The sequence below is a fragment of the Staurois parvus genome, unplaced genomic scaffold (genome assembly GCF_062004578.1).
Source record: "Staurois parvus isolate SC_StPar_1 unplaced genomic scaffold, SC_StPar_1.0 ptg000123l, whole genome shotgun sequence".
In the NCBI taxonomy this organism is placed as follows: domain Eukaryota; kingdom Metazoa; phylum Chordata; class Amphibia; order Anura; family Ranidae; genus Staurois; species Staurois parvus.
This window is the reverse complement of record NW_028317919.1, coordinates 483,161-605,056: the sequence shown is the minus strand read 5'-3', so window position 1 is coordinate 605,056 and position 121,896 is coordinate 483,161. Positions and strand designations below refer to the sequence as shown.

The following is a 121,896-nucleotide window of genomic DNA, read 5'->3' as shown; positions in this document are numbered from 1 at the left end:
CCAAAAGTGGAAGCTCTGCTTGTTTGCCTCCTTCCCCCCCCTCCACTGCCATATTCGGCACCTTTTGGGGGGAAGCTGTCAACTTTTAATAAAAGGCCACTTACCTGTCCTGGAATCCAGAGCTGTCCTCAACTGGGGCGGTTCTTCACCGATGTTTGTGTCCCAGACGCCACCATGTCTAGTGTGGGAACCTGGCTGCGACTTCCGGCTGGCTTACAGCTGGTTCCCCTACTGCGCATATGCGAGTCACACTGCGTGTTGTTTAAGGACCTGTAGCAACCTGGGACTTGTGATGTGTGCCAGAAGCCTGCGGGCATGAGGGGAGGGGAAGGGGGAGCTTTCAAATGATCAAAACTAGGTACCCACTCTCCACCAAGAAATAAAGTGCCCAAAAGTTAAAGAGGAAGGGGGAGGATGCAAAAAAACATGTAATATCCCTTTTGGGTGAAGTTCTGCTTCAAATTATTGGCTGTAGTGGTCTGAGCACCGAAGTCTGGTTTATGAACATTATTTTCCAGTGATGCTTCCATGGCTTATTCCCAGTTAGTTCCCACAAGAATGAATAGAAAGCTCAGCAAAGGACTTTTTCATTTCAGTTGACCCAACGCTATACTAAAAAATTTTCACATGGTTACCGATATCTCGTCAGCAATACTTTTTTTTTTAAGTAACCAGCATTTATAGAATTTAATTTAGAAAAAGGTTTTATTATATATTTATGTATATAATATATTTATGTACAAGACCAAAACTCTTTATACATGTTAAAATATCAAATTACAGAGCTAATAACAATACTGTCCAAAATATTTTTTCCTCTATAAACATTAAAAGTACACATAAAAAAAAAATAAAAAAAAACACAAAAAAAGGAGTTTTCATTTTCTAGTGCTTCCAAAGCACAGCGAGTGCAAGGCCACCTGACGAGTCTCCGTCCTGCCCACAGGATGAAAGAAGTCGGGGACCTGGGGAGTCTCAGGTGCACTTTCTTAAAGTCTGTAGACAAAACAGAAAAGAGTCTGAGGTAGTTTGTTTAGTGACTCAGAGGGGGAATACAGTCACAGGGCTGTCTAATGTCTTAATACAAAACAGCAGCCTATTCTGAAAACGGGACAAGCTACCTCATGTACTCAAAGATGCACCAAGAAAAGGCCACCACTAAGACCATAGGCGGGCAACTGCTGGTTCACCAGTTGTTGAACTACAAAAAGCGGAGTATGATCAAACTGGGCAGCCAATCATTATGAAGGACTACTTTCTCATAGGCTGCACATACTAGGTTTTGAAAGCTCAACAACTGGAGAACCATCACTTGGCTGCTTCTGACCAGGGTGGTAGCCTGTACTTGAGCATTGTTTTGCCTCTTGCTCCATCAAGTGCTGTCTATGGCGTTAAAAATAACTGACAAATTAGTATGATCATCACCTGTTGGAGGGCCACCAAGGATTATCATCTTCAGCCTGCTCAGCAGGTGGCACCCTCCACACAGAACAAGCCTCATAGTTCATACTAAGTCCTGAAGCCCAGATCAGCTTCTTAAACGTTGTCATTCTGTCCTCTGTCTCCGGCCATAAAGTGCCCCGAGATGCAAGGTGTTGGAGGAGGTCACCATGTCCTCTTTCTTTCTTCTGTGACAGCAAACTCATCCCTGGTCCGCATTTTCTTATGCAAATACTGCTATCTGCTGTTGACGTGGTTTACCATGTTTGGCAGACCATTTGACTCCAGTTCACAAAGAAAACGTTCCAAGTGTTGGATTAACACTCTCTTTTTAAATCTGAAGAGAAAAGAGCATGCAGTTATTTTTATCATTTTGCACTTCTAACTTCCAAGGTGACCACTTTAACACACTTTTGCCATTTTGTTTTTGTGTTGAACTTTCTGCTTTATAAATATTTCACCTAAGCCTTGGATGTCCAACAGAAATAATTCGTTTTGAATTCATGGTAGCGGTTGAGACACCCTTATGCTTCTTGCATCTGTCAAGGACATGGCTGCCTAGATCTCTGCACCCAAGTTCCTAGTATAGGACATTGGCTATGGCTGTCACAGAAGGCTCACTTGCATGTAAGGATATGTTATCCTAAATTAAAGCAGTACTTCAGCCACAGACATCTACACAAATTTGTAAGGAGAAATTACAATAGTTGTGGTAATTGCTCAGCTTCTGTTTAGTATATAATTTATTAATATGAACTCACCAGATAATACAGTCAGCACTGTGGCTTTGAGAGCTATGACTCTCATACAGTAAATATCGAAAGGGCATGTAGCATGGTTAACATAGCTTTTCCTTTTCCCTTGTCCATTTAACAGAATACCTATTATTCTGTTCACAGATTGCAAGGTGTTCTGTGAGTGGATATGGAAGAGGAAAGGGTTGATAAACAGGATACCTTCACTGGCTGAAAGCCGCAGTAATGAGAAGTACTGTACTGGCTGTATTATCTGGCGCTTATAAATGAATGAATTATACACAAAACAGGAGAGCCGAGCATTTAACACACAAGAGGTAACCTTCTTCCCTTATCTGTATAGATGTGTACAGCCCTGGCCAAAAGTTGAGAACGACACAAATAATAATTTACCTGCAAGGAAATACATGCAGTCATCATTGCTTTGCACAAAAAGGGATTCACAGGCAAGGATATTGCTGCTACTAAGATGGCACCTAAAGCAGCCATTTATTGGATCATTAAGAAATCCAAGGAGAGAGGATCAATTGTTGTGCAGAAGGCTTCAGGGCGCCTAAGAAAGTCCAGCAACCACCAGGACCATCTCCTAAAGCTAGTTCAGCTGTGGACAGGAGCACCAGCAGTGCAGAGCTTGCTCAGGAATGGCAGCAGGCAGGTGTGAGTACATCTGCCTGCAGTGAGGTGAAGACTTTTGGAGGATGTCCTGGTGTCATGAAGGGCAGCAATGAAGCCACTCCTCTCCAAGGAAAAACATCAGGGACAGATTGATATTCTGCAAAAGGAACAGGGATTGGACTGTTGAGGACCGGGGTAATAAAGTCATTTTCTCTGATGAATTCCCTTTCCGATTGTTTGGGGCATCCGGAAAAACTTTGGAGAAAAAAAAAAGTGAGTACTAACATCAGTACCGTGTCATGCAAACAAAGCATACAGAGACCATTCATGTTTGGGGTTGCTTCTCAGCCAAGAGAGTGGGTTCACTCAGAATTTTGCCCAAGAACACAGCCATGAATAAAGAATGGTACAAAAACATCCCGAGAGCAAAATCTCCCAACCATCCAAGAACAGTTTGGTGATGAACAATGCCTTTTCCAGCATCATGGAGCACCTTGCCATAAGGCAAAAGTGATAACTAAGTGGCTTGGGAACAAAACATCAAAATTTTCGGTCCATATCCAGGAAACTCCCCAGACTTTAATCCCATTAAGAACAATCCTCAAAGGCGGGTGAAAAAAAAAATTCCACAAATTCTGACAAGCTCCAAGCATTGATTATGCTAGAAAGGGCTGCCATCAGTCAGGATGTGGTTCAGAAGTTGACAGTATGCCAGGGTGAATTGCAGAGGTCTTCAAAAAGAAGGGTCAACACTACAAATATTGACTCTGCATAAACTTAATGTAATTGTCAATAAAAGCCTTGACACTTATGAAATGCTTGTAATTATACTTCAATATACCATAACATCTGACAAAAAGATCTAAAAACATTGAAGCAGCAGAATTTGTAAAAATTAATATTTGTGTCATTCTCAAAACTTTTGGCCGTGGCTGAAGATATCTGTGGCTAGAGTTCTGCTTTAAGGGCACAGGAAGACCTTGCAGTTGGGAGTCCTTGAGATAAAAGTCACTATTGGATGATCTGAACTTTTCTTGTGTGCCTGTAATTAAAATGCCAGTTTGACTGAATTGGACTTTAAATGGCACACTTAATTTGATCAATATTATAAACTAATAAGGTGCAACAGGCTGCCAAACAAGCTCACATAAATGTAAATTTCTTTGAGGATGATGAATGGGAGGAAATCTTAGAATCTAGTAAACTGGTCTCACCAAAAAACTGTCTTACACATTTATATATTCTACATTGAGCCTACCTGACTCCCATTCAGTTGGTCAAGTATAGGCCTCATTATGACCCTTTCTGCCCTAGATGTGGGGATTCTAACTTTTTGTTGCCAAAATGATGATAGCAAGGGTCTGGTTTAGGACTTTGCCTCAGATAATTCAGCAATAGATTGCCACCATTAATCTTACCCTACACAGAAGATATGCTGCCAAGTACAAGAAGATTTGGGATAGGAGGTTAGAGCAACCCTCCTCTTATAATTTGGATGAATCCGAAGATGCATAATAGATATCCTCTGTTTATTTTTATGTATAGCATTGCTCCATGATTGAGTTCACTATGTAAACACTATTTCTGTCGTCAGGAATCCATTATGGTATGGAGTTACATAATGTACAAAGGAGTAATACAAGTATGCTTATTTTTCTTAAGAGCTTGTTTTTGACCAAAAATGTACATTTCTTAACAATGCATTTTATAAAACGTTTGCAGGGCTGTAATTGTTTTATACTAATGGTTATGAAATTTAGGCATATTTATAATAAAAAAAAAAAAAAAAAAAAGTCTATGGAATATTTTAGGCTAGGTTCATATCTGTGCAGGTGGTTCCCTCTGCGTGGCCGTACCTGTTCCAGCAGCCACAACCACCTGCACAGAAAACCGCGATGAATGCGTGCAGGTGCCATTAATCCTAATGACACACCACACACACTGAAAATTGTTCTCGCACTGGGAACTGTACTGTGATTGCGGTTCCTGTACAGGCTGCGATTTCTAAAATGCTGCGGGGACCTTTTCCCTGCATTTCAGAAGGCATGACGGCCCATTCAAATGAATGAATGCTGTGCCTATGCAAAACGCGGCTCTCAAAGCTGCATACGTGTGAACCTAGCCTAAGATAATGGCCCAACTGTGGTAGTCATGAGTTCTACATACATAGGTTTCTGTCATTTCAGCCCACCGATTCCTCAGCATAGAATGCGTGATATAGAACTACACACTAAAGGTAATAGAAAATTAAATATGTAAATATTTAGCACAGTATCAATATGCCCATAATAGATGTATCATGATTAACAGTGCCTCTGTATAACACCCCTTGTTTTATGCATAGTGGCTCTTAATAAATGGTGAAGAAAACACTCAATCATAGATCATATATACAAGTAAAAACTTTTAATGCTCTTTTGGAATACCTTCCCTTACCGTGCTGCTTCCTTAATTGTGAACTCAATAAAGTTCTTTTGTACTTCCAATGATCCTTGAACTTCTTCAAGGAGAGCAAAGATCTTTTCATAATCTGAAAGTAAACAAATGAAAACATAACCAAAAAAATGTAGATTTTCCTTCCTAGTATTTCAGAATAAGTACAGAATAACCTGCAACCAAACCAACTTTGCCCTAAGGATTTGGATACCTCCAGGCAAACCTGCCCTTAATTTATCCACTGCTATACCTGTATGTACTCCAAACTGGAGACAAAATTATAGAGTTAGGACTGCAGTATGCATGTGGCGTGTATAAACACAGCAGACTATTACAAAAACAAAAATTCAGTGTGGAGTATTTTGGTGCAAACTATAAACTTTTGTTTTCTGCTATAACTAAAGTCTCATTCACACCTGCAGTTTCCTCTGCTTTAGATGTCAGTGACCAGCTTGTCATCGACAATCATTCAGCTTTCACTTCTACAGCTGAGATATTTTAGAGCACACCAATCCACATCAGTTGAACAGTTTAACATTTAGCAGCAACAAATGATCAGCAACTATACCTATTAAATTGCCAACTACAAATCAATGTTAGGTGTTTCCATTAGCAGTGCTTAATCTCTACTACAAAACTGCATGTCTGATATGACCCTTACTGCTAAGACAAACATCTCAGCCACAGCAACAGTCACACAGACCAGTTTGGTGGACTTGTACTGAAAGAGGAGTAGTAAAAGCACAGTTACTTTGCAGCTCTACTAGGTAGGAAGCAGAGTCTGCATATGTATTCCACAAATATGGCTGCCCTATTGTACATAAGCAAAACTGAAAACTATACACACTGATAAGATAAGGACATTACTTTTTGACTTACTTCTTCCCGGCTTCCGAACTTCTTTCATGACCCTGATCTTAAGATCTGCATTTGTCCCGTTCATCATACTTTCAGCTTCCTTTAGGGAATTTGGCACAGTTATTGCAGAAATGCATTCTTGAGTAAGTGGAGAGTCCTCTAGAGGTGTGTAGTCTTCCAGGGATGTCTTTATAAGTGCATTATTAACAGGCTTGTGGTCCAAGTTATCCTCATTCAAGCAATTTAGTTCATCAGTAACAGAATCAAAATTGTTAGGCAACAAATCGTCATCACCTAGAGCAGCTGGGTCAATTAGTGGAGACAATCTATCTAATTGTTTTTCTAGAGCCTGACCATTTCCTGTCCTCTCTTCATTACTTTCTGAAGATACTGTATTATTGGCATCTGGAAAACACAAAGTTTTGTATACAGATGGCTTTGAGTGAAACATATCACAGGTTTGCTATAAATGAAAGGTCTTCAATACTGGGCAATATTAAATGTTTAAAAATATGACTGTTCATTTTTCCATAGCTACCAATTCTATTTAAACATAAAACATGTTCTGTTCAAGTCAAATATAATGGTTTTTAATCTGAAACATCAAATGATGAAATCCAGACAGTATATAAAAACTGATAAATTAGGGCATTCTTGGCATAATGTATGGTCTATGTTGCCCCATTAACAACCTACTGGATGTAAACCTGCAATGGAAAACAGTTGACAGATAAGTGTTTAAATATGATAGGAAAAAAAGAGTTGAAATTGAAGCGCCACACCACTGCTAAGAGGTCCAGATACAACTTTATTCCATTAAAGGTCAGAAGTACAATTTAAAAAGTAGCCAAAGCATTTCAGGGGTCTAAGTGCTTCAGTGGTGTGGCACTTCAATTCCAACTCTTTACATCACACTACATGCCAAGGAGACTGAAGATCATCTAGGGTGTTGAAGCCACCTGCCCAGGAACCAGATCATTTACACCTACACCTTAAGATAATACCAGTAACACAAACCTATGGGTCCAGTGCTATCTTTCCGCTTTCCTCAACTAAATATGACAGGTGTCTGGGCTCAAGAAAAAAATACCGATTAAAATCTTTTTTTTAAAAATGCTATTTTTACATCCTTATCAACTTTGTCTAAACCTAACATTTTGCACATGAACTAAATTTATCTTTATTTTTGTGGGTAACAATAAAAAGATACTCATTCTTGTGAGAAAGCTAAGTGAATTCAGCCTTTTAGAGTTTCTCAACTCCTGCATGTTGTCTACATATGTCATGCACTCTCAGAGGGACAGTAAGGCATTTGACAGCAACTCTTTGATTTCAGATTACCTATGGCTTTTAAGCTGAACTGTCTTGGTCAGACAATAGAAGTAAAAGTATATTACAGCATAAATACTAACCTTTTTAGAAGTTAGATCACTCAACAATAATTTACGACTGCATAATTACACATACTGAAGAGTTATTTTAAATTAATTTAAATCTGTGAAGTTGTAACTTATGAAAAAAAAAAATCATATAGGTGTGGAGGTAGGGCTTCCAATGTTTTCATGTATCAGATGCAAAAAGTAGTCAAAAGAACTTAAGTGGGAGGTGCATTTTTAGATTGACGGGTTTCTGGTCCCAGGACTTCACATCAAATTCATACCTTGCTTTTTTGCATCTCAAACACTGATGCCCTTATGAAAAACAAAATCATGCTGCAGCAGAGAGAAAGAAAAGGGATATGATTTCTTATTTAAATCCCAGGAAACTATGGCTTTTCATTGGCATGCATTTTTTTGGTCATTAAAAATGAATTTTTCATTTCAGTGACATTACTGCAAGCAGATTTGCTGAATTTACCACATGCATGATAATATATGCAAAATGTTGACTGTAAAACTTAACTCACAAAAAGATTATTGCTCGATAAAATATCTCTAGTTTCAGGATGCCATCTGAGGTGATGAAAAAAATACTTCCCGATACAACAAAAATTAAAAATTTTAAAAAATGAATGCGGTAAAAAGGGTTTTAGAAGTTAAAGCAGTATTAAACCCAAAAGCAAATCATTATATTGCAGCTTACCAATTCTTAGATGTGTTGGCTGCATTAGCTTTCTTTTTTAGGCTTTCTTCTATATTAATCTGGTGACTCCTCCAGCAAGTCTGCTGTTTTTAAGAAACTCAAGCTCTCCAGCAGAATGTATCCATTTACATGGAGGAGACCATCCATTTACAACTGGCAGTAGTGATTAAAATGATCAGCTTTTATTTATTAAAGTGTTACTAAACCCAGGACCCTGCATTCACTATATCTGGTCTACCACAGTACAAAAATCATGGAAGTGCAATTTTAGTAACTATAAACTGCTAAATACCTTTTCTCATCAGCAGTTAGAGTAGTCTTGTGACTTCTATGGTGTCCAGCAAAGCACTGGTTACAGCATGTAGGAGGAGTTTTCATTCTCCTTTAGGAGGATGCGGGACCCCTGATCTCTGTCTGGAGAGTGCCGATTGGCTCTGTGCTGATCACATGCACTCTCGCAAGAAAAAAAAAAATTTCTCTAGCAATACATACCAAACTAAGCATGTGCAGCTTGCCGAATCCCCCCCCCCCCCTTCCCAGCCTCAGTTCTATCAGGATATATTTATATTTAGAAGATAATGGAAGAAGGGGAATATCAGAGAAGAAAAAATTCTTTTTACACAATGCGGAGGATTAACCCCTTAAGTTCCACAGTGAGAATAAGCAGCATGCTTTACTGCGTATACAGACTGATTTTACTGTTGCGAGTTTAGTAACACTTTAAAAAAATCTGTTCACTGTAACTGATTATACTTTAGGATAAAGGTTTTAAATTAAAGTGTGAGCTGGAGTTTGGTTTCAATTTGTTGAGCTCTGAGGAAGGGGGCACATCCCCTGAAAACGTATCAGCCTTCCAACTGTGTTACACATGGTGAGGTGACATCACCTTACAGCTGGAGTTATTTGATACACCTGTTCCTTATATTTGTGAGTATAAATTGTCTTTGGGATACAATAAACATTATGGTGGTAATGCACTAGGCGTTTGCATCCTCCTATGTGTTTTTTGCAGTTTGTAGAAGATTTCCTAATCTGATTTCTTATTGTCAATTTTTTATTGTCAATTACTTATTGTATTCAAACCTGCTAATACATTTAACGCTCCCATCCCCCCACTGCTGACAATGTTGCTGACAGTGTCCTGTGCCCTCTCCTCCAGAGAGGTGTCTCACCAATACAGGAGGTGTATTACTGGCCTGATCACCAGGTGAAGAAAAAAAAAAGAAAACTGATGCAGCCACCACATGTAATGATTGGTACGCTCCAATACATTTTTGGTTTTGGGTTCAATACATCTTTAAAACCCCATATGCAAGATTAAAAAATAAAAATTGTATACTGTATGATGTTTATTATTGTGAAATTAACATGTTAAGGAGAAGACTTGCAGGAGATAAAAAATAAACACTGATCTATCCTAAACAGTTGAGTCTTATTTTAGTTAAATTTGCAATAATTACTCAAAACTAAAATATCAACTGAGTGGAGTTGGACTTTATAACCCTCCACCCTTCCCTAAGTTTGAATTGTGCTAAATCGTTCCATAGCCATGAAAAACATAACCAGAAACATTATAAAAAACACAGCAAATAAAGAAGGCTTACCTTTGTGTATGGGAATAGGCTTAATTAGGTTGTGTGGAGTTGGGCTACCTGGTGCTGTAGGGGAGCCCTTCCCTCCTACATGATTGGTTATAATAGGGGGAGTCTGAGGTCTTCTTAAGAGAAGGGGAGACATGTTTCTTCTTCTCTTTAAAGAGGCCGGAGTGTTGGCATCTCCAGCCCGTTTAACTTTATTTTGTGGTCCAGCAACAAACTCATCAGCTTCATCAATCATCATACCCTAGGAGTAGAGAGTTTAAAAAAAAAAAACAAAAAAACAAAACCCGAGGTTACATGACATGTTACCAAGTACAATAGCATCTGCAGACTTGTATAGACTTTTTGACTTGCAAAGCTTGATTTCGGCAGCTATGCTTTACATTACCTCACACACCTGGTTGTGTGGAAGACCCATAGTGCTTATATTTGCACACACTGTCATTGGACTGGATTGGTGAGATAGAAGTCTATGTACAAATTTTGCCTGCATTTAGCACACATCCACAGGTGGATTTACTAAAGCCAAATAAACTGTGCACTTTGCAAGTGAAGTTGCACTCATTTTCCTCAGAATTTCATAAATACGTTAAGCATCACTTTGTAAAGAAAACCTAGTCAGGTTAAAGGAGAAAAAAAAAAACAAAAACACATTTTTGCTTGCACATGATTGGATGATGGAATCAGCAGAGCTTTACCACATTTACTCCGGGAAATGAGTGCAACGGCACTTGCAAAGTGTTGAGTCTATTTGCCTTTAGTAAATCCACCCTGCAGTCTTGCATGCAGCACTTGTAATGGAGATGATGTTATCGGATTTATCTCCATTGCTTGCTTCCTGATTTCTTCCATATATTTACACTGCAGTACACATGCTTCTTGAACAGTTTGTTATCATAAGGTGAATTGGGGACACATTGAGGGAGATTTGCCAAAACTGGTGCACTGGAAATCTGGTGTAGCCAATCAACTTCTAACTTCAGTTTGTTCAATTTAGCTTTGACAATAAAATCTGGAAGCTGACTGGTTTCTATGCAGAGCTGCACCAGATACTGCACTCTTCAGTTTTAGTAAATAACCTCCATTATGTCAGCTCCCTATCCAGGAGGTTTACTGTGTTCATTAAAATAACCTATGGCATGTATTTTGAAGCCTTACATGTGTGCTTAAGGGAACAAGATAATCACCTGATCAGCATTAATCTTTAGTGGTACTCAAAAGGAGAAGCACAGCCAAAGTTAGTTTGTCTGTACTTCTCTCCTGTGGATCACAGGAGTGCAGTTCGTTCTGCACCCGTGACCCGTTTTCAGCTGACAGTGGGCTAAAGCCTGTCGGCTGACGTCACAGAGCCAGTTCAGGCTGGGCAAAGATTGTGACCATACAGGATCCATTCAGGTTCCCAAACCGGAACCTGGCTCAGCCTGCACCAGCAGCTCCCACCCCCCCTTCCTCCATACAGTGAGCACTTGAGGGGGCAGAGCAGACAGTGGTGACTGACAGAGTGGTTGGGAGAACTAAGAATCCAGCGGGTTTGATAACTTTAGCTGCATCCACCTAGGTAAGTAGGATTTTGAAAAAAAACACAAAACCCATATGTCTCTTAAGATAAATCATCTGACTTCACTACAAGCTCTGCTAATATTCAACAAATATAGAAAACACCTTGGTCTGAATTTGTGACATATTACATGATGAACCCTTGTGCACAAACTCATTATTTTGTTATTAAGTAGTCATACCTTCTTATCTTGCTTAAATGGATTTCCAAAGGTGTGCAGTCTCTTGGGCTGGTCTGGATCAATTTCTCGGAGAGGGGAAGGCATTAGCTTCAAGTATTCTTGGTAATTGCCCATCTGTGCCACAGGGACACTATGCAGACAGTCTGTGAAGCATAAACCACAAGATATGTTGTTGACACAGTATAAACAACTACATAACCTTTAACCTGAATAAGTATTTTAATAAGTGATCAACACATTGAAAAGAAGTAACCTATATATATACTCCCTATATAAAAATATAGACTTAACTTACACAAAAAAAAATATGCAAATGGTATTTCAGATTTCCACACGTTACTGACAGGATTCTACCAAGTATTCGGAGTGTAATACACATTTGGTACCATGGAGTATGCACAGTGCGCGGAGAAATCAAACATTGTTTTGTCTGCATAGCAAAGTCTGCTTGATCACATAATGTAAACAATCAGAGCTCTGTACTGTAGAGAATACTAGAAGGCAAATTTATCATTTATTAAACACCTTAAAATTAAATCTCTACTTTTCTTGTAAAAAGTCAAACTTGACCCAACTTTTCCCAAGTCACCCTTTTGTTACGGAGGCTGACCATCACATTAAATGGTCAACAAAGTGAGAGGGTACGGAGCCAAGCAATGAGATCTAGATAACACCCCTCACACAAGTCAGCAAATATTCAGTTTTCATGTGTTGGAACATTTTCCCTTTAATTGTAAATTTGCCACATAACATATCTGCTAGTAACATATTAGACATAAAATAGGTCTGTACCTTCATCTTGCCCCACAATCAGTTTGTGTGTTTTCAGCAAATTGGTCCTCATCCTTGTCAACTGATCTAGGAGGTTTGTGCGTGGAATGTCATAGGCATTTCTGTAGGTCTGTGGCTTCAAATCCTAAACAAAAGTCATGGTTAGACATGTAGTACAAAATGAAACAATATCATATAAAAATGGAACTTGGGGCTTGTTCAGGTGTATAGTGAAAAGCGCTTCCCAGGGGCATCTCAACATGCAGCATTCCTTAAGCAGTTAATGAATTTCCCTTACAAAGTATTAAACACTGCATCCTTGTGCACTGCAACATCTGTCCTGCACTTATTCAAGGACAGCTCCTCTCATCCATAGAGATAAATAGCAGCTGTCAATCAAGATAGTACATCAGCAAAATGTAGCTCACTGTCTGTCTGAATAAGCCCCAGACAGTTTTAAAGTTGCTTTTAAAAAAAGGTACAAAAAGTTGTAATGGAACATTATCCACTGTGCTTTAAGAACCAAAAGAGCCAAAAAAAGCCTTTAAATATTGAGTGCTGTTCCTGATTTTAAGATGATGGGGGACGTTTTTCACAATAATGCACACTTGAAATGGCCACTATACCTTATTTAAAAGTCCAATTTGGAAACCAGGGAACTCCTTCAAACTCTCTGATAGTCGGACAGAGGCCTCTCCAGAGGTCCCCTGTAGCGGCTGTTTGAAATCTCTATTGTGAATGAAAAATGTTCTTGTGGGGTTACTTTTTACTTTAATCCCCGTCTCCTGCGGGGCCTTCTTTCCAACAGATGCTATTATCCTCTCAGATTCCATTTTTGTCTGCAACATGTAAAGTGAGAAATACAATTTAAAGCCCCCTTCAGTACCAATCAGACATGCTTATAAGTAAATAATTTGAAGCTTCAGAAGGGCTCATGCTGAGGGACAGACATGGAAGGCCTCACAGCTACACATATCACATCTGACATCTCATCATAAGCAATATTATTGATTATACATTTGTTACCTGTTGACTAAGCTTTTTCAAATAAGAAATAACACTATAACTAAGACCACAGTCCAAGTTGTCGGATATTAGGTTTGGAGCTCCCATCATCCGCAGTGCTTTTTTTAATGGCTAATGGGAAAATAAAAAGTAAAGAAGAATAATTTGATTGTTACAGGGCATTCTACATAAAGCAAAAAACAAAAAAAAAAACATAAAAAAAAAAAGTTAAGTCATTACATTAACTGCTATCATCACAAACAGATATTGAAAATGTGAAAAACGTAGCAAAATACTGAAAATGTGAAAAACAGCAAAAACAAACAAAAAACACATACAAAAAAAAAACCAAAAAACAAAAAAAAAAAACAAAACTTTAAAGCCAAAAAGGCAATAGTGATGGTTTCTCTCATTTTTTAATTATTTTGTCAAGAATATAAAATACTCAAAATGACAATCTCAATATTATTTATTAATATTATTTAGAGATATAAGTGACACCTCATGGGAAATTAACTGCAGAAGGGTTTCCTTTTTGGAAGACACATTAGTAGTTACGGTATTTAATCTCTACTTGGAGAGAAAGAAATACTCATTTTACTCATCTATTCTTTGCTTACTTCATGCTTCTGCTCTTAACAGTAACATACTGTATTTTAGATTATATTCCAGGGGAAAAGGAATGGAACTTTGAACAATTATCAATTGTTGACAATAGTCCGCATGCATAAAGACATATAAAATCATTTAACCATTACCACAATTCACCAGCGCTAGGATTTGATACACAAATGTCAGATGCTGCATACCAACACCCAATTTTAAGTATTAACCAATATAAATTACCAATTATACAGTGCTGATATATGCTAATACCACCTAAATCTCATAACAAATAAAACAAAATATTTTGAAAGTGTCCATGCAAAAAAAAAAAACTTTCAAATAACTTCCAAATGCTCAGTGCTGTGCAAATTTTCGCCAAACTTCTATTAAACAATCCATGAAAAACGTATCCATGGTCAGCCACAGCAGAGAACTCACCACACTGCCATGGGGAGGGAGAGAGGGAGAGGGGGAGAGAGGGAGAGAGAGAGAGAGAGAGAGAGAGGGGGAGGGGAGAGAGAGGGGGGGAGAGAGAGGGGGAGAGAGAGAAAGAGGGGGAGGGGGAGGGAGAGAGAGAAAGAGGGGGAGGGGGAGGGGGAGGGAGAGAGAGAGAAAGAGGGGGAGGGGGAGGGAGAGAGAGAGAAAGAGGGGGAGGGGGAGGGAGAGAGAGAGAAAGAGGGGGAGGGGGAGGGAGAGAGAGAGAAAGAGGGGGAGGGGGAGGGAGAGAGAGAGAAAGAGGGGGAGGGGGAGGGAGAGAGAGAGAAAGAGGGGGAGGGAGAGAGAGAGAAAGAGGGGGAGGGGGAGGGGGAGAGAGAGAGAGAGAGAGAAGAGGGGGAGGGGGAGAGAGAGAAAGAGGGGGAGGGGGAGAGAGAAAGAGAAAGAGGGGGAGGGAGAGAGAGAAAGAGGGGGAGGGGGAGGGAGAGAGAGAAAGAGGGGGAGGGGGAGGGAGAGAGAGAAAGAGGGGGAGGGGGAGGGAGAGAGAGAAAGAGGGGGAGGGGGAGGGAGAGAGAGAAAGAGGGGGAGGGGGAGGGAGAGAGAGAAAGAGGGGGAGGGGAGGGGGAGGGGAGGGAGAGAGAGAAAGAGGGGGAGGGGAGGAAGAGAGAGAGAAAGAGGGGGAGGGGGAGGGGGAGGGGAGGAAGAGAGAAAAAGAGGGGGAGGGGAGGGAGAGAGAAAAAGAGGGGAGGGGGAGGGAGAGAGAGAAAGAGGGGGAGGGGAGAGGGAAGGGGAGGGAGAGAGAGAAAGAGGGGAGGGGAGGGAGAGGGGGGAGGGAGAGAAAGAGGGGGAGGGAGAGAAAGAGGGGGAGGGAGAGAAAGAGGGGGAGGGAGAGAAAGAGGGGGAGGGAGAGAAAGAGGGGGAGGGAGAGAAAGAGGGGGAGGGAGAGAGGGAGGGGGAGGGAGAGAAAGAGGGGGAGGAAGAGAAAGAGGGGGAGGAAGAGAGGGGAGAGGAAGAGAGGATCCTGGCTAGTATACCAATAGTTTTTATGTACTTGTGGTTAGAAGTAGCTTGTTTACTATTTTTAAACGTTTGTTAATAGCTGAAAAGCAGCCACAGCTTACCATTAAGAAATAGGGTGGCATTGTTTTCAAGTAGTTATCAAAGCCCTGTCGCCACTTTAGTGTTGGCTTTAGCTTGTGCAACTTGAATAAATCATCTGGAAAACAAAAAGGGAAAAATTATATATAAGAAATATATTACAACATGCAGTAAAGGATACACAATACATTACAAAGCAAGGTAATGAGAACTACACCAGAAATAAAAACACAACCAAAAAAAACTAAATAACTTAAGGGGTAAAATTGCAGACTTAATCTCCATTAGTTATACCATCATGTTCTCACATACCTGTCGACCACAACCGCAGAGAGCCTATGCGACCAGGTCGCTACTCCAGATACTACCAGCCAGGACTAGGTGAGCAAGAGGCTCTGGCGAGCCGACCACTAGAATGACTAGTGGTGTATCAGTACTGCACACAAGCTACAATTACAGTGCGGTGTACATAGGTTCCAAGGGACTGGAGACTGTACGGAAAACAAACAAACACTTCCGGGGACTGGTTACAGATCCGCTTACCGAATTTCTAGGTAGGTAAGTAAAGTGCACAACAGAACTTTCAAGGTCAGGGTACTGCTCAACCTGCAGGATTTTTAGGTACAGGTTAGACTACCAGAGGTAAGGAGCCACAAAGTACAGGGTTCAGAGCCACATGCACAAATGCTGCTCAGGCCAGGATGGCTGATCTAAGTACAGTTTAAATAGTCACTGCTCACCAGATTGGGCAGACACTGATCATATGAGACAGCAGATGGAATCAGGCGGTGGCTAAGGCTGCAAAGACCAGTGCAAGCATCTGGGGAGAACAGAGCATCAGTCAATGGGACCACAGGTAACAATTCAGCTTCATAGCCACAACAAGGTAGGAGCAGTCCACTTGTCTGTAGGACTACAAGGTAATCACGTGTGGCAGACAACAGACCTAAAACATTACTAAGCCAGAATAAATATCCAGTTTGTGCCGGCAAAGATTTGTAGCATTTATCTGTAATTAAACAATTGTCCAGACCACAAAAATGGTTAATGATGCTTATTTATATTTAGCTTTTTATACTGCAACCACTGGACTGTATATTTCTTATGGTAATAATGAATGACATTATCTTGAATTTTAAACACATGATTACAAGCAATGCCCAGTAATTCACAGCAATATTACCATTTACTGTACAAAAATGAAAGTCAATGGTTTCCATTGTATGTATTTCCTTATCAAATTGTAATGTCCTTTAAAACCAGCTCCAATAACCAAACATACAGGTGAACAGCTTTTAAAAACATTCTTGAAAAAAAACAATTTTGTAGCTCCATATTCTGCATATGATGAATCAAACAACTAACATAAAAGGAAAACAATGCTGCTCAACTCCGATGAAGTGGAAGAAAGCTCATAGGATGCCCTGTGCTTACTACACATAAATCATTTGAAAATAGCCTGTGTTATCACTGATATTAAACACATGGTACAGACACCACTGACATTTCTATGGAGACATCACTGTAAAGGAGGACACAAGCATGTTTAAGCAATACAAGAATGGTCACAGAACTTGCTGGAGATTGAATGGAATTTTCAGTGTAGTGACTCACCAAGTAGAGGAAGTAATACTGGATAGTTGTATGGCATTACAAAGAGATTCACACAGGTAAGGGTGGTACTTGCTTTTAAATACCCAAATGGGTGTCCAATTTCACTGTATTTTGCACTGTTGCTCACAAAAACCTGAAAGTAATAAAAATACAGAAAGATCTGTTACAAAAAAGAAAAAAAAAAAAAAGAAAGACACTAAAGAGTTAAACATCTCAACAGAATGTAGTCTGGTACAACACTACCATGTAACACCTCCCACTGAACCAGAGAGTTTGAAGGAGTTCGTTTCATTTCAAATCCATTGTGGTGGTGTATAGAGCCAAAAATGTTAGAATTGTGTCAATGTCCCAATATTTATGGACCTGACTGTACCTGCTCTGTGTAATGGTTTTGCACAGAGCAGCTCGGTCCTCCTCTGCTAGGGTCCCCCATGAGCACTACTGGCTTTTCCTGCGTTCCGAGTGTCCACATACCAAGAGGCTCAACCCCCAGCCGCACTGTATGCGTCTATGAACACACACACGCACACAGTGGGGCTCAACTCCACCCCCTCATCACGGCTGAATTTAAATTGACAGCATTGGGAGCTGTCACCGAGTCCAGTGAAGAGGGAGAGAAAGCAGAGCTGCCGCTCTCAGGCACAGCGCTGGATTGAGATTGGGCTGTGGTAAGTATTTAGAGGGGAGCTGCAACTAAAAAGGTTTATACCTTAATGCAGAGAATGCATTAAGGTAAAAAAAAAAACCTTTAGCCTGTACAACCACGTTAAGCCATGCAATGGACAATAATAACATGCAATATTAAAGGCAAAAATAACCTATAAGTTAATCAGGACTTCATTACCAATGAGAAGCACAAAACATCTAGGAACATATTTAAGGAAAAGGGGCAGGGATGTTCGATTCTTATTGCCCATAGCCCTGCTGCGGGCTCACCTGTCAGGTGGAAGCATTCGGGTGGCAGCGCTGCTGCTCGATTACTTCCACACAGTACCAGCCTCAGTGTAGTTAGAAAAACAAAAATTTTAAATTTTTTTACAATTTAAAAAAAAAGAAACTTTTTAACTTTTAAACTATTTTTAAGTTACACCCAAGCACATACAATCCTCCCCCCCTCCAAAAAATTGAGGCCCCCTACCCCCACTTAAAAATGTAAAAGCACATGCTGGGGGCGCCTACACATTAAAGCGTTGATTGCGATACACGTCACATATCATCGCGCAAGCCAGAATGAGAGCAATAATTCTAGCACCATAACACTAATCTGATGACCTATAAGAAGCTTTAAAAGTGTCACCCTATACAAAATATAGAGTACTGAAGTTCGTCGAGCGCACCCAAATTTAAGGTTTGACAAGTTGGACATCTATTTACTCGGTGCAAGCTCGTCTTTTATATTTTATAAAAAAATAGGGTAAAAAATTTCCACACCCCTGATTGGGTCAAGACCAAAAAGATAGAGAAGCCTGGTATGCAGGTTATTTCACAAAATTATTGAACTGCAGATTGGAGAATTCCTTAAAAGGCAAACCTGGGTGAATGGGCTAATAATTTTAGTTTCAAAAGCAAGCTAACCTGTTTACATGTAAGAAGTAGCTGGCTCTGAACACACCTGGTTCATATATATAGGTCTGTTGACATTTACAATTGGATTTCATCTTCAATACAGTAACATTTATCCAGTGGAAGCCAAGCTGCTGTCATATAAAGCTTCTTGTACAAGAAAGTGATATTTACTAACAAGCCATATTTCAAACACCAGATTCTATTTAAAGCAGCTTATCCTCATCTCAAAGAATTCCAACTGTCCTGGGTATACAGTCAAAATGCTAGTCTAAAAATCATAGTTTCCACCAGCAGAGCTTTTTAGATCTCCAAATACAACCTATTAATGATTGTGTTCCAGTCTGTGAAACTAAGAGTGCAGCCAATATTCAAATTACCTGACTGCTGACTATACCCACAACCACCATTAGCACCCATCTCTTGTGGAGCAGGACAATGCACAGTTCCCAATCATCAGAGTTTTTTCAACACAACTATAACTATTATAGTTATGCAGACCTTTAAAGCTGAACCCCAGAAATTAGTTCTCTTTAGTGCTTGTCCACCCCCCATGCACTTCAAGGGTTAACTGCTTGCTAAACCTCAGGGTGCAGTAATAAAGAGAAAATGTACAGTGCCTTGAAAAGGTATTTATACCCCTTGAAATTTTCCCCATTTTGTCAGGTTGCAATCAAAAACAAATGTATTTTATGTGATAGACCAACACAAAGTGCTACATACCGTATTTTTTCCAACAATTACTATTTATCACAAGTCCTGATGTAAGTACAATCCATGTTGAGTTTACACTGTATTTATGCTTTTTCAAATATCTGTATAACTTATTCGTCCCCATTATTACTGTTTGGCACAGAAGCTTTCTTATGATCTTATAAAATATTTCACCCCAGATGTTTCTGCTGACTTTTTTTTTTGGAACTGAATGGAACAGTTGATGATCCTTTAGACAGATTTTTGGGGTTTATAGAGCTAGTAATCCAATTTGTTTACAGCTGCCTATCAAACTTGATATGTCTTAGTTTGTTTTCCCACGTTTGCATAGATTATAGTAATCACTTCCTGAGCGATCGCAAAATAAAATAAAACCTCAAACTCGACCAATGCAACGGAGTACAAATTGCCACACTAAGAATTCATCTGTAAAGAAGCTACTCAGCCTTCTCAGAAAGTAGTTTTGCATTCATACCTTAAGAGATAAATGGTTCAGCTAAAAAGAATAGGTATGACTATAGTATCATGTAATTAGCAGCCAAGTAGCCAGAGTACTGCCTGGCTTTTTATTTTAAGGTCTACTTATGCTCTTTCATTCTGAAAAACTTGCAATAGACATGATGTACAAAGGATCTTAAATTGGAATTCAAAAGAACTGCCAACATTCGTCTGTTTTAGTTAATCCAGAACATATGTTACGTTAAGTAGCCACATCATAAACCACACTTTTAATACACAGAATTTGTTATTATTCATCATCGTTCATCACCATCATCTCATCCCATCTCTGATAAATATAGTACAGACCTGCCAGCAGGTGTGAGGAGACTTCCGTTCCAAGATATACTGAGTTAAAGGAGATGGCTCTAGCTCATACTTATCAAAAGGTAGCTTATCAATAACCATGGGCTCACAGTCAACACAGGAGAACCTCACCACAGGATGAGCTGTGCGAGGAGGCTGCAAGAGAAAAAAAAAACAAAACACTAAATTAAAGATGACAATTCAAACTTAGAAACTAATATAATTGAAATGACCGTAATCATCTAATAACAGATAAAACGAATATGGATTGTCTTTTTACACTGTAGGTCATTTGTACCACTCTGTGTTCCTAGTGTGACTTTTAAATTCCCACAAGCAGAGCATTCAAAAGTTATTTTATATTGCAAAAAAAAAAAAAAATAGGATTTTTCTTTCCATACCTGTAAAATTATTTTCCTGCTACAGCACAAGACACAGGGTCTTTATCTTTACCCTGGGTTACATGCAGATACCTTCAGGTGTTTGGAAGCTGAGAGGGGAAAAAAAAAAAACCCCTACAGGGACACTACCTATACAAGCCTAACCAATCCCCGGTTTTGTAGCAAGCAACATGGAGATCATAAATAACAGAGGAGGGACTGGTGTCGTGTACAGTACTCCAAAGAAAGGCAAGCCAAAAATCCTATTTTCTTAATCATACAGTGTTGGACAGTGTCTAAATCACTGGTTACCCAAAAGCAATCCAACTGAGAGGTTTGCAACACAGCATGCAAACATGAACATGCTTGTGTAACAAGCAGCCAAGGAAGGGCTCAGCAGAACTCAAGAGAGCAGCTTGAAGCACCTTCTCCTCAAAACTGGCATTATGAGGCCTGAACACCCACCTAGTAAAATTTTGAAACCGTGTAAACCAAGGACCAGGTTGCAGCCTTGCAAAGCGGACACAGATGTCAGATGCTGAAAAGCCCAAAAGCAATAGATCTAGCAGAGTGCAGTTTAACAATGAAGAGTGGATGATTCAAACCAAACAGCCAGAAAATCTACCGCAACGAGGGAGGCAATGATTGACCTGGCGGAACTTTTGAACCTGATGGAACAAGTTGAGAATCTTCAGATCTAGAATGGGTCAAATTCATCCAATTGACATGGGAACTGTGAAATGGTGCAAATAGAACCATGAAAGTGGGTGAAAGGACTATGAACTGACCGCCTTACAAGAGCAGCAAGAATATCCATCAGTTACTGCAGGGAGAGAGAGGCAAATTAGAAGGCATGAAGCAGGGAGGAATCAGTCCAAGGAGGAAGAAGGAGTGCAAAACTCTAGTTTGTAGCCCCAGGAAATTACACACTGGACCCAAACATCTAAGACTGAGACCAGAAGGCAGCAAAGGTTGTCAAATGTTCAACACGGAGTGTGGGAGACTCATCACTAACAAGAGCGCTTGGAGCTAGACTTTGCTGGCTTGGTGGATCACATCTCTCAAAGTGTGTTGCAGACTTAGCTTGGCCACAACACTGCTAGTGTTTAATTTTTTTCAGGCTGAAGGGAAAAAAAAGAAAAGAAAAAGAAAAACACCTTCCTCCTCACAAATTACGTGGGTGGAGAAATTCCCTTCCCCGCCGTGACATTGCATTCTGACAGCAGAACCTAACTCTTTCAGAATAGACTGATCAGCAGCTGCAATTGAGGAGAATATTTCAACACGTCCCTTTAACAAAAGTCTTTCAAGCGATTGATTTCGGTGGAGTGGTGAAAGCCACGCACTGGTTGAAATGGAGCCTGTCCCTAGTGAACTGTCCAAATTTCGATCAGTGTATGGCCAGCTTTAGACTTGGAGCTTGAGGCTAAAAGTACTTATCCAAGGAGGGACCAAACAGAAGCACTCTCTCAAAGAGCAGACACTTGAGGTGCTTGCGCAGGAGTTCCCCTGACCAGCATTGGAGCCAAAGAAATCTCCACAAAAAAAGGGAGTGCTCATCCTGGAGAACTGGTTAAGTGAATCTACCAAGTTGATCAGCAGTAGCGCAAGGCCACACGTTAAAGTTATCATTGGTGATGAGCAAAGAGATCTGTTAAAATGGAGCTGGGGTCTCAGGCAACGCACTCAGTCCAGACAGTAAGTGTCTGGAAGATGGCCATGGAAACGACAGGTTGCATGGTGGAGCCAGCCATGGAAAACGGGGCCATAAAAAGCTTCTCTAACCTTTTGTCTGCTAGGTCCTTTAACAATGGATTGTCCTCGAAACACATCTTACAGATGTGATGGCATCCAAAAGGACTCCACTGGGGGTTGGGGGGGGGGGGTAAATATACCTGCTAGGGTGGTTTCTGTAGGACAGAGAACCAAACTGAGGTCCCAAAAAAGCATAGGGTGCTGAAATTGGGGCTTAATACAAGATACAGGGGAGAGTGAAGCCAGAGGCCTTTCAAGAAGAATGGATAGGGCCAAGACCTAGCCTCAGAGTGCTTAAGGCAGAGTTTCTCAAACAGGGTGCTGTGGAACCCTAGGGTTCCTCAGTCAACAATTTCTGCCTTTTAAATGAGTAACCATCACCACCAATGATCTTTTTAGCCATCAGTAAGGAGGCAATTCTTCCCAATGACCACAAATGTAAGGAGCATTCTTCTCACTGACCATCACACTAATGTACTGTGAGCGGTGAATATAATATTCATTAGCAGTGGTTCCCTGAAGGCAAAAAGTTATTTCAAGGGTTCCTTCAGGTTAAAAGGTTGAGAAAGGCTAGATTTAGGTCAAGTTCAGGTCAAGACCAATTTGTAATGTGATGCGCAAAGTAATCACTGGGAATGAAAAGCATGTGTTCACACCAGTCACTTGCCTGATGAAGGGGCCCTGCACGGATCTGAAACATTGCCTCTGTAAATATGATGTGACCATTGAATAAAGCTTTGGAACCATTTGGAGAATCTCTGGTTTGCTGGTGAATTTATTCAATTCTGTGTTCACACCAAGGTACTATAATAAATCTTCCAGGCTATTTTTGCTTTTAGCAAGTAGAAATCACAGACTCAAAAACTCCTCAATGCTTTAAGAACTGGGTTACAACAATCATGCCGTCCTGTTAAAGTCAGATGCAGGATGGAATAAAGGGGCCTTGAGATAGTATATCTAGCCTGCTGGGAGGAGGCCAGGGGTACTCCGAGTCACAGTATGTCTGTGTACCAGGTTCTTCTGGGCAAGATTGGTGCAGTTAGAATCAGTTTTCCTGTCCTGCTCTATTTTCAAGAGTAGACAAGGCAGTATTCACACCGGGTGGGAGGTCATAAAGTGGCCTGAACTGAGACCAGGAAATTATCAATCCATCTGATGCTAGAGCTAGGAGGATCACTGGTTCTGCCCTCCCCCATTTTTAGCATATTAGATTGATATCATCTAGATGCAGGGACCCCCCCACCACCACCTTGATCCAGACGATGATGGCAAAGGCAATCCCTTTTCCAGTTGTCTACTCCTAGGATGCGAACCACAAATCTCTGGACAGCGAGTTTTCATCCATAAGATTATTTTGCTTGCTTCATTCAAGGCAACCAGACTCCTCGTGCCCACTTGATGTAGATTGATGTAGGTCGGAGCCATGGCACTGTGACTGCAACCTGATTGGGTGTTCTTTCGGAATGGGGGTCTAGAATGTGGTCTTAAAGAGAAAGACTTGCTTGGGACTTGCCCAAGTATTCCAGGCGATTTGTTGAAATTGATTACCCAGCCATCTAACATTTACTGATAGATGGCAAGGAAATGAGTCTTTCAGAAGATGGTCATTTAGATAGCCCATGACTTGGATGTCCTGAGTTCTAAGGGCAAACATAGGTTACAAGACCTTAATGAACACTGGGAGCAGCACTTAGGCTGAAGGGCAGATGCGAAAAAATAAAAGTTGTTGTCTAGCCACTGAAGCACAGAAAATGCTAATGAGGTGGATAAATGGGAATGTGCAGATAGGCATCTTGGCTGTCCATAGATGCCATGAACTACCCTCATCTCAGAGAAGCAATTATTGACCTTGCAGATTCCATGCAATGTTTTTTGGATTTTAAGGAATATGTTAAGGAAATTTATATCCAGATTAGAGCAAATAACCAAGCTGGGTTTTGGTACTGTAAAAAGGTCTAAGTAAAATCATTTGAACCTGTCTTGTAGTGGTCTTAGCACAACTCCTTGCTGGGACAAGATATGTTTAGGACATTCTTCAAATCTAACTGTCCTTGGGCAGCTTTTGGTTGATTTAAAAGAAGAAAGTGGTGAGAGGGTAGAGTTTTGAACTCGCTTTGAAACCACCAATTGTATTCAAAAGGTCTGGGACATCTGACCCAGAGACAGGTAAAACAGATATCCTCCCTCCACTTTTAGGAGAGGATGCCCCTTCATTGTGAAGAAAATTTTGGGAAAAGCTTGGTAGCCTTTGTGGGCCAAGCCTTGCACCTAAAAGAATGGCTGAAGTTACTTTTTTTTTTTTTTAATTATTCTCAATTTTTATATTTATACAAAAAAGTTAATACACGGTTGAGAGTATAACACTAAAGAGAGCATCCACAGCCAAAGTCGTTGCTGGAAAAGTAAAACCTTCCCACCTGTGACCTCTTTAAAAAAGGAGTCAAGTGTCTCACAAAGCAGATGTCTTCCTTGGATAGGTATACATATGAGGTACCTATAGCAGACACCTTCAGTAGTCCAAGCATTCAGCCATAATATTCTGTGCATATGAATGGAGATTTGAGTCATTCTGGAAATTTAATTCATAGCATTTTCTTGGCCATCCACACAAAAATAGAGGCGAAGGCAATTACTGTAATTGCTCTGTAACAGCACAATTCTGAAATACAGGGTCATGTTGGTGGTTCATTCCCTTAGTTCATTTAGCTGCAGCTCTATATATATTGAAATTGCAGCAGGAGCTGGTTGCAAGGATGAGCCTGCAAGAGTAAAGAGTCTTTAGAAGCGTCCCTAGTTTTTTATCGGCAGAATCTTTAAAAGGATCATCATTAATAAGTACAGTGAGATTATTGTTCAGAACCGAGATGGCAGTATCAGCCAACAGGATCTGTATAAAGTCCATACTCAGTCTTCATGGACTGGTTTAATAGCGGTGGACTACAGCACTAGAACTGTACAGCACCCTGCATCTAACGCAACACAGTGCACCATGTACCGAGGTAAGTGCCCATGCCATCCAGTACCCAAAGCAACATTACAGGCTGTCTCCACAGCATGTGGTCTGGGTACAAGGTTTTACCCATGTTGCACTGATCTGGATACACTGCTTCTATTCAGTAGAAGACAATGAGGTTGAAGATAAAATACAGAAACATAACTAGTTAAAGCCTAAATTTAGCACACTAAGGACCCTTTCACATGGGCAATCTGATTAGGTACACCTGTTAGTTTTTCAGGCAGACCTGATCAGATGGTCCATGAATTCCTATGGACTGGTGGGTGTAAAAAGACCCCCAACCTCCAGTCTGATCCACTAAAATAAAATGGAAGGGGATCCGTTCCCCTCCATCTAGGCAGATTGGAGGGCAGTTGGGTGTAAGCGGATAGCCCGTCTGTGTACACCAGACTGCCCATAGAGCAGAGCCAGCTGTGTTCGTGACTGCTCTGCATAAACTGAGTGGACACAGACCTGTCATCTGCCCACTCACCTCCAATCAGCAGATCTGCCCTGTGTGAAAGAGGCCTTAATATGTGTTTCTTGTGTTGATTCTTCTGTTATGAGTAGAAATCTTCACCTGTTCTCACCACCACCCCAGTCCTCCCCCCCCCCCTTCCCCGTGCATACAATCTTCTGATGCAGCAAGGGTTACTACAACTAGAGGCCTTGCAGGAGTTCTCATCTAGAGAGTGTGGACAGATGAAGCCTTCCAATGAAAGCAAGAGAATCATACTCACTGTAAATTATGTTGCTTGTGCTGAACCACCTGTTTTTAGTTTTAGTTCTAAATCTTTCAACTAAGGGTGATTTTCTCCATGAAGGAGAAAAGGTCTATTACTTTCAGAGACTAGCTCAAAACAGACTCAAGAAGTGGGTTAGGGTTATAGGGGAGACACTCAGGATGCATTTCATTAAAGCTTTGTCAGTGTCCAATCACCTGAAGGTACCCACCTATAACCAATGGTGTATGAATACTCTGCATGTGTCCTGTTCTGTACGATTAAGATAACCCAGTTGATCTTGTTAGAATTTCAGAGCTGCGCTGTGCATACTCTTCTTACTTTGTCATCTCAAAGACCCTCTTCAGCCCTTCTAGCTCTTATCCTGGACTACAGAAGGACTGACCTTTATGTTGTAAAGATCTGGTTGAGAGTGATTTAGTAGTTTAGCAAGAGCTCCTTAGATGGGCTGACAACATTCAGTTCACAAAAAAACAAAAAAGCTTTGTGCTGTCAGGCCAAAACAGAAATAAGGAGCCAAGTATTTCTGGCAGATCAACAAGTATTCTCCTGTACGTGCAGTGTTTCAGTGGGGTAAAGCACAGGGAAAATATGCATGTATTGCAGAGAGCTTGTTCACACCAGGAGGTGCGTCAGAGAGCACAATCTTTTGTGTTTCCCCACCCATCCCTTTTAGGGCAGCCCAATAACTTCAAAATTACGTAAAAAAGGTTCTGGCATGATTATTAAATTTGTGCCTCACAAAATGCATGCTACTGTGATACTATGCGTTTTGGTGGGTGCAAACAAGCACAAGTTTGCTAGATGCTTGGACGTGTCAAAAAAAAAAAAAAAAAAAAGGGCATCACATTTTTGTGCTGTGTGGGGAAACACACAATACTGCATGTGTTTCCGCACCGCAGCTTGACTACTGATTCTGAATACTTGCCTAAACTATATCATCTTGCATGTGGGCATAGTAAAAAAAAAAAAAAAAAAAAAAAAAAAAATTATATATTCACTTCCCTGCTACAGCATCGGTCTGATACTGTAGTTGTCCCCCGCAGGCTCCAATGTTGAGAACTGACCAATTACGTTACCGCTGATCACTTGAATCCTTGACCTTCACTGAGCAGAAACCGTTGAACGTCATTTACTGGCTCTCTGCTCTGCCCCTCCGGTGCTCACTGGAGCACCAGGATGTACAGGGGGTGCAAGCGGCAGGCTCACGGAGACTGAGCCAGCTGGGTGGATCCTGACATTGTTAGGATGCTTCCACAGCCTAGACTGGCTCTATGACATAAGCTGTCAAAGGGCTTTAGTCTGCTGTCAGCTGATTATGTATAAAGGTTATGTATAAACTACTGACACGGAGACCTGCATTTACCCTGCAATGCAAAATAATATTTGATCTCCTAAAAACTGCTGGCAACACTTGCACTTGAATATTAGCTTGGCAAGCAAACGTTAATTTAAGTAGTGCCGGAACGCACAAAGTCCACTGTCAATTTCTACTTACATCCAGAAAATTAACTTACCAGCGTTGGTGAGTTCTGATCAGGCCAGAAGGACTCAGGAACTGGCCAGTGACCAACGGGAACACCGGTTTTTGGATTAGGCCGCACATAGATAAGCTTGTGACAGTTATGCCAGGCTTGTGGGGCAAAAGAATTAACTGGCTTGACGGAATCTGTTGGTCCATCTACAAAAATGAAGAGTAAAAAAATAAATGGTCAATCTTATTAAATATAGGTGAACATTTTTTGTTGTTTTTGAGTCTGAAATGGCAACAAGTTCTAGGTTCCAACTTGCTTACAGCAGTAAAAAGTTACCAGACGCTATGAATCAAAATGCTATGAACATAAACAATTTGATGTTTTGCATGCCACCAAATTAAGGTACATTTCTGGAGCTTTTATAGCAGCAATAAACCTCAAAACGTAAATTTATTATAATCCACTGTGAATGGAGCAGAAACGGAGATACCTTTGGGCAACAGCATTGTCACTCTGGGTAGAGGGGAGTGTTAGACGCCCTGGAATATTTAGATGGACTTTGCTAACACGTTAAAGTGGAACCAAACCCTTTATCCTTTACAGCCAAGAAAGCTTCAATATTTGACTATATTTCATGTGCTGTTGCCATGGTGCTGTACATGTGATCAGCTGTGTCACCAGCTATTTGATGGTTCAGTCTGGTTGAGATTAAACATAAGCACACTAAACTGTAACAGTTATTATTCAAGCCATGCCTTTTGGGAAAAACTGGTTAGTGTAGTTCCACTGTAGGCCTCATTCACACCATATGTGCAAAAAAAACTGAAGGGAAAAAAAAAAAAAAAAAAGGCGATATCACTTGTAGAGACACAAGCTTACATCAGTTTTCATGCCCATTTCAGTGAGTTTTATACTGTACATGTTGCAGATCCCTGCACAGAAAAAAATCTGCATGTGATACTAGTATTGTGGTGTGAACAGGGCACATAGTGAACAATTGTTTTCTTTGTGCCCTTTTAGAATGCGTGCACAAAAACTCACGTCTCTGAACACTGGTGTGAACGATGCCTTAAAGTTGAATTCCTTCTAATAATTATTAGTTACTGCAACTGTTTCTTCTTATCCCTTTTAGGATAATATTTTTAAATAAATGAATACAAATTGACTATTTTAAGTACCCCTGTCAGTGTTAAATGGTTTTTCTCAAGCCTCTACTTTTGCTGGACAGCTTTGTCTGTTAAAGGAAGTTGAAAACAGATTTACTTGCTGGATAAACAAGTAAACATAAAAGAAAAAAGCCAAAAAAAAAAAAAACCAAAAAAAAAAAACAAAACTTACAGACACAACATCTAGGAATTGGTGAGCTGCAATATAAATGTTTGTTTTTGGGTTCAATACTAGTTACTTTCCTCATAACTTGACTTTTTTGTACCGTCATGATTAGAGTGGTTTTTTTTCACAAGATTTTTTAACCGAAACCCCTGTCTCTTGGATGTCTACAAAGTGTTCAGGTGCAGTTTAGAAGCGTCTCCCAATCCACCTGCTGACATTAAAATGGCAGAGGGAGATGTTTAGGACAAGGATGTGTTTTTGCAACAATACTTTGTCAGGCAATGATGATTAAATAACATCTGGACACAGCATGTATACAGAGCACATACTGTAATTGTGCAATTTTGTGCCCACTCATCAGTGCATACACTCGTACGTTTCCAAAGATACATACATGTTACAAATAACCAGTATAGATCTACACTTTCATGCAGAAATGCAAATTAAATCAGGTTGCACAACTGGCTGTTAATTCAAAGACTACTAGAAAAAAACACTAGTAGGGACTATCTATCCAGGGGCAAATGGCCTGCTTTTATTTAAACTGATGCTGCTATATATGATACATATCCTGCACCCCATCCACCCTCTCAAGTAATTTCATCAGATTTCTGAGTCAGGAACTATGTTTCCTAACTTTTTAAAGGAAAAAGACAAGTAGAAAATGTTAAACATGCATTCTTTTCCAGTTATTACATTTCCTGGGCTTGCTTCATAAGCTTTTTGTACAGAAATATTGAAAGTCTGCTAAGGAACCTCAAGCTATGCCGATTGTGCTTATCCAAAAACAAATTTTAAAACTACCATTGCAATTTTGCCTACAACAGCAAAACATCTAAGGCACTGCTGTCTCTGACTGCTAGTCTCAGAAGATCTGTAGCAGAGATTTGGTGATATTACTAGTTTTTCTGGGTGTTCTTGGATGAAAAGTACTCTGTACCTTAAGATTGGTTGTGCCTACATCTGCCTGTTCTGTTTATTCTATTTTGTGGATATGTGCTTTCAGCCCCTCTTCTGATGCTTCTTGACTATTCCCCACCTGTTGCCAGATCACCACTCATCGGGTTGGGGGCCAAGCTCTGCAAAATCCTGATCCCCTGACAAGACTGCTACAGTGAGTGCAAAAAGGTCATAGTAAAATCTAATAATTAGAAAATCTAACAAAGGTGTAGACGATATTTACCTTCCACATTCGGAACAGGGTCAGGGCCAGTCTTCTCAAAGTTGATTACAACTCCACTCTGAACCTTCTGAACAAGGGATTCCAGACATTGGTTCAACATCCTCTGTGTCCTGACACAGTAAGAACGACCTGGAAAATAAAACTTGGTTAAAAAAAAAAAAAAAAAAAAAAAAAAAAAAAAGTACTTCTACCTGCACTTAACATTTTTCTTTTATATTCAGCTTCTATTAGTAAAATTTGTATACCCATCAATGGAATATATAAACCGATCTAATGGAAAGTAAAATAAAGGCCATAGCACAGTACTATTTTATGACAAGGGTAAACTTTCTCCATGAAAAGAAAAAAAAAAAGAATTCTGACTTACCTGCAAATTCCATATCCTGGAGTACAGCACAGGGCAGAGTCTTGACATTCTTAGATCCTGGGCAACAGACTAGAACAGGCAGCATCCCCCTTTAGCCCTACCCCACAGTGAGTCGGGTTTAGCAAGCAATGCAGAATAAGACAGGAACAAAATGAGAGGGTGGCATGTGTCTCCAAACCACAGAATTTACAAGCAAATCAAAATTCCTCTTGGTACAGAATACAGGCTTGATATTCGTAGACCTTGGGATACCCCAAGCAATAAAATGAGAAGAGTGAGCAACAAAAAGCAAACAGAACTGTGCCTACGGGCCTAAAAAGCATGGGTCAACAGACCCAACAGTGCTGCTGCAAGTACCTTGAGGCCGAAAGCTGCATCCACAGAAGACTGGACATCCACCTAGAAGACTAGGTGGTGGCCTTATAAACCTGGGCAACAGATGCTTCATGCGGGAATGTCCAGGAAACTCCTACAGACCTGATGGAGTGAGCACATATTAGTGCAGGAGATTCTTTAGCCTTCAGGGGACCCTGAGGATAAGACAAGTAGAGAGTCCATCTTCCTGACAGAAGCTGTAGCTTCTCTTCATTGTCTGGATGTAGTCAGAGCAATCTCCTTTGGGGTTTAAGGGCCAGGGACAAAGAAGGAAGGCTTCAGCCTTCATCGAGGTGGAACACAGACACCACCTTAGAAAGAAAGGAGGATCTTGGGTGCAAGACTACTTTATTCTTGTGAAGAATGAGGAATGACTCCCTTACAAGAGAGAACCACTAGCTCAGAGACATGTCTGACAGATGTCATAGCCACTAAGAAGGCTACCTTGCAGAAGAGATCATCCATGGGGAATACCCTGATGGGTTCAAAGGGTGGTTTCTGCAGGACAGAGAACCAATTTGGGGATCCCAGGTAGCACAGGGTGCTGTGGGGCGTTGTTTGATCCTAGAAACACCTTAAATAAAAGTTCAAAAAAAGAATAGAGTAGCTAGCTCCTCATCCCCAGCATAAAGGCAAACAGAAATAACTCCTTTTGGGACTTTAATGCAACTGACACACGATCACATATATGTGTGATGGTATGCCATCTGCATTAAAGTTCCAAAGGGGGTTATTTCTGTTCGCTTTAAGTAAAAGTTTTGTTTTTTTACATAAGTGAAAGCCAAGACAGAGAATTTTGTAAAAGAATGGACAAAACTGAAACCTGTACCTTAACAGCACTCAAGGCCAAGTTCTGGCCAAGTCACAATTGTAGAAATGCCAGAATGCAAGGCACAGAATAATAAACTGAATTGTCTGTTTTTACACCAGACAAAGAAGGATTTCCAGATACAATACTGGATCTTTCTGAATATGTTTTTTCTTGCTTTCAGCAAATGACAGAATGAGAGATCCCTCTGTTCCTCAAGACCTGGGCTTCATTCATGTTAGTGACGGAGAAGAAGGATGGAACAGGGGCTCCTGGGACAGCAGGTCTGACCTGTTTGAAGGAGACCAGGGGTAATCTCCTAGTCAGGTATTATGTACCAGGTTCTTCTTCTTGCCAGTTTGGCGCAATGAGAATCAAAGTTTTTTTTACCATTGCTCTATTTTACTTAGCAGGAAGAAGTAAAATTTGCACTGAGGAAAAGGAGTAAATTAGCCTGAACTGGGTTCCAGGAGATTATCAGACAATCCAGTGGCAGTGCTAGAGGATTCTTGATCCTGGTCAAAACCAGAATGTGAACAGAAGAGATCGCTGGAGAGTTTCTCCATCCATGATATGATCAGGTTTACTTCTTTCAAGGCTGCACAATTCCTGGTACAACCTGGTGACTTATGTAGGCCACAGCCGTGGTGTTGTCAGATTGCACCTTGATCAGGTGTCCCTGAAGAAGGGTCCCTAGTGCAGTGACATTTGTATCGCTCTGAGCTACAAAATGTTGATTGAGAGCTTGGCTTCCTTGGGTGACCACCATCCTTGAACTGTGAAAGATTGGAACATGGTTATCACCCTTTATTGGCATGGTAGAAACTAGGTTGGAAATCCACCAAGCTAGAGAGTTCCATGCTTGGCTAGATAGAAGCATAGGGAGATCAGAAAAGGAAGAGCGTCTGTTCTATGCCAACAAGATGTTGTGTTGGACAGTCCTTGAATGCCACCATGAGGCCCAGAACTTACGAAGATTCTCACACGGATGTCTCTGATATTTAGGCCGAGTGTGAGATCTGAGACTAGTTTTCTGGAAGAAAAAGTTTTGCTTGGGCTGTGTCTAGAATGAGGCCCAAGAATTCCAAGCAAAGGGAAGATTGGAGAGTGGATTTTTGAAAATTGATTACCCAACTGAAAGCCTAAAGTATTTGAATAGTTCCTGCGCACATGACTTTAGTTGCAATTTTAATTTTGTATATGGTATTACATGAGTGACAACTTGGGGGTTTAACTCAATGATAATGCAAACAGTGAGTCCAGTCCTTTTTAGCAACTCAGTTTAAAGGCTTTTTTTGCCCACTTTTATTTAAAAAAGCAAGCAAAAGACATCAGTTGCCCATGCGCGGGTTTCCATCATCACTGTAACGTGCAACAACAAAATACTTCAGCCTTGTTGCTCAGTCTCTTTGGCAATCCTGCCGGTCAGTCCTCATGCCTTGGCCCTTCTGACCATCAAACACACATCCCAGTGCTCGTGCATCAACTGCTGTACTTGTGTCAGCCTGTTCTCTGTCTCTCTTAAGCTTGGGCCTCTGTCTATCCTGTCCTGGACAGCACGGTGCAGACATGCACCTCTCTGCTCCCTTGCACTGACTCCTGGGAGGGTAGAGCACTGAACTCTTGTTTTGACACTACCATAAACCCTGAGCCATCAATGTACCTCTTTTCTACAAATCCTGGCCTAGACCACCATTTTACAGTGGCATGGCCTCGCCCTGCCACACATGTAACACATTCATATTCTTTGTAGTGCAGCACATATATTCAAACCGTTTGAGAGTGATCTCTGGTCACTTTTTTTGCTTGCAGCTTAGTTCATTGTTTATAGCTGGTGAGTGGAATTTATTTATTTTTTTTAATTCCTGTGACCATTTCCAGGTAGTTGAAAAAGAGATGAGTTCTTAAGAGGAAGGACGTCAAGATACAATGTGATCTGAACGCCCTGAGTTCCTAAGAAAGCAAAGAAGGGGTGCAAGCCCCTTTGTGAAATCTCTGTCACACTGCCATTTGACCAATCCACTGATCCCAAACTGAAGTGTTTGTCTCCTACTGCAAAGCTCAGAAAGTGCTGTGATGAGGTGGAAAAATGGTACATGGGAATATGCAGACAGGCATCTTGGATATCTATGAATGCTAGGTATGCCACTCATGAGGCGATTATGGACCTTACAGATTCCATATGAAACTTTGGAACATCAAGGTACTTGTTTAGGGATTTTAGGTGCAGAATAGGATGAATATCCCCCTTGTTCTTTGGTACCATAAACTGGTGTGAATGGTATCCTTGGAGCCTGTCCTCCAGAGGGACAAGAATGACCACTCTCTTAGACAGGAGATGATTTAGGGCTTTCTGCAAATCTAACTGTACATGGGCAGTTTTTGGTTGATTTGAGAAAAAAAGTGGAGAGTGGGTAGAGTTTTGAACTATTTTTAAACCACCGATTGAACCCACAGGTCTTGGACTTAAAGTGAAATGTAAACTGTAACGGACATATCCCCACTATTAAGAGTAAAGGCGTCCCTTCATTGGAAAGAGCTTTAAGGGCCAAGTCCAACGCTGAAATAAAGGACTGAACTCAGGCTTAGACGCTGAAATCTGGGTGCAGCATTGAGGTGCTCTTTGTTTTGAGGAGGTAGAAGTCTCCAAAGAGGGGGCTTTTAGAACCTTCCACTGCGGAAGAAGGATTTTTCCTCCTGTGACATCCCTGATGAATATGTTAAGTGCATCACCAAAGAAATGTCTTACTTCAAAAAGCATACACGTGAGGTGTCTTTTACAGTCAGATTCAGCTGTGCAGGCATTTATCCACAAGATTCTGCGCATATGGACAAAAAAAAAAAACAAACAAAATAATTCTGGAAATGTGTGTCATGACCTGTTCGAGGGCACTACGACAAAAGAGCAAAGCAGTAGGAAATGTTTGTAAGTGCTCTACCTAAGCATGGTCCTGAATGACAGGATCATGTTGATTGTACACTGCCCTAGTCCAACTAACTGCAGTATGACAAGCAGAAACTGCCACAACAGCAGGTTGCTGAACTGGGCATGCAAGAGCAATAAACAAGAGGCCGTTCGTGCATCTCAAACTTTTTTTTCAGCAAAATTATTGAATGAAGGAACATCTTTAGTGGGTACAATAAGCCGTTTGAGACCGAGATGGCAGGGTCTACCACTCGGGTCTACCACTAGCTGTATTAAAGATGCTAGTTTTCTGAGAAATTGTGGCACAGCTGCAGAAACGTCTTCCTTAGTCAGGTAGGCCAACTGTTGCATACTTGAGATAGAACTAGAAGTGAATGTAGAGACCAGTGTTAAAATAGGATTCCACCATTGCCATAAGTGAAAATATTCCCCTGTAGGGTACTCACAGAGTATGGTGCAAATAGGGCAAGCATGCTCGATAAAAGGAGTATGTAGCAACCCGGGTGTCAACTGTTCTGTAGTGAAGTTCTCATTGTAAAAGAGTGGGAGGAAGCACCCATGTACCTTATAAAAGGCTCAAGGCGGAGGTGGAAGTAAACTGTGCAACCTATGCTGTGGTGCAACACCTGGCCACCCAAATGAGACTACGCTCTGATTGTGGAATCTAGCAAGTTTGAAAAGCTCAACACCATACAACTGAAAAGGATTCAAATACATTCCTGGTTTCCCGATTGTTTTAAGGTATATGGAAATAATATTCATAATACAAATCACAAAAATCAATGTAAAGCAAGTAGTAGCGATATTATGTCTCATACTTGCTATGGGGTTACAACAATGATCCCATAAACAGGGTGACCCTGTTTTACCTGTCCATGTCACTAGTCCCTCTATAGGGTCCAGGTTTTGCCTATCATGGTGGGCATACCTCTGAGGGGGACTTCAGAGTTTGGTTTCCATAGGGATGGACCATAACCCTGGACCTGTATACCAAATACAAAAGTGAACGTCCAAGCAGGATCAAGTGCCCTAAGCAGCAATACAGGCCGCCTTAACAATGTGGGGTCTAGGTACAACTCCCTAGGTTATACTGAGGATGTGCTGATCTGATCATGGTTTCTATTGTTATACTAGAAGACTGCGTTTGACTGGAGAATCAAAAGTAAAATCATAAACTAGTTAAGCCGAGAGTGATTTCTTCATAGGGAAGGAGAGGTCCATTCCTTTAGGACACTATCAAAATACTGAGGATTCATGGAGAGGGGTGTGTCCTCAAAGGTTTTTCCATTGTTCAATCACATGATGGAACCAGCCTATTACCCAGGATCTATAAAAATCTAGCCTTTTCATCATACAGTGCTCAGCACAAAAAAAGAGTACACCCCTTTTCAAAATGTACGACTTTAATCAATACGTCAATGAACACAAAAACAATTTCCAAAATTTTTACAAAACCGAGTTTTGTTTAACTCATTTCAGTAAGGTTAATAAGGTAACTGATTACAAAATCTTCATTTTTGCATCAACCAATTTGAGTAAAACTGAAGACACCCCACAACAAGAATTACTACATCTAGCATTTTGTATGACCTCCATGACTTGCAGCCCCAAGTCTTCTAAGCATGGAATGAACAAGTTGGCAACATATTGCAACATCTATCTTTTTCTATTCTTCCAGAACGACCTCTTTTAGAGCCTGGATGCTGGATGGAGAGTGATGCTCAACTTGTCTCTTCAGAATTCTCCATAGGTGTTCGATTGGGTTCAGATCAGGAGACATACTTGGCCACTGAATCACTTTTATCCTGTTCTTCGGAAATGCAACAGTGGCTTTAGACATGTGTTTTGGATCATTGTCATTTTGGAAAAGCGCACAACGACCCAGGGCACAGAGTGATGGTAGCATCTTCTCTTTCAATATAGAGCAGTACATCCATGAATTCATGATACCGTCAATGAAATGCAGCTCCCCAACACCAGCAGCACTCATGCAGCCCCACAGAAGGGCACTGCCACCACCATGCATTTTTCTTTGTACTCCTCACTTTTGTGACACCATATAGTTTTGCAGTCATCAGTTAAAAAAACATTTATCTTGGTCTCTTCACTCCATAGTAGAGTCCCAGTAGTCTTCTTTTTCAGCATGGGCCCTGGCAAATTCTAAGCAAGCTTTTTTGTGCATGGGTTTTAAGAGAGGCTTCCTTCGTGGACGACAGCAATGCATGCCATTCCGCTGCAGTGTACACCATATTGCGTCCCAGGAAACAATCATCCCAGTTTAGCTTTCTACTTCTTTAGCCAACTGCAGTAAACTTGCATGGCAATTTTCGTCAACCCTTCTCATCAGAAGATGCTCCTGTCGAGGTGCTAACTTCCATGGATGGCCTGGACTTCTCTGTGAGATGACTGCAGTTCCATCTTTGTTAAATTTTTGCATCACTTTTACTACAGTATTCTGACTGAGAAGTAAAGCTTTGCTGATTTTGTAGCCTTCACCTTTCTTGTGTAAAGAAATAATTTTCTTTTCTCAGGTCTTGTGACATTTCTTTTCCATGTGGTGTCATTGGTGACAGCATGAAATGGGAACAGGATATCTTTGTTAACCGTTTCAATACCGTGCAATTTTACACCTTCCTGCCCAGGCCATTTTTCAAGTTTCAGCGCTCTCACACTTTGAATGACAATTGCGCGGTCATACAACACTGTACCCAAACTAAAATTTTTATCATTTTCTTCACACAACTAGAGCTTTCTTTTGGTGGTATTTAATCACCACTGGGGTTTTTATTTTTTGCTAAATTAACAAAAAAAGACCAAAAATTTTGAAAAAAAACACACATTTTTCTTTGTTTCTGTTATAAAAGTTTACAAATAAATAATTGTTCTTCATAAATTTAGGCCGAGATGTATTCTGCTACATGTCTTTGGTGAAAATAACCCAAATTAGGATGTATTTTTTAGTTTTTAGGAAAGTTATAGAGTTCACAAACTATGGTATAGATCTGAAAATTGATCAATCCTGAAGTACTGACGGCCAATCTAATTTCTTGAGGTCCAAGAATGTCAGAATAGTACAGATATCCCCAAATGACCCCTTTTTGCAGAGTAGACAGTCCGACGTACTTCATAAGAGGCATGGCGAGTTTTTTGAAGTTGTATTTTTTTGTCATAATTTTTCGGAAAATGAAAAAATGAAAACAATTATTTTCACTATTTTTTTTTTTACATACTGTCACCAGTGCAGTACAGCGTCATCATATAACTGGCATGGCGGTGAACAGGGACACTGACTGGTGACAGTATGAAAAAAAATATATATATTAATTTTTTTTTATTTTTTTATTATATTTAATTTTTTATTAAATTTTCTTTTATTTTTTTTAAGATTTTTTTTTCATATTTTACTATGACCAAAATAGTACAATGTTACCCTAGTAACAATGTACTACTTTGGGGAAGTGATCAGTATTTTTTTTTTTTTTTTACACAATTTGCTTATAGCAAAGAATTACTTTGCTATAAGCAAGCCTTTACCTGAATGAAATCGATTCATTCAGCTTTTTTTTTTTTTTTGTGCTTAGCTGTGATTTGGTCACAGCTAATCACATGACATGTGCATGTGATTAGCTGTGGCCATTCACAGCTAGGCACTAGTATACAATGGATGGCATCATGAATGAAGCCATCCATTGTATACAACGGTCATGTGACCTGCTGTGATTGGTCACAGCAGGTCACATGGTACCAGCAACGGGAGTCGGTACTCGGATCTGTCATCGGCCGTGTCCGAGGTGCACGGCTGATGACAGATCCCACTGCTGCGCCGCTCTGCACTAGCGCAAACGGCGCACGTGCGGGAGCACGCCAAATGGCAAGTACCCGGAACGGAGAGACACTTCTGAAGCCGCCAAACGGCCATTGGCCGGGCCGCTAACGGTTAAGCAACACCCTTTTATAAATCAACTGTCTGCTGGTCACCTGTTTAATGAATAATTAAACTCACCTGTTGAATTCTTGTTAATTCAGATTTTGTCGTCTAAAATTTAGCTTTGCGCCTAAGACTTCCATTGGGGTGTGTTCATTTTTGCAACATGGTCTTGAATGAATGTTAGGAAAAATACTTTATGTGTGCAAATTAACCAATCTTGTTTGCAATCAATTTGCGGGAATATTAGAAAATGTTGATTCTGAAAGGAAAGTAAAGGTTTTCTAACAAATCTGTTGGGATGTACTCATTTATGCTGAGCACTGTATACCTTACCTTAAAATGTTAAATCTGTTGTCACTGAAGGTATTTTTTTAAAAAAGCATTATCTACCTGCAGAGCAAAGTGGGTTCCTCTTTTTATCCATGAAAGCCAGGGGTTCTCTTTGTGTAATTTCAGTGTTGAAGTTTACACAGGGTTAAGGACTTCCTCTACTCAGATCTGTGCAATTTAACCTGGGAAGAATTGACATGCTCCAAAAAACATGGACCTATCAGGTATTTCCCAAGGTTTCATAAAAAGCAAAAGAGAAGCACAGCAGAGGTATCAGGGTGAGGGTAGGGAGCAATATTAGCAAAATGACTGTTTTCTTAAGCAAGACATCTACTCAGTTATTACTGTATGATGCAAGCAATTTGGTTGTATCATTATTTGTGCAATCCTGATATGAAAATAAAACTTGAAGATCACCCTGCTGGGAGACAGCACTGACCATCTGTTTGGAAGAGTCTTACATGAAGTGATAACACACAATTCTGACAGCAATAGAAGCACAAGCAGTGGTATGAGGTCAACGGAGAAACTCGGCATCAAGACTGCAATGTTAAGTATAACTTTACACAAACACTGACAGCTTCATAATGATATATTTGAATGAAGGTCTCTTTTTCAATCCTAATTGAATGGAACATCCATACATTAGAAATAGAATCGCCAAGGATGTGTTTTTAAAGGCAGACAAAGGAAGAATACTTGTATTAGGAACTCGGAGGAGATTCTCTTCTGCCAGGACACACTAATTCACACTTAACTTATAGGTGCAGATATCTTACCTCCTGTGACTTCACACATCTGTGTAATGGCAGACTCATCAGATGGCACACTGCCGAGCTGCTCAGGCTCCACAGACGAAGCTCCAGGAAGGCGAAGTGCAAGTGCAAATAACCTCTGATCCCACCGGAATGGCTCTTTAGTGAGTTCACTTCCCGGCAACGGAGAGTTTAGGGGAAGATGGAGCTTTAAGAGAGAAAGATAAAGAGAGCAGATAAAGAAACATACAATAAAGAGTTTGCTCTAGCAGGACTATAGTCACTTAGACAATGTGAAATGTAATCAGATTATAGAATGACATGCACAGAGCATTCTGTTTATATTAAAGTAGTCAGTGTGGAGCAAATCATAGCAGAAAACACTCACCTCTTCCTGAACACCTGAAGGAATTGTAAGCTTGTTGCCATCTGTGATGGTGATCAAAATGGAAGGCTCCAAAAAGAATGGATTTCTTCCCTTAAAGAATTAAAAAAACAAAACAAAAACATGAACACGAACCAATAAATTAGAACAATTTCTGCAAGCAGATATAACCAGCTACAAACTTGTGTCATTCTAACTATGAAACAAGGAATAATTTAACAGCTACAGTCAAGCAACCCTGATCTTTGTGGAACACTTCCAGTCTGCAGGTTAAGTCCGATATTGTTTTAAAATAAAAAGCCAATTAAAAGTGGAATCTTAATGAGATTAAAATTATGTTTTATTTTATTTTTAAGAAGTGCAGTCACAATCAAGTTTGGGGGTTTAAATATTTTTTATATAGGAGTAATCATAAGCATATATTCGATATCAAAAAAGCCAGCTAAGACCCAAGTAGATTGTGTGAGTAACGGACTGGCTCCATTCACCAGTACCAGACATGCTGGTTTAAAGTGACAAATGTCCAGCACGACACAGACCCCCCTCTCTCCTGTATCTAAGCTGCACATAACAGGTGAGTGAAAATGAGGACAATGAAAGCACCATCTGCAAAAGGACAGCCAGATCTAAACCAGCATTTATGGTGCATCAGCCATTTGCTTATGCTTACACAATTAAATTGTTTAAAGAAAATAAAAAAATATCCTGACAGAAAATTGGAGGTTCCAGAATGTACATATCTAAGAGGCACTGGGAAGTCAAAACGTATTTATAACTGAGCCGTGAAGGGGAAACATAAGGCTCTAGCTAGGCAGTTGACATATGACACATGACAGAGCGATCCTCCAATGGGTACCCAAAATGTCTTTCACAGCATAAATCGTAAGCGCCAGATCAAAATCGTGAAACAGCCCACACAGCTTTAATGGTTCACAAAAAAATAGGCGAGTGAGTTTATGTTTATCCACCCCTCCTTTCCCTTATCCAGTTACAGAATACAAGACATTTTATCAATGGAAAAGAGGGAGGAAGGAGAGCTAGTGGCTGCTAGAGATGGCAAGTCTCAGCAGCAGAGCCCTGAAGATCAAAGCCGACAGTAAATCTGTCATGAAGACAGCGCAGATTTTCAGCATGCCCAGCAGCCCTCTGGATGTAGCATATACAGCTTTAGTGATAAGTAAATTGGACCCTTTTTTTTGTGCTGGACTTTGAAATATTAAAATTTAATTTTTAGTATGCGCTCTTTGGTAAATTCACTTTCCAAACTGTAATTTGAAATGAAAGCTTGTTTATCTTTCAGGAAAATAATATGCTGCTATAAATCCACTTAGCAAGGCTACATTGAGAATTGGCCCGGAAGCGTGTACATGCAAGAACCCCAGCAGGGATCTTTGTGATTAGCGGCAGGAGGCAGCCCCAATGAATGCAATGGGAGACTGCCAGCTCCCATGTAATTGCTATGGGGCATTCACATGTGAGTGATGGCACCTGAAGACTATCTTATGCAGTCTTTACTTTCCTATTAACAGATATGAGTTGCCCATCTGCATTTTTCCTTCGAAAATTCATTGCTGATTGTCTAACTTAAAGCACATGTCAACCCGGCAGTGAAAACTATAGGTAAAAAGCGGAGGATTTTTGATATATACCTGTCCATAGTTATCAATTCCAGACACCAATCGATTCAAATTGAGTAAGTCAAAGGAAGATCTTAGTGCCTGGCCAAGAGTAGTGAGTCCTGCTGCTTGAAGGTTCTTCAACTCATTCATAAATGTTGCATGGTTCTCCTTCCAACCAGCCTGTGGATGAATGAATGAGTTAGTTAAAAATGAAACAAAAAAAATAAAAAACAAACCATGCTTTTGTTTGAAAAAAATATTTCAGGACAGCTTGTAAAAAGGTATAAAATGAATATACTATTTAATTTTGTGACTTTATCTAATAAAGAGTGTCAATATAATTTGGGAGTATATGGTAGCTCACAAAGAATACTGCAAAAGTAAACAGAAATTAAAGGGCAACTCCACTTTTGTGGAAACCAGTAAATTAAAAAAAAAAAAACCCAAAAAACAAAAACAAAAAAAAAACAAAAAACACAGGATTTTATTTTTTCTTTACTCATCGTAAAATCCCTACCTATGGGCAGTCCAAACTGGTAGTAAACCCCCACTCTGCAATAGGCAGCTCAGTTCATTACAAAGTAGTACAATAGACAGCAGGGGTGGGTGCTGGGTCTGTCAATGAAGTCAGAGAAAGATTTTATGGTAACAAAAAAAATCCCGTTTTCTCTTTCGTTCATTGACTGACACAACCTTCAAAAATCTTGACCGTAGGTCCAGGTAGCCGCCTTACAAAACTTGAGACACAGACACCTGATGTCGAAAAGCCCAGGAAGCACTAATCGCCCTGGAACAGAGTGGGAGGCACCCAACCCTTAATTGCATAAGCCTGGACAACCATCTGCCTGATGCAACGAGAAATAGGGGCCGAAGAAGCCGCTAAACTCTTTCACGGACTGTCCACAATTGCAAAGAGCAAATCCAACTTCCGAAAGGGGGCTGTAACAGAAAGGTACACACAGATGGCCTGGGCCACATCCAACGAGTGCAGCGCATTCTCCTTAGGATAAGACGGCCGCGTGCACAAGGAAGGGAGGTCAATGGCAGACATCACCTTCAGAAGAAAGGAGGGAGGCAGACGAAGAACCACCTTATCCTTGTGGAGAACCAGAGAGGGAGATTTACAAGACAAGGCCGCCAGCTCAGACACCCGATAAGCGGAGGTTATAGCAACCAAAAAGGCGATGCTCTAAAGAGAACATGAGCAAGGGGAGATCCCTAATGTTCTCAAAATGGTGGTTTCTGAAGGAACGAGAGAACAGAACAAAAAAGGTATGAACCAAAGAGTGCGTAGCTAAGGGGCATTGAAAAGAGATCACCAGAGCAGACACTTGACCCTTAAAAGTGCTCAAGGCTAGTTTCTGATCAACACCGCGTTGTAGAAAGGCCAGAATCCGAGATATGGAGAAGGAGCATGGATGTCACTCCATGGCCGTCACTCCATGGCCTTGCAATATGAAATGCAAGCCTTCCAGGTGCAATAAGTCTTCTGGGAAGTGGACTTGCACGCCTTAAACATAGTGGAAATCACATAAGCCGGCAACCCCCTATCCCTCAGCACCTGGCTTTCATTAGCCAAGCTGTCAAAGCCTGAGATGGTAAAGCAGGGTAGAATATCAGCCCTTGAGACAGGAGATCCTTGGAAGTTGCCAGGGGCAGTCTGACCAGCCTCACCACGTCGATGTACCAGGGTCGCCGAGGCCTATCCGGAGCTATCAGAATAACCGGAATCCCCTCAGCCGCCAACCTGCGTAGTGGACAAGGGAGAAGCTTAAGACTACAGGGCTCCACCAGAGCATCTGATGAATTCACCAAGGGATACTTTGCTCTCAACATGAATCTCGGCACTTTCCGATTAAGACGGGAGGCCAGCAGATCCACGTCCAGCATGCCCCACCGCAGATAGATTGTAACAAAACAACTCCGGGGTGCAGGGACCATACTCCCTGATCTAGCATCTGGCTTTCCATTTTTCTAATGTAGACGGTGGAGAGAGCCAGTACATGAAGTTCCGCCCACTGAAGAATGTGAGACGCCTCCTGAGCCGCTGCCAAACTCCTTGTCCCTCCTGAGTGATTAACATAGTCCACCGCGGTGGCGTTTTAAGACTGGATTCTGACTGGATGCCCGCACATTAGCTCCACCCAATGGGAGAGACATAGTCTGATTGCACGCAGCTCCAGAATGTTGATCGGTACACAAGACTCTTCCGACGTCCAATAACCCTGGGCCAACTGAAATCTCAGAACACCTGCCCAGCCAGTCAGGCTGGTGTCCGTTGTGATCCCCATCCAATGGAGAGAGGGAGAAATGACTTCCTGACCCAAAGAGCAAGAGACCATAGCCACCAGAGAAGAGAGGCCTTGGTCAAGCATCCCACGCAGATCTGGTTGTCCAAGGACGTTGGAGATCTGTCCCACCTGGATAAGATCTCCTTCTGCAGGGCCCAGGTATGAAACTGGGCATAGGAAACTGCCTAAAAAAAGTGACCACCATGAGACCCAGAACCCTCATGCAGAGACTGAGACATGACCACTTGGGGGAGAGCAGCAAGCACACTGCAGTCTGGAGAGTCTGAATCTTGTCCAGCGGGAGGAACACCTTCGCCTGTGACGAGTCGAGGATCAGCTCCAAGTATTCAAAGTGCTGGGTCGGGAGCAACACAGATTTCTGGGAGGTTTAACACCCATGGAGTTAAAGCCAGGCCAAAGGGTAACACCACAAACGAATAGTGCCCAATCGCAAGTTTCAAGAAGCGCTGGTGACTGGGACAAATGGGAACATGCAGAAACGCGTCCTTGATGCCTATGGAGGCCAGGAAATTCCCCTGATGGAGGGCGGCCACCACAGAACAAACTGATTCCATCTTGAACCTCCGTACTTTCACAAAACAATTGAGGGCCTTGAGGTCCAGGATTGGCCGGACACCTTCCTTCTTCGGGACCGTGAAAAGGTTGGCGTAGAACCCCCAAAACTTTTCCAAAGGCGGCACTAGGGCTATCACACCGTGAAGGAGAAAGCCCTGCACCACCCCATACAGAGCCTGCAAACGAGATGGGGAGAGACGAAGATTAGAAGGAAAGAACATGTCTGAAGTTGTCGAAAAGTAGGGAGGCCCACCAGTCTGCGAACCACGAAGGCAACCACCCTCCCGAAAATTGGTGGGGGCTTGTCCATTGGCTTGGAGGGCTTGCAAAGCCAGGAGCACTTAGTTCCAATTGCAGGAGCCTTGGTGGGCAGGGAACCTTTGTCAGCTGAGGCCCTGTACCAGCTGGTCCATCAGTTCCACATAGTTTGGGGTGGGGGGTACCTGTTCATTGCCCAAATTACAGTGTAAGAGTTTAGCCCACTCAGTAAGCATCTGAGTCACAAGAGCTGTGGCCAACACTGGGCGAAGGGCCAAGCCCGTCAATGTAAACATAGATCGGGAAATAGATTCCGCATTCCTGCCTGTGGGGTCCCTGAAGGAAGGAGACCCCTCCTCTGGAATCACTGCTGCGGGCATTCCCAATCCTTGTAAATAAACCAAATTAAAATAAGGCGGGTAAGGAAAAAAAAAAAAAAAAAAATTTTGCGATGCGGATCGGCTTGTGACACCCAAAGGGGACAGACTCTTCCTCAGTAACCCCAGAAGGATCCTCAATCTTTAAGGCCGTTAAGGACTCCTCACTATCAAGATGGATCAGGGGCTGCGTCATCCGAGCACTTAGGGAAGGCCGAACCCACGACAGCAGAGCCCGACTCCTGCTCAGAATCCTCCTCAGAGAAGGGAGGGGGAAACAAAGGATTCCAGGACCACCGACAGAGCATCCAAGGGGATAGAGGACCCAGAGGGACTAGCAGCCGCCACGGGGGGGGGGGGGGGGGGGGGGGGGGGGAGTCTGGAGGTGGGACACCTGCTTCAGACATCATGGGAGGATCCCATGCTTGAATGGGGACCACCATGAACAGAACATCCACAGGGTAGGGGAACAAACACCCCTAAGCGCTGCCATGGGCCAGAGGGGATCCCAGTAGGACTCACCACCACCGACCCAAAGAGCTGAGGAGCAGTGCTGTGCGCTGTATGTCTGCCAGGTAAGGGGAGCTCCACGTGTAGTAGAGCGTGCTAAGGCCATTCCCGACATCTGGGAGATGCCGATCCACTCACCAGGAAGTCCTGCCCAAGGGAACTGCAAGAGGCTGCCAGCTGGCTACAGGAAAATGGCCATCGCATGAAGCCTGACCCCACCAACAAAATGGCTGGTGGGCACGGAAAGTGCCTCGCACCCTAAAGGAGAGCAGAAAACCTGGCCGAGGGGCAAGGCCTGGCACCAAAGCTGGCAGGGGTAGGTAAAGGGAAGCTGGCCGGGGAAGCAAGGAGCTGCTAAATGAGCACAGCGCCTGCGGAGAGGGGTGGGGTCATGTGTGTCCCTGCGAGATGTTATACCCGCTGGCTGCCCTGGTCCACAATGGGGCTCATCACAGCCGTCCCAGAGCAGAACTAAGGTCTACACATGCTCATTGGCCAGGCTGGGGAGACTACAAAGATCTATATTATACAGCCTGTGGCCCAGCCCAGCAGTTGATTGAAGATCTCTGTTGAAAGGAGAGGAAAACAAAAAGAGGGAAAAGCAAAAATCTATGGAACCACAGGTCCCAGCAGGAAGCCAGGTCCTTACTTCTATACACTAGGCAGAAAAAAAACAAAACAAAAAAACAAAAAAAACAAACTGAGCTGCCTATCGCAGTAAGGGGGTTTGCTACCAGTTAGGACTGCCCATAGGCAGTGCTTGTTTTTTTTTTTTTCTGCCTAGTCCTACTCTTGAAGGTGGTGCTATAATCTTATAGTCAAGATTATGAAGGCTGTGTCTCCATCAATGAACAAAGAGAAAAATAGTGTATACAATTGTGACACAAGTCATACTGTAATTCAATGTTATTAAAAAATTAACCCTCCACAAATGTCATTTTCTGCTTGTGTGATTGCCTGCTTTTTCCAGAAGTCTGCACTAAGATATAAGTCAGATCTTGGGCATCCCCTGCAACAAAATTTCATTTTTGGTGAGATACTCCCAAAAGAAAATCATATCTAAAGAGATGCAGATCCTGCCACTTTCTTCATTAAAGCCCTGCAAGTGCAGCAGCTGACTGATTATAAAACCACTCCCATACAGAAGAGCTAAGAAAACTAAGAAAAAGCTTTCACTAGCACTAACAAGAGAAATGCTAAATCTCTGGCTCATGTTAACACCTACACTGACAACAGAAGGCACAACAAAAGCAAACTGTTCCTATCAGACATCAGGTGACATCTGATGGCTGATGTCCAAGGCAAAGAAAAGATTATTAATATACAGGATTTATATAGCATCAACAGGTTGCTCAGCGCTTTACAATATAAAGGGAGACATTATAGCAACGATACAGTTCAATACAAGAGGGTTAGGAGGGCCCTGCTCCTTGGAGCTTACAATCTAAGAGGGAGGGGCAATAAATATATAAGATAAAGGACAAATAAAAAGTAATTAACAAGCCTGTAAATTAATTAGAAATTAAAGCTGGACTCCAAGATAATCAAAAACTAAACTACAAGAGACATATGTATGTTTACTTGAATCTTGGTGAACTTTGTATAGCTTTCCTAGATCTGTGCAGTAATCTAGTATAAAACTTGACTCTGTGCAGGAGCGTACTGTAATAAAGGCCATTCACTGCTGCTCTCTCTTTGTGCAGGGTGACTGATCTTGTATATGGTCCACCTGATTTTTTTTTTTTTTTTTTGCAGGCAGTCTGGCGGAGGCGGAGCGTGTTGTGTGATGTAATTATGCAAGGGAGCCGAGCAGACTGTCAGTGCTGGTTGGACTGGAGTAGACTGAAGGGACCACCTGGCGTGGAGAGAGACTGTCACTGTGACTCACAATGGGACATGTCATGTTGTTCGGGTGTCATCTGTGCTGCTGCACACTTCTGTCATCCTGAGAGTCAATTTTATGTGTGTGGGCCTGCCCATTCTAATTTCTTGCCCTCCTGAGTCCTGTCCTTGAGCTACTTACTATATCAAAAATTAAAGAAATATATTTTTTGCCTTAAAGTGTTACTAAACCCACAACAGTAAAATCAGTCTGTATATGCAGTAAAGCATGCTTGTCACACTTACTGTGGAACCTAAGAGGTTAATCCTATGAATTGTGTAAAAAATGTTTGATCCTGCCTTCTCTGATGCTCCTTCCACAGTTCCCAATCCATTTGCGGATAGAACAAAGCCTTGGGGGCAAGCAGCACATGCTCGGTTTGGTGTGTATTGCTAGAGTGTTTTTTTTCTTGGGAGAGTGCATGTGATCTACACAGGGCCAGTCAGCACTGTCCAGACAGAAGATCAAGGGTCCTGCAGCCTCACGGGACAATCAGGGGAGAATGAGAACTCCCCCCTACAAGCTTTAACCAGTGCTCCGCTGGACACTGATAGAAGGCACAAGATTGCTCTAACTGCTGATGAGAAAAAGGTATTTTCCTGTTTATATTCAATAAAATAATTGCATTTCCATGTTCTGTGTAGTGTGGGAGACCAGATATAGTGAATGCAGGGTCCTGGGTTTAGTAACACTTTAATACCTACCTTAAACCACATTTCTAATTGCATTTTGTACTTGTTTGTAGCCTAAGTACTGAAATTTGCACTTAAAACTGTAATTTAACTCCTGGAAATGCCAGTAAAATTTGGGTGCCATGTCAGTGAATTTCAATCTGGTAGACTGGCAACACTGCTACAACTTGTATAAAAGGTTTTGACAAGAGAGCAGCACCAGAGGCTTTTGTAAAAAAGAAAAAAAAAAAAAAAAAGCAAACCTGAAACCTGTCCTTTCAGAGTTCTTATAGCCAAATTCAGGTCAAGTGTAGGATAGCCAGAATGCAAGGCACAGAGTAATCTCTGGGACTGAATTAGCAGTGTTCATAACAGGCAAAGAAGGAAGGATTTCCAGGTACAAGAGTAGATCTTTTTGAAAGTTACTTTTTTTTTTTTTTTGGAAGGTGGGAATAACAGACTCCATTTCTCCGTTCATACCATTAAAGCCAGTGACTGAGAAGCAGGATGAAACAGAGGGCCCTGGAACAGCAGGTCTGGCCTGTTAGGAAGAGCCCAGTGGGGTAGTCTCAGCATGTGTGTACCAGGTTCTTCTGGGCCAGTTTGGTGTAGTAAGAATTGCCATCTTCTCCTTCTCTATCTTGGGGAGCAGATGAGGTAGAATTCACACTAGGGGCAATGCATAGGCCTGAACTCAGACCAGTGGATTATCAAAAGTATCCAATGCCAGTAAATTCTGTACCTTATACTTTTTGTAGATCACCCTAACATTCCATTTTTTTTTTTTTTTTTTTTTTTTGGGGGGTGGGAGGGGGAGCACACACAGATAAGGATTTAATATTGTAGCAGATCTCCATACAAATATTTTAACTTCACTTCATAGTTTTTATTTGGGTGGACAGATTTAAAAAAAATAATGATTTTCAAAGTTCACAACACAGGCCGTTTTTTTCTATGAGGTCATTTTTTTTTTCTTCCAATTCCCATCTTAACATGGGGGCAACCTGTGGAATGCATTTTCAAAGATTTATATCAAGACAGGCATGGCAGCATTCTTTTGGGTGAGCAAGACTTTCAAAGCTTGCTATTGGCCAGCAAAAGTCACATGGGATGGGTGTTCTGCTAAAGGGGGCCAAGGATGTCTGCTTTCTGTTGCATGCTCTTCTGTTTTTGCCATTAACAGTTTTAAAAACATCAGCTGCAGGTCACATCTAACAGGATTCAATAGCTTTTATTTTACTGTAAGCTGGTACACTCAGATTTAGAAATGTATATCTGCAAATTGAAAATAATTTCGTTTGATCTGAAGATAATCTTTACTCCCATTGCTTAACCCCTTCATGACCAGGGTCAAAACAATCAACACCCAAGCCCAATTCTGCAATGGACATGTATTGATATAACTGTACATATCACAACTACTTTGTGTATCCAAGTGGATTATCCCTTGTTTTTATTAGGATAGATTGGGCTTTACTTTAAAGGGTAAATGTTAAAGGAAATCCCCTGATTTTTTTATTAGCAAAAAAGGAAAACTGCTCCAAAATAGTAACAAAATATCATGTTTTAAATATTAGTTGTATATTTTTATGCCATTACCACGTACCACCACCAAAAAAAAAAAACCCATTGCAAAATAAATCTTCCTGACGATTGAGGCGATACCACATGTGTATGTTATTTGTTCTTTGTACTCGTAGTAAGGCAAAACAATAGTATTTTTTTTTGTTCTAAACACATTGACACCAACATTCACACCAATGCTAAATATTAAACTTTATTTTTTTAATCTAATGCACACTGCCCCTAGTATACTGAAATTAACTGACACTAACAGCAACTTACACACTGCCACTAATATTATTTATTTCAGGTACTTCTATAGTGCCGTCAATTTACGCAGCACTTTACACATATATATTGTACATTCACATCAGTCCCTAACCCTCAAAGGGTGTACAATCCAAGGTCCCTAACTTACATTCATACATACACATATTAGGGCAATTTAGATAGGATCCAATTAACCTACCAGCATGTCTTTGGAGTGTGGGAGGAAACCGGAGAACCCGGAGGAAACCCACGCAGGCACAAGGAGAACATGCAAACTCCAGGCAGGTGGTGCCGTGGCTGGGATTTGAACCAACGACCCTAGTACTGCCAGGCGGATGTGCTAACCATTTAGCCACTGTGCTAACACATATGAACTATAAACGTCTCTAGGAAGGAAAGATACCTTGTATTGTTTCCTCCTTGAAAAGTTTGTTTCTCATCTTGAGAGGTGAGAAACAAGGATGGGCTATAGAAAAAAAAAAAATTATCGCTGTGATAGCCAATCAGTAGCTATCGCAGCAATCATGTGATCATGATCCAGTTCCCCCATGCCCCGATTATTAGTAGGAGCTACATATATGCAGCTTTCAGGTTTAAAGCCCACCTCCTGAATGCCACGTGTTATGTGGTCGTAAGGAGGTTAACATTATTGAAGTAGTACATTCACCTGCTCCTGAAAAAGAATCTGGCTGAATTCATGCAGATCAGTTACACAACTCAGCTGTATAATAGTGCATTAGAGAAGATAAAGTCATTATTTAAATGGCCGTCACCTCATCACTTCACAGGTCTTAAAGTATCCTTAGAACATTTTTGTCGCAGCAGTAGACCTCAAGCACACATTTGGTTCATCTGTGCATTGTGGTGCCACTTAAAATGGAATGGATATGGATGGTTCTTAAAGTGGAACTATAGGCAAAACTTTTTTTTTTCCAATTTTGGATAGTGCAAATTAAGGGAATCCCTTGGGGCACTCTGAACTAGTCTCCGCATTAGAAGATTTCATTATTTACTACCCAAAATTTGGGTAGTATCTTTTACTTTCAATGATGTTAAACAGAACAGACGGAGAGGGTGTTGAAAGTCAACAGGCCATATTCACACTGCAGCATTATCAGTTTTCCTAAGCATTGAAGTGTGTTTTGTGTTTGTAACATGCATTGAAACTCACTAACTGCAACAAAATGCTGTAAAACACCATTCTAAATAAATGCTACAATGCAGCTTTTCTTTCCAAACCTACTTGTGGATTCCAGTTCCAACAACTGCATTAGCATCTGTAGTTCGGCCATTTACTGCTTCACATAATAAATGGTGATGTGTGGTTTATGATATGCATTGACTCACTGGTATGTGTTTTTCAGCAATGGTGTGAATAAAGCCTCAGAGCTCTACGCCCTGATCCTATGGTGCCCAAACATATTGCAGCTCCCCCATATAACCAATTGGATGCATATACTTTTATAGCGACACTTATTGGCCAGTAGAAAGGTAAGGGCCATAGGCAAACCACCTGCACAGGGCCCAAGAGGCAGAGGAGTGCTTAGGCTCCTGGCTCTTCAGTAACACCTACCAGGGCTAATCTATGTAGGGCAAGAAGTAGAGCCTACAAGGAGAAAGATATCAAGAATCTCTGCACTGGAGATGTGGCATGGGTATGGGTTCAAGACTTTTAAAGCAGTATTTGTCAACCTTTTTTCAGTCACGGCACCCTTTAAAACTCTGAACAGCCTCAAGGAAACCCATTCTAACATGTAAAAAACTATTCTTATAGTTTTACATAATGTATCAACATCCACACATGTAGAACACCCAATGTTAGAGATGATTCATTCTTCCAAATTAAAATTAAATACACTTTTGCACACTGGTACTGACTAGTACACCAGTGTTTCCCTTCTCTCAGTTTTTCTCCATTACTCAGCTAACAGAGAGGGACAGGGGAAGGGCAAACAAGGATGTTGCTGACAACAGACATCCTCCTTATGAACTGATGAGGTCATTGATTGTTGGGATGCTGGTGGCTAGAAGGTCGTAATGGTGCCTAATGAAAACCTGTGGCTTTGTGTAACTAAACAGCAGGCTTGATCCACCTCTGCTGGCTTGTATACATTTTTTGGGCAATTTTTAGACATTTTGTCAAGGCACCCCTGAAGAAATCTCAAGGCATCCTGGTTGAAAAAGGCTGCTTTAGAGAGATGAGTAATGGCTCATCTGGATATCTACCTTCTCATTACCAAATCTACCTGAATGCCAGTTTTTCTAAGGACTGTTCAAGGTTTGGAGATTTGTTCATGGATATTAGCAGGACACTGGTCACTAAAATTTTAGTTTTTAGGATGCTGCATTCTCTGCTCCACATTCTGTATGTCACATGACTGCACTATGCACAAGGTGATGTACATTCTACACGCCACGTGCTGTCACACTCTACACCATCTCACACTTTTGGTACTCCAGATGACTCCACTCTGTACAATGGGAATCTGCACACTATCCTGAACATACTATACTGCTAAATAAGCAAATCACCAGAAATGCAAATCACATATACATAAATATATATATACATACATAAATATATAAATATATATATATATACACACATACATAAATATATAAAAATATATATATATATATATATATATATATATATATATATATATATATATATATATATATATATATATATATATATATATATATACACACACACACACACACACGTGAATTTGACCAGCCCTGCCACCCTGTAGCAGTAGTTCTGAACTAGGGCGGCAGGCAAGTGGTTAAAGGATAAGTTCACCTTTTAGAACATGTCACACTTATTATTTAGACCATGTCATTCATTCATAAAAATCTGAGAAGAAAAAAACAAAAAAAAAAAAAAAAAAAAAAAAAACAAAAACCACAAGTCCCATCCACCACATCAGCAGACAGCTTATAGTTTGATTGAACAGAGCGCTGTAATCAGCATGCTCGCAGTTCATTTATACTGCCTGTAGCTCTGAAAATTACAGTCTGTACAGAGCTGCAGGCATTGTGTACAGGAGCATGACACGGCACCCACGATCCGCTGATCGTGGGTGCAATACATTGCATGTTCTGGTTTTAAAAAAGTAATAAATGCATATTTGACCTGCAGAAATATGCACATTTATTATTTTTAAATTAAAACGTGAACTTAACTTTAAACTGATGATTAATTGCCGAATACTGCATCTAGAAGAAACAGACTGGATACTAAGTATACATGTTATTCATGACTGCAATGTTATTCCTGAATGTCTTCCGCATAAGATGATGAACGGTTTGGCTACAGGAATGGAACAGGTCTATAGATCAAAATGCAAATGAAAACCACAAAATGATGTCACAGACAAACATTTTAATACATTGTGGCACGAGTTTTACTACTGAAAATAGCTCAAGCACATGCACAGTGCATTACAAAAATCTAATAGCCTGCAAGGAAGCTTGTGTAGGCGAGTACAAATTTGATCAAACTTCAATGCAAGCACTTAAAGCCAACACAGATCGGTGTGATATTTACTTAGGGGATGCAATGTTTTACTAAAATGTCACCCAGCCTGTTGGAAAACATTTTCATCTGGCACAGGAAAGGGGACTATCCAAGTTCCCAGCAATATTACCAATTCAAACACACCTTGTATGGAGTGATAGTTCTGAAAGCTTCCAGGTACATTTCTGCTTCCTATATTCTGAATAACAGCTCATTCAAAACTAATGCATTCCAGGCACGCTTGCACACACCTTGCTTGGAAAATCCTGTAACTGTCTTCAATGGTTCTGTGGAACCATTGTAACATTGTTATATTGGCAATCTGTATACAGATTGTTCCTCACTTCTGCAGAAAACATCTGTTGCTCTTTTCTGTGTAACTACCTGAAATGTTGAATTTTTTTTTTTTTTTTTTTAGCCACCTGCCCTCCAAAGGATTTACCCCCCTTCCTGACCAGGCCATTTTTTGCGTTACGGCACTGCATTAATTTAACTGACAATTGCGCGGTCATGCAATGCTGCACCCAAATTAAATTTACATCTTTTTTGCCACAAATAGAGCTTTCTTTCAGTGGTATTTGATCACCTGTGCGGTTTTTTATTTTTTTGCGCTATAAAAAAAAAAAAAAAAAAAAAAAACACGACCACCAATTCTGAAAAAACAAAAACAAAAAACAAGAAAACAAAAAAGCACACTATACTTTTTACTATTAAATACTTCCAGTACAAAAAATAAAAAAATCAAATTTCGCCATAATTTGCTAAAAATCCCAATATGTGTAAATTAATTGGTTTATGTGAAAGTTATAGTGTTTACAAATGGCAGTATATATACTGGATTTTTTTTTTTCTTTTTTACTAGTAATGGCGGCGATCAGCGACTGACACTGTACTAATGGCACTGGGCAGGAAGGGGTTAACATGTGGGCGATCAAAGGATTAACTGTGTGCAGTTTTACTGTGGGCTGTTAGTGCTTTCAACTGTGAGCATACTGCTTTGCATGGCTCTGCTATGCAGACCCATGCAAAGCAGTGTGCAGGAGCTGACAGGGGAAACAACTATATTGTTTACATACAGTTCTCTCCTTCAGTCGGTAATACTCCGCGATCACCGGGTGCTGGCGAGTAATCACTGGCCGGGACCTGGTGATTGACAGCCGAGGCCACGAATAGCCACGTGCCCTCTACCCGAAAATGCTAAATCAGGTACGTGATTTTGCACACCCCTCCTGCCCTGTAGCAGTATATTTAGCATGACAACCAATCAGCTTGTGTCTGCTACAGTTTTGGATTTATCATAGAAAACAAAGGCAAGCCATGTCAAAATGCTGCAGATACTTTTCTTTTACAAAGAATTTTATTATAGAATAGATAGGAGCAAAGAATCGGTCAAAAACAAATGCACTGACCAACAGAAAAGACATACAAGGTATTCGAGGAATATTCCAGAATATGCACTGGTGGAGAGACATAGAATTAAACTGTATACTTAAGTGCCATGTATGTAATAAAAAAAAAAAAAGGGAGAAAACAATGAGTAAACAATTAGAGAGCAATGACAATATAAACTCTAAGGAAAACTTGTCACTATATCAGCATACAGAAAGCGGAGAAGATATAAAATAGAGCCTCTCCAAATGTAGATAGGTATTCCACACGTAGGGCTCTCGAAGGAGTCCAGCATGAGGATTTAGTATTGCGGGTGCGGCACTCAAAGCAATAATCACAATCAGTGCAAATAGTATAAAACAGGTTAGACAAAAGAAAAGAGGGACGAAGAGTAAGGAGACGAGGACAAAAACAAAAGCAAAAAGGGCTTCAGGGCAATCGCAACAGAAAAAAAAGAAAGAAAAATAAACTAATACATAAATTTTATATCGACAGAAGGGACTGGTCAAATCTCGATGGTTGGGCTATATCAAGCTAGGGATGCCATATCTGCAGGAATTTTGTATGGGTGTCCAACAGTATAGCCGTCAGTTTTTCGTTAACCATTATGAAGTTCATCCTGTTTTTGACAGCCTTGAAGCTGAGGAGGGGAGACTTCCAAGCCCTCGCAATTATCAGCTTGGTGGCCATAAACAGGTGTGAAGCCAGCTGCCGTTCGGGACGTAGTAGGCCCACTAATGGTTTAAATAAAAGCGCTTCATACGGGTTGCGCTAAATGTCTGTGTGAAACATAGTACGGAGGAGGGCATAAACTCTGATCCACAACCTACAGACCTTGGGGCAAGTCCACCAGATGTGAACCATAGTACCCATCTGTTGACAGCCCCGAAAACAAGTCGGAGAATATGTAGGGATAAAACGAGCCAGACGAGCAGGTGTGTAAAACCATCAATAAAGAACCTTATAGGCATTTTCTAGAATGATAACAGGTGAGTATTCGAGTGGGAGATAGCATCGAATGTACATCATGGAAGCCATTTGCTTGCCACCAGGCAAACTGTCCAGGATTATCACGACCTGGGAGGAATAATGGGTTATGTAGCAAACTTAGTAACAGTAAGTGGGCAGAGATGAGGCCAGTGGAATATTTAATAGAATCCCAAAGATGAAGCGTTAGCGTCAGACTAAGGGATGAAGGTCGATGATTAAAAAGAAGCCACGGCAAAGAAGAGAGGTATCGGGTGGGAGTCCATCAAGTCTACAGTAGCCCACAAGGGGAAATGGTGAGATGCATGGAGATGGGCTAAGGGAGCAATATTGGCCGCCAGATAGTAAGACCGAAGATTTGAGACAGATAACCCACCCTCGGTCTTACGAGCAAAATATGTTTACTAATTCTGGGTCGAGAAGACCTCCAAATGAAAGACAGAAGTTTTCGCTGATAAATACGCAATATATGCGAAGGAACAGGGACAGGTAAAACTCAAACAACATACAATGATTTGAGAAGATAGATCATACGGATCGCATTGATTCTACCGAACCACAAAAACGGGTAGTGAGACCAGAATGACAGCAGCTCGGTCAGTTCATTAAAGACGGCGGGGAAATTAGCCCGATAAAGTCCTTCGTAAGTCGGGGTGAGCTAAATTCCTAAATACGGCAGAGCCGAGAGCCATTGGAAAACAAATGTTTCAAAGTAGCCAAAAGTGATGTGAGAGAGTAATTGACATAGCCTTAGATTTGGCAGGGTTGACATGGAGACCTGAGAGAACTGCAAAGGACTCCAAAACCGCAAGCAAATTTGGCAAAGTAACCCCCGGATTCGTGACAATATATTGTCAGCGAACAGAGATAACTTAGGCTGGGAGCCAGCTACATCTATTCCCTTAATATCAGGATGCATACGAATGGCTTCTGCCAAAGGTTCCAAGGCCAAGATAAATAGTATGGGAGAAAGTGGGCACCCTTGCCTAGTTCCCCTGCCAATCGGGAACGTTGAGGACTCAAATCCATAATATTTGAGTTTTGCTTGAGGGGATGTATATAGCGAAGAGATCCAATGTACGAACGAGGGACCAAAGCCAAAATGGTGAAGGACCGATAAGAGATAAGGCCAGGACAAAAGTGTCAAAGGCCTTGTTGATATCTAAAGATAGAAGCATCATATCAATTTTGCAAGTATGAGCCAAATGTTGTAACTGTAAAATGCGTCTGATGGCATCTCCGGTCTGTGGGGGACAAAACCCACCTGGTCTTTTTTTTATCAGACGAGAAAGGAAAGAATTCAAATGAGTGGCTAAGATCTTAGTGAGGATTTTCATATCAATGTTAATAAGAGAAATAGGCCTATAATTTGCCCAAGAGGAATGATCTCGATCCGATTTGGGGATCATAACCACATTAGCAGTCAAAGAGTCGGGAAAAGTTTGAACCTCCCTTCACCGCATTCAACATAGCGACAAGGTGAGGGGCAAGCACATCGGCCAATTTCTTGTAGTATAAAGCAGTGTATCCATCTGGACCTGGGCATTTGCCAGTCTTCAGATCTGCAATGCATTGCAGAACGTCTGAAAATTGGATATCACGGTCCATCAGGTCCTTATGAGCCTGAGTCAAAGTAGGCAAGGACAAATGGGATAAAAAGTCAGAAATAGACTGAGGGTCAGCCCATGTAGGATCCGTATAAAGTCTGGCAAGTCTATGCCGGAACTCCTCCAATATTGCTACAGGATTACTTGTGAGAGCATTCTGACGAGTGCGTAGGGAAATTGGTTTGGGGTGATGTGCAAAAGAGCATAATCTACGTGCCAACATGGAGTCTGGTTTATTTGCTCTACTATACCACTTCTGGCACATCCAACGCAAAGAACGCTCAGCCTCCTCCGTCAAACAAAGATCCAGTTCCAGACGGGCCTGATCTAGCAATCTACGGTTCGATGGTGTAGGTACCTGCTTAAATTTAGCCGATGCAGAAGCTAGCTTTGATTCCAGCTGACACTATTTATGTTGTCTATCTCTCCTCCGCCTCAAAGCTATCTGAATAACATGGCCCCTAAGAACAGCCTTGTAAGCTTCCCATAATGTTACCGAAGAAGAGACAGAACCTGAGTTTAGTTGGAAATATTCTTGGGATTTGCGCTGGAGTTCCGCCTGAATCTCCTTTAGCAAAAGTAGGGAGTCATTCATAATCCAAGAGGAGTAGGCTGGCTTACAAAGGAGAGATCGACAAACCACCAAAATGGGGTCATGATCAGACCTTGGAACCGTGAGGATAGAGACAGAGCAAACCAAAAGGGAGATATTTGCGTAGTACAAAAGCATGGTCAATTCTGGAATGAGAATGGTGAGGGTGAGAGTAGTAAGTATAGTCCTTCCTCCGGGGGTGGAATTCACGCCACAGATCTACCAGGTCATAGGTACTTAACGTACGTGTAAAGGATTTAGCTGACACGGAAGAATCAGAATTCTCTGCAGGGTATTTATCTATTTATCGAGTTTATATAGCGCCAAAGGGTTTGCTCAGCGCTGTACAATAGAGGGGGGACAATACATGAAACAGTACAGTAACATCAAACAGCACACAAGGGGTAAGAGGGCCCTACTCTTTCGAGCTTACAATCTAGGAGGGAGGGGGTAGAGGTACAGGAGGAAACGGCTGTGGGGGATGGAGTGGTAGGAGGAGGGAAGGGCAGCGGCTGTTAGGTGAGGGTGGGGTAGGCTTCCCTGAAGAGGTGGGTTTTCAGGGAGCGCCTGAAGATGAGGAGGGAAGGTGACAGTCTGATGGATTGGGGTAGTGAGTTCCAGAGGATGGGGGAGGACCTGGAGAAGTCTTGCAGTCGTGTGTGGGAGGAGGAGACCAGGGAGCAAGATAGAAGGAGGTCCTGTGAAGAGCGAAGGGTACGGGTAGGGTGGTACTTGGGAATCAGGTCGGTGAGGTAGTTAGGGGCAGTGTTGTGAATGGCTTTATAGGTCAGAGTGAGCAGTTTGAATTTAATGCGTTGGGCAATGGGGAGCCAGTGGAGGGAGAGGCAGAGGGGGGTGGCAGAGGTGGAGCGGCTGGTGAGGTGGATGAGTCTGGCAGCTGAGTTCAGGATGGTCTGAAGCGGGGAGAGTTTGCACTGGGGTAGGCCGATGAGGAGGGAGTTGCAGTAGTCAAGGCGTGAGATAATCAGGGAGTGAACGAGTAGTTTAGTGGTGTCTGGGGTAAGGAAGGAGCGTATTTTGGCGATGTTGCGAAGGTGGAGCCTGCATGTATTTGTGAGTGATTTGACATGAGGTTGGAAGGAAAGGTTTGAGTCCAGAATGACGCCAAGGACCTTGGCTTGCTGGGCGGGATTGATGGTGGTGTTGTTGGTAGTGATGGATCTAGTGAGGGATTTAATACTAAGTTGGAATCTCCTTCCATTAAAAGGATACCCCGTTGATGGATAGCCAGGAGGGAGCAGATATGTGATAGAAAGGGTCCAAGGTTGACATTGGGAGCGTAGTAGGACATTATTGTGACATCAATACCCTGAATCGTGCCCTGTAATAAAAAAAGATATCTGCCACTGGGGTCAGCAATACGCTTCACACAGACAGTTTTGCTGTGAAAAGCAACTAGAACTCCCCTTTGTTTAGTAGGACCAGTAGCCTGAAATACCTGAGGGTAGCATGCATCAAAATATTTTGGGGCGGAGGTAGTTGAGAAATGAGTTTCCTGCAGACAAGCAATGTCGACATGGCGTGCCCGGAGAAACTTAAATATATCTTTACCTGTTTTTGCGGAGAGTTCATTCCCTGAACATTCAGAGATAACCAGTTCAACAACATAGCGATCGGAAGGAAAAAAGATCAGATCCGCCATGATCACCGAGAGCCATGAAAATTTTTTTTATAAAAACACAAAAAAAACACATGACAAGGGACAAAGAAAAGAAGGTGGAAAGAAGGAAGATGACAAGAAACCGTCTGGTATACAAGCAATATGTATGTGAAACAGCAAGATTAGTACAAACATCAAAATAATCAACTGTGGGTGAAATACCCACAAAGAGGCTGGGTAGCGGGCAGGACACCAATCCGGACCACTAGCCAGCTCGGAGGGGGACACAATAGTCCACCGGAACAACTCGACATTAGTAAAAACAAGGAAATACTAAGCAAACAACTTAGGCTAATACACCCACGAATAAGTGGTCTATAAAGAGACTTGTAAGGCAATAAGAATCTCAGTCAAGCCTCAAAAAAGCCGACTCCAAAATTACCGGAGGAGTGAGGCCGCTCACGAGACCGCCCCGTGAACAGAATCACACCCGCGTCCTGAGATCCACGCCAGTCCTGCCTATCAAGAATAATGTAAATAGAAGCATTTATACAGACCAAACATGGTTGTGATTAGGAGTTAGTTGCAGCAAAAAAAGTGCCACCCAGCACAGCTGCATAGGAACACCTGAGGGCATTGTCACCCGGATCTCAAAAAGTGAAGGAAAAAACAAGTGTGAGTACCCAACCGGACACAGAATGTCAACTCGCAGAAACTTACTGAAAACGCTGGGCCGGTAAAGATCGAAGAGCCCGAGAGCTACTCTGGCTTGGAGGAGATGATTTACGTGAAGACTGGGAGCCCCGCGGGCCTGTGGAAACCGTAGCCTCCTCAGTCGGGGAGCGCGGTAAGTCCAGTTTCAGTTCCTGAAAGTGGCGGCGAAGATCCGCAGGTGAAGAAGCTTGGAACTTATGACCTTGAAAGGAGAACAAGAGCTTAAAAGGGAACCCCCATCTGTATTTGATATCATCTGATTGTAGAATCTGGAGGTAGGGTCTCAGGGTACGACGTTTCGCAATTGTGACTGGAGACAAATCTGCAAACAGCTAGATGGAGTTACCCTGAAATTCCAGAGCCAGACGATTCCGAGCCGCCTGTAGTAGACGCTCTTTGGTGCGGTAAAAGTGGAACTTAATGATAATGTCCCTGGGATGGCCCTCTGTGGGTTTAGGAGCTAAAGCTCTATGGATGCGGTCGAATTCCAATCGCTCCAAAAGGGATCTCAGGAGCCAGTTCCTGGGCGGCAGATACTTTTCTTTTACAAAGAATTTTATTATAGAATAGATAGGATCAAAGAATCAGTAAAAAAAAACAAAAAAAAAAAACAAAAAAAAAAAAAAAACATATGCATTGACCAATATAAATGAGACATACCAGGTATTTGCTGAGTGTTACAGAATAAGTACTGGTACAGATATAGACATAAACTGAATATTTAAGTGCCATGTACAATAAAAAAAAAAAAAAAAAAAAGAAGGGGAGAAAACAATGAGTAAACATTTAGAGATTAATGATAATATAAACGCTAAGAAAAATTGTCACTGTATCAGCGTACAGAGAGCGGAAAAGGTATGAAGTGAAGTCTCTTCAAATGTAGATAGGTAATCCAAACCCTGGGCACACGGAGTCAAGTTTGCGGATTTAGTGTTGCAGGTGTGGCACTCATAGCAATAATCACAATCAGTACAAGTAGCATGAGAACAGATTAGAAAAGAGAACAGGGAAGGACGGTAAGTAATAAGTAAGGAGACGAGGACAAAAACAAATACAAAAACAATCACAAAAGGGATCTAGGGCGATCGCAACAGAATCAATCCTTATAAGTCGACAGAAAGGACTGGTCGAATCTCGATGGTTGGGCTATATGAAGCCAGGGTTATCACGACCTGGAGGGAATAACGGGTTATGTAGCAAACATAATAACGGTAGATGGGCAGAAATGAGGCCAGCGGAATATTTAATAGAATCCCAAAGATGAAGCGTTAGCGTCACACTGAGGGATGAGGAGTGATGAGTAAAAGGAAGCCACGGAAAAGAAGAGAGTGGTATCGGATGGGAGTCCAACAAGTCTACAGTAGCCCACAAGGGGAAATGCCAGATAATAGGACTAGAGATTTGGGACAGATAGCCCACCCTCGTTCTTACGTGCAAATAAGATACGTTTACTAATTCTGGGTTGAAAAGAACTCCAAATGAAAGACCGGAGTTTTCGCTGATGAATACGCAATATATGTGAAGGAACAGGTACTGGTAAAACACGAAACACATACAATAATTTGGGGAGATAGGTCATACAGATCTGAGGAAGTGTTATTTACACGAAACGCGTTAGGGAGGTGCCCCTGACCTGTGTACCCATACCACAAGGCTATCCTGACTGACACCCTGGTGGCCAGATTCTTTTCTGGATGTAAGTTTATCCATTAACTGTACATGCTGTAAGTTTTGCCTATTAAAGACATACTACACTATTAGAAGCTTCTCTGGGTCTCATCTATTGCATGGGAGCCCGCTTTTGAAGGTTCCTGTTGGTTTGGAGTGATGTGTGATTACCCCCTCCCCCGCTGATGATTTTTCTGGTGGATGACTTACGAATATATCTGGATAGATGACATCTGGTGGCCAACCTGCAGATGACATCCTCCTAATATCACAAGTCCAGAGCACCAGGAGCGGGTCTTAATTGCTCCATGCGCATTTTATGCGCTATCTGGTTAGTGCACTATTTGTACAATCACGAGATCACAAGAGTCACGATTATCTCTGACCATGGATTATTTGGACAATTGCACCTATCACTTTATCTCACCATGCAATATGGACTGAGTTTTTTCACTTATGTTATTGTGCTAGTCATGTTCTGATTTTCCATTTGTTCTTAATAACTTTATTAGCGCTGCATATCTTGTTTTACAGGTCATACAGATCGCATTGATTCTACCGAATCAAGATAACGGGTAGTGAGACCAGGACGACAACATCTCATTCAGTTCATGAAAGACAGCGGGGAAGTTAGCCCGGTAAAGTCCTTCGTAAGTCGGGGTAAGCTTAATTCCTAAATATGGCAGGGTCAAGAGCCATTGAAAAGGGAACAAATGTTTCAAAGTAGCCAAATGGGATGGCGTGAGAGTAATTGACATAGCTTTAGATTTGGCAGGATTGACATGAAGACCCGAAAGAGCTGCAAAGGAATCCAAAACCCCGAGTAGATTTGGCAAAGTAACCCCCGGGTTTCGTGATTGACAACAATATATCATCTGCAAACAGAGAACTTATGCTGAGAGCCAGCTACATCCATTCCCTTAATATCAGGGTGCATACGAATGGCTTCTGCCAACGGTTCCAAGGCCAAAATAAATAGTATGGGAGAGAGTGGGCACCCTTGTCTAGTTCCCCTACCAATAAGGAATGTGGAGGACTGGAATCCATAATATTTGAGTTTTGCTTGAGGGGATGTATATAGTGAAGAGATCCAACATAGGAAAGAGGGACCAAAGCCAAAATGGTGAAGGACCGATAAGAGATAAGGCCAGAACAAAGTGTCAAAGGCCTTGTTGATATCTAAAGATAGAAGCATCATATCAATTTTACGGGTATGGGCCAAATGTTGTAGTTGTAAAATGCGTCTGATGGCATCTCCGGCTTGTCTGTGGGGGACAAAACCCACCTGGTCTTTTTTTTATCAGAGAAAGGAAAGAATTAAATCGAGTGGCTAAAATCTTAGTGAGGATTTTCATATCAATGTTAATAAGAGAAATAGGCCTATAATTTGCCCAAGAGGAATGATCTTGATCTGGTTTAGGGGTCATAACCACATTAGCGGTCAAAGAGTCAAGGGAAAAGTTCGAACCTCCCTTCACTGCGTTGAACATGGTGGCAAGGTGAGGGGCAAGCACATCGGCCAATTTCTTGTAGTATAGAGTCATGTATCCATCTGGACCTGGGCGTTTGCCAGTCTTCAGATCTGCTATGCATTGCAGAACTTCTGATATTTGGATATCACGGTCCATCAAGTCCTTATGAGCCTGAGTCAAAGTAGGCAAGGACAAACGGGATAAAAAGTCAGAAATAGACTGAGGGTCAGCCCGTGTAGGATCCGTATAAAGTCTGGCAAGTCAATGCTGGAACTCCTCCAATACCGCTACGGGATTACTTGTGAGAGCATTCTGACGAGTGCGTAGAGAAATCGGCTTGGGATTATGTACAAAAGAGCGTAATCTACGGGCCAACATGGTGTCTGGTTTATTTGCTCTACTGTACCACTGCTGGTGTGTCCAGCACAAGGAGTGCTCGGTCTCATCCGTCAAACAAAGATCCAGTTCTAAGCGAGCCTGATCTAGCAATCTATGGTTCGATGGTGTGGGTACATGCTTAAATTAAGCCGACGTGGAAGCTAACTTTGATTCCAGCTGACACTGTTTACGCTGTCTCTCTTCCACCTCGAAGCTATCTGAATAATATGTTCCCTAAGAACAGCCTTGTAAGCCTCCCATAACGTCACTGAAGAAGAGACAGAACCCGAGTTTAGCTGAAAATATTCTTGGGATTTGCGCTGTAGTTCTGCCTGAATCTCCCTCAGCGAAAGCAGGGAGTCATTCATTATCCAAGAAGAGTGGGCAGGCCTACAGAGAAGAGATCGACAAACCACCAAAATGGGGTCATGATCAGACCAAGGAACCGTGAGGCTAGATACGGAGCGAACCAGAGGGAGATGTTTGCGTAATACAAAAGCATGGTCAATTCTGGAATGAGAATGGTGAGGGTGAGAGAAGTATAATCTTTCCCCCAGGGGTGGAATTCACGCTATAGGTCTACCAGGTCATGGGTACTTAATGTACGTATAAAGGATTTAGCTGATGCGGAAGAGGTAGAGTTCTCTGCAGGATATTTATCTAGTGAGGGATTTAATACCAAGTTGGAATCTCCTGCCATCAAAAGGGTACCCCGTTGATGAATAGCCAAAAGGGAACAGATGTGTGATAGAAAGGGTCCAGGGTTGACATTGGGAGCGTAGTAGGACATTATGGTGACATCTATGCCCTGAATCGTGCCCTGTAGTAAAAAAGGTATCTGCCACTGGGGTCAGCAATACGCTTCACACAGACAAACGGAGTTTTGCTGTGAAAAGCAACTAGAACTCCCATTTGTTTAGTAGGGCCAGTAGCCTGAAATATCTGAGGATAGTGAGCATCAAAATATTTTGGGGCGGAAGTAGTTGAGAAATGAGTTTCCTGCAGACAAGCAATGTCAATATGGCGGGCCCAGAGAAACTTAAATATCTTTACCCGTCTTTGCGGTGAGTTCATCCCCTGAACATTCAGAGATAACCAGTTAAACGACATAGTGATCGGAAGGAAAAAAGGTCAGATCCCCCACGATCCCCGAGAGCCCTGAAAAAAAAATTTCTAAAAACACACAAGACAAGGGAAAAGGAAAAGGAGGTGAAAAAGGAAGAAAACAAGAAACCATCTGGTATACAAACAATATGCATGTGAAACAGTAAGATTAGTACAAACATCGTAATAATCAACTGTGGGAGAAATACCCACAAAAGAGGCTGGGTAGCGGGCAGGACACCAATCCAGACCACTAGCCAGCTCGGAGGGGGACACAATAGTCCACCGGAACAACTCGACAGTAGTAAAAAAAACAGGGAAATACTAAGCAAACAGCTTAGGCTAATACACCCACGGATAAGTGGTCTATAAGAAACTTGTAAGGCAAGAAGAATCTCAACCAACCAGAGCCAAAAAAAAAAAAAAAAACTCCAAAATTACCGGAGGAGTGAGGCCATCCACGGGCCCACCCCGTGAACAGAATCACACCCGCGGCCTGAGATGCACCGCCAGTCCTAACAAAAATAACGTAAAGTAAAAACGTTTATACAGAACTGACATGGTTGGTTAGAGAGATTATTTGCAACGAAAAAAGTGCCACCCGGCATAGGAACACCTGAGGGCAGTGTCTCCATATATATATTAAAAAAAAAAAAAAAAAAAGGAACAGGTGTGAGTACCCAACCAGCCACAGAATGTTATCTCGCAGTAGCTTCCTCAGTCAGGAAGCGTGGCAAGTCGTTTCAGTTCCTGAAAGTGGCAGCGAAGATTCACAGGTGAAGAAGCTTGGTACTGATGACCAGACACTAAATGTCAAGTCGCAGAAACTTCCTGGAAACTCTGGGCCTGTAGAGATCAAAGGGCCTGAGAGCTACTCTGACTTAGAGGAGAAGATTTATGTCAAGACTGGGAACTCCGAGGGCGTGTAGGAACTGTAGCCTCCTTGTTCTGGGAGTGTGGCAACTCCAATTTAAGTTCCCAAAAGTGACAGCGAAGATCCGCTGGTGAAGAAGCTTGGAACTGACGACCTTGGAAAAAGAAAGCGCTTGAAAGGAAAGCCCCATCTGTACTTGATATCAGCTGATTGAATAATCTGGAGGTAGGGTCTCAAGGTGCGACGTTTGGCAATCGTGACTGGGGACAAATCCGCAAACAGCTGAATAGAATGACCCTAAAAGTCCTAAGCCGGACGAATTCCGAGCCGCCTGTAGCAGACGCTCTTTAGTGCGGTAAAAGTGGATTTTAATGAAAATGTCCCTGGGAGGGCCCTCTATGGGTTTGGGGGCTAAAGCTCTATGGATATGGTCAAACTCCAATCTCTCCAAGGGGATCTCAGGAGCCAGCTCCTGGGATAGAGCGGTAGCAGTGCACTGCAGGTCGGCAATTACCTCAGGAACCCCGCAGATGCGGAGGTTATCTCTACGGACTCTATTCTCAGTATCTTCCAATTTATCTTTTAAAGTGTCCAGCTCAGCATGCAGATCGTCTACCTCCTGTTCGTGGCCCTCCAAAACCATAGTAGGCAGATCCATACGTTCTAGTTGATGGGCACGATGACCCAATTCTTTTATGCCTCTTAACAGATCAGAAGATAGTTTATGAGAGGCGACCGTAATCTCCTCTCACACTATGGCGCGGAATTTGTGTAGTAAGGCTTCAGGGTTTTGTTCAAGAGGGTTGGTCATCCCCGATGGTAACTGCTGCTATCGCCGTCCGACTCAGGATCCCCTGTAAGCTGCGTGCTGTCATCAGGTTCAGGAGGGCTGGACGTCAGCTTGGTGGTATGACTATGCGGAGGGGATTGCTGCTGGGCCTGATGTTTAGGTTTGTTGTGTGGGGTACGATGCATTTTTAGTAGTCCAGGTAGTTCCAGATCACTATTGAAAAAATCCACTAGGGTGTAGAAGCCCAATTGCTGAGGTGTATGTTCCGGTGGCATGGCACAGGGAAATCACGCAGTCATCTTCCCCGATTACGCGTGCGTGTCCCCTGATGGGGTAGCATTCACATAAGATTCATTGCTGCAGAACACATTGTGCGTCCTGCCATAGCCAAAAAAATTGTAGAAAAAATTATCGCACTGGGAAGGGAGAGATATAGACTGCGAATGTAGCTATAGCAGTATCTGCTAGAAGATGGTGTACTCCCAGGTAAAGCAGGCGTAGACCCCAAGATCTCGGCATCCAGGGAAGCGCGGGGGTCAGCGGTGTTCAGGTCGGATGGTCAGCCACTATGAGGGCCTGCCAGGGGGGACCACAGGAGCCCCTAATTTACCCTTTACGGGAAGGGGGCTGATGGATGAAGCCTCCACCCCTATCAAGGGCTGCTCCTCCACTCTGGTAAGTTTGTGTAGGCTTGGTGTGGTCCCCAGGACCAACACAGAAGTCAGGGGGGCCCACTCAGGCTCTCCCAATAGCTGACCTTATTGCAGGGGTCTGTAATGCAGAGCGGCAGCGTCCTGTCCCGGCCACGATCCGTTTCGGCCGCGATATCAGGAAAGACTGCGGCTTTGCTCTTCGCGTTAGGCTGCAAACCATCCGGAGCTCCGGATGGCCGGAGGGGGGACAAAATCACTTGGTACCCCTTCCCAGGTGTCAGGCGGGACTGGAGACCCTCAGGCGGCCGTTCAAGGTAAGCTGTCGCTGGGATGGCAGCGGATACAGTTGCAGGGCGCTGGAGCTCAGGGTCAGGCGTCTGCTCCAGGCGCCATCTTGGACACACCACCGGGCTGCAGATACTTTTCAAACTGCTGCATCACAATGACCTGCATTCCTGGAATGTAATGTTAACAGAATCGTTTGGCTGAGAATAAATAAAATTAACACCACCAGAAAATACAAATGTCCAATGTATCAGTAAGTCCCATTCAAATAATTGCCTGAAAACCAAAAGATAGATGAACAGGTGCTGGTGCCATTAGTAACAAAAAAAAAACCCCACATGGATATGAACTTACCACAATGGATGCACCTTCTATTACTAGATAGGTCTCCCTGCGCTTTTTTTGGTTGGACCCACTGTGTGTTTTTTGTCACCAACTTGACCATTCATATGTACCAGGAATGCGATTCCTTCCCATGCAATACACACCCACTCAAAAAACAGTATCAGGAAAAAGGTTAATTGCGCAAAGCAGCCAAATTTATTTAATCATATAAAACCTAACACTAACACCACACTCACATGTATATGTGCCCAAGGACCAGCACCAGGTACATACAGCGCTTGTGGTTTAGATGGCTGCTGCCGCCCCAGGACTAGAGGCTGCCTTGCACTCCAGGAATGGGATGTGATGTATCAGTTGCGGAACGCTGCTTCAACTAGTTTCGTCTGTAATTGGATGTCTTCAGGAAGCCCTACTGATACATCAGACATTATTTGTACTTTCTGGTGTTGTTCATTTATTTTTTGCATTCACATGTGGCAAATTGTTTAAGTAATTTTTATTCACATTTTTTGGCAGTGCGGACTATATACACTTTTATAGGACTCTTATATGGAAGTTAGACACATTTTGAAGATTGCAGCAGCCATAACCACATTCATCTGTGTTTCCTTATTTTTGGTTTCTTTTGGTTTTGCCTGTGGTGTAGTTTTCATTGTTATTTTTTGGCTGAGAGCACACTTTTAGGTTATGGTCACACTGAGTTGCAAAAATGTGGTTAAAATGCATGTGCATTTTGGCATGTTTTTACTGCATTTCTGGTGCGTTTTTCACCTGACATGTGACTTTTACTGCACCAAACATGCGCCAAAAATGCAGCAAGAAGGACTTTGAAAAATGTAAAACACCCACAACTGATCAATGTGAAGAATTCCATAGGATTTAATTGTTGTGTTTTTCCTCCACTCTTTTTAATGCAGAAATGGAAGAACAAAAAAAAAAAAAAAAAGTCAGTGTGAAAGCAGCTTTATCAAGGTAGCTCTACATTCAAAAGGTGTATTTTTGCATTGACCTCATCCGAAATATGCATTGAGCTCCGCTTCATCCAAATCCTATCATAACACAAAAGAAACCTCACTAGTTGTTAAACAGAAACAATGGGGAAATATATAGCCATTTCAACACTTTCCACAAAAGCTGTGGTATATGGTGCTCTTTTTCCTACAATGTAAAAGTGTCTTTATTTTGTTACAAACCTAAAAACACTATTTGGTGAAATAAGACCCCAAATAACAGACATTCACCACACAGACTTTCTAAGTTTCAGGCTTTTCATTATAGCAGTGGGCAGTTTTACCATTTATTGGACCTTCACCTATCTTTTAGAGGACAAAATTAAGGCTGCAGTGTATCAAATGCATAAAAAATTTGGCAGCAGTAAGTTTACTATCCTTGAAAGGCAAGACCATCAGAAAAGTGTGTGTGTGACATGACCAGCAATAATCCAGGACAACAGGTTCAGCAAGCCAAACTATATAAAGCAATGGAAAAGGATGATTAATTTTGGACTATTCACTCCTCGGTACAGACGCAAAATGCTTTTGATTATTACTGTTCATTACTGCCATTGTTACTTTTGCCAGTTTCCTAAATAATACAATTTCATTTATTCTTTTGTTTCCTTTCTATAAGTAAGCCAGAGGAAAGAATCTGTCATCCATAGGAAACTTTCATTTTTTAACAGAAGTCAGAAAATGGGAGAAAAAAGTGGCTATGGCAACATTTGCCGAGTCCTCTAGGTCTCTGAATTCAGTGTCTGGCAACAAGTCTGTGCATTCTCGGTCTGTTTGTGGAAATGGGATGCCTCCAAGAGGTGATACTATTTCCCTATTATGGAGTTTCCCAAAGCTGTCATCAGATTCCACAAACAGCACGCTTTGCAAGAAACCTCAACTATGCACAGATGAAGTTACTGGTGTCAACAACGTGATTTAGCGACTTATGAAAAAATTAAATCATGAACAATTGATGGGACTGGTACCCAGGTTTTGGAAGACAAGTGCTCTAGTATAAACTTTTTTTTTTTTTTTTAAATGACACTGACAGACAGTGGACAAGGAAAGGGAGTAATATGCAGCCCTGTACTGGAACAATTCTAGGTTCCAGGATCCATACGGACTCTTGGAGAGACAGCCCATAGCCTCAACCTCAAGTTCCCAAATGCAAGACGGCCTCTTATTTCTACAAATAAACAAAAAACTGTCATTCACACATAACGAATATGTACTCCTACATCCATCGACCTGTAACAGAATGCACCAATATCCATCAGCATGTATAAATGGTTTGTGTGAATAGCAATTTGGTTCAACAAGAGATGGAGAGAGCCCATCATATAGCTGTGACCACACACGAGCGCCAGGTAATGAGTTGCATCCAAAGACAATGGACCTATGCATTTAAATGCCAAAAATAAAACCCACTTTTGAAAGATATCTTAGAGTAGCTTAGAAACAGTAGTTGGCATAAGTATTCTTAATAGAGAAAAGCACGCTACTTCACCCATTCTCAGAGTCAAGTGCTATTCTCAATTATATATGATTGTATTTAACAAATTCGGTTTCCAATGATTGTCTTATTAAAATAATCAACCACTTCATTTAACCATTTGCAGCAGCACATCCTTTTCATAAGAAGTCTTTATTCTTCTCTTGGCTGTAGACTGACTTAATTCTGAACTGGAAAGCACCCGGTAAATTAGTACTTAGTGAAACACACTGCTCAAAAAATTAAAGGAACACTTTTAAATCAGAGTATACCATAAAGTCAATTAAACTCCTGGGATATTGATCCGGTCAGTTAAGTAGCAGAGGGGGTTGTTAAACAGTTTCAGCTGTTTTGGTGTTAATGAAATTAACAGGTGCACTAGATGGGCAACAACAAGATGACCCCCAAAACAGGAATGGTTTTACAGGTGGAGGCCACTGACATTTTTTTCCCTATTCATCTTTTCTGACAGTTTTTCATTAGGTTTGCATTTGGCTAGGGTCAGTGTCACTACTGGTAGTATGAGGCGATACCGGGACCCTACAGAGGTTGCCTAGGCAGTCCAACTGCTCCAGGATGGCTCATCAATACATGTCATTGCCAGAAGGTTTGCTGTGTCTCCCAGCACAGTCTCAAGAGCATGGAGGAGATTCCAGGAGACAGGCAGTTACTCTAGGACAGCTGGACAGGGCCATAGGTCCTTATTAACCCATAAGCAGGAGCGGTATCCTTTGTGCAAGGAGGAACAGGACGAGCACTGCCAGAGCCCTACAAAATGACCTCCAGCAGGCCACTGGTGTGAATGTCTCTGACCGAACAATCAGAAACAGACTTCATGAGGGTGGCCTGAGGGCCCGACGTCCTGTAGAGAGCCCTGTGCTCACTGCCCGGCACCATAGAGCTCGATTGGCATTTGCCATTGAACACCAGAATTGGCATGTTCACCACTGGAGCCCTGTGCTTTTCACAGATGAGAGCAGGTTCACCCTGAGCACATGTGACAGACGTGAAAGGGTCTGGAGAAGCTGTGGAGAGCGCTATGTTGCCTGTAACATCGTTCAGCATGACCGTTTTGGTGGTGGGTCAATGATGGTCTGGAGAGGCATATCCATGGAGGGACACACAGACCTCTACAGGCTAAACAATGGCACCCTGACTGCCATTAGGTATTGGGATGAAATCCTTGGACCCATTGTCAGACACTACGCTGGTTCAGTGGGTCCTGGGTTCCTCCTGGTGCATGACAATGCCAGGCCTCATGTGCCGAGAGTATGCAGGCAGTCCCTGGAGGATGAAGGAATTGATACCATTGAATGGCTGAGCTACATACAATAGAACATATCTGGGATATCATGTTTTGGTCCATCTGATGCCAGGTTGCACCTCAGACTGTCCAGGAGCTCAGTGATGCCCTGGTCCAGATCTGGGAGGAAATACCCCAGGACACCATCCGTTGTCTCAGTAGGAGCTTACCCTGACATTGTCAGGCATGCATACAAGCACGTGGGGGCCATACAAACTGCTGAGTACTATTTTGAGTTGCAGTAACGAAATTTCAACTAAAAAGACTAGCCTGCTGCATCATTTTTTCACTTTGATTTTCGGGGGTGTCTTTGAATTCAGTCCTCTGTAGGTTGATAGATATGAAAATTATCAAACGATGGGGCTTCCTAACACATTGCCCAGTCCACATCAGTATAGATATCCAGCGTGATCTTTTTCCCCATTGAGATCTGATGTGTTTTCAAAGTGTTCCTTTAATTTTTTTTGAGCAGTGCACATTTACATGTAGCGTTAAGCTTCATGCACACTTGGCTTAAAAAAAAACACCAGTTCCATTAGCAGAAAAAAAATAAAACGCTGATAGAGCGTTTTTGTACACAGTTTAGGCAAGTTTAGAATTTTTCTACCATAAAGCTCCAATTGAAAATGCAAACCAGAAGGGGTTTTTCCTGCCTCTAAAATTTTGAGCCTAAAATAGGTCTTTGTCCTAATGTGCATGGACACATAGGGGAACACGGAGCTGCTTCTACAGCAAAAACACAAAACTCCTGCAGAAGCAGCAAATTTTAAAGTGTTACTAAACCCACAACAGTAAAATCCGTCTGTATATGCAGTAAAGCATGATGGTTATACTCACTGTGAAACCTAAGGGGTTAATCCTCTGCATTGTGTAAAAAGGATGTTTGATCCTGCCTTCTCTGATCCTCCCCTTCTACTGTCTCCAATCCATTTTATGACAGAACAGAGCCTTGGAGCAAGCTGCACATGCTCAGCTTGGTGTGTATTGCTAGAGAGGGCTTTTTGTTATCAGTCCTGACAGAGGGTCAGGGGTCCTGCAGCCTCATAGGACAGTCAGGGGAGATTGAGAAGTCCTCCTACAAGCTTTAACCAGTGATCTGCTGAACACTGATAGACGTCACAAGACTGCTATATGCTGCTGATGAGGTATGAAGGTGTTTAGCAGTTTATATTTACTAATATAATTGCATTTCCATGTTCTGTGTACTGTGGGAGACCCAATATAGTGAATGAAGGGTCCTGGGTTTAGTAACACTTTAAGCTAGTGTGCATGGAGCCTAAAAGCAGATATGGACAAACTGTAAACACTTGCCCTGGTCTCCCAAACACTTCATTCTAAAATTTAGGCCTCATACACACAGGATGTTTTTACTGCCACTTTTAGAGGCGTCAGGCATTATTTTTCTGCTTCCGAACTTTCCTCCATCAGGGATGTTCAATTGCTCGAAGCCCGGGACATGTAGTTCTGGACACCAGGCAGGTAGTTTTTTTTTTTTTTTTTTTTTTTAACCTTTAGCCCTGCTGCGGGAAAGCATTCCCGGCCATCAAGGCTGGGAAAGAATGTAATGCAGTGCCATGTGCACTGCATTACATTCATTGGCATACAGTGGAGACCCTAGAGGTCTCAAAATAGAGAACCTGTCACCAAAAAAAATCATTACATGGGAAACGTTTTGTCCCCATAAAAAAAAAAAAAGTAAAAAAAAAAAAAATACACGTTATATATCGCTGCACACACCAGAATGAGAGCAATAATTTTAGCACCAGACCTCCTCCATAACGCTAAACTGATGACCTATAAGGGGCTTTAAAAGCGCGTCACCTATAGAAAATATAGGCTTCTAGGAGAGTTTTCAAAACGTCCTGTATGCATGAGGCCTTAGGCTGTACATAATGCAGCTCTATCACCTGCATTGCAGCCATTTAACAACTTCAGTCTAAGTTATTTGACAACAGCACAGCCAGCCAGTTCTCTCTGTCCTGCAGAACATTACGTGTACACATTGAACTTTGTAGAGAAAACAAACGAGGCTGGTAACAGACGGGTGCTATATGTGTGTCAAAAAAAAAAATCCAAGAAAACAAGTCTATCTGCACCAAAATCTGAACTCCGGCTTACCTGTAATACAAATATCCTATGAAATCACAAACAACGTTTTGGCATTTGTTTTATATTTACTTTACAGATACGGCTTATCCGCCTGATGGGCTTCTCCCTGTCCATAGTCTGTTAAATTAGAACTGAGCATTCGTGAAAAGGGTGAAGCGTCAATGGGGATGAGTTACTAAATCCTCATGCACACTGGACGTTTTTACAGCGGCTGTTTTGGCTTTTGATGTTTTTTTCCAACAGCAAATGTGTCCATGCACACAGACTGTTTTTTGGCTGAAAAAAAAAACCCAGAACTAGTGGGTTTCTAGAAGAGTGTTTTAGCTGTAAAAATGCCCTAATGCTGCAAAACGCCGCAAACCTGCGTTATTGGACTTTTTTGGGAAAAACCACAAACTGCAATCGCGGGAAAACGCAGCAAAGCACAAGGAAAAAAGCTGAAAAACTCATGTTTTTAACATGACTTTATACAGCTAACTCTCCCAGCATTATCAAAACGCCCCGTGTGCATGGAGCATAAAACTGGAGCACTCAGAATGTGGTGCAGCTCTGCATGGTAGCCTATCAGCCTTCAACTTCAGCTGTTTTTATTAAGCTTTGACAATAAAACCTGGAAGCTGATTGGTTTCAATGCAAAGCTGCACCAGATTCTGCACTCTCCAGTTTTAGTAAATCTCCACCAGTGTGTATTAGACATCTAAACATTGTAGTAGTCTGATGGCCTATAAGAATAAGCTATTGATTTCACATTTCTCTGAACTATACCTTTAAAGTAGAACTTTTTGTCCTCTTTGAATAGAGCAATGGAGGTTTATAACTCATGTCAGATTATTTTTTTTTTTTTTTAGCCATCGGTGTCCCATTGCGGAGATTTCTCTTCACGTCCTGTTCCATAATGAAACAGGAAGTGAGGAAATCCTTGCAAATTATGGGAATTCCTTTGGAGCCCCCCAGGTGACCAGAACTAGTATTGCCATTGGAAGATTTCCCCTCTATTACTTTTCTGGGGAAGCCAAAATGTGAGATTTTCATTTACTTTCAATGATAATAGTAAACAGGACAAATAGAGGGGGTGATTCTTCCGAACGGGGACACAGATGACAAAAACCTGATAGCTGTTCTAATACCTCCAAAACAAAAGGAGAAAAAAAAATGTTGCCTTTAGTTATACTTTAAATATGAAAATAGTGGAGGTGCAGTGGATAGTCCTTAGTTTGCATTCTTCACGGTTACTGGAAAATGTCATGTACATTTGAAGAAGAGCAAACTGGCCATCTGGGTAGACTTTGAAGAAAAAGCTATGTTGTGCCAGGCGGCCACTCTGTGAAGATTACCCAAGCCCTACACTTAAGTATATTATATTTCATGAAGGGACACAATGGGCATAGGGAGCTCTGTAGGTTATGTGCACTAAAAGCATACCCATTATGGATATAAAGAGGGCAATAGCTCCCAATAAGTGCACTTTCAGTATACAGCACTGCTTCAGCGCTACATGCACAAATTAAGTGTAAGATAACAAAAATCAATACACTGCTCTTAAATCCCTAGAACAATGTAAATATTGGGAGACATGACACAGATATGCCTGTGACCAGTGAAGAAGCTCCATGTCCCCTGTTTTGCTAAACTCTATCCCTTTACCTCAATGTGTTCAATGGTACAAAAAGCTTCACTTCAACTTCATATCCCACCTTCTGATAACAGAGGGGAAGAACACTTCATACTGGACTTAACGTGTTACTGAACCCAGGACCCTGCACATTCACTATATCCGGTCTCTCAGTACACACAATATGGAAATGCAATTATGTTAGTAAATATAAACTGCTAAATACCTTTTCTCATCAGAACTATATAGCAGTCTTGTGACTTCTATCAGTGTCCATCTGAGCACAAGTTAAAGCTTGTAGGAGACGTTTTCATTCTCCTCTGACTGTCCTAGGATGCTGCATGACCCCTGACCCTCTGTTGACAGGGCTGATCGGCCCTGTGCTGAACACATGCACCCTCCCCGCCCAAAAAAAAAACAAAAAACACACAACTCTTTCGGAATACACATTAAACATTTGCCAGCTATTTTAAAGCACAAGTTCATTGAGAACTAAAAGCCATGGTGACAAACCGTACTTGTAGTTCATTCATTCATAAATCTCTAAATGAATGATGCAGCTATGTGGGCAGAGCCGCACTGTTTTTAAATTGTGACAGCGGGTGTGGGAGAAGATCCCATGCTTGCCGCCACAGAGGGAGGAGGGTACAGGGGTGCTGTATTAACATGTTACACCCCAAATCCAAGTGCAACATGTTACTAAAGGTGAACTTCTTTAACCACCTCCCGCCCGCCATATAGTAATATGACAGGCGCAAGGTGGTTCCCTCATTCTGGGAGGACGTCATATGACTAGGTCTGATATTGTTCTATGTACAATCCTTGTTTTATTGATTGCATGTAATATTCTAATTTTCTGAGATTGTGGATTTGGGGTTTTCATGAGCTGTAAGCCATAATCATCACAATTATGACAAATCACGGCTTGAACTATCTTGCTTTGCATGTAATGAGTCTATCTCATATATTAGTTTCATCTTTTAAGTTGCATTACTGAAATAAATGAACTTTTGCACGATACTCTAATTTTTCGAGTTTCACCTGTAGAAGTTGTAACTTGAAAACCAGTAGATGCTTTGATAGTGACAGTGATTGGTAATGCTAGGACAAGCACAGCTTACAGGAAGAGCGCATTTTCTGCACAACTCTGGACAGCATAGTGCTTTATCTATACACCACATGGCTTCACCCTGCTGTATGTCACATTTTGCTCCATGCATTGTGCTTTACGTTACATATTCCACACCATTGTACTGTGTACATTACAGACTTTGGAATGCAGCAGTCTGTGAATCATATACTGAACAGGGGTCTATTCAGCACACTGCACCTTATAAAAATCATATCCAACACTTAGCCCTCTCTTTATAAAAGAGGAATATAAAGTTGCAGCTACTGTTATCAACATAGAAATGCAAGTAGAAATGTCAAATACTTGAATCTCCCAAAATTATAGCACGAATCCAGGAAAAAAAAAATCCCTCCACAGTACTTCTAATATTCAGTCGCTTTGAACTCTAGTACCACAACTAATATTTTGAAATGGAGTAAAAAGATAAAATTGTAGCTATTTTGTGACATGCTGTAAAATGCTATTTCAGCCCTTGCAGCTCCAAACACCAATTATTGCAGCGTTAAAGGCCAACTCTGTTTTCGGTGAACACCACTGAAATCTGTCAGACACGGGTTGTCTTTGTCCCTTAACACCAATCCACAAGATGTCACTCGATTAGATCTATTCATACCAATAATAATCTTAAAATTACTGTTACCAAAAAAAAAAAAAAAAAATCTGAATGATAGGCTCTTAATACTGTTGTAAATCATTTTTTGTAAAATAAACATGTGTATTGCACAGAGCAGCCCCGACACGCCTCTTCTCAGTACGCCACCACAGGAATTTGCTTCATATGGGGGCGCAACTGAAGGCTCGCTCCCGAGTCAGGCTGTGTGCATCTAATGACACACAGTGCTGCTCAGCCCCACCACCCACTCTCTGCAAGCAGAGAGGGGAGACAGCCGCTGCTGATGGGTACAGCACTGGATCAATACAGGACTCCAATTATTATTTGGCAGAGGGGGGCAACACTACTAGGACATGCTTTACTTTACCCTGGTTCACATATATGCGGCCCGCGTTTTGCACGGGCACGAGAGCCCATTCATTTGAATGGACTCCTGTGCCACGCAGGAAGAAGTCCCTGCACTTCTTCTGAAACGCAGCCCGCATGGGAACCTTGGTGCCCGGTTCGGTGGAGTTATTAAAAAGCGGGCGTTGTGCCATTAGAACTAATGGCTCCCGCCTGCAGGTCAGCATTCCTCTGTGCGGGTGCACGGATTTTCATGCGGATCCGCAGCCGCACCACCCGCACATATATGAACCTAGCCTTAATGCAGAGTACGCATTAATGTGAAAAATGCTCTCTCTTTAGAACCACTTCAATTTGACTTTGCAATAGCCAATACAATTGGATACTACAGGAACTAGTATGGATATCACAGCCTATGAGACTATAAACTATAAGAGTTCATTCATACTTCTGCATGTTAACATATGGAATCTCATACACAAGTTTGTCATTTGCACAAAGACATCAGACCTACCCAACTTGAGCATGGCGAGCTTGATTTTGGACAAGTTTGTCATTGTTTTAAATTGTGCTTGCTCAAATTTATGCATTTTATGTTGGCTGAAAAAGTTCATGACCATTTTTTTTTTAATATGTTGATGTGAGTCAAAGGTCCTATTGATAAAGATGGCAAAAAGAGATGCATATGGAAATATGCATGAAACTTTGCTGTGAATCCAGGCTAAGGGTACTTGCAAACGGAACTGATGTTTAATCATCAGTATTCCTAGTGGAATTTCTTGCAATTATTTTGAGTATATGCACGTAAAAAAATTATTGCTCCCAGAATTCTAATGTTTTCAAATTAACATTGTACATGCATAAAATACTGACCAGGAATGCAGATTTCTTTAATTTTATTTTACTGATCTATATGCAGTGCACGCTTGTGCCTGTGTGTACAGTCACATTGAAACCAATGGTGTGCATTTTCATTAGGGGTGCACCAAAATGAAAATTCTGGTGCCGAAACCGAAAATTCAGGATGCACTTGGCTGAAAACAAAAATTGCAGCAGGCCGGTGTAGTGATCTCTCATCGTCCGTGTCCTGTGACAAATCGCGCCGTAGGGTTCCCGCTCGGCAATCATACAACAGGCCGGGCAGGAAGAAGTTAAAGGGCGTCAGTGTCAGGTGCGCAGGCTGTGCATGGGATGGGTGTCAGGTGTGCAAGCGACACCCATCCCATGCACAGCCTACGTACCTGACACTGTCAGGCTGTGCATGGGATGGGTGCCTGGTGCGCAGGCTGTGCATGGGATGGGTGCCACGACCCCCGACTCCCATTTTATGCATATCCTGTTCCCCCGACACCAATTTTTTGTATAGCCTGCGGCCCCTGACACCCATTTTATGCACAGATAGAGAGAAAACAGGTGGCGCACACGCCTAGTGCATTATCCAAGGTTTATTGTAGGAATGAGATAATAAAAAACACTCACAGACGAAGCATGTATCTAAAAAGCAAAGAAAAATGACAATGGCCACAACGGCAGGCAAGGTGTTCTCACTGTCAGTGCGGTCAAATCTCTTTCCTCAGAGCTGATGACCAACCTCTGATGCCGATGTATGATGTATGGACAGAAAGAGCCTCACTGTTGATGCCTGACGAGGCTCTTTCTGTCCATACTGTTGATGCCTGACGAGGCATCAACAGTGAGGCTCTTTCTGTCCATACATCAGCATCAGAGGTTGGTCATCAGCTCTGAGGAAAGAGATTTGTCCCCGAAACGCGTCAGATTTTGACCGCACTGACAGTGAGAACACCTTGCCTGCCGTTGTGGCCATTGTCATTTTTCTATGCTTTTGAGATACATGCTTCATCTGTATGTTTTTATTATCTCATTCCTACAATAAACCTTGGATAATGCACTAGGTGTGTGCGCCACCTGTTTTCTCTCTATCCAGTGGCCGATTTCCCCGTCTGAGGAGGGCTGCACCCCTGGAACATTTCCTTTGGTTGTCACTGTCCTGGTACCCTTGGCTTCCCTTTTGGCTGTGCATATCCTGAGGCGCTGGAGAGTACATACGATATCCATTTTATACACAGCCTGCTCCCCTGAAACCAGTTCCATGCATAGCCTGCTCCCTCTCACCATGTAATGGACTTAAAAAGCAGCCCAGCTCAGTCCCTCAAGCAGCTCGGCCACTAACATTGTGCATGCGCCAAGGCATCACTGCGCAGCCGCGCCTCCCTCCCGTAGGATGGGTCAGCGCAACCCACATCTCTCCCGGTCAGAATGAAGCAGGGCCGAACCGAGATGCAGCGGCACCTACTCTCTCAATTTCTTCTCTACTGCAACATCCAAAGGACATTTTTGGCACCTGTATCTGGTAGTTTTTTTATATCGGCAAAATGCCAATAGGGCTTATTTCGGCTGAAACAATTCGGCAACCAAAATTTCAGAGCATCCCTAATTTTCATCAGTAAAACTGCCCATATGTCTAAAAAAAGCTGCATTTTAGGCATCAATGTGCAGCGTGCAAAAGATCAATATGTATTTCAACTTTCCAACAGCCACATAGAAAATAAATCAGTTATGATTGAAGTTAGCCTTTAATACTACAGCTCTGTCTCCAAAACATGTTAAAGGATAAGTTCACCTTTTGTAAAACGTTACACCCATATTTAGGGCATAACATGTAATATTCTGCGAACAGACTGGCCCCCGTACCAACCCCCCACCCCCATTACACATTGTGACAGCTATGGAGTTCTCAATGAACTACCACTATTATTATTATACAGTATTTATAAAGCGCCAATAGTTCGCTGAGCGCTGTACATTACAAAGGGGGACAAAACCTGTGACAGAACAATACCAATACAATGCAAAACATGAGGGGATCGAGGGCCCTGCTCCTTGGAGCTTACAATCTAGGAGGGAGGGGATGGTGACACAGGAGGAGATAGCTGTGGGGGATGGAGTGGTAGGAAGAGTGGAGGAGGTAGGCAGGTTAGCAGGGGGTGGGGTAGGCTTCCCTGGAGAGGTGGGTTTTCAGGGTGCGTCTAAAGGAGAGGAGAGTAGGTGATAATCTGATGGGTTTATATAGTTCATTGCTATATGCTTAAACTTTCTGAATAAAAATATTGAAACAGAAATATTTGTGTTTTGTTTCTTCCATTTTTCTTTATTCGAGGAGGGTGGCAAAAAATGTTTTAACGATTTGTAAAAGTTATTTTATAAAGAATACACTGAATACAAATCAACACAAGGCTGCACAGTGGCTAAGTGGTTAGCACATCCGCCTAGCAGTACTAGGGTTGTTGGTTCAAATCCCAACCACAACACTACCTGCCTGGAGTCTATGTCCTCCCTGTGCAGATTTCCTCCAGATTCCTCCCACATCCCAAAGACATGCTGGTAGGTTAATTGACTCCTGTCTAAATTGGCCCTAGTATGTGTATGTATAGTAAGTTAGGGACTTCAAATTGTACACTCCCTGAAGATTAGGTACTGATGTGAATGTACAATATTATGTATATGTAAAGTGCTGCGTAAATTGATGGCACTATATACAGTATCTCACAGAAGTGAGTACACCCCTCACATTTAAGTAAATATTTTATTCTATATTTCATGTGACAACACTGAAGAAATGACACTTTGCTACAAGGTAAAGTAGTGAGTGTACAGCTTGTATAACAGTGTAAATGTGCTGTCCCCTCAAAATAACTCAACACACAGCCATTAATGTCTAAACTGCTGGCAACAAAAGTGAGTAGTGTGAGGGGTGTACTCACCTCTGTGAGCTACGGTAAGTACCTGTAATAAATAAGGCTTTTTTTTTTATAATTTTGTATAAATAAAATCTTGATTTTTTTTTTTATACTACTCTTTTCATACTTTGGTACCCTAAAGTCCCTAGATCCTCATTTATCCCCCCCCCCAGTTACCCATTTATTCACCCTGTAGTTTCTATTCATAATGCATTTTGGGATGTGGTACCATTCCATTCGTGGGAGGTTAGAAACAGATTTTAATTTCTAAAATCTCAAACATTCTTTAACACCCCTTAACAAAAACTGATAAAACCAGGAATTTCAAATTGAGCATGACACAATGTATAAGTAAAGCATACATTCAGTGAAAACTTCCTGAAATCTTAAAGATCCTGACCAATCCTCTCCACGGTTCTTTTACATAATCAAATGCCTTAAAGCAGTAAAGCCAAGTTCACACTAGCTTTGTAAGCAGGTGGCTTTTGCAGGTGTTTTTAATGCTCCTCAAACGCCTATGAAAATTATACACATCACAGCACTCAGTGTTGTTCACACTGAAGTGTTAAAGTCATGACAAAATTGACGCCTCATGTTGAGTCAGGAGGAGTTGAAGCCTTTCAACGCCTCCCATTCACGTCTATGGTGACGCTGCTAACTCCTGTCAAATGCTATAGCGGTATTTGGGAAGACGTCAAGTGTAAACAAGCCCTTATAAAAACTCACAAACAAATGTAATATATTGGAAGTTTACTGTTCATTATATGTTGTGGCTGCATTTGTTTCCGGTTTTTAGTTGGTTTTACTTTATTTTCATCTACTGATCCAGACAGCAACACACACCCCTGCCTATGACTCCTGTATCAAAGGAAACACAATTTATGCCACCCTTGGACTGCAGCACTGTCTGGAAAGTAAAGTGTTAGAAGGAATAACAGATAGAGATGGATTTTACATAAGTGACTAACAATTTAAGTCTATGGTCGTAATTTAAAATCATACTTATTTCCACATTGTCTTTCAGTTATCCCTAGCCTACTCATATTAATCTGAATGATCTTGACATCTGTAAACACATTTTGTGAAGAATCCGCACTCATTTCATTCCTTGAATTCTGTGACAGGTATTTGCTATGCTCTGTGAGTAAGCACTGCTGAGTCACACATTTCACAGAGTTTGATTCTAAACTACAAAGAAGCAGAGAGGAGGAGTTTCAAGAGGCAGAGTCAGTACAGGAATCACTGCTTGCAGGCAGTAAGGTACCATGGGATATGTAGTACTTAGAAATTATTTTGTAGTACTTGGAAGTTGCACCCCCCCCCCCACCCCCCCCAACCACAACCTCTTGGGACACAACAGAAAATAAAAAATCCCAGTGCGTCTTGCCAAAGTAAAGATGAAGAAATTAATCTGGTGCAGCCAACTCTGGATACCTGGGCTAGAATGTGTTTTTATTAAAAGTCAGCAGCTACAGTATTTGCAGCTGCTGACTTAATTTGATTTTTTATTTTTTTTTTAACAAGACTAAAGAAGAGAAGTACAGCCAAATCTCTTTGGGGGGGCAGAGCAGACAGCGGTGACTAAACAGTCACCGCTCTCTGCTCAGTGGCGGTGAGAACTCTGAACACCAATGTGACTGCTGAGTTTTCACCTTTAGGGCTAGCTGCGGACTGATGCTGCATCCACCTAGGAAAGTATAATTTTGAGGAACAAAAAACAAAAACAAAAAAAAACACACTTCTGTTTTAAGGTCTGGTTCACAGTATTGTTATTTCAGATGCAACTTGAGTCACACAGAAGTCGCATAACAAGGATAATCAAGGTTCCTGTCCTACTTTGGTGCAATTCAGTGTGGTTTGGCCCCATAGAATATGCAAACCACACACACACAAAAGCACTTTAAAAAAAAAAGAAGTATAGTCACAGCTTTTTAAGTTGTATGTCTCCTATATATCACAGACGTGCACTGTATTCTGACAACACAGAGCCACTCCAGGCTCTGAAAGATCCCCACCATATGGTTGGGATCCACACAGATGCCAGGATTGGCAGCTGTCTCAGCCTCTCAGTGTGCCGCTAAGAGCCCGAGCCAGCTGCTCTCATCCCTTCACAGCTTAACGCTCCAGTAAGCGCTGGAGGGGCAGAACAGAGCCATTGACTGTTGTTCATCGACTCTCTGCTCACTGAAGGCTGAGAACTGAGCGATCAGTGGTCTTTGATCACTCAGTTCTCAGTCTCAGAAGCACCAATACTGCATCCACCTAGGTGGGAGTATAATTTTTATTTTCTTACTTCTCTTTAAATGGTTCATATGCTCAGACTAGATTATACATTTTGTATGCTTAGCACAGATCTCCCTGCGCAGGGCGCCATGCATTCTGTGCAGTCTGCCATTCAAACAAATGGCTGTATATGGCCATACACCAGTACTTCCTTGCACTGTTCAGGAAAACCTCTGGGAGCATGCACAGGTAAATTATGCAAAGCAGAAATGGTGTTTACAAGAGTACAGCTGCATACAGCCATTATCTTGGACAACAGGCTATAAAAAGCACATGTGGCCAAACAAAGCGCCAGTAGATTTTACTCGAAGCATAAAAAAAAAAAAAAGCCTAATACAGTTTGTGCGCATAAGCCCTTGATGTACGTGAACGAATCAAAAATAAATAAAATTGAACATTAACAGCTATTACCTTCAAAAACATGCAAAAATATTCCAACGTGAAAGAATTCAATGCACAATCAGCTACATGTGACGTGGAAGAAGCTATAGTCTGTGCATAACTCGCATTCATTACATGAATGAAGTTTTTTTTTGTTGTGGTATATGGAATCATTTCTGTGGTACTGTTGTAACTCACTATGGTAACTTCTACCAAAACACCAGGCATATCTCCAAAGCTACTTAAGACTATCGTGCCAAGAGGAGAGAGTCCAGTGCCCACACATTCTGTAAGCCAGATTCAAAAGAAGTGTTCAGACAACTGGGGTGCCTAGACAACAACCCACAGAAGTCAGTTTTATGCTGTTCCTTATTTACCTTTGAGTTTTATACTATAGTATTGTCAGACTATTTTTAATTTGCTGTGTAAGATTTGTTTCCATGAAATATTACAGTCCAGTATTATGCTAAATATGGCTGCAATGTTCGGCTTTTCAACTAAAAAATGAAGAATTTTGCCACTACATGCCAGATCCCATATCAGATCAGAATCAGCACTGGACAGTTCCTATCAACTTCTACCTTTGTAGCTGCATCAGCAAAACAAGCCACAAGCAAACCTTGTTAACAAAGCACGTTTTCATTCTCACCAGGAGGAAAACCCCTGCATTTACCTAACTAGGGTCTCTAAAATATAAAATCCAGTAATCACTTGTCCACAGTGTTCCAATAACTTTTTTTTTTTTTTTTAACCTTTCCATCCTATACTACATATACCTGTACCACTAAAGCATTGCAGGCAAAATGTTACATTCACAATGCTTATTACACCACAATAAACTCATTCAATAAATTAAGGATATAACACTCATGCACTGCCACAAATTAATGATAGCAAGCACCCAAACGTGTTCCCACATAAATAAAATTCCCCAAGAATAGTACTGCACTGCCCCTTAGTGACCCAAAAAAATAAACTAATAAACACCCCCGAGTATCAAACCCAATGTATGAAATTAATAAATCTGTGAAACAAAAAGTCAATAGTAAACAAGACAACAGGCTGAGCCACTAAACCCAAATTATATATGTTTCACATGTCATTTGGATTTAGCGTCTCAGAACGTTTTTTTATTTACTACTGACTATTTGTTTCACAGATTTATTAATTTACACATTGGCTTTCATGGTCAGGAGGGTGTTTATTCATTCAATTAATTGGCTCTATGTAATCTGGCTGCCAAAGGCGCTTTGCTGCACTCTCTGTAAGGGCCCATGTCTACGGACTTTGGGCCATGTCAGTGAGCTTGGTTTTGACATCAATCTAAGATCATTAATAATTGACAGTTGCAGTTGACCTCATTCTGACCTGCTTTAAGCTTCTTTTTTATTCCAATAGACTTGTATTGAAGAGAGAAGCCATTCTAAGGTGTACAAAAGCCTGTCCACACTGGCCCATAAGCCAAACTATAGCTCCAGCACATTAGCTAGTACTTCTACTTCTGTTCCAACCCCAGCCAGGACACTATCTGCAAGGAGTCTTCATGTCATCTCTGATGGTACGTTAACTGGCTCAATTAAGGGCACCCAAGTGCTTCACTTCCTAAGTGCTTTGAGCCCACAGGGAGGAAAGAGCTAAAGAAATACAAATCCATAACAGGTGCACAGGATAGCCTACTTATACTTGGACTAATCTTAGACTTCAAGTTCACCTTCCAAAGGTCTAAATATCACATACAGGAAAAAGCCCCTCCAGTGCATGTGGCTTCCAATCTTCAAAAGTTCTCCCAGAGGGGAACCACCAAAAAAAAAAAAGCAAGTAGGAAAACACGAGCCACAGTATCAGAACCAACTCTTTTCTGGCAACCTGAATCATGCCATTAAAGGAACACAAGGCTACCCGTAGCACCTGTGTACAGAATTGTTAATCTCATTACTTTTCTTTGAACCCATATCAGGAGACAAGTGTGGGGATTTTTTGCCAGGCACCATGTTCTGTCACATTTGATCTGGGATTGGTGTTATTGCCACTCTGTTCTGTTGGCTTGTGTCATTTAAGATGTCACTAACCCAAGCTCCTCCCTACTAAGTTGGATAGATGTGTTTAAGTATTGAGGGGTTTACATAACTCCTGACCTACCTCGCTATTTTGACTGTAATCTTCTCCCGTTACGGTCATCTCTTAAGCCACGCTGTTCTTCTTGGAACGGGCTCCCACTTAATCTCCTTGGCCATACTAATCTTCATTAAAAATGATGATCCTGCCTAAATTTACCTAGATTTTTTAAAACTGCCCTATTTGGGTCCCCGCCTTTTTTTTGTGAGGTTGATACAAGTGTGGGCTCCTTAATGTGCAGTGACGTGCTGCCCAAATCCACTCTTTGGCTACCCTTTAGATTTACTACTTGGCAGCGATGTTCGTTTTCACATATTTGCGGCTCATGATTTTACCAATGCTGCCGTATGTTTGGAGGCTGCTTATTTGGGATCCTTGGCAGAGCTCCGGAACTTTGTTTGCATAGGGCCCAAATTCTACAATATGGTTTTGAGTCCATTGCGTGCCAACTGGAGGGTGTGTGTGTGTGGGGGGATATTGCGTTCAAATCAGTGGTCCCCTGCACAACCCCTCTGGGGCAATCCTTCCTTCCCCCAGCTCCGTACTATTCCACACCATCAACTTTGGGCACTTAGAGCATTAAAAAGTTCTGGTGGATTTCATGCCCTCTGGAACCCTTTTGTCCTTTAAGCAACTTTCCAGTAAATTCCACCTGCCAGCTTGGATGCAATTTCAGTACAGCCAAATGAGCCTTGCTGTTAGGGCCCAGTTCCCTCAGATGCCCCTTCACCAATCTGATCCGATTGAAGAGCTACTCATCCAGAATATCGACAAACCTCTTTCCACGCTATATCAGGCTCTCATTACCGATTCCCATAAGCTTGAGCATACATGAAAGATTTGGAGAGATTATATTCATTTCCTGGATAGACAGCGATAAGGACTGTTTGGAAGGTGGTTCTAAATTGGTAATTTCTTCTAGGGATAAATTGATTCAAGTTAAGTTTCTACACAGGGTATACTACACTCCCATGAGGCTCCATAGGATGTAACCGGAACGTGACCCAGTGTCCCCAATGCCATGTACACCCAGAGGTGTTATTTCCATATGTTCTGGGACTGAGTATTGCAAGCTTCTGGTCTGCAGTTTTCAAACTAATCTTTTGTTACAGCCATCACTGCCTACTTCCCCAGAATTGGCTTTTCTGGGGATTCAGGATGACGATTAGCACTACAACCATGCTAAAATTGTTGATTTTGTGCTAAAAAGAATTCCTCCTAAAGTGGGCCTCCTTGAATCCCCCTACTGGGTCCTCCTGAGAAGCCATGGTGGATACGGCCCTACCTGTGTATAAAATCACAAACAGTAGGAAAAATTATTATTTGATCCCCTGCAGATTTTGCAGGTTTGCCCACTAACCAGAAATGAAAGGTCTATAATTTGTGTAATAGGTGTATTTTAAGTGAGACAGAATATCAACCAAACATCCAGAAAAAACACAATAGAAATGTTCTACACTGAGTTGCAGTTCAGCAAGTACAATAAGTATTTGATCCCCTACCAACCAACAATAATTCTGGCTCCCACAGACTGGCTATGTGGCACACAGATTAATCCTATCAACTTAAAAAGGTGCTCCAAACAACTTATTATGTGTATAAAAGACACATCCACAGAATCTCTCTTTCTTGGGCACCATCATGGGCAAGACCAAAGATCTGTCAAAGGATGTCAGGGACAAGATTTTAGACCTGCACAAGGCTGGAATGGGCTACAAGACCCTCAGCAAGAAGCTTGGTGGGAAGGAAACAACTGTTGGAACAATTATTTGCAAATGGAAGAAATACAAAATCATCAATCACTCTTTGTCTGGAGCTCCATGCAAGATTTCGCCTCACGGGGTAAGGATGATCATGAGAAAGTGAGGGATCAGCCCAGAACTACACGGGAGGAGCTTGTGAATGATCTCAAGGCAGTTGGGACCACATTCACCAAACAAACCATTGGTAACAATACACCGCTATGGATTGAAATCCTGCAGCGCCTGCAAGGACCCCCTCCTCAAGAAAGCACATATACAGGCCCGTCTGAAGTATGCCAATGAACATCTAAATCACAGGTGTCAAACTGGTGACCCTCCAGCTGTTGCCAAACTACAAGTCCCATGAGGCATTGAAAGATTGACAGTTACAAGCATGACTTCCAAAGGTAGAAGCACGATGGGACTTGTAGTTTGGCAACAGCTGGAGGGCCACCAGTTTAGCTCCCCTGATCTAAATGATTCAAAGAATTGGGTGAAAGTGCTGTGATCAGATTAGACCAAAATTGAGCTCTTTAGCATTAACTCAACTCGTGTTTGAAAGAAGAAAAATGCTTACTATAACTCCAAGAACACTATCACTAAAATCAAGCACAGAGGTTTAAACACTATGCTTTGGGGCTCGTTCTCTGCTAAAAAGGTAGAGGCAGGCTTTGCCGCATTGAGGGGCCAATGGACAAGGCCATGTATTGTAAAATCTTGGAGAACCTTCTGCCCTCAGCCAGAACACTGAAGATGGGTCGTGGATGGGTCTTCCAGCATGACAATGACCCAAAACATACTGCCAAGGCAACAAAGGAATGGCTCAAGAAGAAGCACCTTAAGGTCATGGAGTGGCCTAACCAGTCTCCAGACCTTAATACTATAATGTCCTGTGATGTCACCTCAGCTTTTACAGGTTCTCCCCCAGGGCCGTGCAAAGTGGATAAGGTATTCCGCAGGGCAGTCCCATACCTCTACTTCAGAAGATAGCTTAAAGCCTAAGTTTTGCTTAAAAATAAATTATATATATATATATATATATATATATATATATATATATATATATATATAAAAACATACAGGGCTCAGAATAAATGAGTACACCCCAACAGATGTCAAAATTTTACCTTCCTTTCAGAATCAACATTTTCTAATGGGACACTATAATACAAAATACTACCACAAATGTGGGCCATAGATTGCAAACTAGATTTGGTAATTTGCACACACACATAAAAAAAATATATTTTTCATAAATTCATTCAAGACCATGTTGTAAAAATGAATACACCCCAATAAAAGTCTTAGAAACAAAGCTAGATCTTAGATAACAAAATCCTAATTAACAAGAATTCAACTACAGGTGAGTCTATTAATTAAACAGATGTCCAGCAGACAGCTGATTATAAAAGGGCGTTAAAGAAAACCCCTTTCCATTTCATGCTGTCAGCAACTACACACATGGAAGAGAAATGTCACAAGGCCTGAGAAAGAAAATTTCTTTATGCAAGAAAGGTGAAGGCTACAAGAAGATTAGCCAGCAAAGCTTTACTCATCAGTCAGAATAATGTAGCAAAAGTGATACAAAAATGTAACAAACATGGAACAGCAACCATCTTGCAGAGATGTCCAGGCCATCCAAGGAAGTAACACATCGTCAGGAGCATTTTCTGATGAGAAGGGTTGAAGAAAAATCACCATGCAAGTTCACTGCAGTTAGCTATAGAAGTAGAAATCCAAACTGGGGTGATTGTTTACCATGACTCAATATGGCGTACACTGAAGAGGAATGGCATGCATGTATGTTGTCCAAGAAGGAAGCCTCTCCTAAAGCCCATGCACAAAAAAGCCTGCCTAGAATTTGCCAGGCCCATGCTGAAAAAGAAGAAGACTACTGGGACTGGAATGATGAGAGCAAGATAAATCATTTTATAACAGATGGCTTCAAAACTGTATGGCGTTGCTAAGGTGAGGAGTCCAAAGAAAAATGCATGGTGCCTACAGTGAAACATGATGGTGGCAGTGTCCTTCTGTGGGGCTGCATGAGTGCTGCTGGTGTCAGGGAGCTGCATTTCATTGACTATATCCGGAATTCAGATGCACTGCTCTGTATTGAAAGAGAAGATGCGACCATCACTCCGTGCCCTTGGACGTCGTGCACTTTTCCAACATGACAATGATCCAAAACACATGTCTAAGGCCACTGTTGCATTTCTGAAGAACAGGGTGAAAGTGATTCAGTGGCCAAATAAGTCTCCTGATCTGAACCCAATACTAGATGTAGGTTTTGCTGTCGGGTGTATTCATTTTTGCATCAACTAATTTGAGTAAAACTTAAGATTTTGTAATCGAAGTTATATTATTAACCTTATTTTCATGTAATGAGCTAAACAAATGTTCTACACAACTCAGTTTTGTCAACATTTTGCAAATTGTTCTTGTGTTCATTGAGTTGATTAAAATCTTAATTTTCAAAAGGGGTGTACTCATTTATGCTGAGCACTGTATATATCGGCACAAGGGATGTTACTTACATTTATTCCAAAGTGTCCTCTGTGCTGGTGACAGTTATAGCAGAAAACCTCTGTCCCTTCCCCAAATTTCACAGCCATAATCTTCCAGTGCTGTGGGGGTTAGAGTCAAGGGACCTGTCATAGGCACTCATCAAGAGTGCTGACTATGCCGCCCCTTTCTCCATTCATATAAGCTGTACTATAGCTTCCATACGTGAAAAGTGATCTATGGATGGAAGAATAGCAGCTGAATGAAAGATCTACCTCCACCATTCGTAGATCACTTTTCATTCATGGAATCTAGAATACACATTCTATGAATGGAAAAGGTGGGCAGAAAGAGCGGACATAGACTGCACCCTAGATAAGTGACTAACAATTTCCTCGACTCTCTTAACCCCCACATCACCGGAAGACTGGGGAGCAGAGGATTTCAGGTTTCAACCAGGACAGCTGGTACAAGGGATACTTCAAATTAAATGTATGTTTTGTACCTTGTACGGTTTATTTATTTAAAGGTTTTAAACTAAACTTAGGCATTAATCTAAAGTTTACTCAGAAGCAACATGTAAAACCATTTTTGGATTCCTGTGTCTTTCTTTTGGCCTGTATGGCTGGGGAAGGTTCTAATGCAGTGTGATCTGTACTGCATTAGATACACTGGGTGACAAGCGAGACATCAGGCCTGGTGCCTTATGAAAGAGAACCTGTCACCAAAAAAAAAAAAATCACATAAAGGGATGTTCTGTCCCTTTGTATTACTTCCTTTGTGTGAAATATCTGGTGATCTTGCCAATCCCCGTTTCCATATTATAAACTGACCACACTAGGCATAAAAGGTCATCCCAGCGTGTTCAGTTTTCTAGTTGTGCTAGGACAACCTGCCTGTCCTCCAATGGTCAAGACTTGTGCTGACAACCCCCCATCCTGCTCAGCCATTCACTGGGAAGGTTAGTGTACTACTGCTGCTGCTTCTCCACCCCCCTCCTCTCTACAGGCTGGTACACATGGATCAACTATCGGCCAGTTCAACAGAAACTAGCCAACATTTATCGCATATGTAAAGCAGCCTGTCTGACAGAAGGTGATCAACAGCCAGCTTTTATCGAATCGGCATGCTGGAAACCAGCATCCAATGGCCCCCTGTGAGTACACAATAGCTCAAACGGGGAAGATCGCCACACTAACATTATTTAGCTAGTATGACTACTTCTCTTTTTATTTTGTTCGTTCTGCCCCCTGGGGTGAAAAAAAAAAAAAATAAAATCCTTGTGTGGAATTAGCAATACCCCTTATGCTTAGATCCTACATCCCCAATGATGCATAACAATAGAGGAACATAGAGAGGGGTTAAATAAAATTCAAACGTAGATTTCAACCTAACGAGACAACCATTTTTATACGGTAACGAGACTGCACGGATGCAGGTTACATACAAGATTACATGGATGTGCTGCTTTTGTTCACCATGATGCTAGCTAAAATTATAATTGTTTTATGGTTATCTTTACACTGAGCTGACACACTATGCATTTCTCTGATCTGTTGATATTTTGTAAAACGACTTTTACTGTGTTGGATATTGTATATATGTCAATAGATCCAGCCCACATGGAAGTGGGAAGGGCTTAAGATTTCCACCTGTCATTTGTGGTATAGAAGAGGGGACAACCTTTGAAACATGGTAGCCTCTATAGACCCGAGTGGCTTCTTCAAGATAAGACATTTGTGCAGCCATCCTGGCATTTCCATCCCTAGTGTGACAGACCCAGCCAGGACAGGGTATTTTGGAGGGGACTGCAGGCTAGCCTCTTCCTTACTGACCATGGGCTCTGGCATTGGAGGGGGCTCTATTCTTTGTGTGGTTCATGTCTCCCCGAAACACAGACTGAGAACTGGAGGACCCAGATACAGATCGGGGGAATCTGTGATTTTTTTTTAGAGTATATACAGCTCAAACCAACATTGTCTGCTTTAACCCCCTCCTGGACTCAGGGCAGATGTTAATATAATCCGCTCAAAACAACCTGACACTAGTCTCCTGTAATCTGTTTCATAAGGTGTTACAGGTTTACAGTTGCCTTTTTCCCATTGTAATTTGTCACCTATTGTTTGTCTGCTGGCTAATCCTCCTGGAGGTTCCTACATGATGGGATTAGTCTTGTGTCAACTTTACCTTGTTACCCAATCATTGTGTGATGTTTATCCCAATGCGTTATATTTGTTTTTACTGTTCAGGTGGGGACTGTCCGTTTCTGAAGTATATAAACAAACCTTTATTTCTGTTCGATAAAAGTGATTCCTTTCGTTTTTGCCTCAACATCCTGTCTGTGAACGATGCTTGTGGTAAAGTGCTGGTATTAGCCCTCGGTCTGCAGAAAGGGTTTGGAGGGCAAGATGCACTGTTTGGCAGACCCACCCAGGCGGTCCGTCACATCTGGGTTGCATTGGGGTGCTTGCATTTACATTGAGTATAACAATTACTCTATTTCATCAATACATGTTCTTTTTTAAAAGGCAATGTACTAGATTGGTGAGCAATTTATTTGTGTTTTTGTTGTCTCGACCCTTTAACTGTTACATCTGCTTGTTCTCTTTAACAGACTTATGGCTGGATCACCAGGTAAAGGAAAAAGCTTAGAGAAGAGAACACAGCCACCACATCTAAGAATTGTTAAGCTGCAATATGATAAACGTTTGCGTTTGGCTTTATCTGTTTAAAAAATGCAACGATTTCCAAAATATTTTACTATGTTAGCAGGGCCCTCCTAACCCTCTTGTATTGAACTGTATTGTCTCCCGTTATAGTGTAAAGCACTGAGCAAACTACATACATCCTGTATAATAATAATAGTAGCCCTAATAACTTTGCCTTTATACATGCATGATGTCAAAAGGTTGCTTTAGTATAAAAAATAAAATGGGATTTAAATTTTAAAAAATGAGAACTAGTGGCAGGGGTCTGTTAAAGAAGCAGCATCATATTTGGCATTTATGAGTAGATGTCCTAATAAAGTGAATCATTTTGGTGCCTCGTGTTATACAATCTGCAGAGGAGGAGGAGCTCTTGTCCCATAGGAGGACAGCACATCCCGAATAAAAGGCCGGGCTCTACAAGTGCCACACTCAGCAATCCACCCTACTCCTTTCCCAGGGCGCATGCTTACCACTGAAGCCTGTACTTCCTCCGCCCCGCCCCCAGGATGGCAGTAGAGGAACTCTCAGCACCGCCGCTCCCCCCCATTATTGATCATTATTTTGCCAATCACTGCGCAGCTCGGGCTAACCAGGAAAGGGCGTGCCCCGACCTCCCGTTCACCAATCAGGCGGCGACTGCCCTTGACGTCACCGCCCCCCTTTACCCTCCAGCGCTCTCCTCCCCGCCTCCATCTCGAGCAGCCTCAGAGCTCATACAAAAGCAAGATGTCGGCCATCTTCAGTGGCCGCCACCGGGCGCCTCCCGCCGAATTTCACTCCGAGACCCCCCACTCCGCCCGTCACAGCCTGCCGCCGGCCTCCGTTGTGCGGTGTGTCCCCTGAAGGGCAGTTCCTGGAGGAGGGAGGGCGCTAGAGCGGGCCTAGTATTCCGTACCGCCACGGAGTCGGGTGTCACAGGGAGGAGGAGGGGGGAATGATGCGTTTACCTTGATGCAGTATGGAGGTTCGTCATATGTAACCAGCATGTACCTGTCGCCCCTACTAGCCGGATCCCGGGCACGCAGCTGCGGGGACACAAACACAACAAGGGAGGGGGGAGTGAATATCACACAACAAGCCAATAAACTACAACCCCCATCCATCCAGCCCCCCTCCCTCTATAGATCACCGTCCTCCGAGACTGACACACAAGTCCCGTTCGTTACCTTCATAAATATCTCAACCGCGCCTTTGGCAATATCCAAATAGGTCGTCCCCAGATACGTCCGCTGGTTCATAGAGGCGGACGTGTCTATGAGGAAAAGTAAAATAGGCATTTTCAGCGCATGCTAGGCGGAAGCGCCAGCCTAAGCTGCCCCGAATGCCGCCGTGTTATGTCCCCCCCTGGCCGGGGGTGTCTGCTCATCTACGGCACTTAGTTGGGTTTGACGGTTGGAGGAGAGGGGGGGGTCGCCCCCTCTGTATAGAGGGAAGACGTCTCGCGCGGCCGAGCCGCCCCTTCTACTGCTCACTTGAGCTCTGAGTCTCTTTACCGTGTTCACTGATAGATAACTTCTCTTCCCTCACCTCACCGAGCGCACCATGTGACCGGGCCGCGCCGCCATTGGCCCGGCGGCTTTGCATATTCATGAGCGGCGCTTGCCCGCGCGCCACGTGACGGCCCGCCTCGCTATTGGCTGGCGAATGCTCTGCGTATTTGCATATGCATGAGCTGGGTTTGGCCTTTTGCAGAGGTTGGTCCAAGGGGCTCCTGGGAATTGTAGTCTGCCGGGGCTCCTGTGTTGTGGTTTCCATGTTTTCAGTGGGTCGGAGAGGCCGGACATGGGGGGGGATTTGGGGGCAGCCGCGGGCCTTGGTTAAAGACGGACTGCCGGGGAGGTGCTAACCAGAGGAGGCTGGCTATACACCGAGAGATGTGATCGTCCTGGACGGAGCTGGCTGAGAAGGAGGCGGGCATATGGTGCATGTGGGGTCATTGCTGCCCATGTGACCTGACACTCCAGGCTGCTGGGTTCTGTGCCTGTCATCACTCCTGCTTCATATATGTCAATGCACCATACCTTAGGCACACATGGGTGCTATGAATCGCCTCAATTCTGCCTGCCAAGTGCTCTGCTAAAATGACAGATCGCATGTTCAGGTGCCATTCTGCGATTTGTCATTTAGGTAGAGTGTTTTGAAATTGCCACGATTCAGCCCACAAATTCAAAATGCTCAGCTAAAATGACAAATCGCATTTTCAGGTGCCATTCATTTTAATAGCACCTGAAACGCAGTGTGGTTCTGCTGCGATTGCGGCAATCCACATCACGTGAAGCGCGTCCACCAAAAGATGTTTAGGAGCTTCTTTTGGGTGACACTTCGCACGATGCAGTTTGCTGCGATTGAGAACCGCACTGCATTTTCAGGTGCCATTAAAATGAATGGCACCTGAACACGCGATTCTGCGATTTGTCATTTAAGCAGAGTGTTTTGAAAACGCCGCGATTCAGCCCACAAAATCAAAATGCTCTGCTAAAATGACAAATTGCAGAATCGCATTTTCAGGTGCCATTCATTTTAATGGCACCTGAAACGCAGTGTGGTTCTCCGATTGCGGCAATCCACATCACGTGAAGTGCGTCCACAAAAAGATGTTTAGGAGCTTCTTTTGGGTGACACTTCGCACGATGCAGTTTGCTGCGATTGAGAACTGCACCGCATTTTCAGGTGACATTAAAATGAATGGCACCTGAACATGCTATTCTGCGATTTGTCATTTAAGCAGAGTGTTTTGAAACTGCCACGATTCAGCCCACAAAATCAAAATGCTCTGCTAAAATGACAAATTGCAGAATCGCATGTTCAGGTGCCATTCATTTTAATGGTACCTGAAACGCAGTGTGGTTCTGCTGCGATTGCGGCAAGCCACATCATGTGAAGCGCATCCACCAAAAGATGTTTAGGAGTTTCTTTTGGGTGACACTTCGCACGATGCAGTTTGCTGCGATTGAGAACCGTACCGCATTTTCAGGTACCATTAAAATGAATGGCACCTGAACACGCGATTCTGCGATTTGTCATTTAAGCAGAGTGTTTTGAAAACGCCGCGATTCAGCCCACAAAATCAAAATGCTCTGCTAAAATGACAAATTGCAGAATCGCATTTTCAGGTGCCATTCATTTTAATGGCACCTGAAACGCAGTGTGGTTCTGCGATTGCGGCAATCCACATCACGTAAAGCGCGTCCACCAAAAGATGTTTAGGAGCTTCTTTTGGGTGACACTTCGCACGATGCAGTTTGCTGCGATTGAGAACTGCACCGCATTTTCAGGTGACATTAAAATGAATGGCACCTGAACATGCGATTCTGCAATTTGTCATTTAAGCAGAGTGTTTTGAAAACGCTGCGATTCAGCCCACAAATTCAAAATGCTTTTCTAAAATGACAAATCGCGCATTCAGGTGGCATTCAGTTTAGGCTGCATTCACACCTGAGCAATTTTCAGGAGTTTTTGCAAGTTGTAAACAGGTCTTTTCAGAAGAGTATTACAGGCATTTTACAAGTGTATTCAAGCTTCAGGTTTTTGTTTTAGCCAATTGAAATCACTAGGGAGAGGAGATCAGTTAATATAGGCTCAGAAATGCTTTTATCAAGCGTTTTCAGACATTTTCATCGAAGTCTATGGGGACAAAAACACTCAATTCTGCCTGAAAAGAAGCTCATATACTTTTTGGAGTGACAGGCATTTTGCTACAAGCAGTATAACGCTCAGATGTAAACAGGTGCCATTGACATACATGGGATTTTACTTGTTGAGTGTTTTTGAGCTACAAGCTACAAAACTCTGAAGTGTGAACACGCGATGATAAATCGCTGCAAACCATAACGCGCAAAGTGTCTTGTTCAAAAGAAGTTCAAGAACGTCTTTGGGCAACACACTTTGTGAAAAGTGGTTTGTTGCAATTGCAGTGCAATTAATCTTGCAGCAGAACTGCACCCGTTTTTCATCTGTCATTAAAATGATAGGCACCTGAACATGTGGTTCTGCACAGAGCGTTTTGAAATCACGGGCAGAATTGCAGCGATTTGGCTACGATTTAAAATGCCCGTGTGTGCATACAGCCTACAGCGGAACTAAACTCATTGATTTACCAGTTTATAAACATCAGTTCCATTCCTGGCATGCCGGGAATGTAGTTGTCACAATTGCTTACTGTGAGGAATGTGCCTGTCATACCATCAAATGACTGGTGTCATCAATGATCACATGTAAAGCACCATAGCAGTTGCAGATGAAATAGAGATGGCACTTTCCTTGGCTGAAAAGGATAGGAGGGTTTGGTTTCACTTTAACACATTCTGTGCATTAAGGTAAAACGTGCCAGTATTTGTATCCTACCTCCCTAAATACTTATCTGTGTCCTCTCTCGATCCAGCGCTGTACCTGTCTGAAGTGCCCCTGCTCTCTCCCCTCACAGTACAGAGAGAGAGCGCTGGGAGCCATTGGCTCCTGCTGTTGTCAGTCAAATCCTGTGAGGAGGGGGCAGGCCATGCTGTTTGTGTCTATGGATGCACACAGCCCTGGCTTGGGAGCTGGCCCACGTGTGCCCCTGTAGCAAACAGTTTGCTATGGGGGCACGCACAAAATAGGAGGAGCTTAGAGCACTGGCAGGGGACATCAAAAGAGGAGGTTTGGGGATGCTCTGTGCAATATCATTACACAAAGCAGTTAAGTATAACACGCTTGTTATTTTAGAAAAAAGACTTTATAATCCCTTTAAAGCAGAACTAAACCAACTGATTTAATGGTTTCCCAAAACAGTTACAGTCATGGCATGCCAGAAATGGTAATTGTCACAACCAAATTGTCAAGCCATGAATAGGCTGGCATCATAACTGATCACATGTATAGCACCATGTCAAGTGCAGGTCAAACAGAAGCTAAGTTGGCAGCTTCATTGGCTATAAAGGATAGGAAGGTATAGTTCCACTTTAAAAGAGAAGTATCACCAAAGCTTTTTTTGGTGAGACGTTTCTCGTGGACCACGAGTGCTCTTGCTTTTGCTATCCTGCGACCCTGAGTCAGCCTATAGCAAGCCATAGCCTGCTCTCAGCTGATGTAACAGAGCCCACTCCAGGCTCTGGAAGGATCCCAATAACATTGTCTGGATCCACCCAGCTGCCTGATTGATATTTGACAGAGAGTTGAAACCAGCTGCACCCACCCGCTTACTAGCTGGACTAGCTGGACGCCCCAGCAAGTGCTGGAGAAGCAACGCAGAGAGCAGTCGCTGACAGTCACTGCTCCAAGCAGACCGAGAACTGAGCAATCTTCAATCGTGATCACTCAGTTCTCGGGCTTAGAGCCGGCGGGGGACAGCTTCCACTTCACATTGATGCTGCAGCATAGAGGTGAGTATTGATCTTTGTTTAAACCAAAAAAACCATGCATCTCCTTTATTGGTCATGTCACCACATTAATAGCCACCTTTAGGACCACTTCATATATCAGTGCATGGTTCTATGTTTTAGATGGTACATCACACGCTTTGGCATATGTTAAATTGTAACTAAAACCAAATCCAACAACAAAAATAATTTGTAGCTTACAGTCATTTAATGCGGTGGCTGCATTTGTTTTTTTATTTTCAGGCTTTTATTCCTGTAGTTTCACTTGGTGATCAGCAAGTAACACACTGCCTGTCTTGGGGTGGCTGCATTCACTCCTCCACTGCATCTTTGGAGATGCAACCTTGTACAGCATGGATGGACTTTACATAAGTGACTAATAATTTAAAGGACAAGTTCACCATTTAACCAAAAATAATAAACGCACATTTTTTTAAATAAACGCAGGTAAAAAAATGTGCATTTATTATTTTTGGTTGCAGGACCCTGTAAAGCATTACACCAGTGATCAGCAGATTGCTGGTGCCATGTAGGTCTCCTGCAGACCTGTCAGTATATCTGCTTGCCCATACAGGATATACAGGCAAGCAGATATACTGATGAGAAGAATCAGTTAACTACCACGGCTCTCCACAGCCCCATGATAGTTCACTGAGAACTACAAGCTGACAGCTGCTAAGGCTCTCGGGACTTGTAGTTCATTTATTCACAGAACTCCACCCACATGGCCACACTTTATTAAAAAAGTGACAGCTTGTACGGGGAACTTCTTCCCGTATTGCTGTCACGGGGGGGGGGGGGGGGCAGGCAGTGGCTACAGCACTGGAAACGTGTTACATGTCACACTCTAAAAAACAGGTGGAACATGTTCCCAAAGGTGAACTTATCCTTTAAAGCCCAGCTCCAGCTAACACTTTAGAAACAGTTACAGAATTTATTTGTTTTTCCTTTTGGGATAAAGGTTTTACATACTGTATATAAATAAAAGCTGACCATTGTAAACACACCTGTCAGAATTAAATGGTTTGCCTCTGCTGCTATGTTGTCTGAACAGCTTGATCTGTTAAAGGAAGCTGAAAAATAACAGACTTACTGTCTGGATGGCTGCACTCAGAAAATAAAGACTGCTATGTTAATGCTACCAACAGACTATCATATACATGTCATTTTTTATTTTGGCCATAGTTACTGTTTATCCACTTCCACATGTACTGCGGACTGGTGGCCACTATAGGCAAAAGTACCCATATGTCGCTGCTTCCGTGTTTGGGGCGCATGCATGTGTGCCCCTTCCCCGACCAGCACCCACTGTGTTTGTACAAAGCGGGAGCCTGTCAGCAAGTCCTGACCAATGACTAATGGTTGGGACCTGCTGATCGGCTATGTACAATCACAGTTCAGAGCCCTGTGTTGACAACCAACAATGAGCTCTTTACAAAGGGTACGATCTCTCTTCAGGGATAAGAAACCTAGAGATCTGTTAGTGAAAGCAGCACACTTTACACACATTACACCTAGTTATGCACACATTTAACCCCTTGATTGCACTAGATATTAACCCCTTCCCAGCCAGTGTCATTAGTACAGTGACAGTGTAATATTATCATTGGTCACTGTTAGTCAGTTCCTCCCAGTGCTGGTGTCAGATATTTCTGCCGCATTATCACAATCCCATTATACACTCACTAGCCATTTTATTAGGTACACCTGTTCAATTGCTTGGTAACACAAATTGCTTATCAGCCAATTACTCAATGCATTTAGGCATCTAGACATGGTGAAAACAACTTGTTGAAGTTCAAACTGAGCATCAGAATGGGGCAGAAAGGGATTTAAGTGACTTTGAAAGTGGCATGGTTGTTGGTGCCAGACGGAATGGTCTGAGTATTTCAAAAACTGCTGATCTACTGGGATTTTCACACACAACCATCTCTAGGGTTTGCAGAGAATGGTCTGAAAAAGAGAAAATATCCAGTGAGCAGCAGTTATGTAGATGAAAATGTCTTGTTGCGGTTAGAGGAGAATGGGCAGACTGGTTGTTGCGACATTCAGATGGTAGGGTCAGAATTTGGCATAAACAACATGAAAGCATGGATCCATCCTGCCTTGTATCAATGGTTCAGGCTGGTGGTGTAATGGTGTGGGGGAGATTTTCTTGGCACTAGCAAGGTGTACCTAATAAAGTGGCAGGTGAGTGTGAGTTGAACATAGTACAGGAAATACAGCATATTAAAATTCACAGACATAAAAATAAATACATAAAAATTCCAGTATATATATGCCATAGTTTGTAGGTTCTATACCTTTAATGTAAACTAATCAATATACACTTATTGGGATTTTTTTTATTAAAGATATGTAGCAGGATACATTTTGGCCAACATTTATGAAGAAATTAGATTTTTAAAAAATATTTTATGGGATAGGTTTTATGACAGAAAGTAACAAAATACAGTTTTTTTCAAAATGTTGGTCTTTTTTCATTTATATCACAAAAAATAAAAAAAAACAGTGGTGATTAAATACCATCAAACGCAAGCTCTATTTGTGTGAAAAATGATATAAATTTTGTTTGGGTACAGCGTTGCATGACTGCGCAATTACCAGTTAAAAGTAGTGCATCGCTAAATAGCCTGCTCACGAAGGAGGTAAAAGTCATTAATGTAATTATCATTTTAATGCATTTCTGTAAAAACGTATTACAGAGTTTTAAAAACATTACCTTGTTGTTTGATAAAAGCATGTGTTACTACAGAGAAAATAGTGCAGGAAAATTTTTTTATGCAACCTACATAAACAATCCTATTGTGTTGCTGTTGTGTCAGGGCCGCATGGCAACGAAGATATACTTTCATACAGACACAACCTGTTTGTCTGGTCATAGACAGCCAACTATCCTTTAGGGAAGCCCGCAAATCCATTGTTCTAACACCAACAGATGAATTGTTAGAGTACTAAAAGACCTCAGGTACTATTTATTAAAAGCACGTGTTAACCAATGATCATGGGCCATTTGTATGACTTTAACATTAATAAATGTCAGTTCTGATTTAAAAAAAAAAAATGATCATGGGCCACTATACCTTGTAATACTGCTGAATAAATAGCTCAGGAAGATTTTTTTTTTTTTGCAAAGGAATCTGAGGAGCCTTTATAAACAATGTTATTGTGTTGTTGCTATTTCTTGTAGAGAAAACTATTTGTAACAATGCAGGTGCTAAGGATGTGAACACACAAACACTGGGTTCTAGCACATCTGTGAAATGCATTGTGTGTTCACTTGTGATAGAACTCTAACTTGACAGAAGAATGCAGTTGTGACAAAAATGAGTTTTCGGCATCACTAAAGACTGATAATGTATGTAGCCTGATTTAGTTTTGATAACAATTTAAATGCTGCAGTAAGCACCCATCTATACCGAGACGTTCAACTTCATATAATCTAAGTATGCAAAGCTTTTTGCCTTCTGTAGCCAAGTGCCTTCTGTATTCAGTGCCAAACTTATATCCCGCATTGGGGTGCATGCCAATGAAGATATACTTTCATACAGACACAATCTATTTGGTTGGATACGGACACCAAGCTATCTCCTTGAGAAGTAATTTCCCTCAAATCCATTGTTCTAGCATAAGCAAGGGCATTGCTAGGTACTAAAGAACTCTCTCTGGGATTTAGACTGAAATATGTTGAAGCTTGTAGTATAACATGAAAAGCTGGTGAGGGTGTTTCTCATACACAGTGTCATTTTTTCTTTCTTCTTCTCATTTTCCTTTGTTGTCTTCCTTTCCATTGGGGGGTAATTTACTAAAACGGCATGGTGCAAAATCTGGTCAGCTCTGCATAGAAACCAATCTGCTTCCAGGTTTTATTGTCAAAGTTTAATTGAACAAGCTAAAGTTAGAAGCTGATTGGCTACCATGGATAGCTGCACCAAATTCTGCACTCTCTAGTTTTAGTAAATCAATCTCACACTCTCTTTCCCCCTTTATGCTTTACTTCCTTTTACTGCTGAGCCATTAGCGTTCATTCTTGGTGTAGTCCTGGATCCCGGTCATAGAAGCAGGGTCCTTGGAAGGACAACCAAAGGTATCCTGTGATTAATTAGTAGATACTTATTATTACTTTCAGTAGTATTTAAAAATATTCTTCGATCAGTTGAGATTTTTTTTGCTGGAAGAAAAGATCATAAATATGAAATGTTGACATTAAAGTAAAACTAAAGGCAGCACTTTTTCATTTTGGTTAGAATAAAGGTGGGTTATAACCCCTGTCCATTTTATTTTTGCCATCGTTGTCCCATTGGGGAAACGTCCTTTTACTTCTTGTCTATTAGCCAAAACAGGAAATGAGAGGGGATCCCTCCAAAGAGAGAGAATACCTGCATGTCACAAGGGTCACCTGAACAAGTATGCCCATTGGAAGATTAACACCTCTATTACTATTCTGGCAATAAACCAAGGTTCAGGATTTACTTTCACTTTAAAGCGGAGCTCCAGTCAAAATTAAAAAAAAAATAAAAGTCAGCAGCTGCAAAAAATGTAGCTGCTGACTTTTAAAAAACTGACTTTCACCTGTCTCTTGATCCAGCGGTGTCCTCATCGCAGCCAGTTTCACTGGCAGTCCTCTCTATTCAGTGCCAGTATCTTCAGTGTGGGCACCCAGCTGTGACAGCTTGAGGCTTCAGAGCCGGGTGCCCACTGCGCATTCGCGAGTAGCGCTGCACTTTCTGAATGGTCTCATAGTTTTCTGGGGCCTGTCACATGTCCCAGAAAATAACGGGGCAGATAGTTTCCGCTTCCGATCATCTAGGCAATCACAGCAGAAGTGGGAGCAGGTACTTGTCAAATTCGGGTACATTCCCTACCCCCCCCCCCCACTCCCTAAAGGTGCCAATCCTTAACGGCAAGCGGGGGACAAGGCCTTAATGTGGAACTTCATCTTTTTAAGTGGAGCTCCGCTTTAATTGATAATGGAAAATAGGACAAATAGAGCAGGTGAATCTCTGTAACAGGCACACATACTGCAATACAAATCTGACAGGTGTTCCAACCATTCCCCACGCTACCAAAAGCTGAAAAAGTTTTGCTTTTACCTATACTTTAAAAATCAAAGCAGGCAGGGCATCCTTCTCAGGCAGGCACCTGTTTCCTGCAGTTGATGGATGACTGGATGACAAGCCAGTTTGCAATGCTGATGGTACTTACATGGTGGGATACAGGGAGCATAGCAGAAACTCTCTCTTTTTTTCTGATACAGAATTGGCACACAGTAAATGCCTGGGTTTGGTGGCTGATTGTCCCAGTTACATTGATGATGTGAACTTTATTAGAATGATGCCAATGGTGGGACTTATTTTAGGACACCCACTTACACCAATAATTGAGCTTATTTTATCCCACTGACACCAATAATGGGGCTTAATTAATCCTGCTGACACATATATGGGGCTTATTCTATTCCATGGGGCTTTTGTTCTCACATTTTCTCCTAAGTGTACAGCCAGGCTATAATTTGTCTACGTTTAGCAAAGTGTAGCGCGCTCTGGTGTACATAGTTGGTAGTGCAGTTAGAGGCTTGGGTGTGAGTCTACTTTAGGTCAGGCTGGAGGGCTTTACAGGTCAGGCCTCCGGTACCTTCTTTGGGTTCTAGAAGCTTGGAGAATTTCTAGAAGATAGTGGGTTGAGGCCAGAAGGTGCTGATCTGCATATTTATGGGAATCTGGACAATCCCCAGGCATCCCCTAATCAGCCCATAAAAATGAGAGAGCCTGGCCAGCAAGGGAGTCAGGGGGAAGATGGAGTGCTGAGGTGTGCTGCTGTGTAGCTTGGGTGGGGACCCCGGAGAAGAGAGATTCTGCCACCAGGCTGAAAGATGGAAGAATGGGAGAAGGAATGTGACAGAGGGAGCTTCACTGCTCTGTAGTCCACTGAGGAAGGACAGCCTGCAAGCTTGGAAGGAAACAACCCATCAAAAAGCCTGAAGGCAGTTTGCCCAAAGCTTCAAGACACAAGGACAGTTTGAGTACCTCTACAGCCTAGGGGCCTACAAGAGAGAGGGCTACTACTGGCCATACCCAAACCAGATCTCCCTGGGACAGTGTTACAAGTCTGTTCTAGAATCTCTTGCTCTGGGATACTCTTCAAAGACAACCAGGTGGATGGGCAGTTTCTAGCTGGGGTCTGAAGAGATTCATATAGAGAGGGGACCAAGTGCTCCTTACAGAGACTGGTACTGATCTGTTGAGAAACTGATGTCATTCCGGAGCTAGTAGAAAGTCCAGAATCCATCCTTTTTGTACAGAATTTAGGAAGTTTTGCATTCAGAGTTATTGTTTCAAGTCAAGTTGGACTGGTTACTGACTCTGAATGGAAGTTGGAAATGTGTGTTGCCTGGCTGTGCAAGGATAAGGGGGACCCAAAACTAGCAGCTGTCAAGGGGGTAGTTCTACAAAAAGTATAGCTGAAATGTGTGAAACAATGTTGTACAATTTACTGTATATGCCATGAAACCCCACCCAATTGGTCACACTTGCTTTTGAACACGACCCTAATGTGCCTGGCAGGGGATTTACTTCACCTTCCCTTTTGGTTTTTCAAATCCTTCAAAGTGTATCTATAAATGTGGGCAACTTTGCAGTTTTGTGTCCCAGGCATTTGTGTGTAAACCAGAAGCTGCAGTTGCAGACATTGCAAGGCATTTGAATCCTGCATTCTGCCTAAGCATTCTGTGAAGTCTATAGGCACTTCAAGCGATCAGATTTTTTTTTCATTATTCCAATTGCCACAGGAGATTGATGTTTAATTGTTTGCCTATGGATAACAGAACACTGTCTTGCTGTTGTAGTATATTGGGCTGTTTTACTTCTACAGCAGCCTTTCTCAGCCTTTTTACCACAGATAAGCACTTGAAATAATTTTCAGGTTCTAGCGAACCCCTCCTAATGTCTACAGTTAAAGGAACAATTTGTATGATGAGTATGATGTAGTCATAATAAACAGAAGAGTAAATAATAAGGGTGCACCTATTGGTCGGCCAAAAATAGGCTTATCGGAATTTTGCCGATTAAAAAAAAGGTGCAGATAATGTCATGCTGTGTCCCATAGACTTCATTGCAAAATCATGTCCCATTGACGTCAATGAAAAACTGTCCCTTAGTGACTTCAATACAAAATTGTGTCCCATAGACTTCAATGCAAAATTGCATCCCATAGACTTCAGTGCAAAATTGCGTCCCGTAGACCAGTGCAAAATCACGTCCCATTGACTTCAATGCAAAAATGCCCCCTAGTAACTGATGCAAAATATCGTCCCATAGACTTCAATGCAAAATCATATCCCATTGACTTCAATGCAAAAACACCCCATAGTGACTTCAATGCAAAACGCCAGCCACATTAATTCAATTTAAAAAAAATTTAAATCTGTCCATTTCGGTTTTCGGCAAAGTTCATCGTGAATTTTCGATTTCGGCACCAGAATTTTCATTTTTGTGAGCCACTAATAAATAATGCACATTTGACACCTAGAGCAGATCCATTTTTAACACCTCCCTGCTCTGTATTACAAATTTATTTTCAGTAATAATCATAAAATGAACAAAACATAATACTGACCAGAAACGTAATGAAGACAGTGAAAGTTGTGTTGTCCTTATATTGGTGGTCAGTAGTGAAATGTCACTTTTAATGGGTGGTTAGTGTAGTACTTCTTTAAATTGGTAGTCAATAGAGAAAGGCCCTATTACATTGACGATCATTGGAAAGGAACCCACTTAAATTGATGGCCAGTGAGCAGTGCCTCCCTTTCTGGTGATCAGTGCCCTATTACATTTGTTGTCAGGGTAGTGCCCCTTTACACTGATCACTGGTTCCACAGCACTGGTTTTGCTGAGTGACATCTGTGCAGGACCTACGTGGGCATCATCGGGTGGAAGATTAATCCACCCTTGCGTACTGCTCAAAGAACCCTTAGCAACCTCTGGAGAAACCCCAGAGTTCCAGAAAACCTTGGTTGAGAATGGCTGTTCTACAAGAATGCGATGGATTTTAGTGTAATGAAACTCAGCAATTACTTTAGCTGCCTGTTTTTTAAAGTGATAGTAAATAATAATGTGCTAGTACAAATTGAAACACTTACCTTAAAACGAGCCACGCTAACAGGGCTTCCATCTTCACCTGGTCTCCTATTTGAATGGCCAAGCCACGATGATGTCGGACCCACGCATGCGTGCGCTAGTCACGGCCGTGACACAGAGCTCAGAAAAACGGCAGCCTGAGTATGACAGACAGGAGGACCCGAGAAGAGAAGGATCCAGGCTGCTCTATGCAAAACAACTGCACACAGTAGCCATTGAAGATTCCCTTAAAGGTGTTTGATCATTTAGGTGTCCATTTATGAACCAGCAGTAATAGATCGCTGCTCAGTTCTCCGGCATTCTTGCAGAACACAGTTCTCCTGTGAATGCAGTTTATGAAGCAGTTCTCAGAACTAAGGGAGAACGGTCTACAAACTCTGGAAAACGGCTCATTTTACTATAATCTCACGAAATTACAGTAAAAGATCAGTTTACTAAGCAGAGATAAATTATCTCTGCTTAGTTTGCGGTTCCTCCGATTCTCCAGCTCTGGGCTGTAAAATCTGGAGGGAGAACACAGATCTCCAGTGAAGAGCTGACATGATCTCCTGGGTGTCATAAACTGTGAATGACCAGAGAATAGCTGAGATCCGTTGAATCGCAGCTATTCTCTGTGTCATAAACGGACACCTAAGTGATTGATTACTGTGAGAGCTGACCCTGTGTCCAGCCAGAGGGAGTGATCCATCCTACCTGGGATCATCCGGTGATACATTATGCTCTATGACTCTTTGAGGGTCAGATATTTGAGGTGAGCGCGCACGCCAGATTGTGACAGATAGATTGGCACAAGCTTTGAGCACGTAAATTAAATATGGCTGAAGATTTGAAATCTAGCACTTTTCATTAATCCTTGGGACTTAATGATGTATAATTTAATATTGCTATTGTCATGGTGTATGATTTGGTCACTGTTGATTTCACTTTAACCTCCCTGGAGGTATTCCTGAGTGTAGCTTTCAGCACCACAAGCGGTAACCCCGAGCTACACTCGGGAATACCCTGTAGCATTGCTCCGGGATCTCTTCTTCACTTACCTTGTCCTGCGCTCCTGCGATGTCCCTCCTGCAGTGTCCCCTGCAATGTCCTCCGGCTGATGCCGGCATCTGTCTTCTGGGTTCCATCCCCTGCGACGTCAGGACGTACGAAGGACGGACCGGTGGGAAATTTAAAAATGTGAAAAAGTGACATTCACTAAATACACTAAATACACTAAAATCACATAGTAAAACATTACTGTATCAAACCATTTCACATACATTTTGTCACTAGTGCTTTGTCCTGTGCCCTGCCTGCATTTTTACCGCTCTTTCTGCCTGGAAACTGAGAAACGTCCATGGCATTAAAAAAGCGTTCCTTTAGGTCAAAAGCGGTTTTAGACCAGCTAGAGAACAGCGATAGTAAATTAGAACCACTTGCAGAATTGAGTGATAATGATTCGTGGGGAAATTCATCATCAGACACTGAAAACGATTTTGCGACTTTCACAGAAAATATAAGAAGGTGCGGCGCTGATAGATATGACATAGATTCTATAAATCAATATATATCTTAGATGATCTGAAAATACATTGTGATGTATAACAGAAATAGTGTCCAATATTAAATTGAATAAGCAATATTGTCCAGGCGAATCAACGCATAGAAATAAGAAAGCCCAGGATCAAACAGTAGAATTGCGCACTCACCGGACGCGCTATATAAAAGCGCATATGTAGTATGACCCCTGGAAATCACTCATCAGGCGGGTACAGTGGGTATCCGAGAGCAGGCGATCTTGGTAGAATGGACAGCATCCAGATCCAGAGATCCTCTTTAGACTAGGTGAGTAATGGACGAGGAACTCCCTCCGGTGGCCAAAATAGGTATGATGTCCTACAAATGAATTAGATCCAAGTAGGAGCCAAAAAATCTCTCATAGTGTAGTAAGTAAAAACAGGAACATTTATTCAAAAATAATAAAAATCGTATAAAACAGGGCAGAAAACACTGAATCAGTGAATGATAATAGTTGTGTGACTGACCAAGAGTAATATGGCCGCCGGGCCTCCTCGTGGCTCCGGGCGGCTAAACTGTCACGCTCTGCTGGCTCCTCCTATAAGGTTCCCAGCTCATATACCCATCTTGTTTCTGCCTGGGACACCGCACGTGTTTTATTCCCACCCCTCCAATGGGGGGTGACGACGTCAATGGCAGATTTTGAGACTTTACTCAGTGATGTGCAAACTTGGCGCTATATTTCAAATTTCAGTGTTTTTGGTTTGATTATATTATTGAATTAAATTTATTGTTATTATTATATTATTATTTTTTATGATTATTTATTAAATTATGATTTCGTGTTTCAAATTTTAACGTACCCGGGATGTTTACTAGACTCTTGTTCGCACTGATTTCAGTGAGTTATTCCTAAATATGACAGGTCTACAATAAAAAAAATATATATTTCCATGCAAAAAAATGTACCGCTTTGAGCACAGAAATATGGACATAATCAGACCGCTAGGGAGGTTAAAGGTGTTTGATCATTTAGTGATTGATTACGGTGGGAGCTGACCCTGTGTCTAGCCAGAGGGAGAGATCCATCCTACCTGGGATCATCCGGAGATACATTATGCTCTATGACTCTTTGAGGGTCAAATATTTGAGGTGAGCGCGCACGCCAGATGGTGACGGATAAATTGGCACAAGCTTTGAGCATGTAAATTATATATGGTTGAAGATTTGAAATGAGCACTTTTCATTAATCTTTGGGACTTAATGATATATAATTTAATATTGCTATTGTCATGGTGTATGATTTGGTCACTGTTGATTTCACTTTAAGTGTCTCCATGTCACATTTATGCATTCACATTTTTTTCTCTGTTTGAATTATGGTATAGTCCATACTTCATATATATTTGAATTAAGTTGTTTCTATTCACATCTTTTTTATTAATCATATACAGTGTCACACCAATAATTGAACCAAGTTACTTTTATTCACATCTTTTATTGATTTTCACCATTTATTTTAAGTATATCACAGTATACACAGTGCTACACCATTTTCCTTATCAGTTTGTTATACATCATAGTAAAGCCAGGTGTTAGCAGCTACTTCATTTTCTGAGACTATTGTTGGCAGCGCATGAGTCCACTCCCATTCATTTTCAGCCTGAGTATGCCATTTCTTCAGAACACATGTACCGATGATGTCACCAGCTGCCAAACAAGTGAATATCTCCTAAACAGTACACATTTCGGAGTTATTCACTTGTTTGGCAACTGGTGACGTCACCAACGCAAAGCCCTGCACAAAGGGTTATAATGAAACCTTCCACTACTAATGGTTAAAAATAAGCAGCCTGTAGTATTATTCACTTAGAACCCCTTTAACCTCCCTGGCGGTATTCCCGAGTGTAGCTCGGGGTAAAGTTTCAGTACCACAAGTGGTAACCCTGAGCTACACTCGGGCTTACCATGTGGCACTGCTCCGGGATCCCTCGATTACTTTCCTTGTCCTGCGCTCCCGCGATGTCCCTCCTGCAGTGTCCCCTGTAATGTCCTCCAAGGGATGCCGGCATCTGTCATCTGGGTTCTGTCCCCTGTGAGCGTCGGGATGCACGGGGACAGAACTGGCGGGAAATTTGAAAATGACAAAAAGTGACATTCACTAAATCACATAGTAAAACATTACTGTATCAAACAATTTCACATACCTTTTGTCCCTAGTGCTTTGTCCTGTGCCCTGCCTGCATTTTTACTGTTCTTTCTGCCTGGAAACTGAGAAACGTCCACGGCATCCAAAAAGCATCCCTTTAGGTCAAAATCGGTTTTAGACTAGGAGGAGTTGAGGAGACTGGGAAATGGAAATCCATCCTGGATAGGTCGTATAAACTTGATAAAGATGGTAATTGTCCCCAAAGTATTATATAAATTTCAAATGATCCCAATCAAACTCCCAGAGGCATATTTTAAAGAACTGAGGAAAATGATAATAAAATGTATATGGAGGAATAAAAAGCCTAGAATAGGGTATGAAACACTGACTAGAAGTAAAGAAAGAGGAGGACTGGGGGTACCAGATTTTAGGAGATATTACAAAGCAGGGATTATCGCAAGAATTTTCGACTGGATTCATAATCCGGAGAAAAGTTGGGTCAAAATTGAGAAAACACTGAGTGGAATAAGTTTGAGTAATAGTATCTGGGTGCCTGCACAATACAGAGAATTAGAGGAGAGCACAAGCACGTACACTCTTATTGTTTTAAAAGAATGGGATTTATTACATAGACAAAAGGGGTGGGTTTTTAATTCACAATTAATACCACTTAGGAACACAAAATATTTCACCCCGGGTAAAGATAGCATAGCAGGGAAATGGATTATAAAACAGGAGGCGCAATTGAGAGATATAATGGTAGGAGAGGAAATTGGGTCATATAAGGATATGGAGGAAAGAAAGGGTGAAGTTTTTAATAAGATGGATAGATTAAGTGTCAAGGTCCTACCTTTTCCCAGAGGTTTTGTTACTCCATGTGCTAGCATCCATCTTGGATTTCTGCTGAGCATGATGGGAATCTTTTATGCCTTCAGGTCTCTGAGGTCCATCCCCCAGAGGGGCGTGGCTGAGTACATATAAGCCTGGGATCTGCACATGCTCTTTGCACTTGTGACTTGTGTCTTTGTCTTGCTACAGCTCTGTGTATACGCTCGTGACTCTTCTGGTATTCTGACTCGGCTTGTGACTAAGACCATTCTCTGTGTTTCCCTTTGATCTGACCTTCCGTTGCTGAACCCGGCCCGTGACCTGTGATTCTCTGTCTACTGTTCTGTACTGTTTTGTCCCGTTGTTATTGACCCGGCTTGTCTGACTACGCTATTGTCATTCTCACCAGCTACACGCCATTGGCGGCGGCCATTACCGCAGCTGGGGTGTCTCGGGGGCCGCGACCTGGTCCCTGGTTGCGTCAAGTCCATCCCCACCATCAGGGGCCCTGGTGAAGGGCAGCCTGGGACTTAGACTCCGCGCCCTGAGGGACTTCAGTCTGTTGGTGGTGGTTGTCGTCAGCCAGTGCGTTACCCTGCCACTAGGCCTACCTGTCCGTTCCACAGCCCTGCCCTGACATTAAGATATTACCAACTGAAGAACTTTTTTGAAAGCCTTCCAAAACCTATAAGAACTAGAAAAGACTGGAATCCGTTCGAGAGAATTTTTGAGTTACGGGGAAATGGTAGACATGGAATGGCAAAAATACACAAGATATTAATGGAACTTGACACAGACACAAAATTAATGCACATAGAGAAATGGGAAAGAGATATGGGAAGAAAAATAGAGGAGGAGGAGAAGAAGAAGATGTTCACATTAATTCACGAAAATATTAGTATGAGAGAAGTGGAAATAAATTATAAGTGTTTGAATAGATGGCACATTACCCCTTACCTGGAGCACAAGATGAATGCGGAAATTTCACAGATGTGTTGGAGAGATTGTGGAGAGGTGGGCACGTGGTATCATATGTGGTGGGAGTGTTCAGAAATACAGGTGTTTTGGCGAAGGATGGTTTACTTGATAGGGAAGATTACAAAAATCAATATAGGATTAGACCCAGAATTATGCCTCCTCCATATCTCAGAACTCCCAGTGAAAGTATATAAAGGGTCAGGGATATGGTACTACTTAACCGCAGCAAAGAGCTTGATACCCAGGTACTGGAAGAAAAGAGAGGTGCCAACTGAGGAAGACTGGATGGGTAGAGTAAACCAGATTTCTGGGACAGAAAGATTGTATTATACGCACAAGGATAAGCTGGAGATGTATAATAAAAAATGGAAAGGATGGGTAGAATATAAAGAAATGGCGAAAAAGGTGAAGAGATAAGGTCCCGGGTAGTCGGTTTAGAATTGGATTAAGGAATAACAGAATAAACATGGAGTAAATGAGAGAAGAGAGAATATAGAGCGTGGGAAGGTGAGGGAGGGAAGGGAGGGGACGGGGAGAAGGAGGGGGGGTGTTTGGGAGGGGGGGATGGTATGAAAAGAAAGTCATATATAGGAATAAGGAGAAAATATGTTTTTGATAAATGTTTTAATAGATATGATGAAATGACTTGTATATGGATTGAAAACTAATAAATATTTATAAAAGAAAAAAAAATCGGTTTTAGACCAGCTAGAGAACAGCGATAGTAAATTAGAACCACTTGCAGAATTGAGTGATAATGATTCGTGGGGAAATTCGTCATCAGAATTAAATTTATTATTATATTATTATTTTTTATGATTATTTATTAAATTATAATTTATGATTTCGTGTTTCAAATTTTAACATACCCGGGATGTTTACTAGACTCTTGTTCGGACAGATTTCAGTGAGTTATTCCTAAAAATTACAGGCTTACAATAAACAAAAAATATATATATATTTCCATGCAAAAAATGTACCGCTTTGAGCACAGAAATATGGATATAATCAGACCGCTAGGGAGGTTAATATAACAAAGGTGTGGTGGTAACATTCTTCTATGGAACTGTTTCAGAAAAGGTCTCCTGATCCATGGAAAGATTAAGCAGTTCATGCCTTTAGGACTGGGAACTTGTCCATATTTGGAGTCAGATATCGTTGGCAGCTGCAGCATACAGTATGTATTTACCAAGTCTTCAACTGCAAGGGAACACTTTCCTGCATACCATAACTAAAAGCCTAATATAGCCCCAAGCTTTTTTCTTCTATTATTCTACAGTTCCTCTCCTGTATTAAATAATTGAATTTTATCATTGGATGGAAAAGACATTTTTCCATCCTACAGAGCCATTTACTTGTCAATTTTCCATGTGAGGCAAGTGGGAGTGGCAGTGGTCAAGCAAGTAGGTAAGTTCCCACTACATCTCAAAGAAGTGAGCACACAATACAAAGAAGTGAGTTAAAAGTGTATGTATGTATGCATGTGTGTGTTCATTTATTAGAGGTACTTATATAGCGCTGTCAAATTACACAGTGCTTTACATATATATTGTACATTCACATCAGTCCCTAACCCTCAAGGACTTAAGTGAATCTGTCACCAAAGCCAACTGGGTAACATATTTATGTCAGAAAATGGGAAACAAGGTTTAGTGCTTTAAATCTAAACTGTAATAATCTACCCTTAAAGTATATATAAAACCTAATAACGAACTGCTCTTATTCGGTCTGTTAACCACTTCAAGTCTAGATACTTTCACCCTCTTCCAGTCAAAGCCAATTTTCAGCTTTCAGTACTATCACACTTTGAGTGACAAATGTACAGTTGATCAACACTGTGTACATATTAATTTTTTATCATTTTTTTTTAGACAGATAGATTGGTGGTATTTGTTCACCACTGGGTTCGTTATTTTTTATACATGAAAAATTACCATAAATTTCAGAATAAAAATCATTTTTGCTTAGTTTTTGTTATAGAGATTTTGCGAATCAATAATATTTCTTCATAAATTCAGGCCAAAATGTATTCTGCTTAATTTTTGGGGTAAAAATAACACAAAACAGTGTATATTATTTAGTCTGTGTGAAAGCTATAGTCTACAGACTATGGGATATATATCTGAAAATTGATCAGCTGAGACCATAAAATGCCAGATGATGGTATGGTGTATGGCAGTGATCAGGATGCTGCTGTAGCGTTGATCAGGACACTAGTATGGGGGTATAGTCAGGGGCATATCATGAAATCTATGGGCCTGTGTGCAAACGTGCCGTGGTGAAAAGTGGGTGTGGTTTAAATTGCACCTAGTTAGTGTCTGAGATGACTTACGTAGTGCAGAATGTGGTAATGTTAAATAGGGAATCTACATTGTGGAGTGTATGACAGTGGGTAGTATGTACAGGGAGAGAAGTGCGGAGTGCATGGCGGTGGGTAGTATGTGCAGGATGGTGTCAGTAGGGCAGTGGATGATGTTAGTAGTTCTTTATTTTTGTTGTTATTGTTTTGTTTTTTTTAATGTTTTATTATTTTTATCATTTTTTCAAAATGCTTTGGGTGGCCAGTGGATGGTGTCAGTAGTTCTTTATTTTTATTATTATTATTTTTACAATTTAATGTTTTATTATTTTTATCATTTTTTTCAAATTGCTTTTGGGTGGCCAGTGGATGGTGTCAGTAGAGCAACGGAGTGGGTGGCAGAATTTTTTTTTTTTTAACAATTTATATTTGTATTATTTTTTTTCACAATGATTTTGTGGGGGTAGTGTACAGTGTCAGTAGGGAGTGAACAGGGAGCACTAGTATATTTTGGGCTGTCATTAGATTGGGATGAATAAACAGAACCTGTACCCCGTTATATCACACATCCTTATCACAGTTCCCCTTACATCGGATGTCTCCATGTGGGACCAACTACTACCATAGGCTGATGACACAAAATTAACTTTATTTGACTGCAATCCTCACGAATGCTATTGCTGGAGGACAAAATAGGAAAGAGGAGGGAGAGAGATAGGAAGGAAGGAGGGAGGGAAGAAAGGGAAGGAATGGATGGACGAAGGAGGGAAGGAAGGAAGAAAAGGCAGGGAGGGAATGTATGGAGGAAGGAAGGAAGTATGGAAAGGAGGGGAGGGAGGAAGAAAGGGAGGGGATGGTGGAAGGAAGAAAAGGGAGGGAGGGAGGGCATGGCCACTGGGTATGGTGGTGATCAGAACGCTAGTATGGGGTATGGTGGTGATCAGAACGCTAGTATGGGGTATGATGGTGATCAGAACGCTAGTATGGGGTATGACGGTGATCAGAACGCTAGTATGGAGTATGGTGGTTAGGAAACTGGTATGGAGTATGGCAATGATCAGAACACTGGTATGGGGCATGGTGGTGATAAGGATACTGGGGTGTGGCAGGGGTCAGGGTGCTGGTATGGCATATGGCGGTGATCAGGACACTGGAATGGCAGTCATTAGGACATTGGTATGGTGTATGGCCATGTTACTGTGTGCACTGGGACAGATAACAGGGCTGGCTATATTGTTTACTATAGAATACAATGAGCAGTGAACAGGGACACTGGGGTAGTGATCAGGGACACTGGGGTGGCTGGCACACCAGTTTGTGAGTGTACATGCAGCCTGATAGTCTGCTGCACACTCGCAAACTGCTGCATCGCTTCTCTCTGCTCTCACAGTGAGTAAAGAGGGAACCGATCTTTACTTCCACTTTCAATGTTTACCATGTGAGTCTGTGATTGGTCACAGCAGGGAAAACACCATCTGATCACCCGAACCCAGCGGGGGACATTTGTATCGCCAGACTCCCGGGTGCGTGCTCTGAGAGTCGTGCAGGAGCGGCCAAAGCAGGCTGAGGTACAGGTACATTATCCCACATCGGCAAAGCTTCCCGTCCACTGTCTTTAGGCAATGGGTGAACCGCAAGAGGTTAAATGTACCTTTGAATGTGTTTTGCTATACTTGTTTGCCAAGTTAAAAAAGCACCTGTTAATTCTGCCAGAAATCTTAAAGCAGTATTAAATCTAAACCAAAAATGTAATACATTGCAGCTTATCTGTCATGTGGTGGCTGCATTAGTTTTCTTTTATAAGGTGTCATGGAGTGCCCGTGCCTCCCCCACCCCCCTTTGCCTGCTGTCCCTCTGCCTTCATCCCTCCCTCCCCCCTTGCAGAGTCCTCGCTTCCTGCCAGCCTACATCAAAGGGCTGTGCATGGCGGGAGGAAACGCCCCCTGTGGTGCGGTTAGCACCTCTTGGGCCCCCCCACCAAGAATCCCCAGCGCAGACCGGCAAGGTGTCTCTGCGCGTCCCCCCGGAGTGAGGGGGGCGTGCCTCATTGCCCTGGCAACCCGACGCTGAGCCGGCCGTTGCCGGGGCAACCGGGAAGCGTCCTGCGCCGGCTTAAGAAGACCGGCGTGGGACCCAACGGGTGCCAGTTTGTCCCCTGCTCGGGGCAGAGTGCTGTGAGGGGTCTGAGTTGCGTCCAGACCCCACAACCAAGACCCCGCCAGACCCTGCAAGCCTGTCCACTGAGTGACCCCACATGCTGCCCGCTGTGAGTGTCCCTGGAAGCTGCTGAGTGACCCTGCACACTGCCTGCTACTGAATGTCTCTGCTGCTGAGTGTCCCTGGAAGCTGTCCGTTGCTGAGTGTCCCTGGAAGCTGTCCATTGCTGAGTGTCCCTGGAAGCTCTCCGTTGCAGAGTGTCCCTGGAAGCTGTCCATTGCAGAGTGTCCCTGGAAGCTGACCGCTGTGAGTGTCCCTGCACACTGCCTGCTGACTGTCTCTGGAAGCTGACCGCTGTGAGTGTCCCTGCACACTGCCTGCTGAGTGTCCCTGAGAGCTGTCCGCTGCTGAGTGTCCCTGGAAGTTGTCCGCTGCCAAGTGTCCCTGGAAGCTACCTGCCGCTGTGTGCCAGGATACCCGCTGCCGCTGTGTGCCAGAAGTGAGGTGCCAGAAGTACCCGTTGTGGGCCCAGAGATACTCTGCCTACCCTGTGCCAGGATACCCGCTGCCGCTGAGTGTCCAGAAATACTCAGTGGGATTATCTGCTGTGTACTAAGGAGTGTCGTTGGGCGCTGCCAGCCGCTGAGGGCCAGAAGGGACCCCTGCCAGAACTGTGAGTGTCCATACCCACGTTTCCCCTGCAGGACTGTCCGTGGACTTTTCCCTGCCTGGACTGTCCGTGAGCCCCTCCATTACCCTCCCTAGATGCAGAGAGTCCGTGAGACTGCTGTTGTCCCTGGAAAGCTGTGTGAGGTCTGAGTTGAGGTCAGACCCCGCAGCCAAGACCCCGCTGAGTCCCCGTGAGCCTGCTGTTGTCCCTGGAAAGCTGTCTGAGGTCTGAGCTGAGGTCAGACCCCACAGCCAAGACCCCGTTGAGTCCCCGTGAGCCTGCTGTTGTCCCTGGAAAGCTGTGTGAAGTCTGAGCTAAGGTCAGACCCCACAGCCAAGACCCTGTTGAGTCCCCATGAGCCTGCTGTTGTCCCTGGAAAGCTGTGTGAGGTCTGAGCTAAGGTCAGATCCCGCAGCCAAGACCCCGCTGAGTCCCCGTGAGCCTGCTGTTGTTCCTGGAAAGCTGTGTGAGGTCTGAGCTGAGGTCAGACCCTGCTGAGTCCCTGTGAGCCTGCTGTTGTCCCTGGAAAGTTGTGTGAGGTCTGACCTGAGGTCAGACCCCACAGCCAAGACCCCGCTGAGTCCCCGTGAGCCTGCTGTTGATACTGGAAAGCTGTGTGAGGTCTGAGCTGAGGTCAGGCCCCACAGCCAAGACCCCGCTGAGTCCCCGTGAGCTTGCTGTTTCCCCTGGAAAGCTGTGTGAGGTCTGAGCTAAGGTCAGACCCCACAGCCAAGACCCTGCTGAGTCCCCATGAGCCTGCTGTTGTCCCTGGAAAGCTGTGCGAGGTCTGAGCTTAGGTCAGACCCCACAGCCAAGACTCCGTTGAGTCCCCGTGAGCCTGTTGTTGTCCCTAGAAAGATGTGCGAGGTCTGAGCTAAGGTCAGACCCCACAGCCAAGACCCCCGCTGAGTCCCCGTAAGCCTGCTGGTGTCCCTGGAAAGCTGTGTGAGGTCTGAGCTGAGGTCAGACCCCACAGCCAAGACCCCGCTGAGTCCCCGTGAGGCTGCTGTTGTCCCTGGAAAGCTGTGTGAGGTCTGAGCTGAGGTCAGACCCCGCAGCCAAGACCCCGCTGAGTCCCCGTGAGACTGCTGTTGTCCCTGGAAAGCTGTGTGAGGTCTGAGCTGAGGTCAGACCCCACAGCCAAGACCCCGCTGAGTCCCCGTGAGCCTGCTGTTGTCCCCGGAAAGCTGTGTGAGGTCTGAGCTAAGGTTAGACCCCACAGCCAAGACCCCGCCGAGTCCCCGTGAGCCTGCTGTTGTCCCTGGAAAGCTGGGCCCCGTAAGGATCTCTGTCTGCTGATCGAGTGTCCCTAGAAGCTGCCTGCTGTTGAGTGCCTGCAAGCCGCCTCCCGTGAGTGTTCCTACAAGCCACATGTTGCGGAGTGCCATGAACTGCCCCTATTGTGTGCCCAGATTACCCTTGCCTGGACTGCCCCCCTGAGTACTCAGGCCATCGCTACCCGAATCGCCCTATCGGGGGCCGGATTACAATTATTTTGGGCTCCTCCCCTCTCTTCCCCTTTTTGGTACCTGGACTCTACCTTCCTCCCCTGAGTGAGTGCCTTCCATAGTTTAATAAAGCTTTGTGTGTTTACCATCTTGTTTGTGTGTTCTGTCCTGCCTAGGCTCCGTCACGTAAGGCTTTTCCCCTTTGTTTTACCTAGTGACCTGGCCAGTAACAGCTCCTTTATTAGCGTACCTACACTTTGGATGAAGAAGCAACAGAGACATCTTTAAACAGCAGCACTGACAGTCTGGGGAAGGGTATTGTTACATGTACTAATGGATTTAGATACACTAACGAACTGAAGCCAAAGTCTTTTAAGCAGTTACAGCAGTTGTTTTTTTTGGGGGGGATAAACGTTTTACATAAATAAATAAATAAAAGACCATCACAAATGGTGCAGAATGTTCGTGCTAGACTGCCGCCAAATGGGTCCTGCCATTTACACAACATTCACTGGCTGCCAATAAAATGGGAAATACAATGCTTTGAATACCCTACTGTATATCCCATATATCTGAAAGAACTAATTAAACCTTTTATCCCAGCTTGTTCTTTGTTCCATATCAGAAGATCACAGGGCATTGCTTCTCACACTGATTTCCAACACTGTGAAATTTATTTATTTTTATTACAGGTACTTACATAGCACTGTCAATTATCACAGTGCTTTACATATATATTGTACATTCACATCAGTCCCTAACCCTCAAGGAGCATACAGTCTAATGTCCCTAACTTACATTCATACAGTTGCAAGAAAAAGTATGTGAACCCCTTGGGATTGAGTTTATCAAGACATTTTGCAGGAAAACGTACGACCATCTGTCCGCCAACTGAAGCTCCGCAGAGGATGGGTGATGCAACAGGACAATGACCCAAAGCATACAAGTAATTCAACAAAACAATGGCTGCAACAGCACTGAATACGCCTTCTGGAGTGGCCCAGTCAGAGTCCTGACCTCAACCTCATTGAAATGCTGTGGTATGATCTTAAGAGAGCGATTCACACCAGACATCCCAAGAATATTGCTACACTGAAACAGTTTTGTGAAAAGGAGTGGTCCAAAATTACTCCAGATCGTTGTGCAGGTCTGATCTGCAACTACAGGAAACGTTTGGTTGAGGTTATTGCTGCCAAAGGAGGGTGAACCAGTTATTAAGTCCAAACGTTCACATACTTTTTCCTCCCTGCACTGTGAATGTTTACATGTTATGTGCAATAAAACCATGGCAACATCTAATGTTTGTGTAGTATTATGTTCAGCAGACTGTGTTCTTCTATTGTTGTGACTTAGATGACATTCAGAGCACATTTTATGCCCAATTCATGCAAAACTCCACGTAATCCCAAGGGGTTCACATACTTTTTCTTGCAACTGTACATACATATACTAGGGTCATTATATAGACAAGAGCCAATTTACCTACCAGCATGTCTTTGGAGTGTGATGGGAAACTGGAGTACCCAGAGGAAACCCATGCAGACACAGGGAGAACATGCAAACTCCAGGCAGGTGGTGCTGTGGTTGGGATTCAAACCAATGACCCTAGTACTGCCAGGCAGAAGTGCTAACCATTAGCCACTGTGCTTATCTTCCACTTCAGGCTAAGAGGTTTGCAATACATTTTTCATTAAAATTCACTTGTTTTAAGTCTATGGGATTTATTAGTCATTGGATTTTTGGACACTTTTTTTTTAATTTTTACTGTGTGCTTTGGGTCATCGAGGAGAGGATTCGTTTTTAAAGGGATTGAACACCAACTCCCTCTCAAGCAAAGCTTTTAGTTTTAAGGGTGCTCACTGTGCGGAGGATCCCTATTCACTCCGATATTCACTTCAGTAGTAACAATAAAGTTCATAAGTTTGATCATGTGATTGTTTTCCTAACTTATTTCTAGAGTGATCTACTTTGCAATTGTGAACACTTGCATGACGGCTATGGGGTGTGGCCAAAAACCTTGTGTGTATGCTGACAGAAAATAAATTAGAGCAGAAAAAGGATAGTGTGGTGCAATGTTTCCATTGAAGTAGATAGCAAGCCATTTTTTTGTGTTTCAATAAAATTGACTTTAAATGATTGATTTTTTAAATTAAAATAACAAACATGTTATACTTACCTGCTCTTTGCAATGGTTTTGGACAGAGCACCCCCAATCCTCCTCTTCTGGGGTCCCCAGGCTGTGCTCCTGGCTCTTCCTCCCACCAAGTGCCCATATAGCAAGCCACTTGTTATGGGGGCACTCATGCATGCTCGCTATCGAGTCCCACTCTGTGTGTCCATAAGACACAAAAAGCATGGTTTGGCTGTGTCCTCCGGTCCCTCCTAACCAGCTGGGATTGACAAGAGAGAGAGCAGAAAGAGACGCTGCTCTCGTGCCCATCGATGGATTGAGATCAGGCTCAGGTGAGTGTAAGGGGGCTGGAAGGGGGGATGGGGACTGCATGTATAAGGTTTTTTATCTTAATGCAGAGAATGCCTTTACAACCACTTTAACTTGTACGGAGATATATGGGGAGTTCTGATGCTAACAAAGGCCTGTGAAGATAAGCCCCAATGTTAGGTACATGATACATTTTTTCTTTTTTTTCATTCAACCCAACAGGCTGAACGAGAAAAAAAAACCTGAACGGTCGCTGTACTAAATATGTGATGTTAGTGCGGTGATCCACCCTGCTGAGCTATTGTGTTCTCCCTCGCCAGAACAGACTGATCAGCACTCAGCCATTGGCAGCCAGTGCTGTTCGGATGCTGGTTTTCCAGCATGCCCGTTCAACAGAAGCTGGATGTTAGAGTGACTTCTGTCGGACAGGCTGCTGTACACACTGGCCAAATCTCTGTTGAACAGGCCTATACAGGACGATATTCAGGCTGTGTTCCAGCCTTAAGGCACATTGGGCTTGTCACTTTTTTATTGAATAAGACCAACATGGAGATCAATGATCTAAAAATAAGTATTACTCCAGAACCTACAAGTGAAAAATTATGTGGGGAATTCAATAAAGCTCCTGTGTTGCACCAAATTCATAAAGCATTTGTGACACTTTTGGTTCTGACAGTAATTCATGCACCAAATTCAGGATGTTCTAAAATGCTGCACTTTTACATTGTAGCACAATCAGTGTTCCAAATTCCAAATAACATATTGACAGTTTGTATCTTACGAAAGTGGAGCTAATTAAGACCAGTTCTCTTTTGGTGTAGAGAGAGAGGAGAGCAGAAAAACTATTCACCTGCACTACAGCATTGCTCCCTCACTGACATTTTGACAAGAAGAAGACTGCTGCAGTAGGTACATGTTCCAATTAGCAATCCTGTTACTAGCATGTGGCTGCCAGCGACCATATT

At 42.3% G+C, this 121,896-nt stretch overlaps 1 protein-coding gene across 5 annotated transcripts; it reads right to left on the bottom strand.

Annotated features, from left to right (window-relative positions):
- Positions 1-686: 686 nt before the first annotated feature.
- Positions 687-94,559, bottom strand: LOC149467102 (integrator complex subunit 6-like). Of its 5 annotated transcripts, XR_016312015.1 has the most exons (19): positions 94,143-94,459; positions 93,924-94,001; positions 41,520-41,669; positions 39,874-39,963; positions 39,510-39,693; positions 29,997-30,125; positions 27,524-27,687; positions 20,137-20,289; positions 17,053-17,185; positions 15,462-15,556; positions 13,321-13,431; positions 12,921-13,133; positions 12,316-12,439; positions 11,524-11,666; positions 9,791-10,028; positions 6,126-6,509; positions 5,247-5,340; positions 1,426-1,777; positions 687-996 (listed from the first exon to the last, which is right to left on the bottom strand). XR_016312015.1 is itself a non-coding variant. In XM_089672221.1 (18 exons), exons 2-18 carry the CDS (start codon positions 93,960-93,962, stop codon positions 1,678-1,680), a joined length of 2,544 nt encoding a protein of 847 aa, XP_089528347.1. In that variant the 5' UTR covers positions 93,963-94,001; positions 94,504-94,559; the 3' UTR covers positions 687-1,677. The 5 variants fall into 5 exon arrangements, 4 of the variants coding, with proteins under 4 accessions (XP_089528347.1, XP_089528349.1, XP_089528346.1 ...); XM_089672221.1 differs by lacking the exon at positions 94,143-94,459 and adding an exon at positions 94,504-94,559 and having other exon boundaries at positions 687-1,777; XM_089672223.1 differs by lacking the exon at positions 94,143-94,459 and adding an exon at positions 94,470-94,490 and having other exon boundaries at positions 687-1,777.
- Between the last annotated feature and the right edge of the window lie 27,337 nt (positions 94,560-121,896).

Bases quoted from the DNA above. Each gene is read 5' to 3' on its own strand.
- LOC149467102 (XM_089672220.1), bottom strand. From the start codon at position 94,253: ATGCCTATTTTACTTTTCCTCATAGACACGTCCGCCTCTATGAACCAG. The intron at 10,029-11,523 runs GTATGACTACTT...CTCTACTCCTAG, and splicing joins CATTTAAGCAAGATAAGAAG to GGTATGATGATTGATGAAGC. The intron at 1,778-5,246 runs GTAAGGGAAGGT...TTTTCTCTTCAG, and splicing joins ACAATTAAGGAAGCAGCACG to ATTTAAAAAGAGAGTGTTAA.